This window comes from Manihot esculenta, chromosome 15 (genome assembly GCF_001659605.2).
Source record: "Manihot esculenta cultivar AM560-2 chromosome 15, M.esculenta_v8, whole genome shotgun sequence".
NCBI classification, from domain to species: domain Eukaryota; kingdom Viridiplantae; phylum Streptophyta; class Magnoliopsida; order Malpighiales; family Euphorbiaceae; genus Manihot; species Manihot esculenta.
Genome location: NC_035175.2, coordinates 9,862,771 through 9,986,910, shown reverse-complemented (window position 1 = coordinate 9,986,910; position 124,140 = coordinate 9,862,771). Strand labels below are relative to the sequence as shown.

The following is a 124,140-nucleotide window of genomic DNA, read 5'->3' as shown; positions in this document are numbered from 1 at the left end:
CCATCTTTATCAATCCTGTCTGGATGCTTTTAATCCTGCTATTCCACCTATCAAGTTTTGGTGTAGGTGGAACAGAATGCTTATAGGTTGCTCCATGTATATTATAGGTGGTTAGTGGTTGGTTTTTCTATCAAATAGCCTTTGAATTTGGGCCGCATGCATAAGTTTTGCCCCATTACCTTTCGACTAAAACTCATTTTAGTTCTCAATTTTATCTTCATTATATTTACTCTTACATTCACATTGTGAATCGCTTAATCCTTGTAATATATGGATGAGCCTATGCCATCTTTATAACTTTTCATCGTGGAATAACTTAATCCCTATGATGTGTGGTAGTGTGTAAATATCGCACGCCAGTTGAGCATTTTAGGGATGAAAAAGATCTTAGTGTCCAGTGATTTAGTGTTGCCAAGACGGCCAAAAGATTGAACACTAGCCTTACCATAGTCGGAAATAAGATTAAATGAGGGAATTCACATATCAAAGGTATTTTTACTTGGAAAGGAAAAGAAGACGAGCATCTTCCATTGTCATAATCTTCAATTATTCAGGTTGTCCAAATGTGCCCTGAGCCTTGAACAGTGGGACATGTATAACATTATTGGTTGATGGAGAATGTGAATCACGTACACAGCTCTTCTTCATCTTGATAAAAAGCTAATAAATTTCTAAACTTGTTGGATGATTTTGAAGTAGTAAGAGTTGCTTTTCAGGTTGAGCTGTCGTTTTAGGCTTTGTGGGGACTAGGTGGGTGTCATCGAAAGGCTTTTGTTTGGGGATGCATGTTGTGGGGCAGCAAGTGTAGATAGGGAATTGTGTTGGAAGGATGACGAGGTAGAGCACTATCAAGAATCCCTTCAATCAAAAGGGCCTTTAGCTTTGATTGGGGAAAGAGGGGGTGCCCTTTTCTTCCCCACGGCTGTCTCTGTATCGCAGAGAGCCTATTTTTGGCAGATGCATTATTATTTCTGTTGAACTTTTGTATGATTTTATGTTAATGCGCATTCTCTTAATTTTTCCAATAGATTCCCATTTCCCTATCAAGCACAAAATGGAGAAACATTAACATGTTGGAAATGTGCTGATTTACCTTGTGGCCAATTGTGGACCTTTTCCTTTTCATTTCCTGCTTTTTAGACAGGAAAAGAAAGTTTGGATTTTTAGTTACGTGGTGTAAAATTTTCTCAAGGAAAATGTGATTTTGAACTCTTCAACTACTTATTTATAAACAGATTTATCTGAACTTAAAATCCCATAAATGAAAATGTAAAACCTGATGTAATCTTTTTAATATCACGAGAGAGTAAGTAAAATATTATTAATGAGGTTAAAGTCTAGATTTTTATCTTAGTTCCATGCTGATCGCTTTTGCTAAAAGACTAGCAACTGCTCTGAATGCACGTATATCAGTGGATGTGAAACTTCTATTTATTTATTTAAAGGATAAATGAGTTAAGTTCAACTGTATCAAAAAGTATATTTATTAATAAAAACTTAAAAAGAAATATGTGAAAAAATAGGCTCTGTAGTGTTTTTGACTGAAAGAATAAAAAATAAATTTTCAAATAATGTATAATTTAAAAAATAATTATCTATTTATATAGGATTTGAAAATATTTTTAGATTTTGTGTATTAATACAGAATGTTTCAAAGTTCGACACTATGGGTGTCCAACAGTCACGTATTCAGTTTGTTCGACACTATGGGTGTCGAACAAACTGATCCGTGCTACGGGAGCAGGGAAACCTGCTCGCGTGGCTATCAGTTTGGCTTGTTCGGCACTCAAGGTGCCGAACACGCACAAGTAGTTGGCTTTTAAAGCCAAGTCTCCCACCATCTCCTTCTGTTTTCCCATTTTCATTCTGCTCTTCTCCTCTTCTCCAGTCCACTGCCAAACTCTTCTTTTCTCCTTCTTTTCTCCACACTTCACCTCTGCACCTCCACGTTCAGCCCACTGCCCAACTCTTCTCTTCTCCTTCTTTTCTCCACACTTCACCTCTGCACCTCCACGTTCAGCACGCTGTAATTTTCTTCTTCTCCACCGTGATCTCCATCTTCAGCACGCTGTAATTTTCTTCTTCTCTATCGTGATCTCCGTTTTCAATTTCGTATTTTCAGAAAATATCATCAGATTTTTGTATAAACTTTTATTTACTTTTAAATGTGTATATATATTTTTTATTTTATATATAAAAATAAAATTATAAATTAAAATGTCAAATTTTAATAAAAAAATTATTTTACATTAAGTAATATTGTTAATATAATTTTTTATGTAATTTTTATAAATTTAAAAATTTTATTAAATAAAGTTGAAATTTTTTAAAAATTAACTAATTAGTATTTTAATTTAAGAGATTAAAAAGTTAATTTTAGTGAAAAATTTTATCCGTCCATAATGATATAATTTTAAAAAATATGTAATTATATTTTTGATTATTTTATCTGTAAAATAAAATTAAAAATTGTAATAAAGTTAATAATTTTTAAAAAATATAATAAATTAAATTATTAAATTATTTAATCCTTCATGTATTTCCTTTTTAAGTTTTTTAAATTTATTTTATTTTAATTTTTATATTACAATATTATGTAAATTGATTAGTATTAATTTTATTTTATGTTAAAGTTATTTTAAATAATTTTTAATATCTAATAAAATTTAATTTTTTTAAATAAATATAATTAAGAAAATAGAATTTAATAATTTTGAAAAAATATAATAAAATAAATTCTTAATTTATTTAATCCGTATTGTATTTCTTATTTAATTATGTTAAAATTATTATTTATTTTAATTGTTATATTATAATAGTATATAAATTGATTAGTATTAATTTAATTTTATGTTTAATTTTTTGTAAATATTTTTCAATATCTAATAAAATTTAATAAATTGAAAATAAATATAATTAAGAAAAAAATTTTTTTTTAAAAATATAATAAATTAAATTATTAAATTATTAAATTCGTCATGTATTTCCTTTTTAATTTTTTTAAATTTATTTTATTTTAATTTTTATATTACAATTTTATGTAAATTGATTAGAATTAATTTTATTTTATGTTAAAGTTATTTTAAATAATTTTTAATATCTAATAAAATTTAATTTTTTTAAAATAATGTAATTAAAAATGTAATAAAATTTAATAGTTTTTTAAATATTACATTAAAATATTTAAAAAATATTATAAAATTTAATTAAATCTAATTTTTTTTATAGCCATGATATTATTTCAATTACATTAACACCACCCTATTTTAAATTTCTTTTTATGTACTGTTAAATTTGTTGTGAATTATGAATAGAATATTTGATATGATTTTAGGATGGAATATTGTTGTGATGGAATATTTGTTGTGATTTTTAATAGAATATTTGTTATGATTTTTGGATAGAATATTTTTGAAGTAGTAGTATTTATTGTGATTTTTGGATAGAATATTTGTAGAATATGTATATTATTGTAGTGTTAAATTATGTTAATTTATTTAGTGAATAAATGATATTTGAATATTGTTAGTGATTTTGAATATAATAAAGTCAGTGAATGTGTATTAATATAACATTGTATTGTGGTGTGATATTGTATATTATTTTGTATAATTAGATATGGATGAAAGACGCACCCGTCGTGACCGCCATAATTATATTTTACCTGGTCTCAATGATCCATCATTACTATATGGAGCCGAACATACGTCTGAGGCTATATGGTAATAAAATATATAAAGTGGGGCGATAGGTTGCAGAAAAATGGGTACAATTTTACATTTAGACGATATTTCAGATCAGATAATACCTCACTTGCGGCGGACGGATTTTTATGGCGTAATACGGTTAGCTTTTTTTGCATTGGATTGGCACTTAATTACGGCCCTTGTTGAGCGGTGGCGACCGGAGACACATATATTTATGTTTCCGAAGGGGAAATGAGCATAACCCTTCAGGATGTGGGGCTCTTAACTGGGTTGCCGGTCAATGGAGCAGCTGTTACAGGCCGATCACGCCACCATTGACCATAAGTTTGTGAGACATTATTAAGTGTCGTTCCACCTAATAATATCATAAGAGGGTGTTATCTGCGTTTAAAAAATATTTAAAAAAATAAAAATTTAAAATATAAAATATTTAAAACTTACCTGTGTTTCTTTTTTTGTAGTCGAATCGATAAGAGTAGATAAAATAATTTTGTGAAATTTATAGAGGGGAATAAATGGTTTATAGAACGCAATTTGTTGATATATAATACAAATTTTGAGTAATTTATAGAGTAGTGGACGGAGATATTTATTGAGAGATGAAAAGTGACGGGCTAAAGTGATTTATAGAGTGGTTTGGGGGATATAATTTATAGAGTAGTGTGGGGGATAATTTATAGAGAAAGGGAAGGAATAGCCGTTGGCTAGTTCGACAGTGATAGTGCCGAACTAGCCGTTGAGATTTATTTTTCACGGACCGCACAGTGGGTATTAATTGCACAAGAATTTATTCCGCACCATCACTGCAAAATAAATTTATGTGCAAGGTGCATGCATGCAGTGGATGCAGGGCCGTGCATTGCATGTATGCAGGGTCGTGCACCTGCATGCATGCACAGCCCTGTAGGCTTTAATTAGCTCTTCGGCACTTATGAGTTTTCTTCTTGTGGCGTGCAGCCACGAGAGCAGTTTTCAACTGTTCCCGTGGCAATGAACAGCTTGTTCGGCACCATGAGTATCGAACAAACTGAATTAGGCCGAGTTCAACACTATGGGTGTCGAACTAGCGTGTTCGGCAGTATGACTGGCGAACACGCTGGATTGACGTACAAAATTCAAAAATATTTTTGAATTCTGCATAATTTTAAAATTATTTTTTATATTATGCATAATTTGAAAAATTTCTCAAGAATATATGAAATATATTGAGGAGAAAAATCTTTACTTTTCATTCATAAAAGCATGTATGCATAAATATTTGGTCTTCGGTGGTTATTGGCTGTTGCGGTCCATTTGGGGTCTGATTTAGCTTTGGATTTGAGGATTTGGTGCTCTAAGATGCCTTTTTTTCTCCTTTGGCAACCTATCAACCTCACCCTTTACAGCGTGTTGGCTGCTGACCACCGTTCCGCTTGAGTGGGTCTGGCAGGCAAGGGTTGAGTTTCTTATGGGCTTTGGACTTCAGAATTTTTATGCTTTTATGTAGCTTATTTTCATTGGGCTTGTTGTTATGGTTTGAGAGTGTACTTCTGAGTTCAGTATATTTAATATTTTGACAAAATATATATATATATATATATATATATATATATATACACCACAGATACATTGTGACGGTTAAATTGGACTTGCTCAAATCAATTGGTATAATATAATCATTATACATGGAATGATTGTATTTAAAAATTTCTAAGGTTAATGGGAAGTTTTTATTAGGTTTAGTTTTCTTGTTCGAGTATTCATCCTTGGTGTTTGAACGAAGTTAAATCTTACAGAAAAAAGCAGAGAATTTTCACGTTCTAACTTGCAAACTAGGTCACTCCATTAGATACAAGATTGAGCAACACACAGGCAAGTGGACAGCATTCAATGAATTATAAAAGATGAACAAGGTAAACAAGATGCTACTTTGGCTCAACGCGAGTATGAGCAAATTCTTTCTACTTGAATATTTTGATTTTTCAATTTTATGACAACCAACCACAGCACATGTAATGGGATGTCGGCATTCGCCCTGTCTGACGAATGTACTCTGCCTGAGCTGCAGTTCTTTCTGCAGCCCTATTTTTCCTGGTTTCTGCTGCAGCCCGTTTTTCTTCTGATTTTTGTCTTGTGATAGAGAGCTTCTTTACCATCTTTGCTTGAGCTTGGGCTCGCATTTGTTCGACTTGGGCCTGAAAGTTTATGGATTTCAATTGCAAGTCAGCTAAAATTTGTGCACATCACATAGCGATCTCAGCGGTCATTTAAATCACAGAAGTCGCAAACTTTTACAAAGTTATCATTCTAGAGTTTATAACAGTGCAAACTTTGATTGCTCTGTAAATCGTTTGTGATGACTGACGCCTAGATTTCACAAAGTTGGCAATGGAGTTACTGGAAACTTAGGCCTTAACAAATTTCTCTCTTGCAATTTTCAAATAAGAAAGTCTGTTAAACAAGAATTTGGAGAAACTGTCATCATGACAATTAAAAGAATATTCACATACCTCTACTCTTCGCATCTCTGCCTCTAGTTTTGCCTTCTGCCGACTTTCCCATGCTTGAATTTTGATTTCTTCACCTTTATATCTGAAAGTTTCAAGCATGCTTCATCAGATAAGAACATAAAAAATTATTTTGTATCGCAAGATACTCAAACTGCTTGACATGTTCATCAGAATACTGCTTTAAATTTAATCCATGAGTGCCGGAAGAAACCTTGCAGCATGTTTAGATTTTTCTGCTTCTTCCCATGCAGATGCACGTTTTTCATATTCAATCGGTTCAAGCTCATCCCTATCAGCAGTCTTAACAGCAGATGCATTCTTCTCCTGTTCTTCTTTACTTGCCCAGGCAGCAATATTCATCTTGCCTAGCTGGACACCTAAGGCCATAATCTCCTTTCTGGTCTTCAGTTTCATTTCTTGCTCGGTCAACTCTCTTTTGCCGTTCTCAGAGGTGTGATGCATATCATCATCAGTCCCATGCTCCATAGGCGTTGGTGCTGGTGCCCCTGCCCGAGGTGTAGATGGGATAGAAGAAGTTGGGCTGCGCAGAGGAGTCGTTGCCCCCACAGGTGTAGCCGTCCTTGAGGGCTCTTGACTTGTAACAGGAGTCATTTCTGTTCCCATGTCTCTCATGCAGACTGATCTTATGACAGGAAGAACTGCAAAGCCATACCATCATATTATCAAGTGCAAAAAGAAACCTGGTAAAATGGACGAAAAGGGATTATGATATAGGGTGAGCTTATTCGACTAATTATACTATTCCCCTGAATCCCCTACTATACTTTTGCAAGCCCACAAATTAGAAGTTTTGGTCATTAATACGATCATCATAGAGAGGCTGTCATCAAACCATGACCCTAAATGATTAATTCACAGGTTCGAAAGCCAAACTATTAAGATGGCAAGTACCCAAATAAACATTATTGTGTAAGCATTCATATTATATTGGCATTTCTACTAGGGATTATGAATGAGGCGAAAATAATCAAGCATGGGAATGACAATATTTCCTTGCTGATTATTTTAATAAGGGGGATCAAATGGCAGGGTAAATGAAAACTACTAGCATGCATCAGAGAAAATTCAGTGTTTTCATGTGTTCTTTGAGCATAAATGCATATTCCTACATAAGGCAACATGGTACATGACTGTATATTCCTTTTCGGTTAGCAGAAACTTCTTAGTGCATTAAATCCATATGCGCAACAAAGCAGTAACCTTTATGGTTCTCTAAGTAAATATTACTCGGCAAATTTACCTGTTGCATCTTCTGCTAAACTTTTTGCATTACATATTTCTCTTTGATCCAGTTCCTGCAAGTCCTTGCTCTGAGTACACTGATCAATTAGAAGATTTCCCCCATATGCTTGACCAGAAACTGAAGAAGTTCCAGGGGGAACGAAGGAGAACTTCTCAAATGCCAATTGTGAAGGAGGCGGACCGAAATCAATGCGCTTAGTGTCTACTATCCTGCTAATCGAAGACTTAAGATCATGATTTGCTGATTCTGGAGCAACTCTCACTGTATTGGTCCCAAGCATCCGATTAGCTTGGTAGTGTAAACCATTTTTCTTCAAATTAGGCTGCACATTTTGCCTATTCATTATCCATTTCTCTGCATCATTCCACTTAGATGGCATAGGCCTTGAAAACGATCTAGTAAATTGATTATGTACTGATCTTTCCTTATGGAACTCAAAACTAGAAGAACTAGCATTACTATCATAATCAAGATTCTCATCTTCAAGTGATCTCATTGGATGAACTGCACTTGAATTACCACTTTCACCCTTTGAAAATTGCTGTATTTTACCACGACCCACGTTGCCATTTTCGTTTGGCAAGGTGTCCTTCGGCTGGCAAGATGTCTGATCGATTTGGCTGGGGCTAACCACCGTGTCTCCCGTAACAGTCACAGATGGCACTTCTAAGCTCGGAGCTGCAACTGTATACCACAGTTCAATGCAAATAAGTTCAAAATCTACTCAACGCTCCAAGAAGACAGAGGCTACACTAAATTAATTTAGAACCTAACATTTTATGCAAAACAACACCCAAAAGAGGGGAAGAATAGCAAGACCAACCTTCCTCATCATTGGATTCTAATAAGCTATTCTTGACAAATTCAGTGTCATCGAGCCTTGCAGGAGATGTCCTTGAAGAATTACTGTTTGATCCATCCCTCTTTCTGTTATAGTGAGGTCCCATGAGCTTCATCCTCAGCTTAGTTGGAGATATTATCCCACTCTGCATTTGATAAACAACAAGTTTTCAGGAAAAACAGCGACAAGCTTTTCAAGCTTGCACAAGATCTACTGAGCGCATAAAAAAACTATTTGAAGAAAAAACATAGCCTTGATATACAAAACATTTTCATTGCAAATTTATACAAGAAATTTCTCAAATTGACCCATTCAAGAATAGAAAAATCGAGAGAAATAGCCGTTAAAATTAGACCTTTGAATACATTTACATTAAAAATCCAAAAAGTCTCCAACTTGAAGTAATAGATGACAACTCCGGAATTAAAATTACAATTAAGAAAAAAGAAAAAGAAGCAAAAATACAAAACAAAGATCATCACGGAATCAGGAGAAAATAACTGAATTATTGGCTCACACTAAATCACTTCAAAGAAAAACTCCATGAGCCACCAGGAAAAGAAAAGAAACAAAACAGAGAACCCATTACATTGGAAGTTGCAAAAACATCAACGGACAAACAAAAACAGGACAAGGGTCTCTGGATGTGCTCTTCAAAATCTCTTCAAAGGACAAAAACGAAACATTACCTGAACTTTGTGTATCCTCTCGTACTCCATTAGATCTCTCTTTCTCTCTCTCTAAACTTTTTTTGAGTCTCTAGAATGAAGCAGCAGAAGAAGCTACGAGCATACGTCTCTCTCTGTCTCTTTGTTTCGAGATGTTATTGTAGCAGACAGGTCACAACTCACAAGTGCGAGAACTGTGCCACTATGAATCAAAGATCCAAGCTTTAGCTTCTCTTCTCTTCTCTTTCCTTGCCCCACTTCCGCTCTCTCCACGTCACCACCTGGGCCCACATCTCTATATTCATACACGAGGCAGGCGAGATTAATGGTGGTCGGCGATTTTCTAACTTGACCAGCCAAGTTATTGCTCATTTGTTTAAATGAAAAAAAATCCTCTTCTTTCCTGAAAATTTCTAATACTCCAAATTCAAATACAGACAAAATGCAAAAAATAAAAATAAAAATAAAAAGAGCAGGCTTTTGAACAGTGAGGCAATGATGGAAAAAAGTGGAATTTCACTTTGCTCTGTATAGTAAGCAGTTCATCACAGTAAGTAAATATGTCATTATCTTATCAATCACTGAAAATATATTACTAAAAAAAAGGCAATGTAATAACAGTAAAGAGTTATTTTCTTTGCTTTAATTATCACAGCAAAAACAATCCCCTTTGCATCATTCTCCATTATTTTCATTTTGACCACTTTGGATTTTTCTTGTATGCAAGGCATGACTCGAATTTAATGCACAAAACTTTAAAAAAAATGTTTAAAATAAGGAAATTTAAAAAAATATTTTAATTAAATAATAGTAATTTTCAAGTACTATCATCCAAAATCACACGGTATCAGGAGCAGTTAAGTTTACCCTTTCTAGGTGAAAAGCTTGGCAGAATAATTCTGAATTCTGCTTTTTTTTTTTTCTTTAACTCAAAATAAAATGCAAAATTAATAATGAATATTGATGAAGGAAAATGTATGGTTGAAGTCAGCAGTCAAAGAGAGTTGGAAGACAAAAATGCAGGCAAATTACCATTATCAATGACGTCCTTTTTCTTTTTCCATTGTTAATAGTTAATTGTTTATGTAACCTAGGAGGCGTTGAACAGTGTCAGACAAGGGTTCAGAATTCTATAATGTGACCCTTTGCCTTTGAACAGTGCCACTAATTTCTTTGTGGAGAGGGAAAATAAAAAAAATTTAAATTGGAGTAATGCTGTGTTGGAGATAGTTTAATGCGAAAATTCACAAATGTTTTTCCTTTTTAAAATTTTGTATGGAATAAAATAATTAGTTAAAATATTTATTATGAATTCAAAAAATATTAAAACAAATTTATATATTTTTTATAAAAAATTTATTTATTTATGTCTTATAAATATTTTGATCAATATTAGAAAAAATTTATAATAATCCTTTAAATACTCATTTTTTTTATATATTAGTATTAAATAATTTTAAAATAGTAAGGATATATATAGAAAATAAATATTAATATTATTTTTAAATTTTCAAAATAACAAATAATTTAAAAAATATATATTTTCTAAACAACTGTTGTTATTGGACAGATAGTATAAATCTAATTAATGATTTTTTATTGAAGGAGACATGAGAAAATAAATATTTAATAAAGTATTAGAATTATAAAAATACACTTAATTAAATAAAAAATGGAGGGAGCAAATAAGAATATTGTTATTTAAGTTGCTTTTATAATGAAAATATTATTTTTATTTTGTTATTTAAACTTAATATATCTTAGTTATGAATTACTTGAATTTTAAATAATTTAATAAAATATTGTTTTCTCACTCTAAATTACTTAATTTTTCTCTCTCTTTTTTTATTTATTTATTTTTTATATATATAATTTAAAATGACATGGAGGATTGCGTTGCCGGTGTCGTATATTCGGTGCAATGCACAGGTAATAAATTGGGTTTGACCCAAATATGAATGAATTGAGTAGCCCACTTCTTTGAACACATTCCTCACATGTCCACGTAGATAAGACGGCGCGGGCCCTACCTTCTTTATTTTTATGTTTTTGTTTCAACGATGGAATTATATAGATGGTCTCTCTCAATATCTTGCCAAAAGCTCATTGGGCCCTTTGTCTATAATACTTTAAACACCCCTCTAAAAAAATTATTATACTAATTACTATTAAAATATTTAATGATTATTAAAATAATTAATATTATTAAATAAATTAAAATATATTAATTTTAATAATAAAAAATTATTATATGCCTTCTTTAATTCCTTTCTCTTTTAAGGATTAAATCTAAGATGAAGAAGACTTTCTACTATACAATTCATAAGGGTTAATTTATTTTAAAATTTATAAATTTAATGATTAAATAGAATGACTATAAAATTTTAGATATAAAATGATTTTTTTAAAAAAAAGTGAAAAATGTGCACTTAGCATTCTTCAAATTTATAATTTAATTTATGATAAAAAAAATTTTAAATGTAACGACCCGGAAATCGATACCTCTCTGTAACGGCCCGAACCGCTATCGGCGCTAGGATCCAGATCGGCTTAAGGCCGCCTGGACCCGTAGCAAGCCAAACATACTTCCTATCATCTGGTCAAATCCCATACATATCAAAACTTTAACATGAAAACTGAAACATATAATGTAAATACCGAACTTGACCTGTATGCAACATAACTGAAAACATAAAGAACCCTCTACTAGAGTCCTCAAAACAACTCTAGCTGGGTCAAAATAACATACATCAAGCTGAGGTTACATCCAAAGAACTAGAACCTAACCTGTGCATGCATCAAACCACAAACATAAAACCTCCACTAGAGTTCTCATAAAAAACTCTAGCGTGGTACACAACACATGTCACCAGTTCAGTTCAAACACAACTCAACATCTAAAACATACATCATGTATTAAACAGGGACTAACCAAGTCTTAGGGCCAAGCACAGTACTAATATATAACATAACTCCACTATACTTGCATTACATTACATTTCATTATCTTACAATACATTAAATCAATTTACATTACATGTCCACACTAACACTATTCTAAAACATAAGTACAACCTTAACTCTTGAGACTTCCCGATCTTCCTCAGACCTGCAACACTGGGGTTAGGGGAGAGGGGTGAGCTAAAAAGCCCAGTGAGTAGAAACAAAGAAAACAATTCATTAATTACATGCTTTCATGAAATGCGTCATATTCGTGTAACTAGTGCAATCAACTTATTACATATAAACATGATGCATGAACATGCTTTAGGCATTTGATTTCGTAAAATAAAAGATTAAGTTTAGTTCTACTCACCTCTGGCAGACGCTGAACTGACTCTGCAACTGCTAACACTTATGGCCTCCTCGGTCCCTCGGGTCCAATCCTACACAGGTGGACTCGAATGAGGTGCCAAACACACTCTAAACAACTCACAAACAACTACCCAAAAACCCCCTAAAACATCACTTAAACATGCATAGAAAACAACCATGAAAAGGCTGGACAGGGCACTTTCGGCGGCACCTTCGGCGGCCGAACCCTCCCTCTAGAGACGAAACTCGGGCACTTTCGGCGGCACCTTCGGCGGCTGAAAATCCTTCTCCAGAGACGAAAGTCAGGCACCTTCGGCGGCCGAAAGTCTACTTTCAAGACAAAACTCAACTTTCGGAGGCAAGGTTAGGCGGCCAATCCATGCATTCAATGGCAGGTTCAGCGGCCGAAACTACCTTCGGCGGCCGAACCTGAATTCATCCAGAACTCAGCCTCTTATGCATTCAAGCCTCCCAAACCTTCCAAACACCCCAAAACAAGCACCCAGCCTCTTAAAACATGCATAAACCCTTAACCATGCACAAAGGAGCTTAAACAAGTTTAAACTCCAACAAAGAACATCATAAAGCATACATAGATAGCTTATGACCCACATAAGCCAAAACCATCAAAACAACCCAAGTCCTCACATACTCTCTCCCCATCATGCATACTCACTCCCACATGCATAAACTAGCTTAAACCTCCTACATATCATCACATAAACATATATAAACATACATTTGCATAAAAACCCACATAAAGCCTAACATGCATATCTACCCATACTTAATCATTAAAACCTCTTAAAACTTACTTAAAACTGCATGAAACGTAAAGGAAAGCATAGATCCACACTTACCTCTTGAAGATCGAGGGTTTGTGCGAGCTCTAACTTGGAGATGGGAGAAACCAACTCCTTGGGTCTCCAAGTTCCCAAAACTTGATCTAAGCTTGAAAACTCTTCAAAACAGCCATAAAACTCATGAAAACATGAAGGAGATGAAGAAAAACATGAAAATGACCAAAGGAGGACATGAACTCACCTGAGCTCGAGAATGGGGAGAAAACTCGCCCATTTCCGATCTGAGGGCTCTTTATAGGTGGCCTGGTCGAAGACCTTCGGTAGCCTAACGTGCCCCCTAAACTCATGCATGTTCGGCGGCCGAACCTTGGCTTGCTCAAACAAAGCTTTCGGAGGCCAAAAGCGCTCCCAAAACCTTTCCATGTTCGGCGGCCGAACTTCACTTTCGGCGGCCGAACCTGGCAAATAGCTCCTTGGTCTTTTCTTTTAAAAACTCAATTCTTTTCCATTTAAAACCATAAAATCATGTGAAAACATTTTAGAAACCACATTTTACCCTTCTAGAAGCCTCTGGCATCTTCAGAATTCCCGATTCCAATGGAGATTCCGCCGGAAGGTAGGGATTCCGATGCCGGAATCTAGCCGGGTATTACATTCTTCCCCCCTTAAGAACATTCGTCCCTGAATGTTCCACAACAAACAGGCAATCTCAATCATAACATCAAACATACATAACCAAGCAAGCAAACAAGCAAGCAAAACATAAAAACCTCTCTCCTAAAAGAGAGACACGAGTACTGCTGGAGTAAGAACTCCCGGGTCTTCCAAACCCACCTTTCCATACTGTGGTGATTCCAAAGGACTTACACCATCAGGATTCCTTGTTCCTCAACTTCCTGACTTATGTGTCCATGATCCGCACTAACTGCTCAACATAGGTGAGATCCCTTGAGATCTCCACCTCTGGTTCTTTTAAGAACCTCACTTGGATCTGACACGAGCTTCCATAATGCAGGAACCCGGAAATCCGAATGGACTTTCTCCATAGGAAATCACCCTTACCAAAAGAAACGCCTTAGCAGTACCCAACCTACTCCTGAACTCCACTGGCTTCCGCTGCGCTTCTTTGATCCTTTCCCTTTTCTCTTCATCTTTACTAACTGACTTCTTCTCACTGCTAACCCAAAACTAACTCTAACTCTCACAGGTAGTACCCGAATTTCATATCTATCTTGGAAAACAACCAGTCCCTACTAGCTGCTCCAATAGATCATCAATCCTACATGGGAATACCTGCCCTTGGTAGTGACCTTGTTTAACTGCTTACAGTCGTTACAAAGTCTCGAGGATCCATCCTTCTTTTCCCACAACAACACTAGAACACTCCAGGGTGAGGTACTAGGTCGGATAAAACCCCTTTTCTACCAAGTTTCACCCCTACTCTGACTACTACTTCTCTCTAACAACTGGCACTAGGGCTGGTTCCCTGACCTGACGGTTAAACTCTCAGACAAGAGCTAGAACCCTCTGACAACCCCTCCTACGCACCCTACGAGTCTAAAAGGCTGATAACAAACCTCTAGGCATCCCTACTGTCCCCTCAACAGACTACCTCTGACCCATCCTGTCCTCTGAACCTGACTACCTTGTCTCTGCAGACCAAGGTAGCACTACGAGTAGAAAAACCCAGTCCAACCCTAAACTGACGTCCAGACAGTCAAGTCTAGGACCTCAAAGTCGGGTGGAAGGCATTGTAATACCCGGCTTGAGTCCGGCATCGGAATTCCTGTAGTCCGGTGGAATCTCGGGTGTCGGAACCCGCGAGAAGGGTAATACATATGTTTTCTTATGTATTTTGCCTTGTTTTAAGGTTTTACGTATAAAGGAAAATGAGTTTTTGAAAGAAAAGAGCCAAGGGAGAAAATGGCAAGTTCGGCCGCCGAAGGTGACTTTCAGCCGCCGAACCTTGCATGGTTTCGGATTCACGTTTGGCCGCCGAAGGTGGTCTGGCCAGCCACCTATAAAAGGGCGCCAAGTCGGTGGAAGGATGATATTTTGCTTCCATCTTCAGCCAGAGGTGAGTCCAACACCCTGTATGTTTTCGTTTATTGTTATGACCAGGCTTAACATTATGAGTTCATAGATCAGAAAGAGTGCATGCACAGGTTAAGCCCTGGAGGAAAGAAAAGTTTTAATGATTTGACAGAAAATGTATGATCATGTATGGGATTTTACAGGTACACAAACAGTATAGCAGGCTTACTACGGGTCCCGGCGACCTTAAGTCGATCTGGATCCTAGTGCCGGTAGCAGTTCGGTTTTTGGGCTGTTACAGATTGGTATCAGAGCCCTAGGTTCACATGGTCGGACCTATAGAGATAGAGTTGGGCTCATAGAGGTTTAGTTGGTCAAGCACAATAGGAAAACATGTCCACGAGGATAGGATGTTAGTCCTATCTCTAGGATGATGTGTTATGCCATGATTTATGCATGGGCAGTCTTTTATATGTGTTGCTTATGTGCTCTGTTATGTGTTTGTTTCCAGAGAGTTAAGATGCGAGGAACTCGTCGATCCGCGAGATTGACTGGAGTCCCACCTGAAGGTGAGGGTACAGCTGCTCATCCTCCTGCATTGCCAAGGGTAAGATCTCAGAGGTCAAGCAGGGAAGGAACGTCACGAGACCCTAGAAGGTCTTCTGACGAGAGCAGAAGAGGAATAGGCAGAGGGGGAAGATCAGAAGAAGCTAGAGTTGCTATGGCGGAGGCTCAGAGTAGAGATGAAAGTATGGGTCTAGGAAGGTCGGAAGAAGGTATGGGGGAGTCTCAGGGAGGCGCACAGGCCTCGAGGTTTGGCTATCCACCCTTTCCACAGGGCCCAGGGTATCCGATGGGAGGCACGTCGGAGTACTCCAGCTTTGCCCCATATCCACCCTACATGCCATATATGCCCTATCCTTCCTTTTATCCACCATATCACATGTATCCACCCCCACCTTTTCATCCAAGTTCAGCATCGCCTAAATCCAGAGAAACAGTACCTCCACCACCACCACCTGAACCAGTAGCCCCTGTTGTGGAAGCACAGCAACCCAGTTCTTCAGGGGGAAACAAAGTGAAGATGACTGAGTACTTAAAGTTGGATGCTCCTAAATTCAACACGGGAGATGATCCCTTTGAGTATCTCAGTGCGGTCAGAATGATCACAAGTGAGTTGGGAGAGGATGATAGCAGGGCCATTGAGATGGCAGGGTTCACTTTAAAGTGCAAGAAAGCCAGAGAATGGTTCAAGAATTATGTGGACCCTAGAATGGACAGCATGACATGGGAAGAGTTCACCAACGAATTTGCTGGGTGGGCTTTCCCTGACAGTTCCAGGGAGTTAAAGGTTGTGGAGTTCGAACAGTTGAGACAGACGGAGGAGATGAGTGTTGATGAGTATACAGATAAGTTTCTGGAATTGTTACCATACGTGGGTCAGGCGTATGATACGGATCAGAAGAAGGCAAAGAGATATGCCACGAGGCTTCATCCCAGGTATTTCTCCTTGATTCTCCACGCGGAGAAGGAGAGTTTTCACTCCATTGTGGATGCTGCTAGAAAGATGGAGGCCAGTGCCATAAGTCAGGGAGTCGTCAAGCAACCAAAGGCACAGTTTTCTGGTGTTAAACCAGGTTCCTCCTCACAGAGTTCGGCGAGTGTGAGCAAGAAGAGATGGGATAAACTCAGAGGAAAAAGAGGCAAGTTCTGGAACAGGCTTAAGTCGGGTCTAGGAATGAGTAGCGGCTCCAGCGTTGGCACAGATATTCCAGTTTGCACTAGGTGTGGGAGACCGCACAAAGGAGCTTGTTTGTTGGGATCTACAGCCTGCTATAGATGTGGGCAGGAGGGACATTATGCACGGGAATGTCCTCAGGCGACTTTGGTTCCACCATCCCAGCAGATGAGCTCAGGAAGTGTCGTACAGTCAGTAGCTTCAGCCCGACCACCAAGCAGTGGCAGAGGTAGAGGAAGAGGGGCAGCCTCTTCATTAGGGATGGGTTCCCGAGGTGCAGGTCCGTCAGCTCCAGCACGGATTTTCACCATGACGCAACAGGAGGCAGACACTTCGAACACAGTGGTGTCAGGTAATCTCATCATTGGGTGTTCAGAGGTGTATGCTTTGATGGACCCCGGTGCTTCTCACTCTTTCATTTCTTCTAGAGCCGTATAGAGGTTGGGTCTGATGGTGTCCGAGTTAGAGTGTCCTCTTTGGGTTAGTGGACCCAAATGTGATCCATCTTTGGCAGAGTCAGTCTGTCGGTTCAGTCCGGTGTGCATAGAGAGTAGATACCTTCCAGCTGACCTTGTGGTTCTAGAGTTGACAGATTTTGATGTCATCCTAGGGATGGATTGGTTGTCTACGTATAATGCTACCTTGAACTGCAGGGACAAGGTAGTCCTTTTCAGAGACCAGGATTGTAATACCCGGCTAGAATCCGGCACCGGAATTCCTATTGTCTGGTGGAATTCGGGGTGTTGGGACTCTATCTAAGGGTAGGAGTTATGTTTTCTAAGTGTTATGAGGTGTTTTATGGTTTACAGTTTTATAGTTTTGAGTTGAAATTGACCCAAGGCAGTTGAGCCAAGTTCGGCCGCCGAAGGTAAGTTCGGCCGCCGAAAGTGCTCAAGGTTTGGTTTCCGCAGTTACGTTCGGCCCCCGAAGGTTGTATGAGTTTGCATGCGATTGGGCAGCCGAAACTGAGTTGGCCAGCCAGTTTTTGGGCATCCTTAGTCAGCATTTTGGACAGGTGTTATGTCCAACTTGTTGCCAGAAGCTTGGCCACGTCTCCCACGAGGTATTTGCTGAGTTTAAGCAGATCATGTAGGAGTTGGCTAGTGTTCAAGAGATTGTGAGAGTGTGGAAGCAAAAGTTAAGCTTTTGAGAGTTAGTACGGTTGAAGACGAGTTGATCTGTTTTCCTTGGATTCAGAACGTTCATCTTCCTGTTTATAGAGGTAAGGGAAGATCTGGACCTTGTTATATGTTTTCTGAAGGTTTTATGGGGATAAAGGAAGGAGATGCATGCTTAGGTTATTAATGAAGGTTTTGATGAGTTATGCATGTATACATGTTTCTGTGTTATGTTTGATTTGTTGTTTGGGGTTATTAGATAGGTTTGGACCCCTGTGATCATATACTTGAGTATATGTGTGTTGAATAGTGGACATATTCATGTTTGTAGAAATTGAAGGGAAGGAGGAGATGGTTTGCCGTTGAAGCTGAGTTCTGGATGAACTCAGGTTCGGCAGCCGAAGGTTCATTCGGCCGCCGAACCTCCTGCATGGTGGCTTGGTTGCCACAGCTTGCCCCCGAGTGTTTTTGCATGTTCGGCTCTGTTTGGGGGATTCGGCCGCCGAAGGTGCCGCCGAAGGTGCTTGAGTTTCGTCTCTGGAGAGGACATTCGGCCGCCGAACCTGCCGCCGAAAGTGTCCTGTCCAGTTTTCTTTTGCATGCTTTGCATGGCTAGTTGAGTAAGTTTAAGGGGATTCTTGGGGAGTTTTCGAGAGTTATTTCTACACTTGTTTGGTCCCTCATTTGAGTCCATCTGTATAGGTACAGACCAGAGGAACCAGAGAGAGCAGCAGTGAGTACTGCTCCAGAGGTTCAGAGCCTGCAGAGTCAGTCAGTCCAGATAGCCAGAGGTGAGTGGAACTAAACTTAATGTTTTTAATGAAACAATGGAATGTTTTAGCATATCTCATGCATCATGATTATGCAAATAGGTTGCCTGCATTAGTATTCACGAATATGTTGCATTGCATCGTTATTTTGTGATGTGAGTGAATGCTGAATGATCCAATAGTCTCAGACAGGAAGTCCAGGAGCCTTTGACTACGCCCTGGCAGGTATAGTGCAGTCCAGGAGCCTTTGACTACGCCCTGGCAGGTATAGCAAAGTCCAGGAGCCTTTGACTACGCCCTGGCAATGGTAAGTACAGAGGTGTTATATACACATATACATATATGACAGGAAGACCAGGTGCTCGATTCTACACCCTGGCACAGAGTTACTGGGACTATGTGGTGACAGGTTTACTCTTGATGTGGCTTGTCTGTGATATGGTGCATTCCATGAGATCATATTTTACTGAGATGTTTTACTGTTCTACTCACTGGGCTATAGAGCTCATCCCACTCCCTTAACCCCAGTTTTGCAGGTTCAGTATACAGTGTACAGGGAGGTACAGTCCAGCAGAATACAGGAAAAGTAAAGAGATCTGTAATAGCTTAGAGTGGACATGTAATATTAAAGAGATGTAATAGTTGTTGCTTGACCTAGTGATGTATGTTTTGTACATGATCTGTCTATGTATATATGTTTTCTTGTATGTGAAAACCAGGCTTAACAGGTATGGAATAACCCATCTAGAGCAAGCTCTAGTCAGGGATACAGAGTACAGAGTACATGAGTACAGAGTACAGAGATAGTGCATGCACAGGTTAAGCCTTGGTTCAGAAAAGAGTTTTATTTTCACAGAAAATGTATGATCATGTATGAGGTTTACAGGTACACAGAGAGTATAGCAGGCTTGCTACGGGTTCTGGCGGCCTTAAGCCGACCTGAATCCTAGCGCCGGTGACGGTCCATTTTGGGGTCGTTACAAGGATGGGTCAGAGTGTGTCTTCAGAGGAGATAGGAGGGGGACACCGCAGGGTTTGATATCAGCCCTCCAGGCTCGTAGGTTGTTGAGGAAGGGTTGTCAGGGGTTCCTAGCTCATGTAAGAGAGCTAGACAAGAAGTTAGGGAACCATCCTCAGTACCAGTAGTTAGCGAGTTCCCAGATGTATTTCCTGAAGAGCTTCCAGGACTACCACCTGATAGGGAAATAGAGTTCGAGATCGAATTGATGCCTGGTACCAGACCGATCTCTATTCCTCCCTACAGGATGGCACCAGCAGAGCTGAGAGAGTTGAAAGAGCAGTTACAGGATTTGGTAGCTAAAGGTTTCATCCGCCCGAGTACCTCACCCTGGGGTGCTCTAGTATTATTTGTCAGAAAGAAGGATGGACCTCTTCGACTTTGTGTCGACTACAGGCAGTTGAACAAAGTCACTACCAAGAATAAGTATCCTTTACCCAGGATCGATGATCTATTCGACCAGCTGGCAAGAGCATGTTGTTTTTTGAAGATAGATCTGAGATCCGGATACCACCAGTTGAAGATCAGGGAAGGAGATGTATCCAAGACTGCGTTCAGGACCAGATATGGGCATTATGAGTTCCTAGTAATGTCGTTCGGGTTGACTAACGCCCCTGCAGTATTCATGGATCTCATGAACAGAGTTTTCAGGGAGTACCTGGATCGTTTTGTGATCGTCTTTATCGATGATATCTTGGTGTACTCCAGGAATGCGGAGGAGCATGCCCAGCATCTACGGATAGTGCTACAGACCTTGAGAGAGCATAGCTTGTATGCCAAGTTCTCCAAGTGCGAGTTCTGGCTGAGAAGCATTTCCTTTTTGGGTCATGTAGTATCAGAAGAAGGTATCGCAGTAGATCCCAAAAAGGTAGAAGCAGTAGCCAACTGGCCTACACCCACTACCGTGACCGAGATCAAGAGTTTTCTGGGTTTGACAGGCTACTATCGGAGGTTCGTTCAGGACTTCTCGAAGATAGCTGCTCCTATGACCAGACTGACCAGAAAAAAAATCAGAAGTTCGTATGGTCAGAGGATTGTGATGAGAGTTTTGAAGAGTTGAAGAGAAGGTTGACTTCAGCACCGGTATTAGCTCTGCCAATCAATGATGAAGATTTCACAGTGTTCTGTGATGCATCCCGAGTGGGATTAGGTTGTGTGTTAATGCAGAATGACCGAGTGATAGCTTATGCTTCTAGACAGCTAAAGAAGCACGAGCTGAACTACCCGACACACGATCTTGAGATGGCAGCTGTTATCTTTGCACTTAAGATGTGGAGGCATTACCTCTATGGGATACAGTGTGAGATCTACACAGATCATAAGAGCTTGCAGCACATCTTGAGTCAGAGAGAGCTAAACTTGAGGCAAAGACGATGGGTAGAATTGCTCAGTGATTATGATTGCAAGATCCAGTATCATCCGGGTAAGGCTAATGTTGTAGCTGATGCCTTAAGCCGGAAGTCACTTGGCAGTTTATCCCACATCACAGTAGAAAGAAGGCCGGTGGTGAAGGACTTCTACAGGCTCATGGATGAAGGGCTATAGTTGCAGTTATCTGGTACAGGTGCTTTAATTGCACAGATGAGAGTTACACCTGTGTTTCTAGAGCAAGTGGCTCTGAAACAGCACGAGGACCCTGAGTTAGTAAAGATTGCCAGGACTGTTCAGTCTGATAACAGTGCAGAGTTCAGATTTGACAGTGAGGGAATTCTTCGTCATGGTAAGAGATTATGTGTACCAGATGATAGCGGTTTGAAGGAAGACATTATGAGGGAAGCTCATAGTGCGAGGTATAGTATTCACCCTGGAGCCACCAAAATGTATCAGGATCTGAGAAAGGTATATTGGTGGCCAGCAATGAAAAGAGAAGTGGCACAGTATGTGTCAGCCTGCGAGACATGTCAAAGGGTGAAGCTCGAGCACCAGAAGCCGGCTGGAATGCTTAACCCACTGCCGATTCCAGAGTGGAAATGGGAGAACATAGCTATGGATTTTGTAGTGGGGTTACCGGCGACGTCTAACAGACTAGACTCCATATGGGTGATTGTGGATAGACTCACTAAATCTGCCCACTTCATTCCAGTCAGGAGTAACTATTCTGTGGACAAGCTAGCGCAGGTGTATGTTGACGAGATAGTAAAGTTGCATGGAGTTCCAGTGTCGATTGTATCAGATAGAGGACCTCAGTTCACCTCCAGATTCTGGCGGAGTCTGCAAGCTGCTATGGGCACAAGATTGGATTTCAGCACTGCTTTCCATCCACAGACAGACGGTCAGTCAGAGAGGACCATCCAGACCATTGAAGATATGCTGAGAATGTGTGTGTTAGACTTTGACGGCTCTTGGAGGCAGCATCTACCTCTGGTGGAGTTTGCCTACAATAACAGCCATCATGCTAGCATAGGGATGGCTCCTTATGAAACTCTGTATGGGAGGAAATGCAGAACACCTGTGTGCTGGGAAGAGGTAGGAGAGAAGGCTCTTGCAGGGCCAGAGTTAGTTGAGATTACCAGCCAGTTAGTGCCTATCATCAGAGAGAGGATCAGAACGGCTGTAAGCAGACAGAAAAGCTATGCAGACATCCGTAGGAAGCAGATAGAGTTCCAGGAGGGGGATATGGTATTGCTGAAGGTGTCTCCAATGAAGGGAGTGGTTCGCTTTGGAAAGAAGGGTAAATTAGCTCCACGGTACATAGGTCCCTTTGAGATCTTGCAGAAGATCGGGCCTGTGTCGTATAAGTTGGATTTACCTGCATCGATGGAAAGAATTCACCCGGTATTCCATGTTTCTATGTTGAGGAAGTTTGTATCAGATCCAGAGAAGGTTCTTAGTGAGCCTGAGGTGGAAATCTTAAGCGATCTCACCTATGTAGAGCAGCCAGTGCGAATCTTAGACACTCAGATCAGAAAGCTGAGAAACAAGGAAATACCAATGGTGAAAGTTCTGTGGAACCACCACAACCTAGAAGAGTGCACTTGGGAGGCTCGGGAGTCCATGCTCTAGCAATACCCATATCTGTTTTAAGGTTCATTTTTCCCTTTTTCTATGTGTTTATGTATTTAGTTGTTGAGGAACATCCAGGGATGAATGTTCTTAAGGGGGGGAGAATGTAATATCCGGCTTGAGTCCGGCATCGGAATTCCTGTAGTCCAGTGGAATCTCGGGTGTCGGAACCCGCGAGAAGGGTAATACATATGTTTTCTTATGTATTTTGCCTTGTTTTAAGGTTTTACGTATAAAGGAAAATGAGTTTTTGAAAGAAAAGAGCCAAGGGAGAAAATGGCAAGTTCGGCCGCCGAAGGTGACTTTCGGCCGCCGAACCTTGCATGGTTTCGGATTCACGTTTGGCCGCCGAAGGTGGTCTGGCCAGCCACCTATAAAAGGGCGCCAAGTCGGTGGAAGGATGATATTTTGCTTCCATCTTCAGCCAGAGGTGAGTCCAACACCCTCCCTAGTTGACTTTCATGATCTTGCTCAAATCTTGTAAGGTTTTGAAGAGTTTTCATGTGTTTTTGAAGGTTTTGAGTGTTTTGAGCAAAAGAACCACATTTTGAAGTTTGGAGAGTTGTGAGGAGATTTCTCCATATCTCCACGTGAAGATCACTTGATCTTGTGTTTGGAAGAGGTAAGTTCAGATCCAGAACCTCTTTTACTGATTTTTGAAGGTTTTATGGGAGTTGTATGGATAGTATGCATGAATAGGGTTTTGGTTGAGGTTTTGCATGATTTTGTGTTTAAGCATGTTTAAGTGTTGTTTGATATGTTTCTTGGGGTTAGAAGTGAGTTTTAGCCCTTTTATGCATGTTTCATGGTAGGTGCTAGTTGGGAGTAGTTGATATGCATGTTGGGTAAGTTGGGGGGAAAGGTTTGCATGAAACAGAGCAGGGTTCTGTCCAGCGGGCAAAACCAGGTTCGGCCGCTGAAGGAAGGTTCGGCCGCCGAACCCCTTGTGGAGGCAGTTTCGGCTGCCAAAGGTTGCCCCCGAAAGCTAGGCTTTCGGTTTAGAAAGGGACGTTCGGCCGCCGAAAGATGAAGTTCAGCCGCCGAAAGTATATGAGTTTCGTCTCTGAACGAGACCTTCGGCCGCCGAAGGTGCCGCCGAACATGCATGAGTTTCGTCTCTGGAGAGGGGTTTCGGCCGCCGAACCTGCCGCCGAAAGTGCCCTGTCCAGCCTTCTTTTGCATGTTTTCTGTGATTGTTTTAGGATCTTTTAGAGGGCTTTTGGGGAGTTGCTTAGGAATGTTCTTGACTAGGTTTGGTCCCTCATTTGAGTCCACCTGTGTAGGTACGGACCAGAGGAATCAGGGAAGTCAGCCGTAACCTGCAGAGTTAGTTCAGAGTCTACCAAAGGTGAGTGGAACTTCTACATTTTACAAGGCTTATAGCATACTTCATGCATCATGATGATTCTAGTAGGTTGACTGCACTAGTTTCACGAATATGGCGCATTGCATTGCATAATACGATGTATATGATGAGATGGATGGACCAAGGCGACCCCAATAGCCCTAGCTCTGTGTAAGACCTGGCCGGGCCAGGCAAATTGAGGTTGTAAGACCTGGCTAGGCCAGGCATCCTCCCAGTGGAAATTTTGATGGTCATGTCTGTCCTTGACATGAAATGTCTGTGCTGTGATGCATTTCATGAGATCATGTTTTCATACCATGTTTTCTAGTTCTACTCATTGGGCTTGTATAGCTCATCCCTCTCCCCTAACCCCAGTTGTGCAGGTTCAGAGTCCAGAGGAAGTCCAGCAAGGTATGGAAGAAGAAGAGTACTGTAATAGCTAGTGTGGACATGTATGTAAAGAGATAGTGTACAGTGTATAGATTTGTGCTTGACTTATAAGAGGTGTAATCCCTTTGTGTATACACATGATCAGTTTATGTATGTTTTCGTTTATTGTTATGACCAGGCTTAACATTATGAGTTCATAGATCAGAAAGAGTGCATGCACAGGTTAAGCCTTGGAGGAAAGAAAAGTTTTAATGATTTGACAGAAAATGTATGATCATGTATGGGATTTTACAGGTACACAGACAGTATAGCAGGCTTACTACGGGTCCCGGCGACCTTAAGTCGATCTGGATCCTAGTGCCGGTAGCAGTTCGGTTTTCGGGCTGTTACAGGCATCTACCCTCAACTGACACTGAACTGGACCGGTAGACTGACTCTGCCACAGATGGATCACACTCGGGTCCATTGACCCAAAGAGAACATTCTAGCCCAGAAGCTATCAACTCAACCTCTCGACGGCTCCTAGAGTAACTAAGAAAAGAGAAAACCAAGGTTCACAAAAACATACACATCAGAACATTCAAAAGTGAGCGTACCTGACACCACCATGTTCGATGTGTCTGCCTCCTGCTGAGCTTGGGTGAAGATCCGAGCTGGAGCTGATGGATCTTCTCCGCGGGAACCTACTGAAGAAGAGGCCAACCCTCTTCCTCTGCCTCGACCACTAACCTGAACCACGGTTGGAGCTGCTGGCTGAGCCGCTCTACTTGAAGCTGCTTGCTGGGACTGAACCATCCAGGGCGCAATGGGACACTCACGAACCATGTGCCCTTCCTGACCGCATCTGAAACATGCTGTCGTCCCCGCGAGACAGACTCCCTTGTGCGGCCTACCGCACCTCAAGCATTTTGAACTGCCTGAGCCAGAGCTCGAACCACCACCTAATCCCAGACTAGACTTCAAATTCTTCCAGAACTTCTTCCTCTTCCCCTTCAGGGTTCTGCCCCACTTCTTACTTTTCGTGGAGGCTGTACTCAGCGTGGAGGGATCAATCCCCCCTGAACCTGAGATTCTGGAATCCTGAGTCTGAGCATCCTCCTGAGAATCTCCCATGCCTTCTTTTGACACTCTGATTCCCAAACTGACATCCCTTCTCTGAACCTCCAACTCTACTTCCCTCACACTAGCTGACATTCTTCTCAGAGCCATTCCTTCTCTGCTTACATCAAAAGACCTTCTAGGGTCCCTTGATGTTCCCCATCTGCTAACTCCCCACGACTGCGCTCTTGGCAGAGCAGGGGGAAAGGTGTCCATACCTTCCCTCTCAGATGGAACTCCAGTCGATTCCACAGATCGACGAGCACCTCGCATTCTGGCTCCTCTGAAGAACAACACACAAGCATACAAACAAGCATTAGCATCGTACGGTTCATATGAAAACACATGAACCTACAACATACATAGCATGCATAACATAACATACATAACATTAATGCACATGTATAAAATCATGGCATTTCACATCATCATTCATACAAGACAGGACTCAACATTCTATCCTAGTGGACATGATCTTACCTATTGTGCTTGCCCTTCTATGACCTCTAAACCAACCTCTTTCCGATGTGCAACACACCGTACTCTTGAGGCCCAAAACTCTGATACCACTCTGTAATGACCCGGAAACCGATACCCCTCTGTAACGGCTCGAACCGCTACCGGCGCTAGGATCCAGATCGGCTTAAGGCCGCCGGGACCCGTAGCAAGTCAAACATACTTCCTATCATCTGGTCAAATCCCATACATGATCAAAACTTTAACATGAAAACTGAAACATATGATGTAAATACCGAGCTTGACCTGTATGCAACATAACTGAAAATATAAAGAACCCCCTACTAGAGTCCTCAAAACAACTCTAGCTGGGTCAACATAACATACATCAAGCTGGGGTTACATCCAAAGAACTAGAACCTAACCTGTGCATGCATCAAACCACAAACATAAAACTTCCACTAGAGTTCTCATCGAAAACTCTAGCGTGGTACACAACACATGTCACCAGTTCAGTTCAAACACAACTCAACATCTAAAACATACATCATGTATTAAACAGGGACTAACCAAGTCTTAGGGCCAAGCACAGTACTAATACATAACATAACTCCACTATACTTGCATTACATTACATTTCATTATCTTACAATACATTAAATCAATTTACATTACATGTCCACACTAACACTATTCTAAAACATAAGCACAACCTTAACTCTTGAGACTTCCCGATCTTCCTCAGACCTGCAACACTAGGGTTAGGGGAGAGGGGTGAGCTAAAAAGCCCAGTGAGTAGAAACAAAGAAAATAATTCATTAATTACATGCTTTCATGAAATGCGTCATATTTGTGTAACTAGTGCAATCAACCTATTACATATAAACATGATGCATGAACATGCTTTAGGCATTTGATTTCGTAAAATAAAATATTAAGTTTAGTTCTACTCACCTCTGGCAGACGCTGAACTGACTCTGCAACTGCTAACACTGATGGCCTCCTCGGTCCCTCGGATCCAATCCTACACAGGTGGACTCGAATGAGGTGCCAAACACACTCTAAACAACTCACAAACAACTACCCAAAAACCCCCTAAAACATCACTTAAACATGCATAGAAAACAACCATGAAAAGGCTGGACAGGGCACTTTCGGCGGCACCTTCGGCGGCCGAACCCTCCCTCTAGAGACGAAACTCGGGCACTTTCGGCGGTACCTTCGGCGGTCGAAAGTCCTTCTCCAGAGACGAAAGTCAGGCACCTTCGGCGGCCGAATCCTTCCTTCGGCGGCCGAAAGTCTGCTTTCAAGCCAAAACTCAACTTTCGGGGGCAAGGTTAGGCGGCCAATCCATGCATTCAAAGGCAGGTTCGGCGGCCGAAACTACCTTCGGCGGCCGAACCTAAGTTCATCCAGAACTCAGCCTCTTATGCATTCAAGCCTCCCAAACCTTCCAAACACCCCAAAACAAGCACCCAGCCTCTTAAAACATGCATAAACCCTTAACCATGCACAAAGGAGCTTAAACAAGCTTAAACTCCAACAAAGAACATCATAAAGTATACATAGATAGCTTATGACCCACATAAGCCAAAACCATCAAAACAACCCAAATCCTCACATACTCTCTCCCCATCATGCATACTCACTCCCACATGCATAAACTAGCTTAAACCTCCTACATATCATCACATAAACATATATAAACATACATTTGCATAAAAACCCACATAAAGCCTAACATGCATATCTACCCATACTTAATCATTAAAACCTCTTAAAACTTACTTAAAACTGCATGAAACGTAAAGGAAAGCATAGATCCACACTTACCTCTTGAAGATCGAGGGTTTGTGCGAGCTCTAACTTGGAGATGGGAGAAACCAACTCCTTGGGTCTTCAAGTTCCCAAAACTTGATCTAAGCTTGAAAACTCTTCAAAACAGCCATAAAACTCATGAAAACATGAAGGAGATGAAGAAAAACATGAAAATGACCAAAGGAGGACATGAACTCACCTGAGCTCGAGAATGGGGAGAAAACTCGCCCATTTCCGATCTGAGGGCTCTTTATAGGTGGCCTGGTCAAAGACCTTCGGCAGCCTAACGTGCCCCCTAAACTCATGCATGTTCGGCGGCCGAACTTGAGGTTCGGCGGCCGAACCTTGGCTTGCTCAAACAAAGCTTTCGGAGGCCAAAAGCGCTCCCAAAACCTTTCTATGTTCGGCGGCCAAACTTCACTTTCGGCGGCCGAACCTGGCAAATACCTCCTTGGTCTTTTCTTTTAAAAACTCAATTCTTTTCCATTTAAAACCATAAAATCATGTGAAAACATTTTAGAAACCACATTTTACCCTTCTAGAAGCCTCTGGCATCTTCAGAATTCCCGATTTCAATGGAGATTCCGCCGGAAGGTAGGGATTCCGATGCCGGAATCTAGCCGGGTGTACATTAAATATTTATAATAAGTAAAAATTATCATTGAAATTTAATGAAATATATATTTTAATTCCTAATTCTAAATTTAGTCGTTGGATTTTTTTCTATCAACAATATAGACTTTTGATATCAACTTTATATTTTTAGTTTAATCTTTTTATAAATTGATTCATAAATATTTAATTAATTACAAATATAGACCCTTACATTCTTACAAATTAGATTTCAATATTTATTAAATTTTAATATATTATTATTTTAAAAAATAGAATACAAATTAAATAAATAATATGGCAATTTATAAGTTTTACTAGGATGAAGAAGTTGGATGGATAAAAGAGTTTTAAGTTTGAATTTGTACACATAATAACGTTCATATTTTAATTTGATTTTTTATTTTAAGATATTATATTTTAATAAGCTTATAAATATAAATAATTATAATATTTATGGATTAATTTATAAAAATATAAGGATGCATTGTAATTATTATTAAAAAATTATAAAATTAAATAAAATGCAAGGCCTAGATTGTATAAGAATTAAATTGTAATTTATTATTAATGATCTGAGATCCAGAAAAATAGGGTTCTATAAGAGTTGTGTAAGCTTAGTCTGAAAGGAGAATATTTTCCCTCTTTTATCCTTTTCCTTCGTCTGTCAGTGACGTGTAACGGCTTTACTGCCATTGGACCACCTGTCTTTGCCATACGGATACGGACGTACGAAAATATCAGATTTCTGTTTCATGCGTAACGGCCATTTAATTTTCTTTAGTACGCATGCGGATGGACCTACAAGGTGAATGGGCTGGCCACATTTTCTCCTCCGAACCGGACTGGAAGGCGAGATTAGGACTGAAACCTAGGGGAGGTCTGAGCTGCGAGCCGGAAAGACTGAGCCGACCCGATTTGAGAGGTTTAAGAAGGGGTCCGGTCTTAAGGCCGAGTGGGCTGGACCTGATTCATGCGGGGGCGTAAAAGCCTTCAGGTAAAAGACTGTCGTCATGGGTCAAGCCTCAGACCGGGATAGTGAAATCCAGCGGTTATCAATTATAATAATATTTTAATTGAATATTTACTTTTAGTAAATATTAAATGTCAGTATCAAAGTTAAAGACGCTAAATATAATTTTTTTTAATATTTTTTTTAAAATAAAAATTAAAAGAGTAGAATTTGAGATTTTTCAGATTTACTCAAATATATTCACCACTAAATTAAAATTACTCAAATATATTCACCACTAAATTAAAATTGTGATTGCAAATTTTTTTAAATAGTAGATTTATATAAATTAATAATTTAGAGATGCAGAGAATAATGTGATTATAACAACCACCATTCTTATTAATTTAATTGATTCTTTTATATATTAAGGAAGAAAAGAAAATGCAACTGGATGAGGTTTTCAAAAGACAAAAATATTGTTATTGTTATTATTATTATTATTATTTCATGGTCACATTTTTAATTCCGTAATTAATTTCTTATATGAATGGTATTCATTTGTCTTTAATTCCTTTTTGAAAACTCGATAAAACTTACATATTAAATTTATTAATATAGATTATATATAACCTTTACAGAGGATATGACTCTAATTACAGAGAGTTCTATTTACAATAATTTTACAGATGATAAAACTCTCAGCTGTACAGAGTTCTATTTATAGTAAATTAATTATGTTTAAAATATAATATTTATTCTATTATTCCCCCTCAAGTTGAACTATTTATAGAAAGAGGTAGTCAACTTGTTTCTGAAATCTTGAAATCGTATCTGTGTTAATGGCTTGGTAAGAACATCTGCAATATGATTTTTCATGGATATATAGCAAATTTGAATTTCATTTGCTGTAACTTTCTCATGAATGAAAGCAAGATCAATCTATACATATTTCATGCAACTGTAATAGACTAGATTGGCCTTAAGAGATGTAGCTTCCAAATGATCACACCACAAAATTGGAATTATTGGTTTCACATCTAACTCACACAACAAATTACGAAGCCAAAATACCTTAAACGTTGTATTTGTTACAACACGATATTCTGCCTTTGTGGAGGACTGAGAAACTGTGTTTTTCCTTTTTTGAACTCTAAGAAATAAGATTACAACTAACATAAATTGCAAAACCAGTGGTGGATTTTCGATCCTCTACACTTCCAGCCCAATTCGCATCACTATAAGCCGAGATGTTAGATGGGTTGGTCGGTTTGAGCAGCAGTCCATAAGTAGAAGTCCCTTGTAAGTAACGAAAAACTCGCTTTACCTCTGATCAATGATCTTTAGTTGGTTCTTTCATATATTGTGTTAACTTGTTGACCGAATAAGAAATATTAAGTCTTGTAAAGGAGAGATATTGAAGACTACTGATAGTGCTATGATATAATGTAATATCAGCAAATTTACAGAATTTACTGACACTAGATTTCGATAAAGCAACTGGGATTGAAATTGGCTTGGATGCATGCATGTTGACACATTTCATCAGGTCTAAAATATACTTGTAATACCCGGCTAGACTCCGGTATCGGAATTCCTACCGTCCGGTGGAATCTCGGATGTCGGAAACCTCTAGAAGGGGTAAAAGCATGTTTTCATGGAATGTTTTCATGTTTTAATGATTTTAAATATGATTTTAAAAGAGTTTTTGCATGAAAAGTCTTTGGAGGAAAACCCAGGTTCGGCCGCCGAAAGTCAAGTTCGGCCGCCGAACATGCATGCGTTTTGGAGGCACGTTAGGCCCCCGAAAGCATGAGTGAGGGAAGTCCAGGTTCGGCCGCCGAAAGTCAAGTTCGGCCGCCGAACATTGCATGGATTCGGAGGCACATTCGGCCCCCGAACGTGGCCTGGCCAGCCACCTATAAAAAGGGGACTTAGCCGAAATGGGTGAGTTTTCTCCCATTTTCGGCCACAGCTAGCTTCCAACCTCCCTCTCCCAAATCTTTTGTTCTTCCTCCAAATCCCCACCATTTTTCTTAAGTTTTGAGCTTGCATTGAAGGTTTTGAGCTTTTAAAACAAGTTTTGGAGCTTGGGAGACTCAGGAGCCCATTTGCTTGGATCTCCGAGTTTAGGTCGTCTCTCTCTCGATCTTCAAGAGGTAAGAGCCGATCTTGAGCTCAATGTATGTTTCTAACAAGTTTTAAGTAGATTTTTGGAGTAGAAATGCATGTTAGGGTTATTTGAATATTTGGGTTTATGTTATGATTTTGAACAATGTATGTTGGTTTTTGTGTGTTTGAAGTGTTGTAGTTGGGGTATATGATAGTTTGAGACCCCTAGGTGTAATGTATGATATGTATGCATGTTTTAGAACTAGTTTTTGCATGATTTGAGCTTGGGAGGCGAAATGTGCATAGAGGAGCTGAGTTTCTGCCCTTCGGGAGAAGCTCAGGTTCGGCCGCCGAAGGGATTTTCGACCGCCGAACCCCCTTTGAGGAGGCAGCATTCGGCTGCCGAAGTTGCCCCCGAAAAGAGACTTTCATCTCTGTCTAGGACTTTCGGCCGCCGAAGGTGCCGCCGAAAGTGCCTGACTTTCGGATCTGTCCAGGACTTTCGGCCGCCGAAGGTGCCGCCGAAAGTGCCCTGTTCAGCCATTTCATGCATATTTCTATGTGATGTTTTCATGATGTTCTAGGGGGTTTTTGGGGAGTATTTTAGAGTCCTGTTTATGTATGTTCGGTCCCTCATTTGAGTCCACCTGTGTAGGTTCGGACCCGAGAAATCAGGGACCCCAGCAGTGAGATAGCTGCTTCAGAGTCTGTTGAGCTTCAGCCAGAGGTGAGTGGAATAAACCTTAAGTTTTTAAATAAATGAAATATAACTTTTTGGAGCATGTTCATGCATCATATATGCCATGTGATATTTTAGGTTGTTTGCATTAGTATTCACGAATATGTTGCATTGCATTATATGATGTGGATGCGGATTGGCTATTGGATGATCCTCTAGTCCTCCTATGGTATGATATGATGATGATACGGTATGGATTGCCAGTGAGGCCCATTCTACACCCCTGGACTATGTTAAGAGAAAGACCAGTGAGGCCCATTCTACGCCCCTGGCATATTGGAATGTTATGTTATGTATGTAAGAGAAAGACCAGTGAGGCCCATTCTACGCCCCTGGCACGATTGGACTATGTTGAGGACTATAGGTGACAATACCATCCTTATGTGATATGTTTGTGATGTGTTGCATTTCATGGAAGCATGAAATATTTAATATATGTTTTCTCTATTCTGCTCACTGGGCTTTATAGCTCACCCCCCTCCCCTAACCACAGATGTGCAGGTACAGGGTAGATCAGGAGGTTAGCCAGAGCATGGAAGTTATGTTTATGTAATAGTTAGATTGTGGACATGAAAATTGTATTATGATGTAATGTAAAGGTGTTTTAAGCTATGTTATGTAATTTGAATATTGAGGATAGAGTTGTGCTTGACCAATACAGATTGTTAATCCCACTTGTATGTACATGGTCTTTATGATATGAGATATGAGGTTATGTTTCAGCCAAGCTTATGTATGATGAGATACCCCATTGGAGCATTTTGATGAGGGCTCCAGTGGAGGTTTATGTTACGTTTATGTTTATGTACAGGTTGAGCTTGGTTGTTATATGAGAATGTTTACAGGTTTATGAGTATTGTTGATCATGTATGGGATTAAACAGGATTACAGGTTATGTCAGGCTTGCTACGGTTCCCGGCGGCCTTATGCCGATCTGGATCCTAGCGCCGGTAGCGGTCCGGATCTTCGGGTCGTTACAATACTTAGTTTGCATGAGCAGTAAAGTAGCTTTCGACTAGTGCTCTTAAATTCAAAGGAAGTATCGAAACTTTTCCAAGTCTTTTAGCAAAAATGACTTCGCCAAATGCCGTTCCACCTGCTGAATTAATTCAGAACTCTTGCTTGTCAAGATAAGATAATCTACATAGGCTAAACAATACATAGCATGTCAATTTGATCGAAAAATGAACAGTGAGTGTTCTAACTTGGATTGAGTGAAACCAAACAAAAGGAGAGAATCTTTCAAACAATTATGCCATTATCTTGGCACTTGTTTTAGCCTGTAAAGAGAGCGATGCAACTTACATATATGATGCGGTTTGGAATCATCAACAAACTCATGTGGTTGTGTCATGTAAACTACCTTGTTGAGCTTACCATGTGGAAATGCATTCGCAACATTATATTGCTGAACATCCCAATTACGAGGAATCGCAAGACTTAAGACTGTGCGGATTGTCATCACTTTCACAACATGAGAAAACGTTTCTCCAAAATCTACTCCTGGCCTTTGGTGGAACCCTTTTGCAACAAACGAGCTTTGTAACGAGCTATAGAACCATCTGAATTTTCTTAAACTCAAAATACTCATTTTCTTCCAACCACATTCGCCCCTTGTGGAGGTACAAGAAGTTCCCAAGTCCCCAGTTTCTATAAAGAATTGAGTTCACTTGTTAATACTTCACGTCACTCACGATACTTCTTAGCTCCGGTTACTTAAACATGTAACAAATGAGGAGCAATTGCAGCAAGAACCTTCAGTTTGGAGTGTTCAGTTTGTGACCTAGTCAACATGGAGTGGGTACGGGTGGAGATTGGAATATGGGGTGTAGGTAAAGGGAGGGGAGGAATAATGGATTTAGATACAGCAGGTTGAGTGGGAGTTATATCTATTAGTGAAGGAGATGTAGTAGGTTCAGTGAAAGTGGGTGCGGGAGATATAGAAGGAGCTAGATTAGTAGTTGAAAAAGTTTCAGCAGCAGTTTTAACTGGAGGCGGTTTCGGGATTAAGTGAAGAGATGAAGGTTCCAAAATACCTTGGCTTGTGTTGGAAGGATAGTGAACAACCGGCAATGGCACTTGAGAAGATTTAAATGGAAAGTGAGTCTCATCAAATATCACATGGCGAGAAATAAATAGTTTTCTAGTATTAATATTATAACACTTATAGCCCTTGTGAATGGAGCTGTATCTAAGAAAAACGCAAGGTGCATAATGGTTTTCAAGTTTATGATTAGTATATGGATGCAGGAAAGGGTAACACAGGCAACCAAAAACTTGAAACTCATGTAAGTCAGGCTTTTTAGAGAATAATTTTTCAAAGGGAGATAGATTAGCCAGCAATAGTGTAACAACATGATTCATTGAATAGACAGTAGACTCAAAAGTAAAATCTCAATATGACAAGGAAATAGATGCACTATTCATCATAGCAAGGCTAGTTTTAACAATATGATGATGTTTTCTCTCCGCACAACCATTTTCTTGTGGAGTATACAGGTAGAAGACTCGTAAATAAATACTATTGTCAGACAAATAGTTCGATAGAGACTAAAATTCTCCCCCCAATCACATTGAAACATTTTAATTTAACAAAAAATATATTCTCAACAAGAGCACGAAACCAAACAAAGGTAGAATAAACATCAGACTTGCGTTTTAGACAATATAACCATGTATATTTGCTATAATGATCATAAAATAAAACATAATAACGGTTGCCATTAAGAGAAGGTACTGGAGAAAGTCCCCAAACATCGGAACAAATAAGTTCTAAAGGAGTAGTAGCTCGAAATGAAGACAAAGCAAAAGAAAGTTTATGCGACTTGCTAATAGTACAAGATGAACATAATGACTTCTTATTGGAATACAAAATAATATTATTGTGACGCAAAGTAGACAACACAACAAGATCATAAGCATGCCCAACCTGTGAATGCCATGAGTGAAAAGAAACATGATGCACGGAAGTAGAAAATGCAGTATCACTAGATAGTTTATAGAGATCGCGATCAACTGGACCTCTGTGAAGAACTTTCCTTGTGCGAATATCTTTAACAAGAAAATAGTCAGAGAAAAATTCAAGTTAAACCTGATTATTACAAGAAAAATTTCGAACCGACAATAAACTATAAGGAGAATGCTTAGAAAATAGAATATTATTTAATCGAAATTTTGAACCAAATGGAAGAATAGAGCTACCAGTATGAGAGATGAGAATTGTTTTACCATTGTTGACCGTAACTTCATTCGGACCATGATACTCAGACTCAAGAGAGAGATTATTGGAATACCCAATAAGGTGGTGTGTAGTGCCTGTGTCCACTATCCAAAGTTGGGAAGAATTATCAGAGCGAGATGTTATATGGTGAGCTTATGAATTGGTTGGATTTCGACATTGAGTAGGACACTGTCTGGAGATATGTGCAGTTCCATTGCACTTTTAACAGGTCACAAAGCTAACAAATTATCTAGTATTATAATTATTCACAGCGTGAGACCAATGCGATCTCCCTCCGCGCGAAGACCTTCCTCTATGGTTGTGAGAGGAGGAAGAGCTGCGCGATTAATCACGAGAGACCATCAAAGCAGTAGATGGCAGAGAGACTTTGTTTGTTTTAAGATTCACCAGTTGCTTCTCCTCTAACATTAGCAGTCCGAGCAGATTATCAAATGAGACAGATTGTAACCTTGCCTCAATCGACCTCACAAACGGCTGATAATTCGAACGTAAACTATCAAGTATCGCCCCAACCAAGTCATCTTTAGAAAAGGGCTTTGAAGAGATTGTAATTGATTCGAAAGAACATTTGCTCATGCCATATGCACCTCAACAGTCTCATCATTCTGTGCAAGGTGATGCACAATACTCTTGAGATATCGAATTTGGGTGGCTGAACCAGCAGCATAAGTCGATTCAAGCTTGATCCAAACATCCAAAGCTGTTGAAACTCCAGTTACATTATTCATCACACTTTCGAAAAAAGAGGAAACTAACCAACTGAGAATAATTTGATTATCATGGAATCAAATTATATGATTTGGATTGGATTCACACAAATTCGGCAACAAGGCAGGACGTGGAGTATAGGTTTTGTCGATATGTCTCTCAAGATTATACCCACGCAGAAGCGGGAGTATTTATATTTTTCAAACAATATAATTCACAAAGTTGAGCTTGACACCAACTTGATTGGAAATGTTTGGAATAGAAAAAGCGGATGAGGTAATATGGAAGAAATAAATGGAGTAATTGTACTGTCAGTCATGGTTAACATAGAGAAAAGCACAAAACGGTTTAAAAGAAATAAAATCGAAGAAGGTAGAAAAATGGCTGTTAAGCCAAGAGGGCTCTAAAACCATGAAAACTCTAATAAAACTTATATATTAAACCTATTAACATAGGTTATATATAACCTTTATAGATAATAAGGCTCCCAACTGTACAGAGTTCCAGTAACTTTACAGATGATAAAACTACAAATTTCTATTTATGGTAAATTAATTATATTTAAAATATAATATTGATCCTATTACCACCCAATCCATTTCTTTCCCTCCAAAAAAATTCAAATATTCAACAACCATCAAAGAATTTTAGGACCACATATGGCTTGGACCAAGTTACACATGGATCATCATGGAAAACAATACCTCTAATTTAACCTTAAGATTTAAGTAAGTTAATGCAATTAATTTTTTTATTAAAATTTAATAAAAAAATTATTTTTATTGCACTATAGCCTTTATTCCACAAAATCCCAACCCCTATAGAAGGGAAAAGAAATGTGGGACATGCAATGGAGAGAATATTTGAAAAAAAAAAGTTTGACTATAGAATGAGCTATATATATAATATACAACTCAAAATCTTTCAGCTTTCTCATAATATGGGTCCCTTGGATCATTACTTCGTTGCCAATCTTTGAAAGTTGTTTTTTTTTTTTAAAAAATCCTTTTATATTCTTAGCTCAATCAACGGGATTATGGTAGTTAGGTTTGTGGTCAATGATGATGTATAGCCTTTTGGAGGGAGTTGAAGCTAGATGGAGAAGGTGCCAATCCAAAAATCTCAATAATTCTCAACGTGGGTCATGTCTTCTTTTAATAAGAGGCCAAAAGTGCCTAATTAGGAGAGTTCTTCAAACTAGTAGTTTTGAAGTTTTAATTACTTTTAAATGTGGGGCATGTGAGAATTATTAAGGCTAACGTTTCCCAATTTGAAAGGCTTGCTTAATTGCCTACTGAAGTTGGGCACTTGATTTTCACAAGTAAATTAATTAATGTGAGTTATTACGATTGATGATTAAATTGACAGCTTCTGTGATTGAAACCCTATAGAACAAAAAGGCAAAACACATGCAACCCAATTCAATTCATTTGATTTTTTTAGATGGTTTTCTTTAAATAAGGTCAATGATTCCATAGTAGATGAAATCAATATTCCTCTTAGAATTATATTTTTAGTGGGTTGATTCCATTCAACATGATTTAGTCTCAGTCTAATAAATTAATAGTACTTTGTTATATAAAAAAAATCCAACCCATTTCATTCTAAGTCGTTTTGCTAATTAGTAATGGGCCTTTTTGGCCCAGACAAGCTGGTCTTGGATCTCCATTGGATCCAGCCCAATTCAACCATTCAAAGGAAAAGTAGATTAGAAACTCTGGTGTTTTAGTTAAATGTATCATTCTTTCATTCTTGAATTTTATTTATATATCACCAAAAAGACCTTGATTTTAATGTAAATCATGTGAAGGAAGAAGAAAATATACACAAATATATGTTAAAGTTGTAGGAGTTTGTGAACAATATAATTTACATCAGGAACATTTTTGCACAAAAGGGTATTAAAACCTATGTAGGAATAATCAATAATGATTCTTAATCTTGCATAATTACCTGGGATTTTTCTTTTCTGGTCTCTTCATTTTGTAACATCATATGAGAAGGAAGATGTTGGTAACTTAATAGGTTGTCGCTGCTGACAAAAACTACCCTAAAAATGTCATACTTAATGTCAAGAGAAAAACGTTCAAGGTAAGGAAGCATTGTCTTTCTGTGGTCAGAATTTATAATCCATGAGTAACAGAACTGGAGAGATTTCCACACGTACAGTGATACCACTCTAGGCATGGTCTGGCAATTCAGGCAAACTCCTGCACTTACTCCTTCCATCTTCAGGAAGTGGGATTTGAAGATTGCTAAATTTGCATACGACAGGTCGTTTATGTCTCCTGATTGTGGCACTATTACGTTCATGGAAATTGCATCTCCGGTTGAAAACTTTGCAGCTGAAGACCCGTCTCTTGATTCTCCGGCGTAAGCATCAAAGAAGCCATGGTCAGTCAAGATTGCCATGCTTGATATGCTTGTTAACATTGATAACTGCGGGAAAAACAAATTCATATATAGGAAGAGTGAATGAGAATACAATGCTGAGACCATAATATAACTAGATTTCAACAATAACATCATGCATAGTACTACATTAAATTAGTACAAAAGTGTCGTTAAAATTTTAGGTTACAAACTTTATATATGATCTTAAGAAAGTAAGGAAAATGCATAGAAAATCCAGAAGTGAGTCAATAGACTTACAAGGGCTGAAGTTAACAACTCTTTGTTCTCACTAGATTTCTTCGTCCATGCTCCGTACCATATGATCTGAAGAGAAAATCGAACCAATTATGATCTCAGATGTTGACTTGATATCAAATATGGCAGACAAAATTAAACCTAACCCAGATAATTAAACCTAGGAAATACAGTAAGTTTTTTCTTACCATATTTCCATGGATGCTTCTGAAAATGGAACTCCGAACACAACCAAGACTCTCAGTACTCCCAGAGAAGTGCTTAAGCGTATCAACAAACTCATCAACTAAAACTACTGTAGGCCTGAAGACAAAAAAACTTGTATCCAAATTCCTGTTGTTGAAAGGCACAAAGCATGCCATGATCTCTATTCGCTTGCTTCTGTCTTCTGTCTTTTGTTTTTGGGTTCCTGTCTCTGAAAATGAATCAAGAGATGGCAATAAAAGGGTAAAGGGCTCTTGAAACTTTGACGGAAAAGATTGTATTTGAAATTTGGGTGTGGATTATTAGATTGAGAGTCTTTATTGGAAGAGGAAATCAAATAGTCATGGGAATTATCTGAGCTTTTTAAAATCCAGGAGAAGAAAACTAAGACACTCATTAGTCTTGTGCGTGCTTTGACTGCTTTTCTAGAAGTTAACGTATCAATTACAACAGCAGAAGAATCAAACTTGCTATTAAATTTAATTCCAACCAAATTAAGGAGCCATTAGCTAATCAACTCGGCTTTTATCAGAAAAAGTTTATAGCAACTCAACACCGGACCGGCCGAGAAGAGCATGCACAGAATAAGGTGGTAAAGATCCACTTAACAAACAAGTTACAATAATGGTTTGATTTTGTCCTTGAAGCCGAATGTTCGTTGTTTTTATTTTTATTACCATTAAATTTGTGGTGGATATTTATTAGTCAATAGGAGAGGTGGAAGATGAACGTAAGGTATAGGTTGTAATTAAGAAAGTCATAGGTGGGTTAAAAATCTGAGTCCAACTCGTACGTTTAGTTTTAAGCAGTGGTCTAAAATGCTCTGCAGTTTCCACGCAAATTCCAGGGGCGCCCCTGATGGGGACTCGCTTTCACCTAATACATGTGTTGCTGCCTTTTTCAATTTGACACGTAGTTGACCAATTCATCTTCTTTATATCTTCTTCATAATAACAATAATAAAACACAGAATCCAGGTTTATATTTACGCACTTAAGCAATAAAATAATAAAACAGCCGAAAATACTACAGAAGAATGGAAGTGGTCACCGCCAAATCGCCATGGAATGAGAATTGGGATGGTACAAGGATCTGATAGAGATAGGAGCAACGTGTTAGCAATGGATTCGTCCAGCACAGCAATATCTCAACAATGAGACGATGATCATTGAGGAAATCATTGTCCTCAAGTTCATTATTTGTTCCAATTAAAAAAACTCTGGATTTGGACATAAGCTCTTCACAGCATCAGGGGACTGGAGACTAGCAGTCCAAATTACACTACATCCCATAAAGAATTTAAAAATGGAGAACTTCAAAAAAAGAAAAAATTGAGGAAAGCTGGTGTGACTATTGTGGGAGTTATTTGCAGATCTTTTTTTTCAGAAGCTATAAAAGAAATTGCACTGCATTGAGATGAAAATATTTATTTATTTTTTTCTCATGTAAAAGAAAAAAAAGTTGATAATAGTATAGAATAGTTCTAAAGAAAAAAGGAAAATAGAATGAGCTATTGGGCTAGAATGCGCTATTGGGGGAGCATAATTTCTATCTGAACAGGCTCACGCCGAAGCTATTCGAGCTGGGCAATCAATCTGCAAGTGTAGGTGGAAGGAAAATAAAATTAGTTATAATATTTTTTTATCATTTAATTACAATTTAAAATAAAAATAATTAAAATATAAAATCTCTTTTACCAATTGAACCTCCATATGATATAATCTAATTTTTATGGGTATTTAAAATTAAACTTGGGTTTATGTTTTATATAATTATGATTTATATTTTGATAATATTAAATCTATAAAAATAGTCAGGAAAATTATGCTTTTGTTATTATTTTTTCTAAAATTCTTCTTAAATGCAATTGCTAATCAAAACACTTCTTCATTACAGCTTCGTCTTTAACGTATGTTGTATGATAAAATTTCTCTCACGCTAGGCTCTCTCTCCATTAGTGTCGGCAGTGATGCTGATTAGGTCTTTGCATGTAGCATTGGGATATTAACTTGTTTGTTTTACGCTGTGGGTTCCTAGTGAAGTAGAATCAATCATACAACTTTCAGGGATGGCTTTATGTATCATCATCTACCTAGTATTGGTGAGACAGACAGACAGAAATAATGTTGTTTCCTTTCAATGGCTTAATCAATCATCAACTACCTGTTTGCTTAATTAGGACAAACATTGAATGGAACCCAGAGCCATTTCTGCCTAGACAGGAAGTTAGGGAGTCTTGAAACATTGCTTAACTGGTCCAGTAATGGAGATATTGAGAACCTTTGCTTTAAAGTTGATTTGAACATTAATTTATTTTGTTTTTCAAAGAAAATTCTGGGTCTGCAAAAGATGGGAAGTGGATTGTTTTATAGCTATAGAAAGGAACTAGAGCTTCCGAAGTAAAAAGTTTTTGCATCGATATTGGCAGACAATTGGGCCAACTGGGCACTCAAAAGAAAGATCCAATATTGCTCGTAAATCATCAGTTGATTCGATTCCTCTCGGCCTTGCTCTGTTGTTCAAACATGCATCGTTGTTCTTGTTCGTGATGGGTGGCACGTGGCGGAGGCTTTTTACCTGTTTTTGAAGATTTTAAAAGGGATATCTTACGTTCAAAGGCACAGATAGAACATTCAAGCTTGTCTGCTTTATGGCCGACCCAGCGACTGAAGAAAGATTGTACTGTTGCTGAATACAATTATTATTATTATTATTATTATTATTATTATTATTATTATTTTCTTATAAAAAAAATATCCAAAAAATAGATCAATTTGATATTAATTGTACATTTAGCATTTTAATTTAAGAATGGAAACTCAATTATTAACAATCATGCAAATCCTAATATGTATTATCAATACAGATGAAATGGAATGACACTTATTCCTTTTCTTTTAATTAAAAGTATCAGTATAAAATATTTATAAATTTTACGAGAAAACGGTCTCTTCTTTAATAAATTTATTCAGTGTGAATCTCTATTAGTAATGACTCATAGAATTATTTGATTCTAATTATAGTAAAGTTCTTACTAAAAATTATAATTAAAACCAAATATTCAGTTATTTAACTTTTAGAAATCATATTTGAAATCAGAATTTAATATAATTATTATACGATTCTAATTAAATTTGGCACGATTTCGATTTTTATTTTAACTCTTTTTAGTTTTAATTTTAGTTTAAAATTTATTTTTTAAAAAATAAAATTATAATATTTTTATGTTTATTTTAAAATAATAAATAACTAGTAACGAAATAGTAACAAAAATAAAATATTAATATTTAGATAATAATAGTACTAATATTAAAATATATTATATAAAATTCTTAGTAAGATATATATTATTTTATACATACTTATTAATTATATAGTTTTGATTAAAGATACATGTATAGTTAATATATAAAATTCACTCATATAATTAAAAGTAATTAATATATTTATAATTAAAATACTAAAATACCTATACACATAAACACATATATAACATATTTAGGTAAAATAAAATATAATTAATTAATTAAATTCTTTAAATCATATTATTAAAAATTTTTAATAACTGATTAGATTATGTAGTTATTTTATAATATAAATAAAAAAAATTATTTAATAGTTAAAAGAGAATTATATTTAAATTATATGAATAATTTAATTTATGAAAATAGTTATATATATATATAATATATATATATATATATAAAAGGTTAGATTGATCACGTGATCGGAATAGGACTATATTGTGATTGGTTGGAATCAGAAAGAGAGAAAATATGATGTGGTGTTGGGTGTCCATGAAAACCACTCTGATACTCAAGCCAGTATTGTGACAAGGAGAGAATGCAACGAATTGCTTAAAGTTTTAGTGTTGGAGAATAGCGTATTTTTACCTTTGTGATCGTTCTCCTTTTATACTGGGAGAAGATAGAGATGAGTATAGCATTTCTTGAGAATCCGGTGATAATGTGACCGGCAGTTCGATAATGGATATCGCCAGCTAATGGGTTGGTGATCCCGCAATTACAGTTAAAACGGGAATGTATCTAGTAGTGATAACCCTGTGCCAAGACTCGACCTATCAAGGGAGGGCAAGTCTTGACGATAGTCCAGGTGTTAAAGTATTCGGGTCTCACTTTTCGTAGCGGAGTTACGCCTCGCACTTGTTAGATCCTTGCCATATGGCTTCTGTTTTGTGGTGACAACTTATAACTTACTTTAGATGGATGTTATGTAATATCAGAGGTCTCTTCGCTGGTTTTCGACTCTTCAAGTTCGAAGGTGGTTGTTTGCCTTTCCGATTTAGGACACGTGGCATGGTCTCGGTTGTGAGCGTCGTTTCGCTTGCCTGTGGTCACCTTATTTTTTGTGCCGCATACAAAGTTTTGTCAATTATTTCACTGGATAAGAACCCTTTTTTCTTCTTTTTAGTTCACAACAGTTTCTCATAGGAGAGAGGATTAGAGGTTCTTCTTCTTCTGTTTTTGAGGGTAACCAAATCTGTGTAGAGGATATCATCATGGCCTACCAAATCTGCATGGAGGATATCATCATGGTCTTTAAAGAGCAACTAAAGGCGGGTCTTCAAAGAGCAATTGAAGGCGAGTCTTCCTGAAGGTGCAAGCATACTGCTTAGATTTATGCATTGGCTGAGGATTGCAACCAGCCCGACTATGATGGCTTTTCAGCATCGTGACCCCTGGGGGTTGGATTGTATGAGATTGATTTTGAGGGCAAAGTCAGGAAGGTAGTTGGAGAGACGACTTTTCTCATGGCCTTTTAGATGTCTTCCTTCCATTGGATGGGATAGATTTTAAGGATTCTGATGTAATAGAAACTTTTGATGTAATTCAAGTCCCTTTCTTGACTCCTTATAATATTTTATAATGAAAATATATGTTTTGTATGCTTTTGTGTGCTTTTTTTGTTGCAACCATTTTTGTCGAATGAAGGGGCTAAAGTGTATCTTCTTTAACGCCCGTTTAGTCATAAATAGTTACTGAAAAATAGGATTAATACCTGGGCCTGTGGCTTGACGAACTATCATCCTTTCGTTGTAAAATGCCTTAGGAGGATTTATTAATAAGGATCTTTCACTCGATCTATTTTTTGTTTGACGCTTTCATCATTTATCTTTTCAGGGGTTGGTATATCCACATTTTCTGGCTGTCTGGCACAGACGACTCAATTAATGGGGTCAATGCTTAAATTCGTGGTCTGACGAGAGTCACCTCGTGGCCTGACTTGGCCTAACAAAAATTACCTTGTGGCCTGGCAAAAACTACATTGTGGCCTTTTTTAGTGGAACCAATGCCCAAATGGCCTAGCAAAAATGGCTTTATGGCCTAGCAAAAATGGCTTTATGGCCTTACTTAGTAGGACCAATGCTTGAATGGCTTGGCAAAAATTGTCTTATAGCCTGACTTGGCGAAAACTGCCTTGTGGCCTTGCTGGGTGGGACCAACGCCAGAATGTCCTGACAAAAACTACCTTATAGCTTGGCTTGGTAAAAATTGCCTTGTGGCCTTGCTTAGTGGGACCAACGCCCGAATAGCCTGGCGAAAACTACCTTATGGCTAGGTCTGGTGAAAATTGCTTTATGGCCTTACTTAATAGGACCAACGTCCGAATGGCCTGATGAAAACTGCCTTATGGCCTAGGTTGGTGAAAACTACCTTGTGGACTTACTTGATGGGACCAATGCCCGAATGGCATGGAAAAAACTGCCCTATGGTCTGGCCTGGCTAAAATTGTCTTATGGTCTTGCTTAATGGGACCAATGCCTGAATGGCTTGGCGAAAACTGCCTTCTGACCCGGCTTGGTGAAAACTGCCTTGTGACCTTACTTGGTGGGACCAACGCCTGAATGACCTAGCAAAAACTGCCTTATGACCTTGCTTAGTGAGACTAACGCCCGAATGGCCTAGTAAAAACTGCCTTATGGCTCGGTCTGGCAAAAACTGCCTTGTGATCTTGCTTGGTGGGACCAGCGCCGAATGGCTTAGTTTAGTCTTTCTTCGAGGGAGGCAATCCCATCGTTCTTTGTTACTGAAGAACACCACATGTGAAAATATCTTGTTAATTTGTTATTAACAAAACCTTCTCTAGTTACAAATGTTCCAAGAATGAGGAATGACTTGACCATTTAACTTGGTCAGCTTATATGATCCTGGGCGAATAGCCTTCCAGACTTTAAATGGTCATTTCCAATTCGCGCTCAACTTACTAGACCCGACGTTGCCACTCGTCACATCTATTCTTTTAAGGACTAGATCTCCTACATTGAAGCGTGTGACCTAACCTTACTATTGAACATTAGGGATATCTTGTTTCTATAAATCTCTATTCTGATTGCGGCTTTTTTTCATAGAAATTTTACTTGGCCTAAATTAAAATACATTTCTTCAGGATTCCCTGATATCTTAGGGTATTGTGTCCTGAAGCTGCCTACTTGGATTTCTACGGGAATGACTAACTCGGGCCCGTATATAAGGGAAAAGGGCTTTTCTCCTGTAGCTGTCCCAGGGGTGGTTCTATATGCCCATAGTATGTGGGGTAACTCTTCGGGCCAGTTACCCTTAGTTTAGTCGAGTCTTTTCTTTAAACCTTGTAGGATGGTCCTGTTAGTCACCTTAATCATACCATTGGTCTGGGAGTGATAGGCTGAGCTGAACCTTAAGTCAATTTTCCTTTTTTTGCAAAAGTCTTTGAACCTGGATAATACTAAAGATAGTAATCAATGATAATGAAATCAGTGTACCCCTTGCATTTCTCGGGATCCTTGGGATGTTTGCATGTACTTGGCATAATTGATATCTTTGGATAAGTTGCTTCGCGTCTTTTATTATCATCGGCCAGTAATATCCTTGTCTAAATTGCTTTACAAACGATTGTTTGGACTCCTTCGTGGCTTCCCCAATCACCTTCATGGATATCCTTTAAGATTCCATAGCCTTCCTTTTCGGTAACACACCGCAACCATGAATGTCTCGAGGACCTCCTGTACAACCATCCATCAATTAGTATGTATTTAGAAGACTTCCTTATTATCTGTTTGGCTGGTAATTCATTGACTGGAAAGTCATCTTGTGTCAAGAATTTGTATACTGGCATCATCCATGATTCCCCTTCTTCTACAAGGAATGACTCTTCCACTGCCATTGCTAGAGTGTGCAATTTCTTGAATTGAAATGGTTGGGTCAAGTATTGTTCTCCCACTGCTGCCATCTTAGCTAGAAGATCCACCTCTTCATTGTTGCCTCTGGCCACTTGACAAAGTTTTAAACTGCTCTGCCCATCTTTGATCTTATTCATCAGGGACTGAACCTTCTCCTTGTATTTGATAAGGATCGATTCTCGAACTTTGAATTGTTCCTAGTATGGATTAACAACCAATTGTGAGTCACTAAAATAATGAATTTTTGTATGCCTAATTTCTTGATGATTCTTAGGGCCATTATTACAGCCTCATATTCGGCTATAGTGTTAGTGGCATTGAAGGCAAGTTTGGCCACATATTGAAGCTTTATCCATATTTGAGATTGTAACAGGATCTCAATCCTTGAACCCCTTGCTCTGCAAGCTTTGTCTGCCCAGACTTTCCATTCTTCTGTATTTTCCTCTGAGAACCCTAAAGGTTCTAATGGCAGAGTCATCTTTGCAATAAAGTCGACTAGCACTTGGGCTTTCATGGCCTTTCTTGGGACATACTTGATATCGTAAGTTGACAGTATTACCGCTTAGGTGGATAACCACTTTGACAACTCTGGCCTGTGTAGAATTTTCCCCAAAGGGTAATCTATTTTAACTTCTATGGTATATGACTCAATGTATGGTCGTAACTTTGTGGCTAACATTAGGATCGTGAACTCTAACTTTTTGAGAGGAGGGTAGTTCAATTCCGTCCCCTTCAACACCTGTCTGGCATAGTATATTGAACTTTGCTCCTTATTATTTTCACGAAAAAGTACCGAGCAAACTGTTTCTTTTGTCACAGACAAGTATAGAAACACAACTTTCTCTTCAACAGGAATGATAAGAAGGTTTTTAGACTTTCAAATGCCTCTGCACACTCTTCTCTCCATACAAACTTACCTTTTTCTTTCAAAGCCTTGAAGAACGGGAGGCACCTTTTGGCCAAGCATGATATGAAATGACCTAGAGCAGTGATCTGCCCATTTAGCCTTTGTGCCTCATTAATGGTTTTGGGTGCTTCTATATTTTGGATGGCGCTGATCTTCTCAGAGTTTGTCTCTATACCTCTTTCCGAGATTATATATCCCATGAACTTCCCAGCTTTTACTTTGAAGGTACATTTTTTCGGGTTCAACTTCATACCCGTCTTGTCCAGGATGTCAAAAACTTTTCGGATATCTTCTAGATGATCCTCCAAGGATCGACTCTTCACCACTATGTTATCCACATACACCTCTATTGTTGATCCCACCATTTTCTTGAAGATTCCTAACACCAGCCTTTGGTATGTTGCCCCTATATTTTTCAATCCGAAAGGTATTATTTTGTAACAGTAAACTCCTTCATCTATTATGAATGCAGTCTTTTTTGCATCCTTAGTATCTATCATGATTTGGTGGTATCCTGAAATGGCATCAAGAAAGGAGATCACTGCATGCCCTGAGGTCGAGTGTATTAATCTGTCAATGGATGGTAATAGGTAGTGATCTTTCGGACATGCTTTATTTAAGTCAATGAAGTCTACACACATCCTTTAATTTTCGTTAGCCTTCTTTACTAGGATCGCATTGGCTAGCCATGTGGGATACTGGACTTCCTTTATTAATCCTGCACTTAGAAGCTTATCAACCTCTTCTTTGATCACCTATTGCCTCTCTAGTGTAAACTTCCTTTTCTTTTATTGAACTGGTTTGACGGTCTTATCAATAGATAACTTATGGGTGATGAGAGCTGGGTATATACCTGTTACATCTTTTGGAGACTAAGAGAAAGTGATTACTCGATTTTTCCGCAATTCTATCAATCAAACCTTCGTTTCCCCGGTTAGCGCAGTGCCAAACCGCAACTTTTGTTCCTTCCCTACCTGGACCTCCTTTATCGGATCCACGGGTTCCAGCTTTATGTGAGATTTCAGCTTCTCAAGCAAATCGATGGGTATGGTTGCTTTTCTGAAGCTTTTTGTACGGCGTTTGTAATTTTTTTTAGTTGATCTCGAACTGTCTCGAACCACTGCTATTCCCTCAGGGGTTGAAAACTTAAGACACATAGCACCTATGTTAATAACAATACCATGACAATTCAGGACCGGACGACTGAGTATTACATTATATGCAAATGGGATATCTACCACCATGAACTCTGCATATTGTTTTTGCCTATACTTTTCATCCCGAGTACCAGGAGAAGGTTGATGGTACCCACTGCCATGGTCTTATCTCCTAACCCTATCAAGGGATAGGAGATTCTGATAAGACTGCTCTTATCCAAGCCTAACTTGTTGAAACATTTAAGATAAGAAGGTTAACAGAACTATCTGTATCCACCAGTACCCTCCTTACCTCATATCAGTTTAGGAGGATTTTAACGACCAATAAGTCGTTTTGAAAGAATCTGATCTCCTTGTCCACGGGGCCGAACCTTATCTCTTACCTGATCCACGGTTCTTGATGGACAGACAGGATATCCTCTGCTACCCGCTTATTTTTTTCCTTATCCCTGTCAGATTCCTGTCAGGTCCTCTGGTGATGAAACGTAAAAAAAAAAAAGGCATAATCAATCAATTGAATGTGTAAAAAGGTGGATATTTGTTAGGTGAAATTGTGAGCGTAGCCACATTCACTTTTTTTTTTTCACAATTTTTTTTTTAATTTCTTGTATGACATAATTGGTACAAAAATCATCAAAATACTAAGCAAACATCGTCCTGTTATAAATGGAAGCATTGTAGATAGTCCTCCGAGATGGCAAACCCTTCCAATTCATGAGGGGAGAGTGGGCAGAAGTTGTTCATTTTTGGCAGATTATGAATGTCTTCCTATGAATTTCTTGCACATTTGAAAATGCAAGAACATTCCATCCTCAAAGGTCTCCTAAACATGTATGTTTTTCAAAGTTTTAATAATAATAATAATAATAATAAAGATTCATATGTGTGTTTGGATTGAGGTAGCATGTACATGAATGATGAATGAACTTAATTAAGGTCGGCCATATTCATGTCTCATCACTATCCATGTATTTTATACTTCATATGTATAACTCTACCTCTACTGTCTTCTTCTTGTATAATCTTTTTGAAAATGATTATTTGCTCAATTATTTTTTATAAATAATACTCTAATTATTTTATCACACTTTTAGCTAATGGACAAGAAACACGGTCCTGTTAAATCTTTTTCAAAATTATCATTAGCTCAATTATTATTATTATTATTATTATTATTATTATTATTATTATTATTATTATTATTACAAATAAATGTGTATCACATATTCTAGCCAGTAACGACAAAACAACTGTAGTGGAAAATACGGTTTTCTCTCCAAAATTAGGTCGAATTATAAGAAACTACGTTTTAATGCAATGGTTTTAATTTTTATAATTTAAATTTAATATCATTTGTCTAATAAATAAAATTAATTTGAGACAAGTATTTCAATATCAATACAATATCATTTTTCCTGCAGGATATTTTCTTATATATTTGCATGTAGTTTCTTTTAAGGACCAGATTACGTTTAAATTAAAAAAGAAGATTATAAAGTTAGATTATCTCTTAATTTGTAATCATTATAATTAGGGTTTTGCTCCTTTCTTTCTTTATTTGTTTTTTTTTAATGAAAAAAAAAAGAATTTATAATGTGATGGCACATCCACTTTCTTGCTCTTTCTTGGCATGAGTAGTGATTGATAATAGTCTTAGCTTCAAAGATTGATGATTAGCTTTGTTGGAAAGTAGAGAAGTGAGGCATGAAGGTTTTTTATCACAATCAATTTAGGGCATGCATTGTCCCCTCTTCAGCTATCAACCATATCCTTCCCCTTTTCAACACCTTTCTTCATTACAACTAATTTTTTTCTTTATTATCTATATCCCATATTTCCATTAAAAAACCCTAAATAATGGGCACCAAATTATAACCCCATTTCAAATTAAATTAAAATATTATTTTTATTATTTATTGTTTGATATTGAACAAGTGAAAAACTATCATCTCCTAATATTTAGGATTTGATAATAATTATTTTTTATAAATTCATAATTATGAATTCAATCCTTAATATATAAATACTTAGTTGCAAATGGAATAAAATTGGCTTTCCTTTTTCAGTTTTTTTTTTTCTTTTACTGGATGTTTGGGGAAGAGTGATCCCATTATCTCTTTATTAATTTATTGGAATATTATCACTGGTGAAAGCCTTGTCCCATTTCCGGTGGTGGTCCTAAACTCTTGTTTTTTTTTTTTTTTTCCTGATGATCTGCTTCTTTTTAGCAGGACCACTATTTGAGTTTTTGCAACCTCGTGCGAGATATTTAGTTTCAATTTATCGGTTAATTAAGTTTGCTTAGCTGGGCATCCAATGATAGTTGTTGGTTTTGATGTTGAGTTTATTGTAGGGTTTGATCGTACCATGATTATTAAGTGATGGATGTGAGATTTGGGGTATTTTAGGATTCTTACACGTGAAGAGTAGCTCTTCAAGATTATAAGAGAAAAGTTTGGGATAACAGTAAATGAGAATAATAATAGAACTGAGTGATTTATTTTCGGATGTGTTAAAGATTTTGAATTGCAAATAAATAATGGTAGTTCTTTAGAAAATAAAAAAGATGATTCAATTTTCAAGAATGGCTGGGTGTATATACTCATGTCCATACTTTGTGCACCCACCAAATGTCTCTTTTATTTTTATATTAAACAATTGACTTATTTAATATTTAACCGATTAAAACCATGTCTTTACTGATACATACTACGTTAGAATGATTGTAGCACGCACATTAAAATTTTATATGGAGAGTATGACCAAAAATCATATCTTATGAATTTCGAGTTGAAAAGGACTGAATTAATGTCCTGTTTAACTCTTGATCGGATATTTCGTTAGATCCAACCGGATTAATAATCTTTAATTTAGTTTAATTAATAGAGTTCAGATCGAAAATTTTCACATGTCTTAATTTGAGTATAACATGTATTTTATATGTTATCACTACAAAAAACAAAATTAATGGGATTTGTATGAATATGAACAAAAACATTTGTATGAACAAGAACAAGAAAATATGATCAGTACCATGCATATGTTAAAGCTCTACCGGCAACAACGTTTAAAGAAGTTATCAACGCCTAATATTTCCGAAAAACGCTCATAAAGACATTGTTCATTGTTTAATAATAAGAGGATTAGAAAAAAAAAGAGAGAGAGGAAGAATTGTAAAGGTTGGGAAATGTACGTAGTTAATTAATCATGCAAATAGGTAAACGCACAGTGTTGAGGGTAAGCAAGAGCTAAGTTCCTGTGACATTTGACGAACTAGATTCAATTCACGGGCCAATTATAGAGTTGAAAATGGCAGTAAGCAACCAGATATTAGTGGAACTGACAAAATATCTCTCGTCTGTTTTTTGTTGGAATTTATTTTCTATGCGTTTTGTCTTGGGCATGCCTTGCCTGCCCAAACTCTTAATTAAATTTTTTCATGTCTATGTAACGAAACTTTTTAACTTAATATCATCATGTGTTCCATATTTTTTTTTTCTGCTTAGGATTCTAACCTACTCAAAATTAGGTAGTCCAAGCTCCATCACCTATTTTACCTTCTTTATATTTCATCTTTAGTTTTTCATTATATAAAAATTTTAAAAAAAATCTGAACCTTTTAAAATCTAAAATTTATAATCATCAGTTTTTAACCTTTTTTTTTTCTTTGACTATTAGCCAACTACTTAGTATTACATTTAATAACTACCACTAAAGGAAGAAATTTTAATTTTTTCACTTAACATCAACATCTATAAAAGAAAAGCATATGGCTACTAGTGATTTTGCAAAAGATGCTTTAAAGCTGAATTTGGGGGATAAAGGAGAGAACAAGAAATTGCTTTCTTGACTTCTTTTTCAATTTTAATCAGACTATTATTATTTTTAATACTAAAAAATTTAAAATATATTAATCGCTTAAAATTATATACACAATGGTATATATCTTCTTAGTACTACATAGGCTTTTATTTCAAACTTTTGAGTTATCATTAGTTTTAATTTAGTGTGAGACTCTTAGCAATACATAACCTAGACTCGTTGAAGCTAACTTCTTTTTCTTGCCTTTAGTTATATATGTTCTTTAATTCCTTTTTCAGATTTTACATCTTTCACCATCCTTTCTTTTCTTTTCTTTTCTTTTCTTCGTTAGCAAACTGGTAAAAGATAAACTCACAAAAGTAGCCTCTATCTTCATCCACAAAGTAATATAAAAATTAACAATTAATTTTAAAAAATTAGTTAATTAGCATTTAACAATTTAAAAAATTTGCGAAAAAAGCAAGATAGGCATAATATTTAGGAGTGGGGACTGAGAGCCTTCCCTCCATCCAAAAACAGCTTTCCAGGTAAGCATGGGGAGTGCCAACTTTGATGATGATTTTCCACTCCATTCCTGTCTCCCTCCATCACTATCCTTTATTTTTCAATTAAATTACGATTTATATTTTACTTTGTTTTATTAAGAAATTAGGAATAATATGCAAATACTTAATAAATATTTAATTACTCTAATATATTGAGAATATATATATTTTTTATGAGAATATGGAATTTCTCTTGAGAAAGCAACTCTTTTTTAATGGGTAATTAGTAAATAAAATATTATAATTGTAATAAATAATTAAAATTAATATAAATACATAAGAGTATTTAATAAATCTCTTCTAATTAATTAGAATTGAAAAGGTACCACCTTTTTCTCAAGCTCTGTTTTGTGTATATATATATTTATATATGAGCTGAAGAAATCTCTCGTATATATTTCTGTGTTTTAGCTTATAGGTCCTCTCTGAACTCTGAAGCAAAGCTAGCTACATGGACGAGTCGTGGAGAATGCGGATGGGCATGCCCAGTCGCCCGCGGCGCCGCTCCATGGAAGACGCGTCGGCCGGCCCCACGAGGCGTTCCATGGAGGCCCTCGACCCCGAAGACTTCGCAGACGTTTTCGGTGGCCCGCCCCGCAGCGTTTTGTCTCGTAAATTTTCTGGCGACTTCACTAGATCATCTACTTCTTTTTACGAAGAGATTTTCCGCCAGCCGGAAGTTGTTGGTTCAGTAGAGAAGAAGGGCGGTGGTCGGAGCTTGCCGGCTTTCAGGATTCCAGCCAAGGGTGAAGGATTTTACAGTGATGTTTTCGGTTGGGAGGACGGACGAAGGTCAAGGGACCGATCGAGGCCCAACTCCAAGGCTAAATCAAAGTCGAACTCCTCTTCAGTGCTTAGCTCAGAGGAGCTGAGCCCTCATCGACCTCCAGTGACCGGCGATGATGTGGCATTGTCTTCTTTTGCTTTGAAGCTCAGGTATCGAGAGCGCTAACGGTTTTCAGTTGGGTTTATCAGTTTTACATTTACAATAATACCCCTGTGCTTTCCCAAATTTAAGATTTTTAAAGACTTAAAACTTTTTATTTTCTCCTTCAATTTGTCAAAAGTCTCTCATGATTTTTTATGCTCTTCAATTGAGTAGATAACATGCTTTTAAATCTCAAATTCATAATTCGAGGTTAAAACCAAATTTCAAGCTTTCCACATTTTAAATTTTATCCATTAAATTTATATTTGTTATACTATGAATATTTAATATGATTGTGTTGTTTTTTTTCTATTAAATTTTCATTGCATTCAAGTTTATAATTTTTTGAAACAACCTTCATATCATATCATAGAGCAGCTATATCAAAGATTTAAGTATTAACAGTGTAAATAATGCAATATCTCATTGTCATCCATGGGAGGAGGGAGACGTCTACTGCTCCAAGACTCCACAATTAGTTACTAGTTAGCGACCCCTCAGTTTAGCAAAAGCCACTATGATGCACTTTGTTAAGACATCATTATTAAGATCAAACAATGAGAAAATTGATGCTGAATTTTATTGGAGATAACTTTTCACATGCTTTGTGGGGGTAGCCATGGCTCCACAAGCCATTTCACATTATTCAAGATTCCCTAGTTGTGTTTGCACAGTTTTTCACCTTCAATAGACATATTGACGTTGCTTTACTCTTCACTTTGCACTTCCATATCAATTAGCTTCTTACCATGACTAGCTGTACACTTTTTAAATTTGTACCTTTTCACTTTCTCTTTATTTGATGGGTAACTACTTTGGCATGTTTTTGTGAAAAAAACAAACAAAAAAAAATCATTGGCATCTCAAAAATGGAGAAAGCTTAGATTTTCATCTTCTTACAGGCCAATCAATGTGCCATGTAGGTGGAACTCCACCACAATGAGACCTGAAGAACAAGCAAGCAAAGAAGAGATGCCATCTTTTCCAATTCCTGCCTACGCCGATTATTGCATGGAAAATGAATACAATGACAATTTCAGAAGCTCCTATATCAAAGTTTCACGGCAGTTGTCATCCCCAGAAACTATTAGTCTCGAACCCAATTCATATCGAAGCATCAAAGTATCTGTGGATGATTTGGACCTCAACTCCCCTTCATCTCCTGTCTCTTCACTTTGTCAAGAACAAGATGCAAGTGCTGGCATGAAATGTAATTTAATGCCAGAGGAAGAAATGGAGCAGGAGGAAGATGAAGTTATGAGCTCTTATGTCATTGAGATCAATTCTGATCATAGAGAAGTAGTTAGCGAAGCAATTTCTATTGATGAAGCCATTGCTTGGGCCAAGGAGAAGTTTCAGGTACAAAATTTTGACAGACAGCAAAAGAAAGATCCTTCAGCTGAAGTAGAAGGTGATATGGTAACTCATATAGTTTGACCTGAAATTTCACATTGAGAAGATGTGAGGATAAATAACAAGTTCCTTCTTTTGTTCCCAAATTCTGCAGAAAGGCCTAACGCGAATGAATTTACAAGACAAGGAATGGATGTGCACGGAATGACGCCAGCTCCTACGGTAAAGTACTGTTTTCTGGAAGTATGAACAAATAAAAGATTATCACTAGAGTAAACTGGATATGAATGATAATGATAAATTACTGAATGATTTGTGAAAATGATTCAATAGCATTTGAAATAGAATTCACTTGGAGAAACTTTGTATCAGAATTGCCTGAGCTGATCACTTGTAATTTTGATAACTGGAGGTTGTATAGGGCGCTAATCCTGAATGTGACATTGTATTCCGATGCTTGAACACAATTTTGGTAATCAACAAGTGAATATAATTCAAAGGACAGAGTGAGAGCAAGGATAATTTAATCATATAATTTCCTTCTACTTTTGCAGGAGGATGAGCAAAAGAAATGGAGAAGTGAACCAGAAACAGAACATTTAGAAAAAGATGTAAGCTCTCAATACTATCAAAATCGCTGTGGGGCTATGAACATATAATAAAAGCTCAAGTCAAAGAGACAGCTTTATTGCAAATTTGCAATAAGTGATGTCTTGTTTCTGAACTGAATCTACTCTCGCAAGTGTGATAAGATCACAGCTTTCACATCTACAAAAAAATAGCAGTGTTGTAAAGCTAGTAGAACTAGTTGCATTTTTTTAAATGCTAAGGAATGATATTTTGATTGATTGTTTTGTTTTTCTTCTGAAAAAATTGCAGATGGAGCTAGAGCTACTAGATGAAGATGTCCGGTTGTGGTCAGCTGGCAAGGAGACTAATATTCGTTTGCTGCTTTCAACATTACATCATGTAAGATGTCTAGTCTTTTCTTATGTTTGAGGGCTTCATCTAATTATGGGGATAATTCATAACATTTCATGTAATATGTTTTGTTGTCATGACTTCAGATTCTGTGGCCTAACAGTGGTTGGTCTGCGACCTCTCTGACAAGCCTTATTGAAAGCTCACATGTAAAGAAGGCCTACCAGAAAGCAAGGTTGTGTCTCCACCCAGACAAATTGCAACAAAGAGGGGCTACATTACAACAGAAGTACGTTTCAGAAAAGGCCTTTTCCATCCTCCAGGTAAGTCTTGGATGTAGCAGGAGAATATTTTAAAGCATACAATAGATTTGCTAAAATTGTTTAAGCAGGAGTAGAAAGGAATCAATAGTCCAAAATAACATTTGGTTCTTCGCATGCGCTTACAGGATGCTTGGGCTGCATTCATCTCCCAAGATGTTTTCTTTAACTAGTGGACAGTTCAGGATCCTTCTGCACACAGTTTTGTGAAGTTTGAAACAAATGGCAGGCTAGTTGAACTATTTGAAGAGAATTCTGTACGTCCATCTGCTGCCCAACATGCCCCTCTCTTCCATCCTAAATATGAAGATGAGAATGATAGTATTGTTGATATGAGTTGGTACAAGGGTGTGTGCAATGTGATTTTATTCAAGTCAGCACTCTTCCCCTCCACCTCCACCTCCAGATGAAATGTTGTTAATCAGTCATTCATATTCCACACCTTGACATAATAATTTGTCTTTCTGTATTGTATTTTCCATCGAATCAAACTTATAATGGATTGTTCATCTTTCATCAAGTGCTGAAATAAAACCATCAATAGCTTTTCAAGTAGTGGTTGTCTGCTTGATCACCTTCCTAGTAATGTTTTCAGGAGGCTGGGAAGAGGGTCAAGCCGGTAAGAGAGAAACCAACGGCAGCCGGCCAAGAAGCTACTATTTTTGGAAATCCATGACAATCCCCATTGTTATTGCGCCTCCTTTTAATGCCGCTGGAGTGTTGAGGGCAGATGTAGAATCCTAAACCAAAATGCAAAAATAGTCTAAGTTCAAATGCGAACGTCGTTTTCGCTCTAAAGCACCTAATTTGATAACAAATGAATAGTCATTTCGACTAACGTACGGCAGTTGATTTGATTAGTCTCTTTAGTGATTACCAACTAAACGACAAATGAAAGAGAGAACTTGTTTATATTATATGATCTGTTGTTTAACCTAGAAATTAGTCGCTAAAATGAAACAGTGATTGCTAATAATCAGTCTCATGATAGAGGGTGAGGTAAACAACCTTGATGGATCAACTGGGAGAGAGAACTCTCCGCAGAAGTTGGAAAAATTGCAGCTAAAAATCGTAGCATGATAAAATGTCAAGTTCGCTTGGTGATAAAAATGAGAGTAATAAATGTTCAATTATTTAATTTATAAATTTTTTTCCCTTGAATCAAACCAAGTGCATGGAAAATCAGAAACTGGCGCTGAGAAGGTATTTATTTCCACCAAGGAGGAATATTTAACGTGCAAGAATTTATCTTTTTGGATAAATTCTTTTCACCCAATTCAGTGTTTGACTGTTGGTGCATATTCAATCATTTTGATTGAGGCAAACAATTGGCAAAGAAGAGAAATGGGCAAGCGTAGCTCACAAAACATGGACTTGAAGCATATTGTTTTTATAAATTACAGAATCCAGATTTACAGATCACACAAAAAGTGAAATGAACAAGTACAGAGAGGAAAGAATCCCACCACTTTTTATCCAGCCGCTTGCCTTAGCAGCTCCCTGAACTCTTCATCAGTGCTCTTAAGCATAGTTGGCAAAGCCATTGCAACCCCACTTTGAATAATCTCCATGTGTCTTGGCTTTATCCTGTTTTCCAAACTAAAAGCAAAATATTGAGGGAACTCCTTCAACTCCTCTAATTTCCCCTTTATTTCCTCAGAGAAGTACTCAAATTTTGGGATAAAATTGTTCTCAACACTAAAAGTAAACAATGCTGGGCACCTCAAAACCATGCCCACAGCCTCATCTCTTGAAAACCCAATACTCTCCAAGTACTTCAACTTAGGAATCAAGGTCTTCTCAACATTAGAAACCAACAAAACCGAGTCTTGATAAGCCAAAGCTCCCAAATCTTTGAACCCCAGCCTTTGGAGATAAAAAAGGCATGGTTTAAGCTGGTCTCTGGCACTAGAAACAAGCAGTCTTGGGCATTTGTTGATGACCCTTCTAAATTTATTTTCTGGGACTTTGAGCTCATGGGATAGGAATTGGAAAACTGGGTTGAGGTCAGTTTTGATATTAGAGGTAAGGATTTGAGGGCACATACCAAAAATCCTAGCCAAGTCCTTATGGTGGATACCTTTGGATTGGAGAAAAGAGATTATGGAATGAATAGAATCTAGAGAGGCTGAGTGGAGAGAAGGATTTTGGGATAATGCCTTGCCAGAATCAACGCCCATGATTTCAAGGCATAGGATCTTTTCTTTAATTTGGAAAGGAACGTTAACCTGAGCTGGTGTATAGAGTGGATGCTTGTGAAGGAGGCTTTTGGGTTTTGCTGATAAGTGGGCGTTCGGTTGATGGGAATTTGAGGGTGAGGGTGAGTGTGAAGGTGCCGGTTTCTGGGAAGAGAAGCAGAAAGTAGAGTGTAAAGCTGTTGCTGCTGCAGCTGGCATGGTTAGTCCGTGAGGAAGAGAGAAAGGAGAGAGGCGTTGCTTCTCCAAAATTTTATCTCAATGGTTTTAATGGCGTATGGAAATGACACGAGGGCATATGGCTGAAATTTGATTGGCTAGAGCTGGATTACATTGATTTTTTGGGTGGACGTCTATTTCCGCCTACATCCTGTTCTCTGGATTGCAAGAGGCCCTTCCCAGCAAAGCTAACGGACTTCTATTTTCTTACATGGAACCTTACACTATAGTCGGAGGAAATAAGAAAAAGAAAAAGAAAATCAAGATAAAAATTTTCATTATTTTTGAATTTTTAAAATTTATGATTATTGCTATTTTTATCCGATACAAAGATAAATTTTTAATGTATATATATATATATATAAGGTAATTGATACAGACAATACACTAATTTAAAGGTTACAACAATAAAATACATTCTTTGGTAAAATAACACCCTTTACACTTATATATAGGTAACATAAAAATTCATTTTACATGCAATAGTATAAGTACAGTAACTTGATGAGTTTTTGAAAACATTCTAAAAATTTTTTAAAAGGAATTCTTGTTTTAAAAAAATTAAGTTTGAAAAACTTGAACTAGTTTTTCTTCTGAAAAAAATCCAGGAAAAAACGACACACTTTTACTGTCGTCTGTTACATAGGAGGGCCGCACCTCCATTCTGGGAAAACAACTGTGAAGGTAATGGGGATACATACAAAGGAAATTATGCAGCATATATCAGCACCTCAATTTGTCTTTTCCAGAATATAACACTAAATATCCAACCATAAAGAGTGAAAAAGGGGAAGGAAATAAATAAAGCGAAGCTTGCTACAGCTTTCACCGGCAGCGACTCTTCAGCTAGTTTACTTCCAATACTGATGCAGTTTCATCCTACACATGATTGGCATAAGAAATTATAATTGATCACAGTCATGCGATTGCATTAGCACGAAGAACTTGGCATAACAGAATTGAATATGTGAGAGATCCATAAAGGGCTAATGCTATGCATGAATTTTGCACGATCAGGTCAGTTTAGCGCACCAACAACATGGGGGGCAGACAGTACAAGATTTTCTAGTCAAATATCTGCTTGTTTCATCCACACGTGCCTACATGCACGGTGTCATTGTTTACTTGGGTTCTTCCTCGATATTAGGCGACTCCATTCATAAATGACATGTCTTCAGCTTAGGAATCCAGCTATAACTTCCAGAAACATCACTAAATTTTCTTTATTTTACTTTTACATTCCATTCAACTGAACATACAAGTAAATTGTCCTTTCAAACAACTCAATGGAATTGTAAAGGAGTTTCAATTCTCTCTCTTCTCTCTCCCTCTCTCATTGATTTTCAATTAAATTCATCAAATAAAAAAGGGACAACACAAACTGCTTCATTATAGTCAAATGACAACTACATATAAAAATGTGCATTATCACAGAAGCTTAGGGCGAATTTTAAGTTTAGCTGACATGATCTTATTAATAGTTGCAAGTACCTTCAGTATTCTAATAAACATCAATATTGCCCATGGCTTCTGCTCATAGAATGTCGTCGAAGGAGCTTTTGACCAGGAGTTTGATGATCATCCTGTGAAAGAAAACTCATGTCACATAGACGTCAAGCCAAAAAGGAAAAGAATCCAAATAAACCTCTTTGAAAAAGAGTTGACATGAAAACGTTGGGGCAGAAATAAGAATAGACTCGCAAACAGAAATTAGAAATAGCCAGCTCTGGAACTTTGTCATCAGGACTACAAATCAAGCAAACAAAGCATCCATTAACAATTTATCTGGCGCTAAATCCAAAAAGAATTCCTAAACTTCCGTGCAATTGTCAGCTATAGCACAAACAAACAAACTGTCATCAATACACAAACCAATTGAAATGGTACATGCAGAGATAAAAGGGCAACCAAAAACTTGCTGACATGGCAGAAAAATTGAAAAGATATATATATATATATATCTAAAGCCAATTGCAGGCCTATATATATATATATATATATATATATATCTAAAGCCAAAAACAAAATGTTCATGTTTGAAAGAAAAATGTCAAGCCAAAACACACCATTTCATATTTTAAGTTGCAGTGAAATCACTGTATACAGAAAGAAATTGGGTAGAATAAGAGCTTATACACTCTCTCTACTCTGAAGCAAGTATACATGATTGATATTAGTACAGTTTCTGACAGAGGGAACCTTTGAGGGAGGAGAGGAGAAAAAAAGAGGGAATCACAGAGGTGATGGTGATTAATGGAGGGGGTCCACTGAAATGTCAGTTTCTTTAGGCAGATAAATAACCCAGGCATACAAGAGAAGGAGAGAGTCCTATAATTCGTTCCATATGCTTTTGATGCAATGATGGGTTTTTGGCTCTTCCTATGCCAAAAGGCAACAGTAAAAAGATTTTCTTAGTTGCCATTTGGATTACCTTTTTTGATATTCGATTGAAAACAAATAAATTTGCCCTCTCCCCCTAATGTACTAAACTTGTCCTACTCACACCAAGAATAGGATGGGACAACTGTTTGTCCTCTCCATCCAGTGCCATTATGTCCTATGCTGTCCTATGTTGTACCCTCCAAAGTAGTTGCCAGTCCAAGCCACAAACCAATCAAAGTGCTGTTGCACCACTCACACACATAAAGTGCTTATTCAGAAATGCACAGTAATTACCAGTTATATTTTAAATAATTGAAACAAATATGAAGCTACTTGAAATGTAAAGGGAGAAATTAAAATTTCTGTCCATTGTCAGCCCAAACAAAAGAAAATAAATTCAAGATGAGATGATTGACCTTGTATAATGATGCTGCTGACTCAGATTGTACAGTTTGAATTGGAACATTCCCTAGTGACCGTAGAGCATCAAGGGCATCCAACGTCAGCTGCCACCCACAGAGTGCATCTGCATCAGCATTGTTGCCAGAATCATGACTGCTACAACCAGCAGCAGCAACATTTCCATTCACCCATGGACAAAACTGATTGTGATGAATAATTGGATCAAACTCTATAGCTTCTTCATAGTTGCTTTCACCTTTTGGAGGCCCTGAGAATCCAGTAATGTGAATAATGCATTTACCACACAATAGAGATCAAGAGAAACCAAGAACTTTGAAGTTCAAAACTTTTTTAGAAACAATGCTTTCATCTTACTTCTCTACATCATTAGACACAGGAGGAGGGAAAAAAGAACATACATGAAGCATCCACAAGCAAGCCATACAAACTTACCTATTCCATTGGCAATAGTGTAATCCGACTCTAAGCATGGAAAATTATTTGTGGATGACGACTTTCCAGCCTTGCTGACACCTTTCTTATTTGTTTGATAGCCAGAGTACATATTTGCATTGCAGGAAAGGGAAGGGTGGGCATTGCTATCTAGAGCTAACTTGAAGCTTTGACTTGCCTCCTTTTCACCACTTTCAACAGATTCAGCCTTTGTAGAACCATCTACTTTTGAGCCACTATCCGCCCTTTCCATGGATCGAGACAACATTTCCTGGCTATCACCATGAGGATCTTCCCTGTTTATTTCATCAGGAACAACCTCATCCATTAATCCAGGATCAGGAGCAGATTCACCAGTCTGACCTTGATTTTCAACATCTTCTATTCTGGGTTCCACATCGCCAACAACACTCTCTGTTCTATGGACAGAGACATCAGCCCCGTGAATCTCAGCTTCATGACTAGCACACATGCCTACACTGCCTCCACTGATACCAAAACTAGGACCATCCCGAGCGTGAGCTGTGGCTGTTTCTGCATTGAAAATCTCTTCACCGTCATTTGTACTACTGACACCCATTTCCCCTGGAGCTACTTCAGCAGTATGTCTGAAACAAATGCTTTGCTGTGCCTGATTGCTATAATTCAGTTCAGATGTCTCATTCATGTCTAGATTGCCATATGTGCTGGAAGAGGGGAAATGAACATCAATATCTCCAGGGTAGTTTTCAACACTTTCCATAGAATCATCATCTGCGCTATGGCAGACTGTATCCATAGCAATGACAGATGATGCACGGGTTGAATCCCTAACTGATGTGATTCCAACAACTTGGTCACTTCCTTGATGAAACAAATTAACTCTGTTTCCTTCTGCATACATTTCCATACCCACTGAATGGCTAGGACCAGCACCACATGAGTCTCTCTTATATGGTGAACAGTGTGTATCAAAGAAATCTGAGTCACGAGTGCGTTTTGAAGGTCCAGCTGAAAATTGTCTACTGTCTGTGACTTCATCACCATCACGATCAATGACAGTCCCCTCTACGCTATCAGCAGGTTGTGTCAAGTTAGGCCTATCATCTGAGCTGCCACCTATTTCCAAGCTCCGCTTACGAGAACTAGGCCCTCGAGATTCATATGAGGCAGCACGATCACCAACCTCGCTGCCAGAAGGTTGACCTATCATTAAGTCTCTCCCCATTTCCACATCATGAACATTGTCAGTGATTGCTAGCCTGTCTGCCTGAGTAAAAGGTAAGGCCCCTGCCATAGTAAGATTCAGATCAACTTCAGTGTTTTGCAGCAATTTACCCTTGTCCGTTGTTGCCACTTCATCACGGTCTTCTGTATGTTCTTTATCTGTATCATCAGCAGCAACCCAACCACTAATTCCACTGGCTGCACTTACTCCACGTGTCAACACCATTTTTTTGCTTGCATCAGGAATATCGATATTGTTAGGAGCAAAACGAGCAGGTCGAGGAACAGTCAAGAAATCCAATATCCTAACAGTAGCACCACATAAGCTACAATCTAGTAAGGGTGACCTGGAATCACATCTTGACTCAGCTAACAGTTTATTCTTTTCAGTGTCCTTTTTGGCTGAAGCAGAATGTGCTTTCTTGCCTGGACCAGGATCATGTGAAAGATGGACTTGGGCCTGGGCAGGGCCAAAAGAACACCCATTCCGAGCTGATTGAGCAGAATGTTCTTCACAATCTTGAACATTTAGGAGCCATCTTGGTTCCCACCCACAGAGACTTATAAGCTTCTGGGCCTGCCAGTGAAATAATGAGAAAGAGAATAGACACAACTAAAAAATATGAGCATTTATCTGATCAGAAAAAGCTATAAATTACTCAGAACATTGGCATGCAATAAAAAGAGCATAATCTATCTCACACGAGAATACAAACAGGAGGCCCCATCCCTAGAGGTTTCAAATTCTGGCATGCCTTCTGACTTGAAGTCTCCTTCTCCAGAAGTAAAATTATGTGACTGGGACAAAAAACGATCAACTACTGGACCTCGAGAAACCCGCATCTGCTCAACTGCAGACGCAGCAACAACAGGAAGAAACAGAAATTGCAGAAGCCCATCACATCTGTCTTTATATCCCCCAATCAGAGCAGATTGAGGAGTTGGAGGGAACTGCACCAAGCTTTCGGGACAGCTGTTACCTCTCCAAGGACAGCTGGCTTTGTGGCCATCATCCAGCTGTTTGGCAAATGCTTCACCAGAACTTTCGACTTCAAAAAGAAGAAAGGAAGAACAGGAGAATATTATCGACATGAGCAACAGATATTGATTTAATGATTGAATAAAATTTTTAATGAAACAGAAGATACGTCAACTTGCAATGTAAAGAACACCACAATCACAGAAACGAGATTAGAACACACCATGGACTTACAAAAGCAATATTGGGAGAAAAAAATTTAATTGATTTTCTAATGTGTATCCCACAACAAAGTTTACCATCACCATTCCAAGCACTCTTACTGCATCGGAGGCTCTTATCGAACACAAAAAAAAAAAAAAAATCCAAGTTATGAAAACAGGCAACATACTCTGAGATTTTAATTAAGCTATAACAAAATTTTGGGTAATTGACTCAGGATAGCAAGTCAGAAATGGAAACTTTTCAATCTCTCTTACCTTTATCCTTCCACCTAAATCATCATTTCATTTAGCTCTGGATTAGGCAGTGAGAAAAACCTAGGCCCATTTTGTTCAATTTACTTTACCCTCTTAAATCTATTTCCAAACCTTCTATACTTGTTCTCATATATATTAAAACTCTCCCTTTCATATCAATGCTGTGGCCTGTGAAGGTCATGAACCAGTTTTCAGTTGTGTCTGAGACAGAAATTTAAAGTACTAGAATTGCAATAGCTAACCTTCAGCGGGGGTCCAGGAAGCTAGCAAAACAAAACTGAGACATGCGCCACATGATTCACACACAATTTTATCAACATCAACATTCATCCAACCTCTTTGAGCACAGGCCAAGGAATTAGCCATCTGCAAGAAATTAGATAGGGATGACCAGATAACCAAATTTAGCGAATCTATTACTAAAACGAGAAAAGTTAAGTTTATAATAACTTAAGTCCCAAACCTATATTTAAACATAAAACTGACGATGTAAAATATCATCATCTCTCCTTGGAAACAGTTTGTATACAACTCCTAATAAAATGTTTTAAAATTGAGGCTGAAGGAACTATCATCCTTCTATCTGTATATATTGCCAGGAACACTTTCACTAAAATAACCTCTTCAGACCTTCCAGTAATACTGCTTCTTATACCTCTTTTACAGTGCATGTCTAATGAAAACTCCTGCCATAAATTCAAACTACTGGTTTTAAACATCAGTTAATTCGGTGGAAACATGAAAGAATTGATGTGGTTTCTATGTATTTTAATAGAACAACCTCTACAAAGCTAAAATGAGAAATATACATTCGATGTCTAGATTAGCTGAGAATTGCTATTCTTGGAATAACATATCGTATTAACGGTAATTGTAGTCTTTAAGACTCCATCAATTAATGAGAATGGAAGAAAAAAATTTTGATCCTGGAAACTCTAAGAACTACAATTTTGTTCCTTTTTAGGCAGCACCTAGCAATTACTCATTTACTTCTTTTAAAGCAGTAACTGGTGGTAAGAGTCAACGTAAATTAGATCAGATGATTAAATTAAAAGACAAAAATAATTATCCCACCTCATAATTGATCCCAAATATTTACGCTTTTAGCAACATAAAAATTTAAACACAATGCAATCATAATTTCAATGAACAACTCTTTTTCATTAATGTGAGGATACCTTAGGCTTTCCAAACCAATTTGACGGCTTAAAAGTAGCCAAGCGCCTCAGCAAGTCCCCTCTTTCCCATGGTCTACATGAAGGCCTTGATGATCCTAGAACAGAACCACCAGCACTGGTGCTCAAGGAAGCCCTTGGTAATTGTGAGCCAACACCAGACACGGAGGCTGCTTTTGAAGTATGCGCATGACTGGACCTCTCCATACCACAGATATTTCCTGGAACAGCAGGTGAGGATGCCCCAGCAGAACTGGAGGAATGCAACATGCATAAAAAATTGTACTTCATGAGAATAATAATGCATGATAGACACATATAATTGCATTATTTCATGGGGAAAGAAATTTTCCTTTCTCTTCCTCAATGTAAGAGGAACCAAGCGTATACCGCACACGTCTTCCACTGCAAATCTGACACTCGGTTTCGAATAAAAAACTTCCCAGTAATAATTTTCTCATTTGGAATGAAAAATTCAATTCTTTTTAACTTAAAAAGTTTTCAATTTAAAGAAAATTGAAATCTTGAATAATTTTGGAAGACTTCATTTGAATTATTTTCCTTTTTGAATCATGCCAAGCAAAGGGTCCATAAATAACTAAATTGTTAATATCTCTATAACCTCACTAGTCACTACCAAGTCGGTCTCCAAAGAGAAGTAAAATAATAATAATAAACTACAATGACAATTTTTGAGCTCAACTCAATTGAATATAGCAAAACGGGAAAGCTTGAAAATTAGAGACCCATTTCTTTTCCTCGGCTTTCCAGAAACCAAACATCAAGGACCCCAAACGAAGCAGAGGCAGAAACAACTAAAAGAGAACAAAATCAGAAACCCTAATTTTGAGAGGAGCAAAGCTGTAACAGCTAAAACCCCGAATGAGAGATGAAGAGTGAGTGAGTGAGTAAGTGAGCGTGCGAGGGAATGCATATTAAGGTTAGGAAGGAGAGAGGGAAAGAGTGATGTGGTACCTCGCGGCAGGAGTGGGATCCATGGTCCCTCCGGAGCTGATGACCTCTTCCCTCATTGAGCTTCTTCAAGGGAAAATCTTTGGTTTTTTGGGGCTCTTCTTCCACTCGTCGTTTCGAAGCGGAAAATGAGGGAGTGCGTGTCAAGGACTTTGGCTTTATAGCGAGTGTAGATTTGCGTGGCGCGTAATGTCTAAGTCAACAGTCAAACAACTACTTTTTTTTATAAGCACGTCTATCTTTTTTAACATTTTTTTTATATAATTGAAAAATTAAATAATAAATTTTTTTATAATACTGAAATTAAATATTAAATTTTTTTTAATAAAAATTATTTGATAAAATCAACTTGGCCATTTTTCTTTTTAATATACTAATTTAAAAGAAGGAATCACTTTAGGGATGCTATGAAGTAGGAGAATATACTTTTTTTTCTTTCTTTCTTTCAAATAAACTGGAACACAAGGTTAATAACTCAAATCGAGTAAATAATCAGTTACTATGCTTTTTTTTCTTTCTCTTTTTAATAAACACGATTTTTTTTTCTCATTCTAAAATAAAAGGCAATACTTGAGAGTGATAATAAATTAAACTGAATAAATATTTATAAAAGAAAAATTGGGAATTTATTATATTATTAATTTCACTCAAAAAAATATTCTTAATTTGAATTAAATGATTTCAAGATCGGTTAATATCTCAACATGATTTTAGAATTTTGTAAATGTATATAGGCTAACTCACACAATCACTAAAATAAAAAAAATATGATATATGTTTGTTTTTAAAAAGAAATTAATTTTTTTTTATATTTTTTAATATTTATAACATTTAAAAAAGTTAATTAACATAAAATATTTTTTGATAAAAAATTTTAAGTTATTTTCTATATTTAAAAATTTTATTAATATTATTATATATAAATTTATCGATATTTTTATTTTTAAAATAAAATCATTTATTAAAAATTATCTTTCATGAAATATAAATTATTTTTCAAAACAAATAGAGAATTAAAGTGTGGATGTTTTGAAAGTAATTGTGTAATATATTATTTTTAGTTGTGTTTAAAGTGCTAAAGGCAACTTTTAGCATAGTTAACCATTCACTTAGTGTTCACGTAAGTGCAACAGCATATGATGTAAATAAATACGCGATTATTTTAATAAATATATTTTTTTTAAATAAAAATTAAAAATTGAGAAAGTAAAATTTGAAATTTCTCTAAACACACAGATCATCCGACTAAATCTTAAATGTAATAAATATATAAAAAAAATATGGATACAAACTAATTACAATATTGTTATAATCATATTGATAAATATTTTTATTAAAATATTCTTCCATCAATAAAACAGGACAAATTTTCTTTGTATTCCTCATTACACTTAAAATGCTAATTTTTTTATGATAATACCAAACATGATTAACATCATTAGTCGTTAATCCATTTGCTATTACTTTTGTAATGTTAATCTCATTTCATTCACTGTATGCAACACACCCCTTGTGATTGAAACCATGGAATCAAATAATCCCTATTTAAAATCCTACTAATTAAATTAATTAGAAAACATGACTAATGTATTTTTTTCATACCATTTTGATTTAGTAGAAAAGGAAAATCTATAACAATCTACAAGGCATTTAGATTAGAGGTTTGAAATAATTGTTGGAGTTTCATGCCCAATACTTGCTCTATACCTATTTCATGATATTCAGCCCTGAACTGACATTTTGAAAAATTATAAAATTAAGTTTATTCAGAATCAACTAATATTGTTTCAAGCTAAATAATTCATAACATTCCTATTTTCTTTTTATTATAATTTAACTTTTTTATTTTCTTTAATCATAAAATAAATATATTTTAATAAAAATTAAAATTATATATTCATTCAAATAATAAAATAAATTATTTAATATAATAAATTAACAATTATATTACTTATATTAATAGTAAAATAAGTTATATGAATATAAGTAATAACTATTAACTATCAAGTCCAAACGGGCATTTTTTTAAAAATAAGCTGGTATGAAACCATGGAAAATGAAGAGAGCGGAGTATCTCAAATCAGAATATCTTCTGATAATATTTAATTATAACAAAAGTCGAGCGCAGGTATACACGACTAAGTTCAAATCATAATTTTTCGGGACAATTCATATAAAGTATCAACACTGCAAACTAGATAACCACCTTTTTTGGTTAAAAAAAACCACTCTACGGCTCTATACAACACAAACCATTAATAGAAGCCCACGTGTCATGCTGGCACCACAGTAGCACCTGTAGCAAACATAAACCACAACAAATTTACTCCAATTGTCCATTGACAGAGTTAGAGAAGGGCAAAAGCATCTAGGAAAAAAAAAAAGGCAGTGAAACACAACATTCTAACGCCTTTTGAACTTTTCAATAAGTTGTGAGCCAATTTTCTTACTCATGCTCCTAGCTCCTAACAAAACTTTTCCTCACATGTTTGTGTCACATAAAAGGTCAAATAGCAATAAAATTATATATCTGTTGGCAGGTTGAGATAGCAATGTAAAAACAGTCTACTAAGCAAAGTTTCTCCTCAAACTTCAAATTGCATCAAGATCTAACTGTAAAACTTCCAACATCCAAAGGATGGATAATGAAGTTTCAATTTGCAAAATGGTGTGCCTGTCCACCAGAAGTCCAGTTTTTGGCCCAATCTCTGCCTACACACAAAATGTCACATCTAAAAGTAATGCACATCTTTCTGGTAACAGATACTCACCATTACTATTCACCTTTTCTTCTTCCTTTTCTTCATCAATTGTTTTCCAAACAACATCTTTTAGTCCAACAGACAGGTTCTTGTAGAACTGTTAAGTTAAACCAATTGTTTTCAAAATTAGAGCTCATAATATTAAAAGAATGTGTTAGTGTGTCTTTCCAAAAAATGAAAAATATTCCACAAAAGAGATTAATTAAACCACCATGTTAGGGTAGAGACAATTCTTTTTTCCCAAAACACTCAACCTATGGAGGAAACCCAGATAAATAAAAGTAAAGCTCAGCCGATTGTTCAAGAATCAAGAACATACGAAACCCATAAAGCCTATAAATCATTCTGCATCCTATTCAACTCAGCACAGTAGCATATTTATAGCTCATTTGTCTTTTTGTTTTCTTTTCTCAGTGATATCAATAACAGCAACAAGAAAACAATCTAGCACAGACATGGACTAGCAACAATGCATTAACCTGCTTATTTGTGTTTTTGTTTTCTTTTCTAAGTGATAACAATAACAGCGACAAAAAAACAATCTAGCACAGGCATGGAATAACAAAAATGCATTTTCCTGATTCGTGTTGGAGCTCAAATTCTTTTATGTTTAACATTTTCTAGTGTCTCCTTTAATCAGATGCTCGAGCTCAATATTTTAATACCTACCTTGTGAAATTCTAGGGTGTCTCCACAAGATTTACGAACCTCAACCATATGAAGAGAGGGAGCCACCTCAAAGATCTGACCAGAAAAAGAAGAATGTCTTAACAAAGAATAATCTTTATACCATAGAAAAATCATTTGCCATCATAGATACTCCTCAAGACATACTTCTGTTGCAACAGATAACTGACCCTTCCGCCCAGTCTTCTCTCCTTGAAGCTTCATCTGAGATTAGAAAAAGAAGAATGGCTCATAATTAACATACGAACAGTTGAGCTATAAGAAAACAGCCAAATTTCTGAACATTTTCAATTACTTGACATGACCAATGTGTTCTCAATTTGATCTTACTGTACACCACTAACAAGCACCATGCAACTAATGGTTAAAGCACTTACATTAAACAGACCAGGTTTGACCAGCAACAGCAAAATAACAGCTCATGTATTTGGAAGGCAAAATGATTATACATGCAAAGATATCTAAAAATAGTTGATAATATCCATGTCATCTTTCACAAATCCAATTAGGCAGTATACACAGGACGGAATAGGATGTAGGAAGTATAGGTAAAAGAGACAGATAATCGGCATTAGTCCAAATGTTTATGCTATAGTCCCGGATCTGCATCATGGAATGATTGATAGGGAAGAAACTCATTAGAGGAGCTCTTAACACCTCAAGACTAAAAAGGGAGAATCTCAATCTGATAATTTTTAAAATAAATCTGTTTGTTTTTATTGAATAAAAAAAGCTCCTTTTGCAGTGGAGATTCTAGAACTACTAATCAAAGTAGAAATTTAATATAAGCAACTATTAGATTTAGGATAAGAAAATAGAAAATATGATAAAATAAAATCTGAAAAGAAACTACTAGATAAATAAAATCTGTTTGTTATGGATTTAGACTCTCAATTATCCAAAACATCACTTTCCTCCTAAAATCGAAGCTTGTCCTTTAGTTCAAATATAGGATATTCAGCATGAAAATAAATGATAGATTTTCATGCAGTTTCAGATTTAGGACAACATTGCCAGCTATATATTCCTTTCCAAACCTGGGTGTCTGGACCAAAGATAATCTCACTTAAAACTAATTCAAGTTCTTTTAAAACATGATTTGCTACCCCCACTCTTGTAGATCTGCAATATAGGATGATAATATATCATTAGTGCCATCGCACGATGGAAAGTCGAATTTGTAATTTTGGGACACCATAGATACCTCTATCTTCTCATTTGTTTGTTGACTAAAATTTTACTGGCTGCGACTTGATTATCTGATTTTGATTCAACCCCCTATTGAAAATTGGGACTAGTTTAGAAATTTATTAAGCTAAGTTATCTGTACATCAGATTGTTATACAAAAGAGTTCAACTTTTCTTCTAGACCTATGAAGACAGACTCTGATACTAAGTTGTTATAGTCCTAGGTTGCGGATCGCGTCACAGGATAATTGACAGGGAAGGAGTAACACCTCAAAACTCAAAAGCAGTGTTATATGGATAATGGATACAAACAGATTTTATTCATTTAGTAGTTTCCTTTCAAATTCCCATTATCTTATCTTATCATATTTTCTATTATCTTGTTCGTATTTTGATTTAAACTTCTACTTTGATTAGAAATTCTAAAACCTCCACAATAAAAGAAGCTATTTTATTCAATAAAAACAATCAGATTTATTCTAAAAATTTTGAGATTGAGACTCTCCCTTTTGAGCCTTGAGGTGTTAAAAGCTCCTTCTAATGAGCTCATTTCCTATCAATCATCTCATGACGCTATCCGTGACCATAATAACTTGTTATCAGAGCCTGTCGTCATAGGTGTTTCAACAAATCCAAAAGAGAAGTTGAACTCTTTCATGCAACAATTTGATGCACATTTGAATGACTTAACTCAGCACATTTTTGAACTAATTCGAACTTTTAATAGGAGGTTGAACCAAAACTAAGATAGATTAAATCGTTAACAAGCGAATGAGAGGAATGAGGCATTTATGGTGCCCAAAATGATAATCTCGACTTTCCATGCAATGGCACAAATAACATTATTATCCTATACTTCCGGATCTACAAGAGTGAGTGTAGTGGATTATATTTTAAAAGAACTTGATTTAGTTTTAAAAGAACTTGATTTAGTTTCAAGTGAAATTATCTTTAATCTAAAGACCCGAGTTTGAAAAGTAGTAGGTAATTGGCAATGTTATCTTGAGTTTGAAACTACATGGAAGTCTATCATTTATTTTCATACTGCATATCCTATATTTAAGCTTGAGGACAAACCCTGTTAGGAGCAGAATGATGTTATAGATAATGGATAACTTAAATCCATTACAAACAAATTTTATTTATCTAGTAGTAGATTTCCATTATCTTATCTTATCATATTTTCTATTTTCGTATCCTAGATCTAATGGTTATGTGTATTTTGATTTAGACTTCTACTTTGATCAAAAGTTCTAAAACCTACACTATAAAAAGAGTTTACTTTATTCAATAAAAACTAGAGGATTTATTTTAAGAATTTTGAGATTGAGACTCTCCTTTTTGAGTATTGGGGAGTTAAGAGCTCCCTATGACGCGATCCGTAACCCGGGACCATAACAAAGAGTGAGTCTCAATCTTACAATTTTTAAAATAAATCTATTTATTTCTATTGAATAAAATAAACTCCTTTTAAGTTTAATACAATCAACCATTAGATCTAGGATAAAATAATAGAAAATATGATAAGATAAGATAATAATATATTATTAAAAAGAATTTCTTTAGACCACATTAACCGGGATCCACTACTAAAGGATTCTTCAGTGCCAAAACTTGCATGTCATGTCAGCAATTCTTTTTACCAGAGCACATCCTTGAACAATCAACATCAAAGCTCATGTGAGGAACATGTATGAATTGTCAATAATTTCATTGTTTAAGTATGTCACTATTATTTAGGGACTCCATTGTTAAAAGAATAAAGTTCCAAGGTAAAAACTAGACTCATGCCTTAAAAAATCCATCTAAATCCTCATTAGAAAGGTTCCAAAGAGAACATAACGAAACCTTGAAATTATTTTTCTTGACTTCAAAACCCAGAGGCATTGCAGCTTCTTCAATTTTTGATACTATCTCATTAGCTGAATGTTTGGATGTAAATCTAGTTTCCCGCTTCACAAGTCCCTGGTCAACAAGGAAAAGCATGAACACCTCAGATAATGACTACATATACAAAAATGTATGGCTGATCAATCTATGGAATTATTTAGTAACATGAGGAACAACAGTTACTACTGACTGTTCAGTCCAGCAAAAAATTGAATTTTTTTTTTCTTATTGGACTAAGTAGTATGTTGGGATACAAATAAATATTAGCTCACAACAGGCATATGATCTAAATACATGCTTGAATGTCAAATCTACTGATCAATCGACATTAGAACAATCTGGATACTGTCACAAATCAAGACCGTTATAAAATCTGCTTGTATTAAAAAGTTGTAGAAACAAAAAAAGAAAGATCTATGATCGTAAGATATACCATTTTTTTCTCAAAAAGACTACCAAGGTTGAGACCCTGAGATGTAGAGATAAGTTCAAAAGCATTCATAGTTATAGGTGCCACAGGCCCTATTGGAGCTTCTTGCCTCTCCACAACAAGGTTATGACAATCCTGTTGACCGAGAGAAAAATCAAGCACATGCTAGGAGCAAAATAACAAGATATACAAATAATACAAATGATCTTACCCCTGTATCATTGAAGATAGAGCTCACATTATCAAGAATAACTTCAGATTGTTCAAAAATAGGCGGCTTATATCCTTTCTTAAACCACTCGTTTGCAATAACCTCAGCAAAAGTAATGCGCTGTTGCATTCCATTAGAATACAAAATAAAATTCTGTAATTCATTCTTTCCATAAATTAACACACAAACACACATATGAGAATGTGCAAGAGGATCATACTGTCAAAGGATTAGGATCCAGAATTCTTTTGATGAGTTTCTTTGCGCTTGAGGAGAACCATGGAGGACACGTGAATTCCGCCTTAAATATCTGTAATCACTTAGGAACCATATAATAAAATTAAATCATACTAAGAACAGATATTAACAACCGCATGCATGCACACATGTTACCAATTCCCAACTATCAACAGTCCCCATTTCACAATACAAGAGAATAAGACATAAACCTGCTAATTACTCTCCTATTGCTATTTCAACCTTTGCTCCCTATGTTCTTCCACATAATGAAAAGCTGGTAAGAATTCTAAAGCAAAGTATACCATACAAGTGATCAGAAAAACCAGCTTGTGATTGGCTTATTTGGGAACTCTCTCAAGTTCATTTGTACACTTATATGCCAACTTCAGTAGAACTTTTACGCTATTATTTTATAAGAAAACTTCTGCCTGTGCAAATCATGCACAGTAGAGACAAGGTTCTGCTAGGTTAGCAATTTCAAAGCAAAAGTCATCAAGTGAAGAGTTTATTCTTGCTTTTAAGGCTAAGAAGCCTAAGATACACACACCTATAAACCTTTTACATACTTAATTTGAGTTCTCTGAAAAGCCTGTATTTGCAAACATGTGTATGCTGCATGCATAGAGTTGCAAGAAAGGATGGGAACAGTACCTTTTTATAGAGAGCCATAAGGCTGGATTCTTCAAAAGGCAAGTAACCAGCCATTAAGACAAAAAGAATCACACCACATGACCATAAATCTGCCTTAGCTCCATCATAACCTTTATTACTGATGACCTAAAAAAGTGAAGCACCAAATAATAAGCAAAAGTAGAATACAAAGTAGATAAGGCAGGAAAGAAAAATTTGCCAAAAAACTAGCAGACCTCAGGAGCAACATAATTCGGTGTTCCACATGTTGTGTGAAGTAACCCATCTTCCTGAATCACAAATGGAAAATAATTAGTTACGTATTCTTTTAAGAAAAATGCTCATGCATGCTGCCTTACCACGTTCTGTTACCTATTGATAATCCATGGTAAATTATCTATGCCATGAAGTCTTCACACTTACTCGAACTTGTTGAGGGAGAGCACTTAATCCAAAATCTGAAACTTTAAGAACTCCGCTAGCATCCAGAAGCAGATTTTCAGGCTGTGATTCAAAACCAACCTTACATAATAAAAAGCCTTGAACACTCTACTGAAGATGATGCGGAATCAGAAGATATTCTGGGGTGAACATCAAGTCATCAATAACAAATTTTAACTACAAAAATCTTAAACCTTTAGGTCTCTATGGTACACGCCTCTGCTATGACAGTAGTCTACGGCATTGATAAGCTGCTGAAAATATTTTCTCGCTTCATCCTCTTTCAACCTCCCTCTACTTGCCTGGGACAAGGAAATAGTTTTTAAACAGTCTGTACAATACTTTGGAAGTAATCATTTTGGAGACATCACATATTCACTTACAATTTTGTCAAAAAGTTCACCACCAGTAACAAATTCCAAAACAATGTATATTTTTGTCTTGCATGCCATCACCTACAACAGGAATATCACTGGATGTTGTGACCAAAGAACAGAAAATGTTAACATGTGGATTAGTAGAGTAAATTCCAGGTCCACAAGGTGGATGACAACAAAATTCTTAAAACTTTTAAGTGAAAGTGAACAAGGAAGACCAACCAATCAGAATCTATGCTACTACACCAAAAAACTATGGTTCAAAAGAATTGAAAAATGTAAACGGCCTCCAAACCTCATACATGCGGATCACATTTGGGTGTCTAATTAGTTGCATTGTTGAAATTTCATGCTTAATCTGCAAAAGGGCAAACGATAAAAAGAAGAGATATTCGTTAAGCTAAAATGGAAATGATGTTACTAACCAACCAGATCATATGTAATTAGCATGGTAAAAAACGACATTACAGCATTCAATACACAGAAACTAAGGTTATATTTGATTAGCTCACTAAAGTTGCCATTTTGATTCTCCTTTTTTTCCCCTATTATATTTTGCAATATTAAAAAATAAATCACAGTTTATACTTTTTTTTTTCTCTATATTTAAGAGACTAGTACTATTGTACTAGATTACTAGCATAGCTTAACCCAAAAAAATTTTCTTTTCTCCTCAAAAGACGCAATTTAATATAACAAATTTAGATTGCGAAGTAAAAAATTGTATTTTCCGTTCCCCTCAGTCAAATTCATAAGTAATAATTGAATAAAATAATAAAGATTAATATATTGAAAAAAAGAAACAATAGGCTAACCTAACAAGAAATAAACAATCAAATAGTAACAAGACTAGCCTAACAAGTAAATTAATAAACCATCGTCCATGATTGCAAAACGACAATTCTACCTCGTCAATTTGACTCTTCATTTCTTCCCCAGCATATTTTCTCGACAACCAAACAGAAAACAATAATACAACAATTCCTAAGAGATCATTGGAAAACTTGCTAAAAAAACCATAGAATCCCATACATTGATATATAAGCTATCAACAAAATCATTGGAAAGAAGTAATATACAAATTACAAAATAATCGATACCTGAACGATCATTTTATGCTTGAGAACATTCTCTTTATCAAGAATCTTAATCGCAACATTCTCTCCTGTCTCTGTATTTGTAGCAAATTTCACCTTGGCGAATGTCCCTTCTCCGAGCGTCCTTCCCAGCTCGTACTTCCCTACGCGCGTCCTATTGCCAGTCGCAGCACTCCCACGAGACTTCATCTCTATCTCTCTCCGTATAGGATTCCAAATCTTCTGCACTCTAAATGGAATTCCCTCCGATTGAAAATTATAAAATTGCAAAAAGCAAATCCTCGGTCTATCTGGTATCCCTAGAGATTGCCCATCAAGACCTCTTCTTCTTGCAGGGTTGCCACACTTGAGACTTTTCCACCCTCATCTTCGAATTAAAGCGAAAAACAAAAACTAATTATAGAAAGTAAAACCCTAAAGTCCTCTACGAGGATCAAGCTTCACACAAACGAAAATAAACACACAAAAAAAAAAGGAAGGGAAATGTGTCGAAAAATAAAGGGAAGCAAAAATCGACGGCTCAATCAGACAATGACCCATAAAGTCGGACAAATAACCAACGCACGTGAAATTGAAAAATAATAAATAAATAATATGAAGAAAAGAAATCTTCCTCCTTTGATCTATTTCCACGTAAACGAGACACACAGCTTTTCAAGGCAGCAAGCAAAGAGAACAAGAGGAAAGAATCTTAGAGCTTAATATATAGGGTAGGGGGAGAGTTATTGTGGTGGTCGGTGATGGGATGGGAGGCGGGCCTGGCGGGGCTTACGCCAGGGAGGCTTGATTTAGAGATTATTCACATGGGAAGTTTGTACACGCCACGGTATGTACTAGGTATATCGAATACGACAAAATATATTTATTAATATTTTATTACATAAAATGATGGATATTATTAATACATTAACGATTAACGTAGAAAATTCACTATTTAATTTCTAAATAAATATTATCGTTATTGATAAAAAAAGTTTTTTTTTTGAAATGAAAAAATTTTAAAAATCTATTAAAACTCCGTTAGCTTTACTTTCAAGATACTTGCATCCGATTTCACTTATTTTTACTTTAAAAATATATTAAAAAAAGTTTACTTTTTATTATATTTTAAATTAAAAGTTTAATTATAATACACTTTAATTAAATTATATTTAATTTTATTAAAAAAATTTTATTTTTTACTTTAAAATTTTAATATTTAAAATTTTAAATCAATTAAATTTTGTTAATCAACGTTTTAATTGAATTTTTAAATTCAAGATTGAATTAGATTCGTTATTAATTTAAATGAATTTTTTATAAATCAAATTCGAATCGAACTCAATTATAATATTTAATTTTAGAGAGCTCAAACTTTTACAATTTTTTAATAATTAAATTGAAATATACAAAATTTAGTTTGACTTGATTATACAAATTAGGAATTTATTGCATTTAATGAATTTTTCATAATATGATATAGCTTATATTATATGTATATTGAGCATATTTACACATAATCTAATTTAATAATGATTTTTAACTACTTTAGTTAAACATAAAAATCATTCGAAATATATCATAAATTATGATATTTTATATAGTATATTTTCTACTCCATAGAATATACTGATATTAATTGAAATTTATATTCAAAAATTTAGTTGTAGTTATATATTTATTCTAAACGGTGGTACAATTATTTAAAAATTAATTATTATTGTTAAAATTACTATAGAAACTCATTTGAGAGGTATTTTAGCAGATACTATGGATGAGAATAAAACTAATACTATTCGTATGTTATAATTGCCGAATGGTAATAATTATTGCAAATATTAAAACTTTCAATAATAAAAATAAATATATTTATTTTAAAGTATAATATAATAAGACAGCCGCTAAAAATAAAATGATATTTATTAATTATATAGACTCATAAGTAGATTTGCCCAATCCTCTAATTAATTATTTAAAAAATAAGTTAATAAATGAAATATATGAACTCAATCTTTGTGATTGAAAATCCATATAAAAAAGATCATATAAATAATAACAAGTCACATATTAGTTCTATTAACACTATTTAGCATTGTCCTTTTATTTAATATTGTCCTTTCCTACTTAATATTATACTTTCCTACGGTATAAGAAATGTTATATTGTATTACTGAGAAAATGAGCAATGCTATATTGTATTAATGAGAAAATGAACTAAAAACTTTTAATGATATTCATATTTCATATGGTTGGAGTATGAATTACAGTATATACGGATTATATCACCATCCCCTATATAAATGTGGAGTGAAATCGCTTCTACAAGATTATAGTATAATCTCTAAAACACTTATAATTTATCAGGCATGCATATAATTTATTAGTGTGCGTAACAGTCAAATCTGTGAAGTGTTATGAAATTAACGATAAATTAACCTATCAAAATAAGTTTTTGACTCATAAAAATAAAAAATTCACTAATTAGTTTATATGTTAAGTCTTATTATTTTATATCCGATTTACTGTTTAAAAGACATTAAATTTAAAATATATACACTAAATTTTTTAATTTAATACAGAAAAATCTTTTAAAATAAATGGAGAATTATAGTAAAAATAAATTCAAATATAATTGCCATACCCTGCTCTCTTGTTTTCTCTACCTTCCTTTTCTGATTCTGAATTTCTCCAAAAGAATCTATTTAATCCCGAAAGAGTCCTTTATATTCGTAAAGACAGTTTGCACAGTGCAACGCACAACTCAAGGACAGTGCAACATTTTCCTATTTCCATTTCTAGGTTGGCTGTATATATGAGTTTTGTTTTGAGTTTCGTTGCTGCAGGCGGTTTCTCATGGAGAAGTGTTTCATTTTGGGTCCTGCATGTTTCATCCTCAGTTTCTTGAAGTTCTGGGAGTGTTCTCGTGATGGGTTAGGCTCTTTGCATGTATGGTATGGCTCTTTCTTTGTTTGCGGTTGTTGTTTGGTGGAGATGCATTAACGAAGATAAATCTGGATCTCCCGATCCCTCAAAGCCTACGAGAGAGTGAGACGACCGGATGCTCTGCATCCTTCCCTGCTTTTCGGATGGCCATAGTCCTTGCATGCAGCTTGATGGCACAATGGAGCTCATATGTTTTGGATCTACGATTCAAGTTCTCGCCTGGAGATAGGTCGACCAACCTCTGTTGCCCCTTTTCAATGGCCTACTGTGTGGAATAGTTTTTTCTGCTTAGCCCGTTTTTTTTTCTGGCCTTTTGGTTGATGGTACCCCTCTAGCTTTGGAATCCATCGGGCTTCACTGTGTTTGAGCTCTTCGGCTCGTTGGCGCATCTTAGGTGTCTTCTCTCTTGTAAGTAGCGCCGCCTTGAGTAGAGATGCCTACAGGTCGAGGAATTGGTTGGCTGTTTAGGGTTAAATGCATACGAGGGTTTGGTGCATAATGGATCTTCTGTGTTGGGCTGATTGGATTGTTGGCTTGGCCTCTATTCTTTATGATAAGAACCACTAAATCCATGAAATTTATTATTGAAATCTAATACTCAAATTATGAACAAGCATTAAATCCCAAAAAATTTGAGTATGAAGATAATTGGTAAACTAAGGTTTTATTTGGTTAGACTAATTTAATTAAAAATAAATAAAATTTTAAAAAATATTAAAATTTGATTTATTTGATTGGTTATTTTTATTTGACTTTTTAAAAAGTCAAAATATTTTCTTCATTTGTTATAAGAAAAGTTACCTAATTTAATTTATTTTTTGATAGGTCCATTTTTTAAAAAATAATTTATTTAAATCAAATAATGTTTAAATTTTAAAGGCTCTTCCATTGTTATGTATTTTTAACTTTTTTAAGCAGTAATCATAGTCATTGCCCAGTGTCTATATCTCCTAGTATGTTTAGCAAGCCAGTCAACAGCCTGGTTAGATATTCTACTAGCCTGGTTACAAGGAGCATTGAACAATTCTCTAATATTATTATTTTATAAAATAAATGTATTTAAAATTATTCTCAATTTGAAAAAAAAATAATTTTATTTCTTTATCATGTTTACAATATTTAAAATTATAAAATAAACTGCAAAATTAATATGCATGTGACTTGCCATCACATTAAACAAGTCTAAATAAATTTAAAGATTATTTTTATTCACAAAAGATTGGGATTTTTATTAATTGGAGTTAATTTTATTATTATTTTTAGTGTTAAGATGTAACAAATAGAAGAACCTCAAATTGTTATATATCCCATTTGATATTTTATCATGTTTATAAAAATTGATTACTAACCAGCCAGCCTTTTGTAGAATTCAATTGAAAAAAAAAAGGCTATAATTTTTTAGGATCTTCGAGTTTCGTGGAGTGAATTATTGCACGGAAAGAATACAAATTTTCCTATATTTAAATTTGGGATTATAATTGCATTTCTCAATTTTCAGAATAAAATTTAAAAATCCAAGTCCAATACTAATAGAACAAGGGTTGAATTGGGCCTGAGCCTATCCTTTTTAATCGACTGATCTCTCTTCGTCTTCCACGCTGTAGAACCCCCCTAACGACTCGACTAGGGTTTAAGGGGAACTCGGCGCGAGTGGGAGAGAGAGATAGAGGCTAATGGAGGAATCAACATCAAAGGAGAAGAGTGTGCCAGTTCTGCCATGGATGAGGAGCCCAGTTGACATTAGTCAATTTGAAGATTGCCCTTTTGATCTCATCCCTTGCCTTGATCCCAGGTAGCCCCTTCATTATTATGTCATCATTTATTGTTGCTCAATTTAGAATTATAGGTTTTCTGATACATTTGAGATCTTTCGTTTGACCTCTGCTGTTCTCAGTTCTGTTCTGGGATTTGGACTATATATATATATATATGTATGGGAATGAGGTGAATGAAGCTTTACTTATGTGTCGTTAATTATTTTACCTCAGGTTGAAGGTGGCCTTGCAGAATTTGGGTTTCTCATCGCTCTTGCCAGTGCAAATTGCAGTTTGGCAAGAAACAATTGGTCCTGGCGCTTTTGAGCGGGACCTTTGCATAAATTCTCCAACAGGAAGTGGCAAAACTTTGGCTTATGCTTTGCCAATAGTGCAAAGGCTGTCAACTCGTGCAGTCAAATGTCTACGTGCTTTGATTGTTTTGCCCACACGTGATTTAGCAGTGCAGGTTAGAACACCTTCGGATCTCTACGTTTTCTTTATCATTTTCTACTCAAGTTCCTGTTCATGATGATATAGTGGGATTTTTTTTCCCATTCTGTTATGGTTGAATGATTTTCTGTTATGGTTGAATGATTTTCTGTTATTTGTTGTCAGTAGAGATGAATTATCATTTAATTTGATGATATTGATCCAGCATCCCAGTTCACAAAGTTATTGCTGCATTTAGCACACCCCCCTGTATCATTGCTCAATTATGATTTTGTTCCTCTATTCAGTTGTTTCCTTGTCGAGTTCTCCATCATTTTAAAATATTTTATCTCAGATAGCAGTAATTCATTTGCTTAATTGCAAGTACACTTTGAAAGAAACCTGGCTGTTTTCTTTATTTGATTCAGGTTAAAGAAGTTTTTGCAGCAATTGCACCTGCAGTGGGTTTATCCGTTGGTTTGGCCGTAGGCCAATCTTCAGTTTCTCGTGAAATTTCAGAGCTTATTAAGAGACCTAGGTTTGAGGCTGGCATTTGTTATGACCCGGAAGATCTTATGCAAGGGTTTGAGAGTTCAGTGGATATATTGGTGGCAACTCCTGGACGGCTTATGGATCATATCACCACGACCAAGGGATTTACACTTGAGCATCTCTGTTATCTTGTAAGCAGCAGGATGTTCATCTTTAAAAGCTGAACTCTAATGTATTTTGTGCTTGCAATGAATTTATATTATTAAATTTGGTGGTTTCATTTTATATACATGGTTGTCTTTATTTATGGATTTTGGATTTGTTTTGATCACTGTTGATATAGTTGTTAAAAACGTGATTCTGGGGGAAATTTCCTTGAGTTATTATCCTGACTTTGAATTGTGCCCAGAATGCAAAACTAGTTTTCTTGATAAGTATGAGTTCCAGTATGTTGTTTATAAGCTAATGTTTGCAGGGGCACTAATTTGAATTAGTGATTGTGGTTTGTAAAAGATGCGTGCATTTCCTTGGTTTAGGACTTTAGGTTTAGGTTTTCCACTTGTTTAATGATGTGGACATTCCATTGATTGCCAGCAGTTTTTTAACGGTTATTAGCAAAACTATTTCTTCATTGATTGCTGACACCAAATTCAGAAAACTGTTTGTGTTTCTTCATTGTGATTGATTGCTAGACAGCTTCTTTGGAAAATAAAGTTAACTGCTGACTGTTCAAATGACATGCTTGCTTGTACACGTGCAAGAGTGCAAGTTTTATCATAACGAACTTCTTTTTGTAGTTGTTGCTTTTGCAGCAAAACATGTGCTGATAATTGAGCTATTTTAGGTGGTTGATGAAACAGATCGCATGCTTAGGGAGGAATACCAATCATGGCTTCCTACTGTGCTCGAAATGACTCATCCTAATAGTGAAAGTATCATGCCTCAAGTTAATAGTTTTTTTCCTTCTGTTTTTGGTCGTTTAAAAACCATAAGGAGATGGTAAGTTCTATGTCTGTTGTTCCTTCCATAATGTCCAATTTCACACTTGTCTAGCTTTGTCTATAAGCATTGTTTGATGCACCAATTTACAGAATATATTTTGGCCAATATTATCATGATTGAGTGTTGCTGATTCTCAGATTCACATGGTTACTGATGCTTAAAAAAATGCTATGGTTATTTTTGGGGTTGGGAGCATTTATTAGACTCCTTGATTGATTCGCACACTGCTGTTAAGTTTCTCCTTATTATTGTTGTGCCAAAAGATAAATAAATTTTATGGTCTCGTAATTATTGTCTCCGTTTTGTTGCAGTGGTGTTGAAAGAGGGTTCAAGGGAAAGTGCTACCCTAGACTTGTGAAAATGGTTTTGTCAGCCACATTAACCCGAGATCCAAGCAAGCTTGCTCAACTTGATCTTCATCACCCATTGTTCTTGACAAGTGGGGAAAGTCGCTATCAGCTCCCTGAAAAGTTGGAGTCCTACAGAGTGGTATGATTTTGCAACATTATTTATGAGCATACTCAGTTTGTGACTTTGCCAATCATTCCATTTTAAACTCTTACAGCTATAGATTGTAGCATTCTTTGCATTTTACCTTATTCTTGGTCTGGAATATGAAAAGACACATATGATGAAATTTGGAGCAGTTTTACTTCATGCATCAAATTTCATGTATGCAAAAATGTAGTATCTTAACTGGCTTACAATTTGGGAGATGTATAAGGGGATTAAATTTCTTGGTGAAATTAATCCAAATCTCAATTTTGATAAACTTTGAAATTTTCACAATTTGTATTGAGACATTGATTCTAGGAAATTTGCTTATAGTCTATGCCATGAGTGATTATTTTAATGCAAAACTGGGGCTTTTCCTTTTCCAGGCATCTTTTGCTATGACTATGGATAGAGCTAACAAGTCACTTATATCTTTTTAGTAGGTTATGAGTGTTGGAATATTTTTGAAAATTTTAATCTGCAGTGTGGATCTTGAGCAAGTAGTGTTATAATATTAAATTTTTATTTCCTATCTAGTTCTAGTAATATTCATGTAATGCTGATGGTTTTTTTCTTCTGGGGTTTAAATCCATAGTTATTGAGTGTTGACAATTATTGAAATTATTAACATGTTCCAAAGCATTGAGTTCACAAATCACCTATATCTTTTTAGCAGGTTATGAGCGTTGGAATAAATTTGAAAATTTTAAAATGCAGTGTGTATTTTGGGCAAGTAGTGTTATAATATTAAATTTTGATTTCCTATAAAGTTCTGTATAATATTCATCTAATACTGATTCTTTCCTTCTGCATTTAAATATATAGTTGTTGAGTGTTGACAATGATTAAAAAGATTAACCTGTTCTAGATTTAGATTCTGGTTGTCAAATTACCTTTACCTAAATTTTGATTAATTCGCATGATTCTTTACCTCTGACCGGTGCTTCATAGTTGTGTACAAAGTGTTGTTAATTTGCAGTAGGAATTTTGAGGAGGGAAGTATTTTTTCTATTGAAGTGCACTCCATTGAAAACAAAATTTTGCATCTATCATGCAGATTTGTGAGTCCAAGATGAAGCCTCTATTTCTGGTTGCTCTTCTACAAAATTTAGGAGGGGAAAAGTGCATTGTTTTCACATCATCGGTGGAGTCAACACATCGGCTTTGCACCTTACTGAACTTTTTTGGTGATTTGGGAGTCAAGATCAAGGAATATTCAGGTCTTCAACGTCAATCTGTAAGAAGGTAATTTATCTAACTATCAAGTTTGTAAGGATGGAATCTAAGAAAACAATGTCTTAGCTGTAGGATAAATAAAAAAGCAAAGTTTCCACTGAATAATTTCCTTTTCACTGTCTTTGGTATATCATAATAAAAGGAAATACGACGTAGCTTCCTCAGGAGCCACTTACTCCAATGATGCTTATTATTAGAGCACCAACCATTGTAGAATTTGATTACAAAAAATATTTGTTTGTAGTTCCAAATTCCAATTCAATCCCCTAATTTAACATTTTAGAGTCTTCTTAATCTTGGGAGTCTTGTATGGGAGCCTTAGGTGAATATCATATAAGCAGCTTATGGAGAGCTTCTTTTTACTTTTCCAATACCCGACGCAATCAAATAGCACTTGGTATTTGTGAAGATGATGGGAATGAATGGTAATGGTTATGGGGCTGCATCTAAATTATTTGAACAAATTGAAGTGTAATACAAGTGAACATACTGCAGCAAGACATTGAAGGCCTTCCGTGAAGGTGAGATACAAGTACTTGTTTCCTCTGATGCAATGACTCGTGGAATGGATGTTGAAGGGGTGAGAAATGTGATTAACTATGATAAGCCCCCATACATAAAGACATATATTCATCGAGCTGGTCGGACAGCAAGAGCAGGTCAGGCTGGGCGTTGTTTCACATTGTTGCATAGAGATGAGGTACAATATTCATGTTGATTGTTTCTTACACGGCATGTGTTACTTTAAATTTATATGCCAATGAGGTTAATTGGGTCCAAATTAGATGCTTTCTCAACCTATTTATATAATGGAATGATATCCTCCTCCTTCCCCCCTTCCCTTTTTCCTAGCTAATCCAGAAGAGAATCTCAAGCTTGCATGTGTTGAGGCTGCTTATGGCATGGTACTTTTAAGTCATTTAAAGTCAATGCCACTGTTATAAAGGTTTGACTCTATGCATAAAGCTGGTTTTAAACTAAGATCCTATCTCAAGGACAAGGTTTCACAATCTAATATGTGCAATTTTCAAGCATCACTCTGTCACATACTGGGTGAGCTGGATTCAGACAAAGTAACAGCCAAATACATGTTTGACTGAAAACCGAACTCTGTAATTTGAATGGGACCTTGCCACCCGAGTTGGAATGAATCCACATCAGTAAAACTTGACACGGGATTTGCTCAACCCAAATCTGTTGTCAGACTGCACAGATTTTCACAGGGACTTACAAGTGCTCGATCATCAATTGGCAGCTGGAAGGCTTTTATTCCTTTATTAGATGCCAGTAGATCATAGATAAATGGGCTTGGCTACCTAGCTTGGCTCCTGTACAATTTTCTTAATTTGTTCTATTTCTGATTGTTTCAAACAGAAGTGTACAGCAGAAGAAAGATTGAACAAGTAACTTTTAATATTGAATCCTTATATTGTCATTTCTTTGTCATTTCATTTATAACATATGATGTCAACAATTTTACTTGTTACAGATAAAGCGTTTCAAGAAATTGTTACAGAAGGTCGACAATAATTCTTGTCCTGTTTACACCGTCCCTTCCAGTTCTGTTGAGTCTCTTCACTCTATTTATGTGTCTGGTAATTTCCTGGATTTCCTTCCTATAGATAACTCATAAATGCGTTGATTGATACTATCTTTGGTTTTTGGGTTTGATGCTAGTACATTGGTAAGTATATACTTTGGGTTTTTGGGTTTGATGCTAGTACATTGGTAAGTATATACTTTGGTTTTTCAACCGACTCAGTTAAATTTGCTTTTTGATATTTTAAACTTTTTTCTATATCATTTGCCTTGATTTTCATGATTGCGATTATTCTTTTTGGTTCCTTTCGGGATGAGCCTTATTGGTTTAACGGCTTGTATTCTGAATATCAAATATAATTGAAGCAATGATGAAGACGATATGGCTCTTAATTTCTTTCATCTTCTGGTGCTTCCCATCCACATTTAAGGTTAGATCCCAGAAGGAAGAGGTTATAATGCCATATATGTTGAAAACTATCTTTCTAGGAATTTCAATTTAAGAAGTCAGTTGTATTTTATGTGGAGTAGGAAACTATGTAAAGGTTTTCTCACTTTTAAGTGAAATTGATGTCTTGAACGAAGAACACTGAACCTTTCATTCCTTTTTCATGCATCAGCGTTAGAGAAACTGAAAGAGACAGTTGAATCAGAAACATCCAGGAAGCACAAAATTCGTTTTAAATCTTCAAGGACAGGCAGAGGAAAGGACAAAAGTTCCACCAAGGAATAGCTTTGTCAATCAAGCAGCCTCCTTTTTTTCGACAGACTGTACACAATACACAGGTTAGTTTTAGTGTCCTGATAATTAAACATTTAGAAACTTTATTATTTTGATGTGAAATTTCACTTAACAAAAATTCAATTGTACATTTTTGTTTTTATTTTACTACAGCCTGTTTTGTGCCTGCTTCATTTTCTTCTCCATGATCAGAAAGTAATTATCCATATTCCACTCCATCCAGAGAGATCCTAGATTTGCGCATAAACGCAACAAAATCTCCTGTATTCTTGCGGGAGTTGTGTGGTTTTATGAATAGTGTAGCACACAATCTATTTAGGAAAATTGAAGAACCTCCCAGGGGCCAAGGTGTACAGAAAAAGTGTTGCAGATACTGAAAACACACCAGAGAAATAGATCAACTTTCAGTTGAACGTTGAAGATTTATGGAGACTCTGAAAAACTAGATGCTCATTGCTGCCTACAATGTTTTGGTTACCTCTCATGTTTGAGAAAAAACGAAGATAGCAAGATATTGATAATCTAATGCTCAAGATGTGAATGCAATTAATTGTGACGATTGCTTATCCAGGACAATTTTCATGAACATAAATATGAAATTAGAAACATAACAAACTGGTTGTAGTTTCAATTTTTGATTTTCAAATTCTACTTGTGTTGTTCCACTTGTTTCAAGGGAAATATTTTCTCCTTGTTCTAGTGTTTTAGCATTTACTTGGTCCAGAAATTTTATTTTCCTAACCTTTTCCCATCTTCTTATGTTAACATGGAAAAATCATTTTCAATTTTTTATAAATTTATAATATTATAGCTAAAAAAGGTGCAAGGATATACACCAACTTCCTCTCTCTAATAGACTCTCTCCCTTCTCTCTAAATAAAGTTTTTTGGTTCCGCCTTACTCCAGGGGAAGGTTCGAACATTGTCCATCGACCCTCCCCCAATCACTTTTTCTTTACCCTTGTTAGGTGGTTTTTTCCTTTTGCTTCTATTATTTTGTTTACATTTTCTTATAGTTTACTTTTTATCTTAGCCTCCAGTCATGGAGTTGTAGTGCCTGTATTTGAATGGGGCTTTTGTCTTTCTTTGTTTCTGTTTGGCGATTTGCATGTAGTTGATGCCCTCCATGGAAGGTGATTGAAGCTCTTGAAGCTGTAGGCTGGTAGTCAAAGGGTGATTTCGAGGTGGCCACCTTCCTTTCAGCGCTATGGAACAGATTCGTTTTCCAAGTCTGGTTCTTGGCGCGTCCAGCATTGGTCCAAGTCCCTGTTCTTATTATGTTTTTGGCTGCAAAACTCCTCAACCTTTTCCTTTGGCTTTAAAGGTTTCAGCCTGGAAGACGTTTTTTCCGAGTGAAATGTTAGCGCCTTCAATGGCTTTAAGTTGGGTACCATGTCTGGAGTAGATGTTCATTATTGGCGGCCAATGACAAGAGACTGATGAGCATGAGGGGCGGCAGCAACTTGAGCTTTGGGGTTTCGGCAGTTCCTGTTCTCAACTCTAGTTCCCCTCCTTCCTTTGAGATCGCCTTTTGTGTTGAAGTGCCTGTATATCATATTTGAGTGTTGTGCTTGTATTTCATATAATGAAATATTTATCCTGATAAAAAAAAGGTGCTTGTGTTTCATCTAATGAAATATCTATTATGATTAAAAAAAAAGGTGCAAAGAAATCGTAAAGCTAGTAGCCAGTGCCTACCTACTCCTGTCAACTATCTTTTGCAATCACCCTACGTTGGAGGCTGCAGCCTCACAGGTAGTAGGCAACGACTATAATTGGGGAGAAAAAAATGCTTCTCACTTCTTCCTCAAAAATTCATCTTCCCCACCAACTTTATAGTCGTATTTTTCCCCCTGAATTTGTAATTTGTGAAATAACTTAACTTTACCTTAGACTTAAGTGAGCTATATGTGTGATTCAACGCCCATCTAGATTATGTATTCAGCACAAGAAAAATGACTGGAAGTTAAAGAGGGTGTTTGAATGAGAGGTTTTGGGTAGTTGGTAGAGGTTTCATATTCAATGGCTTCTTCATACTTGTTTGATAAATGCATCAAAGAAATGTTCAGTTGAAAGGTTGTGAAATTAGATTCATTCGTTCTTAATTGCTCTTGTTTTTAAGATAACATCATTTTACTCTTTTTCCAATATATACACGCACAACACCGGTGATATTTTCTTACATTATTTATTTTATTAATATATAATGAAATAAATGTGAGAATAAATTGATAATCATAAAAATAAATTATATGACTTATATTCTTATTAATCTTTTTATATATCAATAGAAGCTACTGTGTAAAGTTTTACTAAATATTTAACATAAATTAGCTATAATTTATTAACAACAGTAATTAGCCAACAACAATAACTAACAATTACAAGCAATATTCAATAATTAATTCAAATAAGCCTTATGAAAAAGATAATTGTATTGCTGCTGGTGGTGGTAGTATTAGAGGGGGCGCTTCCTAGTTCTGATAGAAGATCTACCAATAATGGGAAACGATGGTTCAATGATTTTTAGCATCATCATTCAAGTACTCAAAAACCAAATTACTTGCACAACTTTGTGATTTTTACTGATAATTTTATACTGTGTACAACTTTGAGATTACAAGATTCCTGTCCTTCTGTTGCTGAATATGGGCAACTCTTGGTCACCAAAACCAATTCCTCTCCCCCCCTCAACAGGAAAACAACAAAAAGGAGAGAATTAAAGACCCAAAGAAGGGGAAAAATCTTCAACAAGTTACAAGGAAACCAGAGGTAGTTCTCAGGCTTCAGAGATTGGAAAAGATCTTTTAAAACCCCTTTGGAAAGCACTTGGAGTTAAGAGGCAGCAGTGGCTGCCTCGACAGCTATAGCAGCAATAGTGGTAGCAGAAGACGTAGGTGATCTAGGAGAAGCAAGAGAATTGATAGGGCTAACAATATCTCTCTCTTCTTCGTTAATAGTATCCAAAATCTTTGATGCCCTGCGGCTCATGACTCGAATGTACTGCGGTGGTGCAACTTCCAGAATGAACTTTGCTAAGCGTGGATTAGCCATTTCTTTAGTATTTAGGAAAGATGGAAAAACAGATAGATAAGGGAAAAAGATTTTCTTAGGAAAAGCTTGGTCTGGGATGAGCATAAACTGAAGCTGTGGGTGATATTTATAGGGACATGTTTAAGCTTTAAATCGAGGCAGTGGTCCTAAGCAAAAGAAGCTGTTAGTGGCGCCACCCTCCTTTTGAAATTAATTGCAGAGGCTTGACACTTGCATGATAGATTGACGAGACAAGTGCTTTTTTCTTTTTGTTCTGGTATATGTCAACACCTTGGGTGGAAAATGACATATCTGAAGCGATGGGTTTTGTTGTGAGGGATAGCTTCCAATTTTGCACTTTTCCAGGCTGGTATGCTTGCAATGGAAATGAGAATGTTTTGTAGCTTTCTAATTACTTGCTTGGGAGACACGGTTCTCATACGAGGACTGATTTGAACAGTAGTGCTGCTGGCTGCTGACCGGAAGTTTCTTTATAAACTTTCCCGTCTCTTCAGGGAAGGAAGGGTCGTATCGTATTTGGCTGAAATTCTGTATTCAGTCAATGGTTGAAGAATTATTATTGTGAACATTTTTTCTATTAAACTTCATAGGAAATTAAATGGTATGACACAAGTTTGAATTCGAATTAATAAAAAAAAGTGAATTTCGGATATGAATAATTTATTTATAAAAAAAACTCCACTTATTAATTACTTCAAAATATGCTTGAACGGAGAGATGGAGGGTTTGGAGAGAGCCATAATCAAAGGATAAGCTTTTAAGAGGACCTACAAAATCAGATGCATATGATAGGATGGCGATGGCTCAGTGGATACAATTAATTTGAATTTGTCTTTGATGAGATCAACCCATAAGTTTCATTTACCTCTTATCCATGGCAATAAACAGTACGTGCAGGCTGAGAGCAGCCAATCCCGAGCAAGGACCACTACTTAAAAAAGTGCTCCTTGCTCAATTGAGACCCTTCCATGAACTTTTTCGTACTCTCTTCTTTCGGCTTTAATATTTTTCACATGCCAATGGGGCATCCATTCACAGAACTCTCTCTCTCTCTCTCTCTCTTTTCACACTATGTGACTCTTTGTTGCATATCAAAGAAGACAACAGGGCGGCAATAACTGAAAGCTTTGTTTCTGCTAATATGGACAAGGACCCTTTAAAGGTACTATATGTTTGTATTTGAATTTTCTTGAAAGATTTGATAGCTAAACTGTTCATGAAATATTGATACTTGCCACCCATAAATCAGTATTTATGTGTAATATAGTTTGGTTTTAATTAAAATAGTAAAATAAGATTGACTCGATTAGTCGAAAAAAATTTTCTTTTTCAATTCTAACTTCAACAGTAATGTTAAACAAGCAGTAAATTTGAGCTAAAACAGAGTGTGATGATTAAGATGATTGATGAATGAAGATAACCTTAAGAGTAGCCATTGATGAGAATACGTTGAGCAGGTAAATAAACGCATATTATAAAAATACACCATGAAGTTGACGGTTTGTAATGTGAGAATTGAGGACAAGGGATACCTTTATTGATCCTCTTTTGGTTCATCTTTAATGAAATTTTGTTCTTTTGTTGAGCATTCTTTTTCACTCCACAAAAATATATGGATAAGATGTAGAATATTTGACATATACACACTTACAAAAAGACTCAGAAATTTGAACAACTGCTAGCCACTCCTCTATCTATCCTCCAATTTTTCTAAAGTAAAGACAATAACAAACATGTTAACCCCAACGGGCACAGAAGTCGCATGTGCCGTGGTTGACACGGCACATGATTTTTTTTTTTTTTTTATAAAAGTAGCGTTTAAATATAATGAGCAACTCATAAATCCAAAAAGTGTATTACATTTAATTTTAAGCAGTAATATTGCAGAGGAATGGCTAAGATTCATGAATGGCGGCCAAGCTAAAAAGAGAACAAAATAGAGAGTAGCAATCTGTCTGCGCACTGGTGGCTTCCAGAATTGAAGAAGACTTGTTATTAGGCCAAAAAGTGTAGCTCCAAATCTTGGATTTAAGTCATAAAGCAAAAAGATGTCAACTTTTTGGTTGCACTAATTTTCTTGTGTTTACTCCTCCAATCCACAGCCTCTAATTGCACTATCACTTGATTCTTGCATTGATTTTGCAACTGAGTGGAACCCAACATATTGCTTTTTGCATTAAATGGACCATTTCGTTTTTGTGTAAAGAAATAATTTTATTTAATGTTATGTTTGTCGTCTCTAAGGAATAGATGTAGAAGACTGCCGTGCAAGGCAAAAACTAGTTTAGACAAATTTCCACTTTTTGCATTCATTGTTTATTTGCAAATTAAAAGTGGATAATAAATGAAATTTTCATTACTGAATTATTCCCCATGGGTCGCAGTCATGAGGTTAGGCTGACGTTAGCTACATTTAGTTAAATTTTAGAAGGTTTAAGATTTAATACTTTAATCTATTTCCATATTAAAATATATTTTCATCATTAATTAATTCATTCGAGATAAATAATTATAGATTAATCCATAAACCCTCAATCTAGGAATGGCACTATTGTAAATATATGAAAACCAATTATGATAACGTCTATATAAACCGAACATAGACGTAGAATTGGGGTAAGCCCAAGGTCCTCCCTCCCTCCTTCTTTGGCCACACTCCTTCATGTTAATCAAACTTGAATGCTTCACAGTGAAGGGAAGATATAAACCTATTAACATGTCAAGAATTAGATCACCTCCGGCTACGTACTCAGCCTCTATCCGGCCAAGTCTTCCAGGACCTATCAAGCTGGTTCAAGTCCCTAACCATAATAAGACCTCACCCAGGACTCCATTCTCTGCAGTTGCACCAGCTCGCCTTATGAGAGTCTCTAGGGTTCCCATTCGAATAACCTTGGAAACCATTTATGAAGAAGAAAATGAAGAAGAGTTCTGCATGGATATGGATCAGAGTTTTTCTTCATCAATCTTGTCAACTTGTTTCCTTCAAGGTCAAAAGCCTTTGTCATCTTATTGTCAAAACTGGGGTGTGCTTAGCTAGAGTAGAGACAGCCACTCCATGCAAGTAGTTAATTAATTAGTGAAATCCATCAATGCATTTTCTATTGGAGTAGAGATTGCCTTTTTTTTTTTTTTTTTTTTTTTTTTTTTGGTTTTGGGTTATGAAGAAAAAAACCAAGTAATGTATAAAAAGATAGCGTCTGGCCACCACGGATCAATGTAATAGCTAGCTTATCCACGACTTATTATGAGTGGCATTTTGGCTGCGTTGCCTCAAGCAGAGGGAAGTTAGATAAGTCACCATCGTCTCACACCAACAGGAATAACTTTGGAGGATCAGATTTCCAATATTTATGAATTGCCAGTAAAAAGATTATTATAATTATAATTTTTATTCCCATTAATCAATCAATTTTAAATTAATAAAATTATAGAACTCCATTAGCCAATTCCAGACCTACCCACCCTAATTCTTTTTTTTTTCTTTTTTTACCAATTAAAGAAATATTAATTTGTTATCTAATTTTATCATTTACCTCAGAAGAAAACTTCTATATTTTTAAATATAAATTCTAAACCGATTTATCATTTAAATTAGTCACATATTCACATTTAAACTTCCAATCAGTTAATAATTTTTCTAATGTTAACAATTTATGATGCAGTTGCTCCCAAAATAAGAGGTATAATCCAATTTTAGGGTAAAAAATATTTCCTGTAGTTATTAGTAATACTAAATCTTCCACACCTATATAAAATGCACCCACACCTATCTAAACTCAACCCATCTCTGTAAGAAGCAGTCTTATTTTGAAGCATATACATATCTGAAAATCTAAGAAATTGAAGAGAAGATGGCCATGAGAAGCATGCAAGATTTTAGAGAAGTTGCGCCAAGCCTTCTCGTATCTCGACAAAGGTGTTCATCTTGTCCGAAACTGGAGACCATTCTTGAAGAAGGATCAGAGAGATTTGAGATTCTACCAAAGACAAAGACGATGGTCATTATAAGAAAACAAAAAAATAATGAGGATCAAATTATAAAAAAATAATTGTTAAAATAAATCTTTGATTATTGAAAATATCAATGATTAAACAACGAAAAATTGCTGTTGTTTATTTCTATATTTCTTTTCTTTGTTTTTTTTGGTCGAATAGATTTGAAATATTTTTGTAATTCATGTTTTTTTTTTCTTTCAAATCTAAATGAAACTTATATTGTATATATTTATAAAATTATTCCCCATCTATATTAGTTTTTTTTTATATTATATATAATTTCTGATACTTATAATCAGAGTTTTTTTTTTTAAAAAAAAAAAATTAATATGCTTAAATCAAAATTAAGTTTTTTTTTTGGATTTTTTTAAAACAATATATATATATATAATAAAAGAAACATATTATTACTTGATAGTATAATAAATTCTAAATTAACCAGTAACTTCCTGCTATCATTATGTATAGATTCTTAAGAGCTAAAAGAAATACTAAAATTTTTGGAGAGATCCAAAATTTTTTTTATTGAAGTTAAATTGTTATTAATAAATTCCATTAATTTTAATTTATCTCTTAAAAAATTATTAAATGTCGACCATATATAATAACAAAATCACTTAACAAATGCTTACAAGGCTATCGAGACTGATATTATTTGGTGGGTTAAAAAGCTCAATTTGATCATTAGATCCAAAATGAAAATTTTGAACTAATTTTCTGATTTATTGATCTAATTAAGAAATTTAAAATCAAATTAAGCTTAAAATGAAATTTCTGAGATAGTTTATACAAAATATTGAAAGTTAACTTAATTAGCTAATTACAATGGTGAAATTGAGCAATTTGTGTATAATTAAAATTTATCTTTAAGTAAATGACTTAATTTTTTTATAATTATTATTTTTATTCTTTTTCCATCAAATTTGAATCTTTGATATATAAAATTTACTATCCTTAAATTATTTACTAAATTAATTCCGCTGTTAAACATTATATTAAAGTTTTAAATATTTTGCTTTGACATGGAAAATAAGCGGATTTGAATATGAATCGGGTTATATTTGATGCTTTGACATGCAAGGCATAATTTAATGACTTTGATAATATTAAAAAATTAATTTAATAATTGCAAAAAGAAAAAAATTAATTTAATTTCTTAGTTATCATCATATATTATTATATGATAATATCTAAATTATCATCTCATATAATATTTATGTAGATCTTCTTTTTCTTAGTTAATAAATAAATAAAAACAATGAAATCTTGTATAAAGGAAACTGAAATGTGAGAGATTTAAAATAAAGATATAATTTGAATAATAAGATTAAGAATAATACTGTGTAATCTACAAAATTAGTATCAGGCAGAAACAGATCGTCATCGTATACAATTGAAACAATGACAAAAATTAATTAACCCAAATCTGTTGCCGATTCTTAGGAAGCTAGTCCCAGCCATACATGCATTTTGTCGAACACATGATGGCTGCAGCAATCCTCCGTCTCCAATATTCTCATACCAAAAAAAAAACAGCCATTTCCATAGCGATCCTTGCGATCATGCAGAGGCAGCCACATCTTTATATAACAAGAAATATAATGAGAGGGCCAAGACTACAGGGAGGACAACCACCACCCTCTTGGGCACATCAACAACTTCAAGATTGTCATCATTACTATAGGTATGATAAGACACCTCTTCAAAAATAGTCTCAAGCCTTGGATTGCTTGATGATTTCCGGTGGGAAATGAGAATGGCTGGTGCTACTTCACCAAAGCTATAAACGTCCCTCATGCCCTTCACCATTTGTATCAAAATGGGCTTATATTGGATGAAGGGTATTGGAGGTTTCTTGGGTAATGGAGTATGGAGAGAGAAGAATTGCTTATTTGTGATATGGGTGTCGAGACCTGGGAGATAGCCTCTGCTTATAAAGGAGGAATGTGGTTCTTTGCTATATTTAGGAGAGAAAAGGAAAGGCTACGGAAGGATGATACCAGTCTCTTTTTTATCTCTCTACGAATGCTTACTAAATTAGGATTATATTATTTATAGATCATTCTAAATCGCTATTAACTCAATAATACAATGATATTCGCATAAAATTTAAATAAAATTCAAATTGTTTATTTTTTGAGTTTATTATAAATTGGATTTATATAATTATATGTTATTATTATACCAAAAAAGAGTGAAATTAGTGGTTTTTATTATTAGTCTTTTTATGACCAGAGATTTTAGATAAGTCTCTTTACAACTCACAAAAATTATAAAATTCGGACCAACTAAAATTAAAATGCAAAATATTTTTGCGCATGTAGAAGATGGAGATGCAGATGGAGACGGAGGAGTGAATATTTACAAAAAGCTTCCGCATGGCATAATTTGGTTAAACTTCAATTCAAGGTTCCCCAAGGAGGAAGCAATTGGGTATGTGGATAAGGCACGCATTGAGGACCTCTAGCCCCAGCCTGAAGGAAGGTAGTGGGTCCATCGGCCATGCCACACACACTTATTTCTCCGCGTGTTAGAGAGACCCCCAGGGCCACGCCCATTCCCCTGCATCAATTCTTACATGGCACGTGGACGTGGTGCCCCCTTTTGCTGAGAGAATAAGGCTGCCATCAGGCGTGTGTCGCCAGTCAACCTACACCAGCTTATCCACAAGCTTTAAAAATAAAAAATTTTAAAAAATAGATCCAATCACCAAGCCAGCAAATAAAATTACATTTCACTTTTTCCAAAGTGGGAAAAGTGGTTAGTTTTCATTTATTTCAATTACTGTGGTCGCCACAAATTGTTCAAGATTAATAGTTTATGGTGTTGACATGAATACACCTGGAAGGCTCGTGCCTTGTTATAAGAGATTAAATTAAGGTATGCAGCCAACTTATAATTGAATGCAAAATAGATCCTGTAGTTCTGTGATACTCTTCTATGTTTACAGTCCATTCTACTTTGAGATATTAGCACAACTGCAGCAACTATTTTAGCGGTAGATTATCGATCTTTCAAATGTATCCTTAAATAATAAACTCCATTATTAATAATACAGTACACGAAAGGATTGTCAACTCCAAACTAAAACTGTTGTTACTGCGAGTAGTAACCATGTAAATTTTAAGAGCCCTTGATTCTTGTGTCGCATTAAATGAATGCGTAAATGGGCATTTTGGATAGAAGCATGAGTGCATGATAAGATGATTGCGACTTTCATTCGACAATATGATAAAAGGATGATTCCAGTTGGTCATAGCTAAGATGATTCTCAGTGGAATAAAGATCTCAAAATGTTAAATACAAGATTACCAAAAAGAAAGTAATTACAATTCACCAACATTATGTTTCTTGAGATTACTCTTCTACACTTCTACCGTATTCCATCCACAGCAACATTTTTCTAACAATATGGATTTTGTTTCGCTAATCTATCGTCTGTAAGTATGTTTGGCTGCAATGTTGGGTTCTCATCCGTTGAACTATCGTTAGCTGTAATAAACAACAGAATTGAGTATATTTCAATTCAGAAATATCATCATCCAAACTGATGAATTTGTAATTACCTACGATTTAAATAACGATAGCATTCTTTGCCATAGTCTACTTGAAGCAGTGGGTGGAGAAATCTGTCCTTCCGTAATCATTTCAACTTCAGGTCCCATTTCATGGACAAGTTTGACAGATTCTGATAGTCGATTAAGGAGATTCATCAGGGCAATCACTTCATTCCGTTGTAGCTGTAACTGAAAATGAAAGTCAATAGAATAAGCTTCAGTTTTTTCGTATGCTGAAAAGTTTACAAAAGACGAGTAGACTAAGGACATAATTGATGCAACAACTGCAGCGAAGATTCTAACTGAAATCTCATGAAAACAAAAGTAGTTTCTCTGCATTAACCATCATATCAACACAACAAATTATCAGGCCACGGTCAGGCCTCTGCAGAAAAGATTAATCCCGACATTGTCCCCACTTGTGGCTTACTCAAAGAAATTACATTGGGATCAGACAAATAAAGAATCATATCTAGTGTTATGAGGTACATTAGCTCTATGATTGGGCCTCAACTCAGGTGGTAAAAGGGATGGGATTAGGCCACAGTAAACTTCACTAAACACATAAAATAACATTGTCCCATGACCAGATAACAAAGTTTTTCCATTGAAATTTCAGCAGCCGTCTATATAGAATTCATGTTGCAAAACAGACAGCCGAGGAAAGTTGTGAAGAAATATTTTGAAGATCATTATCTTAAACAAAAATTTCACATCCTCTACAGGACTCGTATTACTTCACCAAAAGCAACATACTTGATTTTATCCACAAGTAAAAACCAAAGCAGAACTCTTTTTTTTTTTTTTTTTGTAGATGCTGCCAGAATTTGATACTTACAGTCTGCCCCAAGTGATCCCATCCATCATCAGAGAAGAGGATTTTCAGAGCAGTACCCAGACCAAGAACCTGAAGCTTTCCCCAAAGTCGGCACTTCTCACAGCCTACGCAGTCCATCAATGCACTGCAATTCCAATAGATTATAGATTGGGTTATATCATTTTCGCCCACATAAGAAAGTCTACATAAAGTAATCAAGAGAAAGACCACCACAGAAACAAGATTATGCTTTTAACCAAATTCTACATTTGAGAGAGATTAACTAATTAATTAAAAGAGGAAGTCAAAAGTCCATGTTTGGCCTTTCTACATTGGATGCCGAACAATATGCAGATTTTGCTAGGGTAAAAATATTTCAGAAAAGGAGAGTCGGTAGAAATTTGGGAAAAACCTAATGTTTCTGAATTGTTCTTGAATCTTCTGTTTCAGTTCGGGTCCACGTTGACCCTTCCACAACTTAGCTTCATCAAATGGGAGTGGGCATGCTGCTTGAAGTTTTGAATTATAGAGTAGTTGTCTCATCAAGGAATGAGCTTTGAGATCTTCAGTAGGGTTACCAGTGTCATATTCAGCTTGTTCCAAGTAATCCGCAGCCTGAATGCATTATAAGATAACCATTAGACATAAGTCTTAGGTTCAGAGAGAAGGAAGAAAACAGAGGGGGAGGGAAAATGGGTCATGGGAATCACAAAAATTTGTTGCTTAACATGTGCCCCAGAAACCATATTCTTCTTTTCTCTCACCCTCCACTTTCCTGCCTGTCCCAAACCGGTTAGAGAAAACAAAACAAATTGTGGCTTTATAAGAGATGATGCATAAAGAAAACATTTCTACCAGTTAGTTGCCTATTATAAACATTCGTGTAGACAAAATAAACTACCAACTCCAACAACAAAAAATATAAAAGATATGATGCAGAAGAAACAGCCTTGCTACCACTAAATTGCCCAGTATATGCACTCCTGTAGAGAAAATTAAAACCTCATCCCCTCCCAACACTCACCTTCATAACAGCTCGGAGAACAAAAAGATACGTGAAGTACAGGTTTCTAACACGATCAGGGTATCTTAAAACCCGATCATACATCAATGTAGTATTGCGGCCCCACTGCAAGAGAAAAAGAATAACGATAAACTGTCGTTAGATTCCTTCAGCAAATAACACTGCATGCCTAAATATTTCTTTTGATTGGAAGATATAAGCCTTCTTTATGGACAAACTATTCATCTTCCAAATGCCCACCATTATTGCAAGTATTTTTACAAAGGTGAGCAAAATCACTTCAAATCCTAGGACGACTCAGGCTTTGGACAGCTTCTCTAAGGGCACTTGGCCATTAAGCTATCAAAATCCAGTGGTTTTATAAGTTCTTTTAGGTAGGATGAAAAATACAAAAGCATATCAAGTGGCCATATTGCTATGGCCAAAGTTCATAAATAACACAAGTTGAGAAGCACACAACTAAATTCATACCAAGTTTTTAGACTTGTCAAGTAGATAAGCATCTGCTATGTGAATTGAAATAGAGGAGTGAAGACCAGATATCAGCTTGTACAATACCCTTTCCTCTTGACACAACTCTTCAGATGGATCTACACATCAGAATAGAATAAGAAAATAATCATTGGATCCTGTAAGCATGACAGTAAGAAAAACTAAAAAGTAAAATTAAGATAGTGGAGACTAAAATGTTATCCAAGGCTTTGATAAGGAACATATTTAAGCAGACAAAATAAAGCTGGCATCTTTTGCTTGACAGCATATCTGTGCTGCTATTTATGTATGCCTTTGCATGCAGTTACTTCAATAATAAAAACAGATTATCCAAGAGACGTTGAACACTTTTTGCAAGTATAGAAACAAAATAGTGACAATCTGTGAACTGTGGTTGGTCATGTGCACAGACACAGAGAAGGATGAGACTTACATTTGGGGCAGTTCTCAGAATAAATAGCATCCCATATCCTTCTAGCTGATGGACCAGAGTAGCCAGTGTATCGTTCAGGGTTCAATTGAAGATTCACATATGTCATCTCAGCTGCCAATGAAAATGTTTTATTATTTGCTCAATCAACTTTTAATTTTGGCATTAACAAGCCAGAACGCAATCTAATTCATCAATAATAATAAAAAAAGAAATATATAGAACAAAGCAACCTGATAATATATGTTCTCATATCATCAGGTATAGCCATACAACAAGTCCATGGCTCCCAATTGGAACACTAACATTTTACATTAACATTATTAGAATATACTACAATTTTTACATAGTAGGACAGAGAAGCATATGTTCACAACAATGATTGAATAAATATCAATGATAATTGTAAGTTCTCAGATGTGCAGGAATAGAAATAACATACCATTGTCAGTCTCATCATCATTTGTCCAGGGATTGTCTGTTTCAGTCCATCCCCTAAATGCTTTACTATCAAGGGTACGATCAACAGCAGCCTGAGGCTTTCCTTCTTGACATTGAAGATCATCTGATGAAAGGCCTCGATAGAAAGGTGTCCTAAATGCTTTGGGGAATTCACTTTCTGGGCATTCACAAACACTGCAATCCCTCAAGAAGCACATGCCATCATCAGGCCAGAAAGGGCAGTCACACCCCAACTTAACCTGCCATACAATTGGTCCATAGCCTTTAAACTAAAATACATAACAATAAGGGATGAGTAATATGTAGCTCTAACGTCAATTATCATAGAAGGAGAAGATTCAAAGTTAGACACATAGTATATTGGGTCAAGATCAAGAGCTTCATGACAAGTAAATTTCATTAAGTAATGCATCTTGAACTCATTTTTATCCAAATTCCCACCAAATAAAATGCAAGCAGAGAATTCTGATTCTTATTTTACAACTTGCACATGAATGATCCACTAAGGAGAAAAAAACTGATCAGTTGATCATGATATCAAAGGAATGCATTTAGATCAACTGATTATATCATAGCTGTGAATGCAATAAGATACATTTCGAAATTTAAATCATGATCCATTATATGCATAAGAATGATTTGTTAAAATAAATATCATGGTAACATGTTAATGACAACTTTACCCGATGGCAACAGCCACAAGGAAACACTGAAAAAGGAAAATAACAACATTACGTGGCCAATCCACCCTCAATATTGTCATAAAACTCTATTGCAGAAATTAGCCATAGTTTATGGAGTAATCGATAACAAGTTTAAATTTCAGAATCAAAAGAAATAATTATATATAGATGTCAAAAGAACTCCATGGTCTTGTACTGCAAGAGTAATGAAGGGCACTCATAACCCCATAACTCGAGGCTTATCTCCATTTCTTTTTCCTCCATATAACTAAAATGACTAGGCACCTGCTTTCTATTATGCATAAGCCCCTATCATGGACATCCATTTTTTTCGAAATCTGCATATTTATCATGATACATAAACGGGTAATACTACCAAGAGGCATTTAACGAACCTTAAAATATCGAAAAAATGGGGTTTTCACAAGATCTTGGAGAGATGGATACAACACTTCTTCATTAAGACGGTCTACTGTCTCATAGTCACAACAACAGTCCTCCACCATCCCACTGTACCTCTGCACAGAAAGAAAATAAAGCAAAGCTTGAGCTGGAAGGATAAGAAGGATAATATGATCATATAATATTCAATCTCCTATAATTTCAACATCTGACAAAAACATGACAACCAAACTGCAATCGTACTGATCACAGCACTCGAACGGTGCAAACACTAGCTCGCATTATAACCAAAATAACAACGCAAATCACAGCCCCTTTCCACCCCATTACATAAAGTATAGAATTGAACATTCTATACTTGAAAGATTCTGAACTTTCTTTATTCACTACCCAAAAACCAAATTCAAAAAGGACGATTAACAAAATTCAGGTGACAGTAATTCGACTTCAATATTCATAATTCGATTTCAATATTCTTTCTCAATTTCCTTTCCTTCGTTTCCTCAATAAGCAAACATAGAATTGAACACAAACCTGAGGACAGCTACAGGGCAGTCCAAATAGAGAGATCTTTGGGGTATTAATCGAAGCTGTAGTTAAAGCAACAATCAGAGCAATGACAGCACCAGTTATGACCCATCTCCATGGCCTTCCCTCAGTCTTGGCGGTCTTCTCACTCTCCGATCCCACCATTTTCCGACTTGATCAGAATGCTAAGAAACAAACAAAGAAAACCCCGATTTCTGAAATCCTGATGCTCCCGCTTTTTGTTGTTGAAAACAGAATAGAAATGCAGTTGATTTGTGCAAGAAATAGCAGCGGCTTGTCCGTCTGAATTATAAACAATTCCAGAAAATTATGGGCGTTTGGCAAACGGTTTTACTTTGCAGGAAAATCCACGGAGAGACCGCAACTTCAGAAGGCGGCTATTACAACTGGGCCTTTCGCCCATTTATTCTTCGGGCCTGTTTGAAATTCTTTTTCTAACTTTTTTTCTCCCTTTTCTTTTTCAACCATTATTAAAAAAAAAAAATCAACAGCTAATCTAGAAATAATTAGTTGGGCGACTAGCGTTGAATTTCTAACGAAAAAAATATGGATTTGAATTAATTTATTAATTTAATTTAATTTTTTATTTATTTTAATTTAATTTAATTTTTATTTTTAAAAATTTTAATTAATTTAATTTAATTTAATTTTAATAAAAAAATTTAAAAAAATCAAATTAAATTAATTAATAAAAATAATGTATTATTTTAATAATATAAAAAAATTAAATAATTAAAATTAAAATATTTTAATTAAATTTTAAAATATTAAAAATAAAATAAACTGAATTAAATCAAATCGAATCATATTAATTCCATTCGATTTAATTTTTAATTAAAATTAATTTAATTTTTATAAATATTAAAATTTTAATTTTTTATTTATTTATTTTAATTCAATTTTAAATATAAAATGCGTACCTAATGACAAGCATACCTTTCGAGATTTCGCCACTAAAACCTTAAAGAGAATGCTACTGCACTACTACTATTTCTTTTTTTTTCCCATTCTTTCTTGGGAAATGTGAGATGTGAGAAAATTGAGGATAAAGAATTTTATTCGATCTTGTTATGTAATCTACCTATGAATAACCTTATTGAATAAATTAATTAAATTTTAAAAATTTTAACAATTAATTTTATAAAAAAATTATGATAATTTAAATTATTGATGCATAAATAAAATAATTTTATAAAAATTAGAACATAATTAAAAAATATTTAAACTAAATTTATTAAAATTATAAAAAAAATCTTTTTTACAAAACAGTGAAAAATATCAAATTTTCTTTTCATTTTTAATCAAATGAACCTCAAAATTTACTTTTCATAATTTTTGAAGTATCATTAAAAATATATAAATATGTTAAAACTATAGATAGTATTTTATTTGTAAGGAAAAAAATAAAAATTATAAAATATATTATAATTTTAAATTATATGAAATAATGATTTTACATTTCCTTAATAAAACTAATAAAATAAATAATAAAAGTTATAAAAATTAAAAAATATATTAATAGAGCTAATAAAGAAATATAAGGGAGCTTTCTCTTTATTTCTATAGGGTGTGTTTATATAACACACTAAATTTAAAACTTTAAAATTATTAATTATTAATTTTATATATATGATGTTCATCAAATTTCTGGTATCCAGACTGAAGGTAAATTCAGGAGAAAGAAAATAAATTTAAAGTTCGGTAAAATTCACTAAATAGGTCAATTTATCAGCGCGACACCCAGTTCATAATTAAAGGAAGCTGGATTGACTCAAGACCTGAACCCTCTGAAAAGGCTTTTAGCACTAAATGTAACGGGAAGAAGGAGAACATGCCCAATTATACTACGACTATACCAATATGGGAATTAAATGAGAACATACCCAATTATACTCCGACTATACCAGCATGTGCGCTGAAGGGGGAATTAAATGGGCGCCTGACAAGTATGAACTAACAGGTATGTCCGTACATACGGGACTGCATAATAAAAACAGATGGTATTATAATAGAATAACAGTTATACAAAACAAGAAAAAGAGAAATAAATGATGGAATATGTTATTCTCCCAGATCAAGGTTAGACATACACCTATAAATTTTATTTTTTTTATTCTCAGAATATATAATCATGTAATTTTTATGGTGCTTTAATTATAAAAATTTGAAGGATAATTTAAGGTGAAAATTGATAGTTGAGTGATAAAAAAAAAAAAGAAAATCAAAATCTTTTCGTTTTTGGTTGAAGTAAGAATTTTTTACTAAAATTAAATTAAATATTTATGTCTTTAACAGTATTTTATTCATTTTATAGTTTTTATAATTTTTTTCTATTTATTTACAATATAAAGGCATAATTTATTTATTAATTAATTGTTAAGGTTTTAAAATTAAGTTTTCATACAATAGGCGTTTAATACCTTATATATAATTAACTTCCATTTATTTTATAGAAAATAAGTTGTATAAAAATTAATTTATTTTTTATTATTTAATTATAAAGAAAATTAAAAAATGCTAATTAATAAAATTCATTTATAAAAATTTGAACGGTTTTAATAAGATTTTGATATTTATTTTTCTTAGAAATGATTTTATTTTTTATTTAATCTGAAAAATATCTTTTATTTGCAAATTGTTTCAATGTCTCACATGTCAAAGAAAAATATATGTTTTTCATAAAATTGAAAACATGCTAAATTTTGTTGAAAATCTCTAGATTTTAATAAATTAATAAAGTTACACGATATTTTTTTTACTTTTATATATGAAATATATATTTAGAACAACCAATAAAATCTAGAATATAATTATTTTTTTTAAACTAGAAATTAAAAATTAAAGAGTAGAACTTAAAATCTCATACTAAAATAAACTATGCACTATAATTATAAAATAAGGCTATATGGTAATAATCTGGTAAATTAATATGCAATTTCATCCGTAAAAAAAAAAAAATCAGACTCCCTAATATTTAATTTTTCATCAAAATTTACTATTTTCTTTAAAATTCACTATTTTTTATGAATAAAATGAGTTTTTACATAACGCTATTATTATTATGAATAATTCGTTAAAATCTCTGTTACACCGATAACCACAAAATTCCCAATTAATTAGTTGGTAGGATCTCTAATTAATAGATACTAGTCAAATTTCTAAAAAATACTGTAATTAATTATTTTTTTACAGTATAAAAAATAATTATCACGATAATCAAAATACATAATTATTATAATAATTTGTTAAAATCCTGTTACACCGATAATCACGAAGTTTCCAATTAATTAGTCGATATGATCTCTTATTAATTAGTTGATACTAATCAAATTTATAGAAAATATTGTAATTAACTATATTTTTTTACGATATAAAAAAATAATTATTACGGTAATTAAAATACATAATTATTATCAATAATTCGTTACAATTTCAGTTATACCGATAATCACAAAGTTTTCAATTAATTAGCCGATAAAATCTCTTATAAATTATTCGATACTAGTCAAATTTCTAGAAAATACTGTAATTAACTAAAATTATTTACAGTATAAAAAATAATTATCACGATAATTAAAATATATAATTTTTACACAATTACTCTTAAAATTTTAAGTAATTATTTACCTTGGAAATAAGTAAACGCCAATTACCTCATGTCTTTTTTCTGTGATATTATCAATTACAATACAACTTTATTTCGATGATATAAAATATTATTAATTTATATTTACTTTTAATAAATTAAAATTCTAATAAATTAAAATAAAATAATAGCATAATATTAGATATATTTAGCAAAATAATATCGGAGAATCAAATTCACATGTAATGAGAAAGTGATTTTGGGTGAAAAAGGTGTTGACCATGACATGTATATTCATTACAATAACGAATTATAACAAATCCACCCATCCATATCTCACTTCAGTCCCTTCGTCATCATTTTCCTGCTATAACTGCCACTCTCACCCACAACCCATATGCTCTTTTTTATTTCTTACAAAAAAAAAATTTGATAATTATCCTCTTATTACAAGTCACTAAAAATTAGAGTATAATAATGTCATTTATGAAAAATTAAAAATATAATGAAATTTATAATATAGTCAGTAATAAGGGAGACTTACTATATTTTTATTTTTTTAATTATAAATTCTCTCCAATTCCACCGCTAAATCTTTAATATAAAACATTTTTAAAATCTAAACATTTTATCTGTCAATTAAACTATTCTGTCTAAATTTGAGTTATTTGGACCAATGGTTTCAAATACTACCAGATGGTTTTGGAAAAAAAAAAAAAACACAAATTTAGAAAGAAAAATGTAAATTGTTTTGAATTTTAAGATTTTTAATCATATTTTTGAGCCACTTTATTATTTTTTTAGATATCTTTATCGTTCAATGCATGCAAGATGCAAAAAATAAGAGCTACCACTTCACCCATGTATAAGAAAATTCATTTGAAGATACAGTTAGTCAACTTTGAATACGCAACATGACGTAACATCATCATATTTTTCAATGATTTTTTTTCTTTTTAAATTCCACATCCTAAATTTTCATTCTGCCGCCGGCTACCATATCTAAATTCCGGCAAGATACAACTTCGCATATTTATATATATCATAATTAACATAATGTTAGAACAAGCATAAATAGTATTTTAGCCAGAACGAGAGGGTCGTGTCACCTTGTCCTCCACTCTGTACAACCCTAATCATGTTAGACGAGAAGAATTAACTGACATATATCCGCTAATCAAGATTAGATTTTAGAGCCAAAGAGCACCGGCATCCTTGAGAAGAGGCACCAGTGTGCCGTTGATATGACAAGCCATAAGCGTCTCAATGCCGCCCAGAAACTTGCCACCAACAAAGATGGCCGGGACTGGCTGCTGCCCGTCCGATGCAAGCTGGAAGAGGACGGCCTGGATGTCAGCACCAGCGGAGTGGTGGTCCAACTCTATGATAGTAGGGCCAACGCCGAGGCCAAAGAGGAGACGCTTTGCCACGGTGCACATGCAGCAGCCGCTCATACTGAATAACACCACCGCATTACTTGAAGCCAGATGCCTCACTATCTCGTATGGGTTGTCGAACTGGTTCATTGCTTTTGATGTTGGAGGCTCGCTGTTGATTGCTACACTGCTAGCCATTCGGAGTCCCGAAGTTTTCTTCGCCACCTGCATATTTCTCGTTGAACAATACAAACCTTATAGTGAGCAAAAGATATTAGTTTAGTGAGAGCAAAAGAAACAAAGAAATATAAAGACTGAGAGTGAGAGTGAGAGAGAAGAGGAGAAGTTTTGTTTGCTACTGATAGTTTCTCGGATTTCTGATGTGTAGGGTTAAGTGGTCAAAGTAGCCAGAGACAAAGGTCGGTCACGAAACAAAGAGAAAATGGAGGGTTTTGTAGGGATCACTTGAAGTAAAAAATATCACAAAAATAGTGACACACAGAGTGTCCTTTATCGTATTAATCACTTGGGTACTGAGCATCAGTGTAAATCAGACAAAAACTAATTAGAAACAGGATGGTGAAGATCAAGGTGGCGAGCCTTTCTTAGTTAGTGTTCAATAAACATAACCTTATATAACATGTAGAGAAACGAAAGAAACTAAACCTGAGAAAGAGATGAAGAGAAAGGGACGTCTCTAGTGTACCCGGCAAACTCTGACGGGTTTGATCTCAATAATTATAAAAATTATTATTATTTCTATGGAAAAGTACTGATAGAGACCTCCTAGTTAGTCATATCCAGCTTTAATAGCCATAGGCATGCCCTCTCCTTGCTTCTTTGACGTACAGAGAAATTGTTGAACTTGTTAGATAGTGAGAAGAAGCTTGGAGTCGGACCATTTTAAACCCTGCAGCCACGCAAAGTGCGTACCCAACCCAGCACAGAAAAAGGCCCTCAGTGCATAAAGGATACAAATCCCAACAGAAAAGGATTCGAGAAGTCACGCTAATGTAGAAAACCTGAGGCAGCAACAAGAAACAAAAGAAAAAGAAGAAGAAAAAAAAAACAAGAACCTGAGTCATACAGTCTCTGGACACTGTGGTGTTGAAAGTTGAAACGCGTGACTGTAAGCCTTTTGTACGGAGATTTCAACGGCTTTGAACGATAGGCATACTCTTGTGTTGTAGCCTAGCTAGAGGCCCAAAACAAGTAAATATTTTGAATTTGGGCTTTGGGTATACAGGGAAAGTCTCAGAACCAAAAAAAAATAGATGAAAAAAGGGTAACCGACAAGCAGACAAGGAGCGCCTGAAACGCCGTCGTTTGAACAATGTTGTGTCAGAATCGGTTGCTTTCTTCTCTTTTCCCTGTTTCTGGTAACCTGACGCCTCATATCATCTTTAATCTCACCTTCACCTTTGGCTCTAGTTAGCTCATTGGTTCATTCTCCTGCCAATTCCCCATTCCACAATTTCTCATCTTTAATTTTAAATTAATTATTTGAAAGATTATTAAGTACCCTCCATGCATGTGCTTAGTAGGTCTAATACTGCATAATTTAAACAATAACTAATATTATGTGAGTAAAGATACAAATACACATAATTTGTAGTATAGAATTTGCCGTATATGCATAAGATACACATTAAACAAGAGAGTTTACATAGTAAATTATCAGGAAAAAATTAAGTTATATAGGGTTGTGAAGGGCAAATAAAACTCGTGATTAATATTAATTACATCCGAATCAGCAGCCTGTTAAAAGCATCTCCTACTGTGTACCGAACAAAATGGTGTAGAGGCCAAATCAAAGCTCGTAAAGGATCACAAACATGGCAAAAACGCCAGCAGGAAACTGATGCAATCCTGTTCTTTAAATTTTCCCAGAATCTCACGAACCAGTTTTGGTTTCTGCTTATAAGAATTGCAGTTGATTGTAAGTAAACTGAAGCTGCATGCTTCACCAGAAGATTGCTAATCATAATATTTGACGGGTTGAAATCATATGCTTCACAACTTAATGCAGAAGTTGGAGGTGAATTCACAATGATGTCTTTCAAACTTGTGTATCTATGTTCTTCTTCATTATCTACAATGTCTGGTGAATTTTTCAGATTTGTCCATTGTAATTTTTTCTGGGTTTGAAGCTCTGTCTCCATCATTACAAGAAAGGGTAGTGATCAATAATGTTGTGGTTCAAGGTTAAAGATATATGGTTGGTTATTTTCTTTTGGTTTTGGGTGATGAAGGTGAAATTGGATAGGAGAAACGGTTCCCATTAGTGTTTTCTATCTGTAGAGTTGGAATTTGTTAATTTGCAGCAGAATTATGTTTGTGATGTCTAACAGAGGACATCAAAGTGATCAATCATCGAATGTTGTTTTTGTGTCGGAATCTTTTCTCGGTCTTTGGCTATGCATTAATATCGGAAACTGACCCGGACAAACTTTACTTTTAAGGGAAGAATTTGATGGGTTTCGCTGCATGCATGCAAACGATGGGCTCTGCATAGCCCACATTCAAATGGGCTAAAACTATTGAATGGGATAATTTCCACATAGACCGAGAAAAACTCACATGACTTTTTCTTTATTTTTTATATTTTTTTTTGTCATTTTCATCTATTTTTCTTTTGAATTTTGTGTGTAGTAAAAGTTCACAATGTCATTGGGTTTTAAATTTCCACTAGATTCACTTGATTTGTGATAAGGAGTGGTCATGAAATGAAGGCTAACTTATTCTATGAGGATCTTTGCTTTGAGCCTTTAGCAAAAGCAAAGTGGGAGAAGTAATCATTTTTCTTGTAGCAAAAGCAAAGTTCAAAATGGCTTTTTTTTCAGCTTTAGAATTGTCCAGAATCTTGTAGAAGTATTGTTGTATTGGTGGTTAGTTGAAAAAAGGAGTAAGCTTGGAATTGTTTATTATTTATTTGGACATTGAGAAGTTTTAGTTATAATTGCTGCATATGGTAATAAAACATGCCTTCTACAGCTTCTCTGACAATTTTCTTGACTGGAAAAGGCAAAGGATCACAAGTAAAACAAGCACTTCTTTCATACTCACAAGTTTATGAAAATTTAACATTTTTTTTTTTAATTTCTCCATTTATATTTTAATTATTAAATGAGATATAAAGAAAGAATAATTCTCCCATCTTGATCAACAGAATTTAAAATTGGGATATTTCTATAATATTCACTTGTTTCATGAAATTTTTTTTTTTTTTTTAAATCAAAAAGCAAAGTCTTTCTTTTATAAAGAAAAAGCAATCTTTTTATCTTTTGAGAAAGTTAGGGAAACTAATAAATTTTTCATATATCCGTAATTGTATTAACATCATTTTTTTTTTAATATTGTAACCAAACATCGAAAATTTGATAATTTTTTATAAAAATTGTATAAAATTAAAAATAATTACCGTACGAAATATTAATTAATTTTTTAAAATTAAATAAAATCTAAAAATCAAATTGGATTATTTTTCTTTGGAGATGGAGAGAGTGAACCTGAATTCTTTGAATACAAACATGATCAGCTCAAATCATGTGTCAAATTTGGGTGTACGAATTAATAAAGAAACTTGATAATGTACTGGAAAATAAAACCTATTTCAATCATTTCCTCTTCAATGTCTTATAATGCAGCTTTCATTTTCCGAGGAAGCATTATATATTTGTTGAAAATAAAAATTCCAATGAGTCAATCCATTATATTTCACGTTCACATGTCTAATGGAAATTCATTGTTGAAACCTCGCATTGGTCGTAAAAAGAGATAACGTGTCTCTTATATGAGCTACAGATACTCTCCTTTTAAATTAGCTTTTGGGTAAATTAGACTTGATTTAAATTTAACACCCACAATTTTAAAAATGCATGAAAGTGCCATCTCAATTGTTTCTACAATACTCATAAAAAAACACTAAAAACAACTCTATTAAAGATAAATGTAGAACAAAATGAAAGGCAGTGAGCACTCCCATAAGAACTGTGAATAAGGTATGTCTGTTTCACATCGCTTTCACATCTTCACGTGCTGAAGAAAATCAATGAAAGAGACCAAATTTGAACTGCCTTTGCCAATAGAAGTTGGGGCATTACATTTCCATCTCATCAAATCTTCGATTCCAAATGTTGCTGCTCATCATCATATATCATCAAACTTGTCTACACGTAATCAAGTTGGTTCAGTTTTCTAGGACATCTGGAGGAGATACTAGACTAAGTTTACAACGTAAATCGAACAGATCAATAATGTAATCGATTGAAATTCATTTCATAAAATAAATACTAATAACATATTTCAGATTTAAAACACGAAAACCCTTTAAAATACATTTTCTTTACAGCTTTTACAAATGGATCAATCGAAGAATCATGGACATTTTAGTTCTCTTAAAGCTAACATATAATTACTTAGGACTTAAGAAAAATAATATATCAGAATAACCTATAGATTCATCACATGTAGTTTATATGAAACTATTGAATAGTACAAGTAAGATTGGGTAATATTGAATGGGCACAATAAATAAGGGGAGTAATAGCTTTGAGACTTAAGTATTTGGGATGTTTTAAGGTTTAACGTTAGGAAATTGCATAAAGAGTTATGAAATTGAAGAAGATAAGATGAAAATTCTCTTTTATGAGCAGATGAGATTTATATATTAGATTTTAATATAAAATACACCTATAAATGTCTCTTAAAATTAAATAATTATATTTAAGTCAGTTCATTAATAATAAATAATTTGTTCATTTAATATTTAATCGATTAAAATTATACTCTACTCTAATACACCTTAAATTAAGGTGGTCGAGACGTGTGCATTTAAAAATTTTATATGAACTTTCGAAGAGTTCGAGTTTTAAAAATTAAAATATTAAAATTTTTAATTTTTTATTATTTTCGTGTCCTCTTAAATGAAAATTAATATTTTTTTATTTTTCTAATTGATCACTCAAATTTAATCAAATTTAAATATTATAACAATACATACGTATCGTGGTCTCGAGTGAGTTATATTTTTCTTGTTATCATAACGTAATCAAACTAGAGAGTTTGACCCATTTAGTATTTTATGTGCATGCCTTGCTCATCAAACTCTGACCTGCCTGATCAATAATGAGATATTGAGGCACAAGGGAAATTAAAGCTTCTTTTTCTTTTTAATTAATTTATTGATGTCTAAGGGAAAAGTAAAGAAGAATTCAATAGGTGGTCAATTGTTATTGGTTTTATTATCTGTTGTCATCATTGATGCGTCTCTATTTTTTTTTAAAAAATAATTAATTGGCAAACACCATATGGGGCCAAAGAGAAAGAGAGGAGCTCAGCATTAAAGAAGGATTTTGGTCTCCTTCGTAAGTCTCACGGTGACGCCAAAACTTTCCATCAACTTTATTTAAAAGATGGATTGAAGAGAATCTGGGTTTGGCTTCTTTCATATGATCTGTTATTGTTCTATAATAATAAAGTTCAAGAAGGAGCCCACTATGAAGATGATCAATCTCAATCTCAAAAGTTAAAACCCAGGTTAATTTTCATATTAAACTATAAAAAATACCTTTTTTTTTGTGAATTCTTAACCACAGCTAATGTCATTTGTTTATTGGCGGAGCGTTTGTATATAAAAATTACTCGTGGGCTGAAAACTGGGATGGTGTATTTATGCAGAAAGAGTAAGTCGATTATTTGCTTTTGTACCAAAATTATCAACATTCACTGAAAGAAACACGTGTTGTAATAGAATTTGTCATTGAAATTCTTATAGATGTATCAAAGTAAGAATAGAATTCATGTAGCTTGTTTGAATTGTAGATTTCTTTTATCACCACCACCACCACTCACCCAAATGATATGACATCTCCCAATTTTCTCCAGTGGGGTATGTATTTCAGCTTACAAGTGTTGAATTTGGAAACATCTCCAAGTGAGATTTTTTAATATGAAAGGAAATGGAGAATCAGCACCCTTTCCCCTTGGTAGGTAGGTAGGTAGCAAGCCCCGGACAGACAGTATTGTTCAGAAATATCCCTCATGCCAAAAACCTCCATTTAGTGCAATATGTATATCAATTTCAATAATTTTTAGTATAGCTTTGAAATTAGACTCTTCATGGTGTCATGTTTCTTTAGAATAAATAAATTCTCAATTTTTTATTATAATTTTTAATTCATAACTTGTAATATAACCAAATTTTCAAAGTCATAATTTGACTGTTACTGTTCTACCTTATCTTATCACACTTGTTCAGTCCAACTGGATTTCGGCCTTTTTCTTTTCTCCCTGCTTTCTTTTTCATTGAAAGAAAAAATAAAAGATAATGAAGAGTTTTTTACATAAATGCAAATTAGTATTAATACAATGAACTGCAAAGCAATCATAATTTAATCTATTTCAGTAATTTAACAGTCAAATATTTATTTCATAAATTTTGTATATTTTATAAAATGATTTCATAATTAGATTGGGACTTCAGGAACCAAAGGGTGATGAACAGGTGTCTCTTAAATTAAAAAGAGAACAAAGTTAAAAAAAGTTGTGGCCATCATTCATGGACTTTTTCTATGTGGAAAATTTTATGGTCAGCCTAATCTTTTTTAAATCTGAAATTCAATATCTAATGTTCATATTAAAAGATAATGTAAAAAAATATATTTTTAAAAAGATTACCCTGTTTCTAACTGTGTTTAAAGGAATTGGAAGTGTATGATAATTTTGATTCAATCTTAATTTGATTAAATTTAATAGATAAAAATTGCAGAGTGTATTTCTCATCTAAGAAATTCATGTTTAAGTCTCCAATTGAATAAAAAAATTATGAAAAGGACTAAATCCTGAATGATGTATTTTCTCTTCATGATTGCTCTTTAATATTCCAATAACTTTTCATTTTTCTTTTAATTATTTTATAGGTTCAAACGCATCTTGTAATAGAAAAAATTTAAAATAAAAAATCGTCAATTTAATCTTCTATATCAAAAAAATTAAATACTATGGTAAATAAAATTAAAGAAGAAAAAAGCGTTTATCCAATTGGTGTTTAATAAAACAATTAAATCATTTGAATTATGTTAAAATTAAAATTTAATTTTTTTAATTTAAAAAATATTTTTTAATTTTATAAAAATTCATTTATTTATTTTTATAAAATAAATGATATCAAAAGGAGAAGTAAATAATTGAAGCTACGGTTTCGCCGGGGAACATACATGAGATGAGAGCATTGCAAGCCGTGACAATCGACAGATGGTGAAACAAGTGCCGTAAGCGTTGTAACTGAATTAGGTTTTACTGTTTTAACCATTCTGACAGAAAACCATTTAATCAATTACAAATATATCAGTTCATATAGCTGATTTTTCTTTTTAACTTTAAAAAAAACAATCAATTTTTAAAAATTTATATATAATTATTGAATTAAAAAAATAATATTAAGTTAATAATAATATTGGTTTAATGAATAATGCAGTAATTAGATGGAAGAGCTGACATCATTCACATTAATTATCACTTAACTGAAAGGCATTGCAATTATTATATTGGATGGATAAATTTTTTTAATTAGGACTCGTAAAGACTAATTTTGTATTCATTATGAATATTTTTTTTATTATTGGAAATTAAGAAGCCCAGAATTTTCTATTTATATTTTGCTGCTGAATTGATAGAGCTGGAAAATAGAAATCTATGAATATTTTAATTTATTCTTTTAATGCTGAAAAAGCCAAGTTATTTATGAGTGAAGAAGCGGACTCAGCAAACGACAAAGTTGTCAAGACTTTGGACTTCGGCCAGATGCTCCCAATATATATCTCCTAACCCCTCTTACCCCTACTCCACCCTCCAAACACCCCATCTCAGATTTTCTCTCTGCTTTGTCATTTTCCAGGAAAATTACCCAAACACATACGCCTCTCTCGTTTTGTCTCTTTCTTTTTCTGTGTGTGTATATTTATATATGTATCATTGCTTGTGTTTGTCTTTCTGCGTGTGGTGGGAACTGGTCGGCGAGAGTAAGAGCAAGTAATTAAAGAGGGCTGGTTGTTGTTTTTGGTTGAAGAAAATGGAAGGAGGGATACATGCAGGCACAGATGCCTCTGCTTTTAGAGATTGTTTCTCTCTAACTTGGAAGAATCCTTATGTTCTTCGCCTTGCTTTTTCTGCTGGCATTGGTGGCCTTCTCTTCGGCTATGACACAGGTCTCTCTCTCTCTCTCTCTCTGAATTTTACTCTATGGATATGGACAATTGTACGTTCACATGTTCTTGAATTTTTATTAAGACAGGATATGCTTTTTGTGTAATATTTTATTACAGGAGTCATTTCTGGTGCCCTTCTTTATATTAGAGATGACTTTAAGTCAGTGGACAGGAAAACTGTTCTACAGGTTTTTTGTCTCTCTCTCTCTCTCTGCTTAATTTCATATGAAAGGAAAATTATGATTGAATTGGCAAACCAATGAATTATCAACACTTGAAAAAATTGGATAAAATAAAAAGAATAAGTAAGTTAGTGGTAGTTAATTTCTTGAATAAAACGTGAATTTTATTTTCAATTTTTATTTAATTTTCCACATATTAATACTTTCCACTAAATATTCTTCATAGAAATTACCTTTTTACTGAATAAATTCTCTCTCTTCACATGCAATTCGTTATCTTTTCTATTTTAATTTTAAAATATATGAAGGTCTGATCCACCAAAAAGGTGGCCCTCCTCATCCTCTTTGGTCTTTTTCTTCCCTTTTTTTTTTTTTTTATTTTTTGCTTTTCAGACCTTCACCAACATCATAGATTTTGGGACTATATTATGTTTCTGTGAAATCAATCTAGAAAAGCTGGATTTTGTTGGATAGCTCATAGCTGAGCTTCATAACATTATCTTTCAGTTGGTCCTGTGCATATATTAAGCTATTAACCTTAAAAGTTCATTAGTTGTTTTTTAAGAGGATTTTGTTCTAATTTTCACAACGGCACTTTCAACAGATCCAAAACAAATCAGACAAGTTTCCAAGCAGGACTGATAATTAAGTTTCTGGAGTTGCCTACTTGGGCTTCATTGGAAATAAATTGATAATTTATTTAAGATTGTGATTGAAATTTACTTTTTCAAAAAACATGGTTTTAAATGTAATTAGGAAGAAAGATTTGAAAAGAAAATTATTACTTTGAAGGTTTTCTTTGAATAAAGATATGTTAAATGTAAAATAATAGTTTCAATTACAACATCAAACATTTCAATAAATTGGGTGGAGATCATTGATAGAAGTTGCATCAGCCAGTTTAGTAAACGTCCCTCTCTTCATCCATTAACCTCCTTTTATTCCCAAAAACAAAGATGGAGAAAGAAAAGATTTTGTTTAGAAAGAAAGAATTCAATTTCTTTAACTTGAAAACTTTTCATTTTGGAAGATTTCTTTTGTTGAAAGTGATTGTTTTCAAAATGAAGCTGCTGGCAAATGGGATTTCCAATTCTTGTAAAGTTCATAGCAAATTTGCTATTAGCTGCTTCAGTTAGAAAAATCAAAATTAAAGTTTAAAGGTTTATGCAATTAGCTGCAACAGAGTCTCACTGATCTTGATCCAAATATTGCAGTGAAAAATATCAAGTAAATCAAATAAAACACTAAGCATGCCATTGTATGCTTCTTAGCAATTAATCCTGTGTGCAAATTGTTCATTGATGAAACATAAATAGGAGAGCATTGTGAGTATGGCAGTTGCCGGAGCAATAATAGGAGCAGCAATTGGTGGATGGTTAAATGATCGGTATGGAAGAAGAAGTGCAATCCTTATTGCAGATTTCCTGTTCTTCATTGGAGCTGTAGTCATGGCTGCTTCTCCTGGCCCAGCTCTTCTCATCGTCGGTCGAGTTTTCGTTGGACTTGGCGTTGGAATGGCATCAATGACAGCTCCTCTTTACATTTCAGAGGCTTCTCCTGCAAAAATCAGAGGTGCCCTTGTTAGCACCAATGGATTTCTCATCACTGGTGGCCAGTTTCTTTCGTATCTCATCAACTTGGCCTTTACAGAGGTAAACAATAGCAAAGTTTCTAAAACCTGAAGCTTCTGAATTAGTCCATTTCAAGGCTATTTAACTGAAGATTTTCGTTTTGATCTAGGCACCTGGGACATGGCGGTGGATGCTTGGCGTTGCAGGAGTTCCAGCTCTTCTTCAGTTCATTCTCATGCTAATGCTCCCAGAATCGCCTCGCTGGCTATACCGGAAGGTAAAGTCCTCTCATACACTCTTCATCTGGTGCGTTGCTAGCCAACTTTATACTTACAAGGTCTATAATTTTTATGTGACAGGGAAGGGAAGAAGAAGCTAAAGCCATACTGAGGAAAATATATCCAGCTGATGAAGTAGAAACAGAAATCCGGGACCTTAAGACCTCGGTCGAAAAAGAAATTGATGAAGAAGGAAGTTCTGAGAAGATTAACCTCATCAAACTATGCAAAACCAGAACTGTAAGAAGAGGACTAATTGCTGGTGTTGGCCTTCAGGTTTTTCAGCAGTTTGTGGGAATTAACACAGTTATGTACTATAGTCCCACCATAGTTCAGTTGGCTGGTTTTGCTTCTAACCAAACTGCTCTGCTGCTTTCACTTATCACTTCTGGCCTCAATGCGTTGGGCTCTATTGTGAGCATATACTTCATTGACAGGACTGGAAGGAAGAAGCTTCTCATCTTCAGTTTGGTTGGTGTCATACTGTCTCTTGGTCTTCTATCAGGAATCTTCCATGAGACTACAACTCACTCACCACTTGTTAAAGCTGCTGAAGGCCGCTACGGAAACTATACCTGCCCTGATTACAGTTTAGCCACCAATGCTGCTTGGGACTGCATGGATTGCTTGAAGGCCACACATCCGGATTGTGGGTTTTGTGCTTCAGCTTCTGATAAGGTAAAAAACGCTTATCATAAATCCTAACCAACAGCATCGTCGTCACTGCCTTTATTCGTAGCCATGATTCTCTCATTTCCTTGCAGCTACTGCCTGGAGTATGCTTGATATCAAATGACACAGTGAAGGATCTTTGCCATGGAGATCACAGGGAATGGTACACAAGGGGATGTCCTAGCAAATATGGGTGGGTTGCATTAATTGGTTTGGCACTCTACATCATCTTCTTCTCCCCTGGAATGGGTACTGTGCCATGGATTGTGAACTCTGAGATCTACCCTTTAAGGTTCAGAGGGGTTTGTGGAGGAATAGCTGCCACAGCAAACTGGGTCTCAAATCTCATAGTTGCCCAGTCTTTTCTGTCATTGACACAGGCTATTGGGACTTCCTGGACATTCCTAATATTTGGGGTTATATCTGTAGTAGCTTTGTTGTTTGTCCTTGTGTATGTGCCTGAAACAAAGGGGCTACCAATTGAGGAGGTGGAGAAGATGCTGGAGCTCAGATCTCTGCGGTACAAGTTCTGGGAGAAGAGATCTGAACCATATGAGAAAAAACCAGAAGTCTGATTAGTACTAGAATTTAACGTGATAAATTTAGGAAACCTTGAAAATTTAAGAATGGAGGTTTCCTTATTGTATAAAACTAATTTAAACTTAAGAGATGTGTTGCAGCTTCTTGACTAGTGGAATAGACGTTGCCATCCTAAATTATAGCAGACTAAAGATTAAAAGAAAGTAATCTCAAGTTTGTAGACTGTACATGAGAGATTGATCCCTTCAACAAATCAAAGCCATTTTATATGCAAAACCAATTCAAGGTCTCGCATGTTTGGAACTATGGGCTTAAGCATTTCATGTCATACAGGCTAATAGTTATTGGGTTTCGAAAGTGTAAGATCACAATTAGCATAAAAATACTAATTATTGGGTTAATAGAGATTGAGTCCATCACTTGGCCCACCCTCCATTCTACAAATTTACATGAGTCCCATTATTAAATTACTTACATTTTTTAAAGTTACATGATAATAAATTTCATAATTATTAAATGCTTTCAAAACAAAAGTAAATATTAACAACAGCATCAGGTTTAAATATCAAAATGGATTATAAAAATAATAAAATAAATTTTTATAAATTTTCAACAGTGGATTTATTTTAGAATTTTTTAGTGAAATCAAATAAATGCTGTCCACTAATAATCACATCACATAATAATAATAATAATAATAATAAAGTGAAGAATAAATAATTTATAATATTCTAAAAAATTCACATTTTGAGTCATATTTTCCATGAGGACGGAAGGAATTAAAAAATTATTCTAGTAGTTTTGATCATAATGTAAATGCATATATAAGAAGGTAAAATTTATTATTTAATTTCTATTTTATAAAAAATAAATAAATAAATTTTTATTTTTAAAATATATTAAAATATAATTATAATTTTGAAAAATTATTAAAATATGTGCTCCGTCAATTTTAGTCATTGTAAAAGTGTAAAATATCTAAAATACTTTCACTTTTAATGTTAAATGTGAGTTTGGAATAAAAATAATTTATGTCTAATATTTTAATTTTAAAAAAGCTATAGAAAAAAAAATATTTGTGATAATTTATATTTATAATAAAAAATTTAAATTTTAAATAATAAAGTCAAATCTTTTTAATTTATCATAATTATAATTAAAATAGTTAATTTAAATTAAAAAAATTAATAATGAATTATAATATAATTTTTAAATTTCTATTTAATTAATAAAATAATATTTAAATACATTTTTTATTACAATAACATCAATTTTTATTAATCTAAATTATTTACTCTATTCCCACTTTATATAATATCATAAATTATTAATAAAAAGTTAAAATATAAAAAATAAAACTTCATAATTTAAAAAATATAATATTTTATTTAGAATATATATAGAAAATAAAGTTTTGTAAATATTAAAAATATATACATAATTTATAAGATTGGATATAAACATTCAATGTCTTCTGTGATAGCAATTTATTTGTAATCAATATTTATTTAATATAATATATTTAATATTACATGCTATAAATATAAATATATTTAATTTTAATATAAAATTTAAATTAAAAGATTATATATTTTATTAATAATATAAAATTTTAAGAATTATATTATAATTTATTATTAATTTTTTTTAATTATAATTATAATAAATTTAAATTAAAAATATAGACATTTTTATTGAATTTAAATTTTAATGTATTATTAAAGATTAAGAGAGTAATTAATTAATTTTTTAGAAAAAGAAAAAGGTAGGTCTCCTTCATATATTTGATTTTCAACTTAAAGTGAAAATGATGTTGACCTCTACAGAACTCCACACAACAAAACCCACGCCTGAGAAGCAAACTGAGATTAGCCTAAGTTCTACTTTTTACTACATAAAGCATGAAGATGAAAGTTGGCACACCCCCACTTCTCGTGCTTGTGCTTATCTTCTTCTTCTTCTTCTTCTTCTCCTCCTCCTCATCTAAAACTGCTGATTTTTTTTTTTTATTATTTTTTGGTCAACTTATACTCATCTAGTTATCCATATAGCTTAGCTTTCTCAAAAGGGAAAGCAATTCTATCATTGAAATTACGACTTCTTTTTTTCTTGAAAGAGATGTGATATTATCTATCCATTTCCAACAAAGAGTCATTGAATTTGTATAATAATGTTGGATTTGTCTACATTATTATTTATTAAGTCTATATTTATAAAATATCTAAAATTGATGGGAAATGGGAAAAAGGATAAAGAAAAAGAAGGGTAAAAAAAAAAAGGAGCATAGGTAAAAAGCTATTGACGATGAACAATACAGAGGTCCTACAACTACGATGTGAACTCATCAAGGACCATCAACCATGATCACCCACGGAACGCAGGAAAGAGAAGGGCCAACAAGCCATGTGTGGGTGTTGGTGTAGCTAATGAAATCTCATGAATCACCAAGACCATGACACGTGCTGTGGTCTGGTGGTCATCGAGAAGTCAACCCATAGAAAGATTACACACACACCATAACCTCTCCTCAGTATAATAGACGATGACAACACGTGCCTCTGCTTTGCCCTACCTCCTCTCTCGAGCGTGTCGCAAACTCTGTCACTCACTCACTCTATTTGCCTTGAACCTCTCAACCAAACCTCCTTTTCCCACCTTCCCATTGCCCTTTTCTCTTTTTCTCGCATTCATATTTTGCCCCTCTCTAATTCATCCCCTTTAATAATTGTGTGACGCATACTCGTGTGGTTTTTGCTTATTTTATGTTGTTGCAATTATGTCTATCTTCTCATGCTCTCCGTTTTAAAACCTCTGTATATGAAATAAAACTTTTTAACACTCATTTAAATATACATAACCATCACATTTTTTAAAAAAACAATTAAAAAAAAACACAAAAAGAGCGAAATAGATCATCAAAAAGTAACATTTTATAATTTTTTCTTGAAGTATATGCATAATGGTCGATAAGTATGGCATATTAGGCAAAATTGCTATTAAAAAAATTATGTATATATAGATTTTACATTGAAATTCAATTGATCTTATTATATTTGAGAATTATAGCAAAATTGCTTTTTAATTTCCCAATCCTTTATTACATGGACAATAATCCAATCGACGTGAGTAACAAATTTGTATCCTTTTCTCACTTCTCCTTGCATATTAAATTAAATGAATTCTTATGTGGTATTGGTTTTCTCAATTGCTATTTTAATAAGAATCTAACTCAATCACAAATATTTTTTTTTTTTTAAAAAGTCAGACTGAACATTTATCTGAATTAAATAATAAATTATTATTTTTTTCGTTCAAAATAGGAAAAAAAAACATTTTTTTAATGCATTTATTTAGTAATATAAACATGTTGCTTAAAGTGGGATTTGCTTAATTATATATTAGTTGTTAAATATGGGATTAGTATTTGTTTAGGATTATATTAATGCTGCCTTCTTTTTAACCGGCAAATGTTAACATGGAATTACGAGAAGATAGTCATTTATTTATTACAGATATATCTTTGATCGTTAGCACAAACCAGTAATGGGTCGACCGTGCTTTGTTTCTAGGTAGTTGGGGTTATAAGGAGACATTACTGTGATTTTGATAACAGACATGCTACCATTTCACATGTTTGTTTTTTTTCCAAAAGGTATAAAGGAAATATATATATATATATATACCCATATTGTACAACATTTTTTTATAAAATATATACTACATATTGCACAGATCATCATGAATATAAAATATATAAAAATGGATTTTTATATAATAAATTGAATTCAAATAAATTTTTACAAATTAAAGGGTACAAAATTTTGAAGACTCATTAATGCTCTTTTCTTTTACAGGGCCAATTTCATGCCCTTATTAATCCATAAGCCTCCACAAAAATCAACTGTGTTTTATTTTAAAAACAATAATCAAATTAATCTTTTAAACCCATATATATATATAGAAAAGCAGGTTGAGGAATGAGCGGCAAGACTAGTGGTGACCCTTGTTGCTATTTGGTTTGGCAGCAAAGGGACCATAGTTGAAATTTCTGTTAATTCCCCATCCCATCAAAACCTATATTCCGTAATAATATAATATTAATTCAATGTGGGAAAGAGGTAACCAAGCACACACATCATTACTAGTACGGATCAATGGGTTTTTCTACATTAATTAAATCTTTTTTTTTAAAAAAAATCAATCAATTATTATTATTATTATTTTAAAATAACCCATATTGCCTTTTTTAAAAGTCTGTGATTCGTTGGGGGAGTGAGTTCTCAACTCGACAATTGGGTGGTGATCTGGTGGGAAAAGTTTTTTTTTTTTTTTTTTGCATCACTTTACATCTTTAGTCTTTCTCTGAATAACCCCTCTTGTTTACTTCCAATTACAATACTACCTACTAATTAGGTTGACAGAACCTTCACTCATAAAAAAAAAAAAATTAGAAATTTTATAGACCATATAAGAACTTGTATTTATTTTTTGAAAAAAATTTGTTGAACAATTATTTTTAATGAGACCCACCACTTGATATTTATATTTCATAGGACCCATTTTTACATATATGTATATTTATTATTAGTTGACTTGTGATTTTATATAGAAAATTTACTTTATATAAAATCACGGTTTCACTAAAACTTAATTTTTCTTAAAATTGTAAAGATAATTATTCGCTATGGATGGTTTAATGAGATTTTTTTTTTTCTAGCAAATAGTAAAAAACTGTTGGTCCTGTGACTGCTCGAAGGGTGTGGATTGTCCTACATCAAGGACTGGCAGTGGTCACAAAAAACTGGCCAATTTGCCATTATCGTGGTGGGGTTATGGCCCATTTAGGTACAATGTGGTGTGAACAATGGGTCCCTATGTTGATTTCATTTTCGGACTAGTTAAGGTCAGGAAAGGATGCCTCAATGGGAATGGTTACAAATAACAATTAAAAAGGGTTAATTTCTTTTTTTTTTTTTTTCATTATCTTCCCATTATATATTTTATTCATT

The 124,140-nt window shown here is 35.0% G+C and overlaps 10 protein-coding genes across 19 annotated transcripts; 3 read left to right on the top strand and 7 right to left on the bottom strand.

Annotated features, from left to right (window-relative positions):
• Window positions 1-5,502: 5,502 nt before the first annotated feature.
• Window positions 5,503-9,312, bottom strand: LOC110600733. The gene is made up of 6 exons (XM_021737589.2): window positions 8,991-9,312; window positions 8,284-8,446; window positions 7,458-8,144; window positions 6,408-6,855; window positions 6,197-6,278; window positions 5,503-5,881 (listed from the first exon to the last, which is right to left on the bottom strand). Exons 1-6 carry the CDS (start codon window positions 9,018-9,020, stop codon window positions 5,675-5,677), a joined length of 1,617 nt encoding a protein of 538 aa, XP_021593281.1. The 5' UTR covers window positions 9,021-9,312; the 3' UTR covers window positions 5,503-5,674.
• A 28,760-nt stretch (window positions 9,313-38,072) lies between these two features.
• LOC110601316 lies at window positions 38,073-39,761 on the bottom strand. Its single transcript, XM_021738409.2, has 3 exons — window positions 39,077-39,761; window positions 38,892-38,957; window positions 38,073-38,678 (listed from the first exon to the last, which is right to left on the bottom strand). Exons 1-3 carry the CDS (start codon window positions 39,248-39,250, stop codon window positions 38,175-38,177), a joined length of 744 nt encoding a protein of 247 aa, XP_021594101.1. The 5' UTR covers window positions 39,251-39,761; the 3' UTR covers window positions 38,073-38,174.
• Window positions 39,762-53,087: 13,326 nt separating this feature from the next.
• LOC110602278 (auxilin-related protein 2) lies at window positions 53,088-56,774 on the top strand. Of its 2 annotated transcripts, none has more exons than XM_021739762.2 (7): window positions 53,088-53,636; window positions 54,552-55,039; window positions 55,136-55,203; window positions 55,536-55,592; window positions 55,861-55,950; window positions 56,049-56,225; window positions 56,351-56,774. In XM_021739762.2, the coding sequence occupies exons 1-7, from the start codon at window positions 53,152-53,154 to the stop codon at window positions 56,393-56,395; spliced, it is 1,410 nt and encodes a 469-aa protein (XP_021595454.1). In that variant the 5' UTR covers window positions 53,088-53,151; the 3' UTR covers window positions 56,396-56,774. The 2 variants fall into 2 exon arrangements, with proteins under 2 accessions (XP_021595454.1, XP_021595453.1); XM_021739761.2 differs by having other exon boundaries at window positions 54,531-55,039.
• LOC110602279 (transcription termination factor MTEF1, chloroplastic) lies at window positions 56,686-58,954 on the bottom strand. Its single transcript, XM_021739763.2, has 2 exons — window positions 57,689-58,954; window positions 56,686-56,962 (listed from the first exon to the last, which is right to left on the bottom strand). The coding sequence occupies exon 1, from the start codon at window positions 58,616-58,618 to the stop codon at window positions 57,695-57,697; it is 924 nt and encodes a 307-aa protein (XP_021595455.1). The 5' UTR covers window positions 58,619-58,954; the 3' UTR covers window positions 56,686-56,962; window positions 57,689-57,694.
• Window positions 58,955-59,243: 289 nt separating this feature from the next.
• LOC122721944 lies at window positions 59,244-66,844 on the bottom strand. 2 transcript variants are annotated; one of them, XM_043951355.1, is made up of 8 exons: window positions 66,688-66,844; window positions 65,716-65,965; window positions 64,780-64,903; window positions 63,782-64,128; window positions 61,874-63,656; window positions 61,435-61,688; window positions 60,128-60,219; window positions 59,244-59,515 (listed from the first exon to the last, which is right to left on the bottom strand). In XM_043951355.1, the coding sequence occupies exons 1-7, from the start codon at window positions 66,741-66,743 to the stop codon at window positions 60,148-60,150; spliced, it is 2,886 nt and encodes a 961-aa protein (XP_043807290.1). In that variant the 5' UTR covers window positions 66,744-66,844; the 3' UTR covers window positions 59,244-59,515; window positions 60,128-60,147. The 2 variants fall into 2 exon arrangements, with proteins under 2 accessions (XP_043807290.1, XP_043807289.1); XM_043951354.1 differs by lacking the exon at window positions 59,244-59,515 and having other exon boundaries at window positions 59,835-60,219.
• Window positions 66,845-68,755: 1,911 nt separating this feature from the next.
• On the bottom strand, window positions 68,756-77,431 carry LOC110602000 (CBL-interacting serine/threonine-protein kinase 23). Of its 3 annotated transcripts, none has more exons than XM_021739430.2 (15): window positions 76,641-77,429; window positions 75,836-75,898; window positions 75,547-75,618; window positions 75,358-75,465; window positions 75,146-75,226; window positions 74,959-75,012; window positions 74,744-74,869; window positions 74,073-74,162; window positions 73,853-73,972; window positions 73,645-73,776; window positions 73,170-73,286; window positions 70,281-70,337; window positions 70,116-70,190; window positions 69,456-69,543; window positions 68,756-68,980 (listed from the first exon to the last, which is right to left on the bottom strand). In XM_021739430.2, the coding sequence occupies exons 1-15, from the start codon at window positions 76,824-76,826 to the stop codon at window positions 68,958-68,960; spliced, it is 1,392 nt and encodes a 463-aa protein (XP_021595122.2). In that variant the 5' UTR covers window positions 76,827-77,429; the 3' UTR covers window positions 68,756-68,957. The 3 variants fall into 3 exon arrangements, 2 of the variants coding, with proteins under 2 accessions (XP_021595122.2, XP_043807361.1); XM_043951426.1 differs by having other exon boundaries at window positions 75,547-75,635; window positions 76,641-76,717; XR_006348816.1 differs by lacking the exon at window positions 70,116-70,190 and having other exon boundaries at window positions 70,237-70,337; window positions 76,641-77,431.
• Window positions 77,432-81,101: 3,670 nt separating this feature from the next.
• LOC110602274 (DEAD-box ATP-dependent RNA helicase 1) lies at window positions 81,102-88,882 on the top strand. Of its 4 annotated transcripts, none has more exons than XM_021739754.2 (10): window positions 81,105-81,351; window positions 81,548-81,782; window positions 82,174-82,428; window positions 83,082-83,236; window positions 83,551-83,728; window positions 84,792-84,979; window positions 85,466-85,670; window positions 86,460-86,565; window positions 87,130-87,295; window positions 88,365-88,882. In XM_021739754.2, exons 1-9 carry the CDS (start codon window positions 81,233-81,235, stop codon window positions 87,240-87,242), a joined length of 1,554 nt encoding a protein of 517 aa, XP_021595446.1. In that variant the 5' UTR covers window positions 81,105-81,232; the 3' UTR covers window positions 87,243-87,295; window positions 88,365-88,882. The 4 variants fall into 4 exon arrangements, with proteins under 4 accessions (XP_043807360.1, XP_021595448.1, XP_021595446.1 ...); XM_021739755.2 differs by lacking the exon at window positions 88,365-88,882 and adding an exon at window positions 87,405-87,897; XM_043951425.1 differs by lacking the exon at window positions 88,365-88,882 and having other exon boundaries at window positions 81,102-81,351; window positions 85,823-86,565; window positions 87,130-87,261.
• An 8,613-nt stretch (window positions 88,883-97,495) lies between these two features.
• On the bottom strand, window positions 97,496-103,113 carry LOC110600725 (endoplasmic reticulum oxidoreductin-1). 3 transcript variants are annotated; one of them, XM_043950823.1, is made up of 10 exons: window positions 102,705-103,113; window positions 102,164-102,286; window positions 101,066-101,354; window positions 100,627-100,737; window positions 100,173-100,291; window positions 99,702-99,806; window positions 99,090-99,292; window positions 98,699-98,822; window positions 97,870-98,049; window positions 97,496-97,795 (listed from the first exon to the last, which is right to left on the bottom strand). In XM_043950823.1, the coding sequence occupies exons 1-9, from the start codon at window positions 102,861-102,863 to the stop codon at window positions 97,870-97,872; spliced, it is 1,413 nt and encodes a 470-aa protein (XP_043806758.1). In that variant the 5' UTR covers window positions 102,864-103,113; the 3' UTR covers window positions 97,496-97,795. The 3 variants fall into 3 exon arrangements, with proteins under 3 accessions (XP_043806758.1, XP_043806759.1, XP_021593268.1); XM_043950824.1 differs by having other exon boundaries at window positions 97,874-98,049; XM_021737576.2 differs by having other exon boundaries at window positions 101,066-101,324.
• A 4,159-nt stretch (window positions 103,114-107,272) lies between these two features.
• LOC110600791 (glutaredoxin-C9) lies at window positions 107,273-108,267 on the bottom strand. The gene has a single exon (XM_021737662.1). The coding sequence runs from the start codon at window positions 107,910-107,912 to the stop codon at window positions 107,496-107,498; it is 417 nt and encodes a 138-aa protein (XP_021593354.1). The 5' UTR covers window positions 107,913-108,267; the 3' UTR covers window positions 107,273-107,495.
• Window positions 108,268-115,457: 7,190 nt separating this feature from the next.
• On the top strand, window positions 115,458-119,334 carry LOC110602234 (probable inositol transporter 2). Its single transcript, XM_021739698.2, has 6 exons — window positions 115,458-115,888; window positions 116,006-116,076; window positions 117,387-117,722; window positions 117,811-117,918; window positions 118,001-118,597; window positions 118,684-119,334. The coding sequence occupies exons 1-6, from the start codon at window positions 115,753-115,755 to the stop codon at window positions 119,164-119,166; spliced, it is 1,731 nt and encodes a 576-aa protein (XP_021595390.1). The 5' UTR covers window positions 115,458-115,752; the 3' UTR covers window positions 119,167-119,334.
• Window positions 119,335-124,140: the final 4,806 nt, after the last annotated feature.

Coding starts and splice junctions, on each gene's coding strand:
- LOC110600733 (XM_021737589.2), bottom strand. CDS start 9,020: ATGGAGTACGAGAGGATACACAAAGTTCAG. Junction 8,447..8,990: donor AGAGGATACACAAAGTTCAG/GTAATGTTTCGT, acceptor TATCAAATGCAG/AGTGGGATAATATCTCCAAC. Junction 8,145..8,283: donor AGAATCCAATGATGAGGAAG/GTTGGTCTTGCT, acceptor TGTGGTATACAG/TTGCAGCTCCGAGCTTAGAA.
- LOC110601316 (XM_021738409.2), bottom strand. CDS start 39,250: ATGGCATGCTTTGTGCCTTTCAACAACAGGAATTTGGATACAAGTTTT. Junction 38,958..39,076: donor GAAGCATCCATGGAAATATG/GTAAGAAAAAAC, acceptor TTTTCTCTTCAG/ATCATATGGTACGGAGCATG. Junction 38,679..38,891: donor AGTTGTTAACTTCAGCCCTT/GTAAGTCTATTG, acceptor TTTTTCCCGCAG/TTATCAATGTTAACAAGCAT.
- LOC110602278 (XM_021739761.2), top strand. CDS start 53,152: ATGGACGAGTCGTGGAGAATGCGGATGGGCATGCCCAGTCGCCCGCGG. Junction 55,040..55,135: donor TCCTTCAGCTGAAGTAGAAG/GTGATATGGTAA, acceptor CAAATTCTGCAG/AAAGGCCTAACGCGAATGAA. Junction 56,226..56,350: donor AGGCCTTTTCCATCCTCCAG/GTAAGTCTTGGA, acceptor ATGCGCTTACAG/GATGCTTGGGCTGCATTCAT.
- LOC110602279 (XM_021739763.2), bottom strand. CDS start 58,618: ATGCCAGCTGCAGCAGCAACAGCTTTACACTCTACTTTCTGCTTCTCT.
- LOC122721944 (XM_043951355.1), bottom strand. CDS start 66,743: ATGAGGGAAGAGGTCATCAGCTCCGGAGGGACCATGGATCCCACTCCT. Junction 64,904..65,715: donor ATTGGTTTGGAAAGCCTAAG/GTATCCTCACAT, acceptor AATTTCTTGCAG/ATGGCTAATTCCTTGGCCTG. Junction 61,689..61,873: donor CACTATTGCCAATGGAATAG/GTAAGTTTGTAT, acceptor CTGGATTCTCAG/GGCCTCCAAAAGGTGAAAGC.
- LOC110602000 (XM_021739430.2), bottom strand. CDS start 76,826: ATGAAGTCTCGTGGGAGTGCTGCGACTGGCAATAGGACGCGCGTAGGG. Junction 73,287..73,644: donor GTCTTTTTGAGAAAAAAATG/GTATATCTTACG, acceptor CTTGTTGACCAG/GGACTTGTGAAGCGGGAAAC. Junction 68,981..69,455: donor AGAAAAGGTGAATAGTAATG/GTGAGTATCTGT, acceptor TGTTTGCTACAG/GTGCTACTGTGGTGCCAGCA.
- LOC110602274 (XM_021739754.2), top strand. CDS start 81,233: ATGGAGGAATCAACATCAAAGGAGAAGAGTGTGCCAGTTCTGCCATGG. Junction 83,237..83,550: donor TTAAAAACCATAAGGAGATG/GTAAGTTCTATG, acceptor GTTTTGTTGCAG/TGGTGTTGAAAGAGGGTTCA. Junction 84,980..85,465: donor CAACGTCAATCTGTAAGAAG/GTAATTTATCTA, acceptor AACATACTGCAG/CAAGACATTGAAGGCCTTCC.
- LOC110600725 (XM_043950823.1), bottom strand. CDS start 102,863: ATGGTGGGATCGGAGAGTGAGAAGACCGCCAAGACTGAGGGAAGGCCA. Junction 100,738..101,065: donor TGATGATGAGACTGACAATG/GTATGTTATTTC, acceptor TTTCATTGGCAG/CTGAGATGACATATGTGAAT. Junction 98,823..99,089: donor GAACAATTCAGAAACATTAG/GTTTTTCCCAAA, acceptor TTGGAATTGCAG/TGCATTGATGGACTGCGTAG.
- LOC110600791 (XM_021737662.1), bottom strand. CDS start 107,912: ATGCAGGTGGCGAAGAAAACTTCGGGACTCCGAATGGCTAGCAGTGTA.
- LOC110602234 (XM_021739698.2), top strand. CDS start 115,753: ATGGAAGGAGGGATACATGCAGGCACAGATGCCTCTGCTTTTAGAGAT. Junction 115,889..116,005: donor TCTCTTCGGCTATGACACAG/GTCTCTCTCTCT, acceptor ATTTTATTACAG/GAGTCATTTCTGGTGCCCTT. Junction 117,723..117,810: donor TCAACTTGGCCTTTACAGAG/GTAAACAATAGC, acceptor GTTTTGATCTAG/GCACCTGGGACATGGCGGTG.